At 33.1% G+C, this 144,179-nt stretch overlaps 8 protein-coding genes, 1 long non-coding RNA gene and 1 other non-coding gene across 19 annotated transcripts; 4 read left to right on the forward strand and 6 right to left on the reverse strand.

Annotated features, from left to right (window-relative positions):
* Positions 1–386: 386 nt before the first annotated feature.
* LOC112717251 (zinc finger BED domain-containing protein RICESLEEPER 2-like) lies at positions 387–2,632 on the reverse strand. The gene is made up of 3 exons (XM_072204069.1): positions 2,543–2,632; positions 478–2,281; positions 387–394 (listed from the first exon to the last, which is right to left on the reverse strand). The coding sequence occupies exons 1-3, from the start codon at positions 2,630–2,632 to the stop codon at positions 387–389; spliced, it is 1,902 nt and encodes a 633-aa protein (XP_072060170.1).
* A 13,639-nt stretch (positions 2,633–16,271) lies between these two features.
* LOC112714999 (clp protease adapter protein ClpF, chloroplastic) lies at positions 16,272–20,706 on the forward strand. Its single transcript, XM_025766724.3, has 9 exons — positions 16,272–16,439; positions 16,839–17,228; positions 17,338–17,397; positions 17,854–17,948; positions 18,088–18,260; positions 19,205–19,317; positions 19,835–19,880; positions 20,027–20,067; positions 20,300–20,706. Exons 2-9 carry the CDS (start codon positions 16,890–16,892, stop codon positions 20,429–20,431), a joined length of 999 nt encoding a protein of 332 aa, XP_025622509.1. The 5' UTR covers positions 16,272–16,439; positions 16,839–16,889; the 3' UTR covers positions 20,432–20,706.
* A 1,401-nt stretch (positions 20,707–22,107) lies between these two features.
* LOC112715000 (probable inactive shikimate kinase like 1, chloroplastic) lies at positions 22,108–28,082 on the reverse strand. 4 transcript variants are annotated; one of them, XR_011866413.1, is made up of 10 exons: positions 27,718–28,082; positions 26,587–26,633; positions 25,748–25,802; positions 25,585–25,657; positions 25,407–25,494; positions 25,047–25,129; positions 23,230–23,329; positions 23,057–23,158; positions 22,889–22,953; positions 22,108–22,326 (listed from the first exon to the last, which is right to left on the reverse strand). XR_011866413.1 is itself a non-coding variant. In XM_025766727.3 (10 exons), the coding sequence occupies exons 1-10, from the start codon at positions 27,920–27,922 to the stop codon at positions 22,258–22,260; spliced, it is 864 nt and encodes a 287-aa protein (XP_025622512.1). In that variant the 5' UTR covers positions 27,923–28,082; the 3' UTR covers positions 22,108–22,257. The 4 variants fall into 4 exon arrangements, 2 of the variants coding, with proteins under 2 accessions (XP_025622512.1, XP_025622513.1); XR_011866414.1 differs by having other exon boundaries at positions 26,587–26,627; positions 27,718–28,051; XM_025766727.3 differs by having other exon boundaries at positions 23,080–23,158.
* Positions 28,083–42,111: 14,029 nt separating this feature from the next.
* LOC112718872 (U1 spliceosomal RNA) lies at positions 42,112–42,272 on the reverse strand. Its single transcript, XR_003161199.1, has one exon. It is a non-coding gene; the product is annotated as a U1 spliceosomal RNA (small nuclear RNA).
* Positions 42,273–42,619: 347 nt separating this feature from the next.
* LOC112715005 (uncharacterized) lies at positions 42,620–43,491 on the reverse strand. The gene is made up of 3 exons (XR_003159432.3): positions 43,246–43,491; positions 43,040–43,165; positions 42,620–42,887 (listed from the first exon to the last, which is right to left on the reverse strand). It is a non-coding gene; the product is annotated as an uncharacterized lncRNA (long non-coding RNA).
* Positions 43,492–44,280: 789 nt separating this feature from the next.
* Positions 44,281–46,442, forward strand: LOC112715003 (non-specific lipid transfer protein GPI-anchored 16). The gene is made up of 4 exons (XM_025766736.3): positions 44,281–44,681; positions 45,371–45,397; positions 45,557–45,625; positions 45,779–46,442. Exons 1-4 carry the CDS (start codon positions 44,336–44,338, stop codon positions 45,895–45,897), a joined length of 561 nt encoding a protein of 186 aa, XP_025622521.1. The 5' UTR covers positions 44,281–44,335; the 3' UTR covers positions 45,898–46,442.
* On the reverse strand, positions 45,865–49,424 carry LOC112715002 (octanoyltransferase LIP2p, chloroplastic). Of its 7 annotated transcripts, none has more exons than XM_072204540.1 (6): positions 49,055–49,411; positions 48,166–48,382; positions 47,691–47,783; positions 47,437–47,589; positions 46,943–47,358; positions 45,865–46,442 (listed from the first exon to the last, which is right to left on the reverse strand). In XM_072204540.1, the coding sequence occupies exons 4-6, from the start codon at positions 47,571–47,573 to the stop codon at positions 46,069–46,071; spliced, it is 927 nt and encodes a 308-aa protein (XP_072060641.1). In that variant the 5' UTR covers positions 47,574–47,589; positions 47,691–47,783; positions 48,166–48,382; positions 49,055–49,411; the 3' UTR covers positions 45,865–46,068. The 7 variants fall into 7 exon arrangements, with proteins under 7 accessions (XP_072060641.1, XP_025622518.1, XP_025622520.1 ...); XM_025766733.3 differs by having other exon boundaries at positions 46,943–47,370; XM_025766735.3 differs by having other exon boundaries at positions 48,261–48,382; positions 49,055–49,408.
* Positions 49,425–51,667: 2,243 nt separating this feature from the next.
* On the forward strand, positions 51,668–52,956 carry LOC140175561 (uncharacterized). Its single transcript, XM_072204070.1, has 3 exons — positions 51,668–51,805; positions 51,907–52,215; positions 52,336–52,956. Exons 1-3 carry the CDS (start codon positions 51,668–51,670, stop codon positions 52,954–52,956), a joined length of 1,068 nt encoding a protein of 355 aa, XP_072060171.1.
* Positions 52,957–61,193: 8,237 nt separating this feature from the next.
* Positions 61,194–62,535, forward strand: LOC112715006 (uncharacterized). The gene has a single exon (XM_025766737.3). The coding sequence runs from the start codon at positions 61,920–61,922 to the stop codon at positions 62,223–62,225; it is 306 nt and encodes a 101-aa protein (XP_025622522.1). The 5' UTR covers positions 61,194–61,919; the 3' UTR covers positions 62,226–62,535.
* Positions 62,536–76,649: 14,114 nt separating this feature from the next.
* On the reverse strand, positions 76,650–86,851 carry LOC140175562 (dihydrolipoyllysine-residue acetyltransferase component of pyruvate dehydrogenase complex, mitochondrial-like). Its single transcript, XM_072204071.1, has 7 exons — positions 86,795–86,851; positions 86,695–86,700; positions 86,180–86,295; positions 85,870–86,050; positions 77,565–77,756; positions 77,381–77,468; positions 76,650–76,654 (listed from the first exon to the last, which is right to left on the reverse strand). The coding sequence occupies exons 1-7, from the start codon at positions 86,849–86,851 to the stop codon at positions 76,650–76,652; spliced, it is 645 nt and encodes a 214-aa protein (XP_072060172.1).
* Between the last annotated feature and the right edge of the window lie 57,328 nt (positions 86,852–144,179).

Here is a 144,179-nt window from a genome sequence, read left to right on the forward strand (position 1 = left end):
CAATTTCTACAAAAATAAAACAAGAAAATCAATATAAATTATAAACATAATATAGATTATAAATTATAAACATAAACCATAAAGGGAACTACAAATTTCTTTTTTGCATACCTAATTCAAGTTTCTCAAACTCTTCAATAAGCTCCTCAAAATCAGTTGTCATTGGAGAAGCACGAAGCCAATTTTGTGTGCATATCAATGCCTCAACTATCTTTGGAGTTAAAGAACTCCTATAGTTGTTAAGCACTCTTCCACCAGTGCTAAAAGCTTATTCTGAAGCAACAGTTGAGACCGGCATTGCTAAGACATCTCTAGCTATTTGGGATAAGATAGGATACTTGCTAGAATTTACCTTCCACTAATTCAATATGTCAAAAGTATTTTGATCACGAGACTTCTCTATACCATCCATCAAATACAAATCCACCTCATTCTTGTTGATGATCTCATGAAAATAAACCTCCTTGAAAAAATCACCAGCTATGTCGCCATCAGGTACTCCCACATCTGATGCACCATCCATTATTGCTGAAGTAAATAATCTACCCCCATTATTTGCACTCACATAGCAATCAAACATCTTGGAGAAGGTCTCTTTCACTTTTGCACCCAAAAAATCAGTATCATCCTTATCATATAGCTTTTCAAAGCTAAAGTTCACAAACTTCAACTTGTATCTAGGATCAAGAACCACAGCAACAAAAATCATCATATTGATATTTTTTATGTTACCCCAGTACTTGTCATACTTAAGCTTCATCCTCTCAGCCATACTCCCAAGTAATGGATCTCGACTACCACAAGAAGCGTTGAACACTCGCAAAATCTTACAAAACTCATGAAAATATTGAGAAGAAGTCACAAGCAAACTACCAGACACACTCTTTGTAACATCATGAAAAATTTTCAAGAATTCCATAAAGTGTTTTGCATTGTCCCAATCAATATTCCTCGGCATACCACCTTGCATTAGAGCATATTCTGTATCTCTCTCCCCTAGCCTCTTGAACGCCTTTTGAAACTTCAGACCACTTTTAAGCATAGTGTATGTAAAGTTCCATCTAGTGGGAACATCGAGTTGAACAGTACACTTGTCTTGTATCCTAGCTTCCTTTATGAAATTTTTGAACCTATTCATGCGACTAGGGGAAGCACGCACATATCTAATAGCATTTCTTATCTTACTAATAGATTCATGCATATCTTTCAATCCATCATTAACAACAAGATTAAGAATATGTGCACAACACCTAAGATGCAAATGTTCTCCTTTCAAAGGATGTAAATTCCAATCCTCCATTCTAGTTCTTAGATAAGATATTGCAGTATCATTAGAACTAGCATTATCAACAGTAATTGTGAACACTCTAGATATCCCCCACCCCAAAAGACATCTCTCAATTTTTCTACCAATTGTTTCTCTCTTGTGGTTTTTAATAAGACAAAAATTGATAATCCTCTTTTGCAATTTCCAATCATGATCAATGTAATAAGCAGTGAGACACATATAATTCAGATTTTGCACAGAAGTCCAACAATCAGTAGTTAAACAAACAGATTGATTCGGTTGTTTGAACACAGTTTTCAACCTATTCTTCTCACTAATATAAAGATTCCAACAATCCTTAGCAACAGTAATCCTTCCTGGAAGTGGAAATCTAGGTTGCACTATACTCATATAGAATCTGAATCCCTCCCCCTCAACAAACTTGAACAGTAGCTCATCAACAATTATCATTCGAGCAAGGGCTTTTCTACACATTTCAGCATCAAAAGTAACTGCAGTAAATACCCCTTCACCATCTTTTTTTTGTTGGAAGGTAAGGATTGTTTGACTAGGGTCACCCGAGTCCCTAGGAAATTTTTTACATTGATTCAACAAATGATAACGCATATTAGTTGTACCATTTCTATGAGAGTCACATGCATATGATGCACCACACCAATTATATTTAGCCCTAGGATGTGATGGCTTGGACTTAGGATCCTTTGCAAAGTGATCCCAAGTCCAAGATCTAGGTCTAGAAGGTTTTCTGTTACCTTCATTGGCTTCATCCTTGCCATCCTCTTCATCAGTGTCCACATTACTTGGAGCTAGATTTGTAGGAGTTGCTCCCAAAGTTGCACCCACATTAGTCATACCAACCTTCCTCTTCTTTGATCTAGGATGGGGCGGGGGTTTGGTAAGCGCGCCGCTGTCCGTTAAGGAACGTACCACGGACTCAACATTTTCACCCCCAACTTCAGGCGTCCGTTCATTGGGCACCTCATTGCTTGTTGGCTGCATACATATAAACAGAACAATGAAAAAGTAGCATTTTTAACTCATGAACAGAACCAACAGTTTTGTTTCCATCAACAAAACCACAACAGCTCATAAGCAGCCAATCAACAATTAGTTATATATTAACAAAGAAAATAAATTTGGCTGATATCAACACCTTCCACCAATAAAATAAACAACCTCTATATAAAATAGACCAATACCTTCCACCAATGAATCCACTTGACAAAAGTGCAGAGTTAAAGAAAATATGCATACAACATCAGCAGCTAGTACTGCTAGATGAAGCAGAAAGTGAACAAAAAGTAGACCTTTGGTAAGACGGAACAGAGATGCAGAGATATCCATCACAAATAAAAAGTGATAAATAACTGTCATAAGATTTTTAAAATAAATTCACTCTCTTTTAAGTGATATCTAAACTGCCAACATTTTATGTATGATAACTGATAACCATTCCAACAAGAAACTACCTTCTTTTTTTAATCTTTTTCTCTGTTTACGTTAACCACACTTCTCATATAATAAGTTGCTTGAGTTTTAGAATTTAATAAGCATAACTATGTAATACCAAGAAATGGTTAAAAAAGTATTGTTAGATAATAGAAAGGCTTATGCACATCATATGCCTACAAGTACAAACCTAAAACAAGTTTTAAGCACTGCTGTTAACACAATCGAACTATTTTAGTTATTCATCATGCATCACTATCATATCACTTAGTAGTACTGGCAAAGTCATAAATAGTTGACCAATATTTACAAAGATATCATGGTCTCTTTTCAGCATCTTTAAGTAACATTTCAGTAATATACTAAAACTCAATATTTACTTTATCATGTAAAAGGCAACATGAAAAGGCAGTTCACCACATGGTTAGCAGTTTAATCAAACAAATGATAAATGAAGGAATCATCTGCAACTTATGGTTATCACCAAGAATAAGAGGTTGCTGATTCACCCCCAAAAAGAAGACACATTCAACACAGCAACATTTTCTCAGATCTAACAACTCCATAACTTCATTTTTTTGTTCATTAACTCTATATTTTTAAATAAGTCTTCCAAATCACTAAACATACAATCAGAAACTCACATAACAATACAAATAAGCCAATGATCAGTATCACAAGAACAAGAAAGAGCAATCAAAGAGACTCACTAGTAGTTAACAAAAACAACACAGCAATATTAACTAAAATACAAATCACTAAACATTTGTATATTTTCAACACAGCAATATTTTCTCAAATCTAACAACTTTAGAACTTCATTTTTTCCGTTCATTAACTCTGTATATTTTTAAATAAGTCTTCTAAATCACTAAACATACAATCAGAAACTCACATAATAATACAAATAACCAAACACAAAATCTAACCTCTGACGAAGACATAGTTCTGTTTCATTTTGGGTTTTTGCAGGAGAGGGACTGGTTGTTCGGCAGCTCGGCCACTGGAGTCTTGCTCGGCGGCTGGACTGGTTGGACGTTGGAGTGCTGCTCGAGTGCTCGGCGACCCTGCGACGGCGACCTTTCGACGGTGATGATGAACTACCTCGAGGCTTCGAGCGACGATTGGCGAGTTCTCCGTCTCCCTCAGCCTCTCCTTCTCTCAAGTATGGAGCTCGGAGGTGGAACCGTGGAACCTTCAAAGAATAAGGGAGATAGGTGTGGCCGTGTGGGTGACTGGCAGACTGGGTAAGTGGGTATAGGGTAAGGGTAGGGTTCGCGGCTAAAGAAGAAAGGGGAAGAAGAAAGCTAGGTTATTTTTCCGAGTTTCCCTTTTATACCTAGGTTAAGGGGCAACTTAGTAAAATCACACTCCACTGAACCCTCATTCTTCGGTTCGGTCTGGTTCGGTTCGGTTTTAGCAAAGGCAATCGAAAACCAAACCGAACCGATCGGTTTAGTTCGAAAAAAACAAAAAAAAAACAGTTTTTTCGGTTTTCTAATCGGTTGTTGTAAACTTTGGTTCGGTTCTGCAATAATTTTCGGTCCGGTTCGGTAATTTACACCCCTAATAGTTCCTATAGAGAAAGGTTTGTTAGCGAAGAGTTTGCCAATGAAACTATTAGCACAAGCGTTAACCCCCCTTTGAGATATCCCCTTTCTCTAACAGCACCACCCCATCCTTACTATTATTCTCATTACAGTCATTATGTTCTTCTGTTTCAGCCATATTAGTGAGAATTCAAATACTGTAGACTCTAATTAATAGGAGTTTACATAAAATTGATTTTACAAATTTGATTTTGATAAAAAGTAAGTTTGTGTTGACGTGATTTATGTTTGGCAATCTTTATATCAAAATGGATTATAATAAAATAAATGTTGTTTAGATTATACTACTTAAAATTACTTTTAGATGAAAAATTACTAAAAGAGATATCAACTTAAATAATTTTTTTATATTATTCTATCATTTTAATTTAGATATTTAAACAGATCTTACTAATTAATTTTATAATAAAATTAATATTTACTTACTAAATCAAAGTAACATATAAAAATTAGCAAAATATATTTTATACTAAAAATAAAAAATATATGAATAAACTAATAGTTTAATATGTTAATGTAAATAAATATTAAATTAAAAGATAAAACAATAAAATACATAAAAAATAATATCTTATACAAAATTAGTACATAATAATACCATTATTTCTACTGCATGTAATTAATAATTTGATCCTTAATTGAGTCTCGAATACAATCTATTTCTACAAAAGAGCTAATAGTTAAAATTTCTCAGAATTTTCACCAACATGACTATTATCTTCTATATCAAGAATATTTGCATGTGTCATATTTATTAAATTCAGTATCTGTTTCAAAATGTCTTCTAATAAAGTTATGAATAACTATAGTTACACACTATGTTCACTTGAATTTCAATTTTGAACTTAGGCATGTATGGCATGATAGCAAATCTATTTTTTTACACTCCAAAAGTCCTTTTATTGTGCATCTTAAGTTTTAGTGATAATAATTAAACACTTCTTATGATTTATAAATCCAGAAAAATGACTAAAATCTGCAAGATGATAGCGCTCACTTTTATATGAACCAATATATTCCTTTGGTATTGGATAACCGATATCTACCAAATAATATTTACATAATGAACAATAAAATTAGTTACATATCATATGATAACTAAGTAAATATAGCTTATTTGTAAGAATATGATAAAAATTAATTTGGAGGAGGATATGAAAAATTTATGGTAGAAATTGTAATAGCATTGTCAAATATACGAGCATCATGCACAATGTCTTTCCATCCAAGTAAAGCAAAAATAAAGCACATGTCCCAATCACATACAACTAATATATTTTGTGTTAGATATTCTTTTCTTCTAATAAATTTGGGTTGATCACTTTAGCTAATTGCACATGAGATATGAGTACCATCAATTGCTCATATAGCATTTTTAAAAAAATGGCCAATAGAATTTTGGTCGTTTTTATTTTGCTTTGAACATTCTGAAACCTAGGATCCAATAGCTTAATATATTTTATAAACAATCTCAAGCAAGCAACCAATATCTCATGAAAATGTCTATTTATTATCTCTTTAGAATATTGAAATCTTTTTTGTATCATCTTATTATCCAATCCATGACCAACTATATTTAAGAACATTACAACTATTTCCTGAACTCCCATCTGCCTTGTGTATTTTAATCCATGTTCAACTAATTCAGCACAAAATTAAAAAAATATATGTTTTTCCATCCAAAATATTTCATAACAACGAATATCATTGCCACATAGAATTTTTTGTACCCATAAATAATCTGTTTATTCACTAGTTCTGTATGGTTCTTTGCATAAATAATTGACTGTATATTGACCAATCAATGCAATAACATTTTTAATCTCATGTGTATCTTCTTCTATAATAAAAAATAATTTTGATTCTTCATTTCGTTCTTTTTCATAATCTTCAAACAAATACTCCATGTTCATTCCAAATTAATTAACAAAAATTTAGTACTAGATAGAGATATAAATAAATTATTATGAACATAACAATACCAAGATAAGAAATAAATTGTATATAATAAGAACAATAATTAAGTACCACGAGCAATTTATTATAAAATAACACATAAGCAACACACAAATTTTCTATTGGCTTATCCTAACCAGGGATGGATATAAAAGGGGCAAGTGGAGGCCTCGGGCCCCCCAATTTTCTTTAAAAATATCAATAGTAATAAGTTGTTAAATATGATTTAATTTTTTAAAAAAAATAATTTAATATTTAGTCTAGTATAAACAAAAATTTAGTCCAACTATTTAGTCTAGTATAAATAAAAGTTCAGTCCAACCTAAATATTAATTATTTTTAATATCTAAAAAATAACTAACAATATTAAAAAAATCTGAAAAACATATTGTTATTAATATTTTTAATTAAATAAATTTTTTTTAATTTCATAAAGTGAATTATTTTTGTGACAGTCATTTTTTATTCATTTGATATTAATTCTCTCTATTTCAGTTGTTATAATTGATAGATCTTTTTCGGCTATGAATATTGTGAAGAATAACTCAAAAACAAAATGAAAAATGAATTTCTTTCTAATTGTCTTTTAATTATATTGAAAAAAAATTACTGAAAAATTTGACACAGATTTTATTATCGATAAATTTTATGATACGAAAAATGGATCACTTTGTTAGTAAAAAGTACATACATATTTTTTGTATTTTAAAATATATTCTCTATCAGTATATTTTTGTAATACATCTTACATTATATAATTTTTTTACATAATTTTTTAATATTATATATATTATTGGCCCCATAATAATATTCCTGGATCCGTATTCCTAGCATAACAAGAAAGGTCCAGTTAAAATAAAGTACAATAATAACTTAATTAATTTTACATGAATGGTAGTAGATTATAAGCTGCATATTTGAGCCAATCCAACAATCCTTACACAATATCATTTTAAAGATACAAACATTTTTCTAACAGGCTTAAATATCATTAGTTGACAACAACGATTATAAAAATTGAGATCACTAGTAATAGTTTCTATCTTCTGAATCTCAGCCATTACTTTCTCAACAGATGCACCAGGTACTAAAAATGTGGACATAATAGTTGATCATGATTCAGATGCAGAAACAATTCTACTTATTGCATCGCTTTGAGGGAGGGGCTTTAAAATTTTTCTTTTTTTTTGTTGTTTCACAAACTACAGCTCTCTTTCTTTTTTCTGTACTCTTTTGATTATTATTATTTTTTAAAAGAACTAAGATTTATTTGTTGAAATTCAATACTAATTCTTATACTAGCATCTATACCTTCTTCACTATCTCCAGAATCTTCTTCTATATTAACATGACCTTCCTCAAAGTATGGTCGATATCCATCACCATATTCTTCTATACCACTAGGTAAAATCCTAGATGAGGGAGTTCAAGAAAATTTGTCATCGGCCATAACATCTTTGAATAATATAGTTAACTCATTTCTAAAAGAAAGTCTTTTATTTTTGAATTTTTTATATAAGAGATTTTTTTGTATGTGTACAACTAATCAACACAATACTTATTACCAAAAATAAACTTAAATTTTTTTCTTAATAATAAGTTACTACGTACCAATTGTTTTCTCTTCCACCATTCATTTGATGCATCAATAATGTGTTTAGTATAATCTCATTCTAAATCCAATTTTTTTGCCAAACAATTTATACTATACTGACCATTCTATCTTAATATTGTTCCACTTATTTTTTAATTGAATCTTATTATATTGTTTTATAGTAAATGAGAGAAAAAATACAATTCATATAAACAAGAAATAATAAAAATATCATAAAAATTAATAATATACCTAAGAAATCAGAACATTAAAAAAAATATAAAAAAAGTAAATAATAAAAAAAAGTAAAAAATTAAAATAAACAAAGACAAATAAAAATAAAAAAGACTTCCTAAAAAATAGACATAAAGAATAGTATACTAAATGAAAAAAAAAAGTTCATATAAACTAAGAAATAATAAGAACTCGAAAAAATAATAATATACATGAAAAATCATAATATTAAAAAAATAAAATAAAAAATATATATATCATATAAATAAAATAAAATACAGTAAAAATAAAAAATAAAAAAATGAATAAAAATACTATAAATTTTATAATATTAAACAAAAATTTTAGTATTATTTAATTTATTATTATTTTGGACTATAAATTTTTATTATTTATGATTTTATTGTTATCTATGATTAGTTTTTTATTTATTTTATCCTTTTGATAAGATCATAATTCATATTATACAAAATTTTGATAATAAATATAATATATAAGAATTATAAATACAAATTTTACAGAGCCAAATAAAAAATAAAAAAATTCATATAAAACAAAGATAAAATACAACAAAGAACAAAAAAAAAACTCATACAAATAAGAAAGAATAAAAATTCTATAAAACTAACAACATACATTATATGAACAAAATAAACAATAAAAAATAAATAAAATTTATATGAATAAAATCAAATAACAAAAAAACTTTCATACAAAACATAAATGTAGTGCAGTAAAAAATAAAAAAAGAATTCATATAAATAAAAAACAATAAAAATATCATAAAAATTAATAAAATACCTGAGAGATTAGAGTACTAAAAAAACAAAAAAATTAATAATATTTGTTATATGAATAAAAAAATATAATAAAAATAAGTAAAAAATTATATAAATAAAGCCAAATAAAAATAAAAAAGATTTCATAAAAAAATATATAAAAAAACAATATAGTAAATGATAAAAAATTCATATAAACTAAGAAGTGATAAGAATAATAAAAATATAACATGCATGAAAAATCAGAATGCTAAAAAATAATATAAAAAATATTTATCATATAAATAAAAAAATATAACAAAAATTATAAAAATTAAAATATAAAAGAGAGTATTAAAATAAAAAAAATAAAATATTTACTTTGGTAATGATTGAAACAAATTTTAAGTTTTTTATGAAAAGAAGGACTACAAAAAAAACTGTTGTAAAAGTAGATTGTTAACAAGATGGGGCACTCTACTATATAGATTGAGTGATATAGAGAGAGAAAATAAATTCTTTTTATATTTATCTTTTATTATTTTATTGTTATTCGGGTTCTACCTTTTTTAATCTCTCTTTCATCCCATAAAAAAAAAGATGTATAAATTTATATCTTTACTATATAATTCACCTAATAAAATTGGTAAGAAAAAAATAAATTTCTCACTTAATTTTTTAGTAGAAACAAAGCCACCGTCAACGTAAATTTAGAAATTACAACTTTTAACTTACTACTTTTAAAGGTGAAATCACTTTTACTTTTAAAGAATAAAAAAAATTGTCAAACATAAAAATAAAACGGTCAAAATATGTTTTAGTTCAAACTCACTTTTTTTTTTCCCAAGACAAAACCAAACAAGTCTTAAAATGGAAATAGATCTTCTCCATTCTTTTAATACTTAAGAAAATACAGTGTGATATTCCATCATTAACTTTATAAGTAGGGCCAAATTAAAAATGAGAGAGAGAACATTGAAGGGTGAGAGGTCACAATTGACACCGTCCAATTTTTTTTACCGGAGAGGATCCACTCTCCTTAAAACTTTAGTTTTAAAAGTTTTAATCTAGAACGTTTAAATATTTAAATAAAAATACTTTATTAAATATTAAATTGTAAAAAACAAATTAAGTACATATTTATTATTGTATTCTTATTAAATTAAAAAAAAAATTTAAGTATAGTAGATTGTCGAAAAACATGTTTAATATTTAAAAATACCTGATTTTAAAAAAATATTTTTTCAAAAAAGAAATTGATCTACAGTTCTAATTTCTAAACAAACATTGAGTATCTCAAAAAGCTTTGCAACTTTGGAAAACCAGAACAATATGCAAGTCTTTCTGTTTTGCTTTGTCGCAATTCCTCTTCGTCTGCACATTAGCACGAATTTTCAATGCAAATCAAATAATGCATTCAGTACACTCAATTTTCTAGATGAGAGCGGTAATGGTGGTAGCATTATCTGCCCCTCGTATGATTCTTATGAATTCTCCACTTACTCAAAGCTTCCACAAAACAAGCTCACGACTTGCTTGCCAATTCACCACTTCGCTCGGTTTCATTGAAAGCTCATTTGTTCGTTATGTTAAACATGAAGACAATTATAATTTTTCAAGTCCTTTTGAGTCCCTACCTGCTTACAAGAATTCAGGTCAGCACACTGCTTGGAACTCAAAATTCATGCATGCCCATTTGATTAAAACTTGTGATTTGCAGTCTGATATCTTCGCTGTGAATTCTTTGCTTGATTTTCACTGCAAATCTGCTGACATGGTTGTTGCCCGCAAGCTGTTTGATTCAATTCCTATTCCAAATGATGTTTCGTGGAACATCATGATATCTGGTTATAGGCATAATTCAATGTTTGAGAATTCGTGGGAGATGTTTAGTAGGATGCATTCGGTTGGTGCTGATCCTAATGAGTTTAGCTATTGGAGTGTTCTTTAGGCTTGTGTTGCTCTGCAAGGTCCTTTATTTGGTGAGCAAGTTTTTTTCACTTGTTTTGAAAAATGGGTTCCTTTCCAGTGGTTTTTTTCAGACTCAAATGTTACAAACGTTTTCCAAATTCCATGGCTTTAAGGAGGCTCTTACGTTTTTTAATTATCTTTCATGCACTAATGTGGCATGTTGGAGTACTATTATTTCTGGGGCAGTTAAAACTGGAGAAAGCTGCGTTGCTTTGAATTTGTTTCGCCAAATGTTGCGAGCATATCTGATGCCAAATAGTTATACATTTCCAAGCGTCTTAACAGCATGTTGTATCCTTAAAGATATGCAGATGGGTAAAGTTGTTCATGGTTGTGTTGTCAAATGTTGTGCAACTGATATCTTTGTCAAGACTGCTATTGTTGATTTTTATGCCAAATTTCGGTGTATGGATGAAGCTTTTAGAGAATTCTCACATATGTCAGTCCATAATGTGGTTTCTTGGACTGCAATAATTTCTGGGTTTGTGCTAGACAATGATATTTTTTCTGCATTAAAGCTTTTCAATGATATGAGGCAAATAGGGGAGGAGATAAATAGCTATACCCTTACGAGTGTGCTTTCTGCATGTGCAAAACCTGGGATGATTGATCTGGCAGTCCAAATTCATTCCCTGATATTAAAATTAGGGTTCTATTTGTACCTTAATGTTGGGGCTGCTTTGATCAACATGTATGCAAAAATGGGAGAAGTTGAACTATCAGAATTAGCCTTCAATGAGATGGAAAATAAGAAGGATCAGGGCACATGGGCAGCCATCCTGTCATCTTTTGCACAATGGTAATCATTATATATCTATATTAAATTTATTTTCCAAATCTTAAATAAATTTACCAAAAGTCTAGGAGGGTGGTTGAGTTATTCCGGGTAATGTTAAGAGAAGGAGTGAAATCTAATGAGTATTGTATTAGTAGTGTGTTAAGTATTATTAGCTGCTTAACTTTAGTGACACAGATGCATAGTTACACTTTAAGGTCTGGGTTCGTGACTGAAGCTTCGGTCGGCTGTTCCCTTTTCACAATATACTCAAAGTGTGGCAATTTGGAGGAGTCTTATAAAGTTGGAAGAAGGGACAAAAGTACACCTGAAAGTTCATACGCTGGACAATAATACACTTGAATCGTTTAATGAGTCATGCGTGCACAGTAAGTATACATTCCGGCGGACAAAATCACCATTCCGGCTATCAACGTATGGCGTGGTTAGTTTGAGTGGACAAGTGACTCTATTTTATTCTTGTTGGCACGTTCACAGTGAGTGACCTGGGCATTTAGTGCCAACTCAAAAAAATTAATTTATTTTAATGATTAATTAGGCAAAATTAAGTGTGAAACCCTAAAATCTTCTTTCTCTTCCACCCCTTCATTGATTCACACCAAAAGCTTGAAACTTTGATTGATGGTGTACCTCAATTTCTCTTACAGGGTTGAATCCGCAGTTTCAACCTCCAATTCTCTCACACCATCACCTTCTTTTTCTTCTTCTTCCACCGCCACCATTTCAAAAAAACAGAACAACAAAGAAAAAGAAAAACCCATCAAGATCCAACACTTCCATTACAGTGACCTTGAAGCTGCCACCAATGGCTTCTCAGAGCGCAAGCTCCTCGGCAAAGGAAGCCATGGTTATGTCTATAAAGCTGTAATGGTTTCTTCTTCTTCCTTTGCATCTGCACCAGAGTTCATCATCAGCAACAACGAGGTTGATAACGAGATTGATATCTTGTCCAAAATCCAGAGCAATAATAGCAAGCTTCCAAATTGGGGAAGAAGGGTTCGTTTGGCATTGCAAACTGCAAAGGAAATTGATACCCTTCATTCATCAACACCACTTGTGATCCACAGAAATCAACAAATGTTCTGATTGATAGAAACTTCAATGCAAGGTTAGGTGATCAATAATGTCCAAAAACTCAACCCTAAACAAATGCCCACAACCATATTTTTAATACACTTTATTTCACCCTTAATCGTATTAACTGTCTTTTGTAACTGTTGCATATCTTCTTTCAATTCGATGGCACACTCTGTAAGCTCATTCATCTTCTGGTATGATTGTTTCAATGGCCTTTCTTCAGATACAACCTCTATCCCCACATTTCTTGTTTTTCCTTCTACTTCGTCCAGCTAAACAAAATACTCACAAGGATCTGTCTGGATTTCACTCTATTCCAGACTTGAGTACCACAGCTTCAATTCTGTGCAAATACTTGCCATTGTTGTACTCAAACTTCTTCTTTTTCTTGTTCTTCAACAACGAAGATCTGCCACCAACAGCGCTGCCATAATTTAGGGATAAAGAGCTCGATTTTTTCTAGAGTGAGTCCATATTCTTAGTTATTGGTTAAGGTGTTAGGGTTTCAACACATAGCATCTTCTTTCTGAAGATAAAAGAGAAGGAAGGGTTTATTTTAATTAATCATTAAAATAAATTATAATTTCTGAGTTGGCACTAAATACCCAGGTCACTCACTGTGAACGTGCCAGCAAGGATAAAATAGAGCCACCTGTCCACTTAAACGCCACACGCTGATGGCCGGAATGGTGATTTTATCCGCCGGAGTGTATAATTACTGTGCATGCGTGACTCATTAAACGATTCAAGTGTATTACTGTCCAATGTATGAACTTTCAAGTGTACTTTTGTCCCTTCTTCCTATAAAGTTTTTCTGCAAGTTCCGGTAAAAGACAATGTCTCGTGGACCTCCATGATTTCTGGTTTGGCAGAGCATGGATATGCAGAGCAAGCTCTTCAGCTGTTTAGAGATATGATATATCAAAAAATTCTCCCCGATCATGTGGTCTTAATACCAACTCTATCTGCTTGTTCCACTCTTCAGTCCTTGCAGATTGGTAAAGAAATTCATGGTTATGCTTTTCGTTTAGAAATAGGAAAAAACTCAGCCTTTTGTGGAGCATTGGTAAATATGTATTCAAAGTGTGGAAGCTTGAATTTGGCAAGGACAGTGTTTGATATGCTACCCGAAAAGGATGCATTTGCATGCTCTTCGATGGTTGCAGGATAAGCCCAAAGCGGCCTAATTGAAAAGGCATTTTTGTTATTCCGTGAGATGCTCTTCGCTGATGTATCAGTGGACTCTTCCGTAATTTCATCCATTCTCGGAGCTGCTGCAATTTCGTATCAATCAGAAATCGGAACTCAATTGCATGCCTACGTCCAAAAATTGGGTTTACAAGCAGATGTTTATATTGGAAGTTCGCTAATGACAATGTATTCAAAATGTGGAAGTATTTTAGAATGCCAAAAGGCGTTTAATGATGCTGAGAAGACAGATGTAATAGGTTGGACATCCATGATTGTGAGCTATGCTTATCATGGTAAAGGCGTAGAGGCCTTAGAAGCTTATGAACTAATGAGAAAAGATGGAGTAAATATATATTTATTATTGGACATTTTTATGTATTTTTAAATTATTTAAAAATATTTTTATCGATAATAAAATTTAGATGTATTTTTGTCAGATTTAAATAATTCAGAGACATTTTTTGTAGTTAATCTTTTTTTTAATTTTGCATCTAAATTTGGATCCGGATCTGGATCTAGGATTTAAATGATTTGGATTAAAAAATTAAAATGATATAATTTGGTTTGGACTTTTTTTTCATTTAATATTGGTTTTTTTTGGGTTTAAAATCCAAAATCTGAATTTTTTTTTTGCATTACCTTACTAATAATTTAGTCTAATTCTATCTTAACCACCTAAATTCACCGAAAAAAAGTTAAATCTAAGTTCGTTCCAATAACTAACTAAAAATTATCCTAAGCAACCTACAATTAACTAACAGGGGATTAAATAACAAAGAAATAAAAGATGATTGTACAATTAACCTGGAACTATGAAATAAGAACAGAGGAAGAAGAGAAGATGAAGAAGGGTGCTGTGATATCGTTGGAGTTAGAGACAGCAGAAGTGGTCGACGAAATGTCGTCGGGACTGATGATGGAGGCAGAGAGAGAAAAAATAAAGGATGCTACGAGTTTTGTATTCTGAGAGTGAGGGCGATAAGGCTGAAACTGAGGTAAGTGATAGAAGAGGCGAGCTAATGGGAGATGAGAAGTGGTAGGGTGTAGGAGGCACTCCTGTGCGATGAGAGGGAGAAGAGAGATGAGCATTAGGGTTCAAAAACGCGACGACTCGTGCACACATATAGAAGACTTGCACGCAGTGTTTTCACACCGAGTCACTGACCAAGCTTTCGCGCGCACAAAAGGGCCACGCATGGCATGATTTTGCCTGTAACCAGCCTCACCCACTCACAAAAAGTAAGGTGTTTACTGTGCGGTTTTGTTCGACTATAAGGCAAAAATGTACGATTTAGATTGCATGAAATTTTTTGAAAATTCGATATAATCCGATCCAATTATAGAATTTGTGACTTTTTATATAAGAAAAAATAACGTTGATATAATGTTTTAAATAGTGTTGTATTGGTTTGATTTTTTTATTTTTTATTTTATTTAATTTTATTTAAATAATTTAAAATTTAAAAATTACAAAATTTTAATTTAAAATTTAGATAAATATAATTCAAATTAACGATCTAATTTAATCTAATAAAAATAAAGATACTCGTATGTTTAATTATGAGTACTACTTAATTAATTTTTGAAATTTTTAGAATACGGATACAAATATTGGATGATTATTTAATAATTAAAAAAATTATATTTAATAAAAATAAACAAGTATATTCGTACCATGTATATAATAAAATTAAAATGATGCTTTCAAGTTATTTTATTAAAATTAATTTAAATTGTAATAATTTAATTAATAAAAAAATAACATGATGTATATTGTTCGTTTTTTTAATAAGTTGTTAAGTGTATTAAATCAAAAGTAGTTATTAATTATTTTTATTAATTTATTTTGTTCAATAAATTAGATATATATATTTAATGTCAAATTAAAATGTCAAGTAATTTTAAATCTATCAATAAATATTTGTATGTTGTTTTAGTAAGAATATATTAAAATCAACTCAAAATTAATAATAATAAATTATTAAAAATTTATAAAGAATAATTTTTTTAATAAATAATAAATAATTTTAAAATTATTAAAAAATAATTTAACACTTTATTTTGATATCTGTAAAATATATACCTCAAACAATAATATCTTAATATTAATATATAAATTTTATTAATTAATGTAATTTTAGAATAATAGTTAATCAAGAGAATAAATTTATATAAATTTTTATGATAATTTTAATATTCTCGCACTATAAACATAGAATAAGAATGTATTTATCAATTTGTATCTAAAAATGTATTTAATAAATTTGATTAAGAGATTAAAAAAAAATTACCTTTTCCTTTACCGTTAGTTTTACTTTTCTTTTTAATTTTTTTTAAGAGTCATTAATTTTTTTTTTTCTTTTTAGAAGTTCGCCAATGAAACCCATGTCACCGCAGTCTCCCTTTTTTCTTTTTCAACCTTCCGTAGTTTTCTTTCCTCCCTTACTGATTCTGTGAGGCCATTGACACCATTCAAATTCGTCCGCTCCAACTGTTTCTTCTCTGCTTTCTTGTGGTAATCTTTTTTCTTTGTTTCCCGAGAAAATATAATTTGCTGCTCCAAGAAATTTTCACTGCATATAGCTTCATGGATGATGCATTTGAACCACCCAATCTTTGATTTTCTTGTTGGAAAAAATGAAGAAAGTAAAAGGAAAAAAGTACTGGTCCGCACAATAGGCAGATTTATTTTTCTACTTCAGAGTTCAGCCATCAATAATCTCCTTCGGATAAGAATTTGTTAAAATGAAGTCTAATTGGTCCAAAATTATGCTAATTTTAGATAGGAAAATCAAAATCAAAAGCAAACCTTTCATTGGTTTATTATTATTGTGGTTAGGGTTTGAGACTGCATGTTATGCCTTTGAAGCTTCATAACTCCCTTTCATGTATTGAAAATTTGATATTAATGCAGGTGTTTTCTTGTAATTTTCTTTCTGCCATACCCTTTTTTTCTTGGTGAGGGATGGTGCAAATTGTGACAATGAGCACTTTGGCAAATTGTGGAAAGAGCATGAAATATGGTTTTTTCTCCCCATCTTTGATGAAACCTTTTAAGCCATTTAGGAGATCCCAAATGGCCTCTGTCAATGGAAGATACTGTGTTTGGAATCATTGTGTTCAGAGTTTGTTCTTAGTTGGGTACCCTTGTTATGTGTTGAGGTATCGTGATTTTAAGGCCGAAGCTGGGTGGTTATTTGGAAGGGGTGAGCAAGGGTTGGATGCAAGTTCTGAGCACAGTGAGAGTGCTAATGAGGATATATTGTTGTTCTTCTTTCAGCTAGACTTAGCCACAAGAGTTCAGGTCTGGTTTCTTTTATACTTCTATAGGCAAGTCAATCATTTATTGCATTGCTTAGATTTTCAGGAGCTTATCTTAATGATTCATTTGTTTGAGAAATTTTGAATGTCAGTATGCTTTAAACATGGAGGAATATGACATTGCGAAGCAGTTGAGGAACAAACTTACTGAGGTTAGTAGCAATTGGATTTCATTTTGTGCACTAAAATGTGGTCTGAGTGTGTAAATTATGTTTCAATTCATGTCAATGTGTTTAAGCATCGAGTTATATTTCAAGCATGATTGTAGTTTCAAAGCATGGTTTGAGCAGCTGAAAATAAAAAAGAAAAAATAATAATTTTTTTGTTGGACAATGCCATAGCTTACAAAAGTTACCAAGCTTTGTGAATTTTGTTTACATGCTTGATTAAAGTAGAATTGACATTTTTCTGTTTCTGTTCGTGGCTTTCTTTTATTGCATTTTTTCTCTACCTTGAGTTTATGCGTATGACTATAGCCTCACTGTAAGTATATAGCATGAAGCTATAGCACGTGTCATTGTGTCTCTCTTAATCCATATTTCTGAATTTTATGACTTGTAGCATTGAATTATTTGCAGTTTGCTTGATAAAAAAAGTATTTTTGGAAGGTTGAAGCAGAGGTCATCAATCAACAACTGTCAAAAAGGGGACTCTCATCGAAAAGTGAAGCTCAAGATAAAGCTTTGAGTATTATAACTCTTCGGTAAGGTTTCTTTGTCCATTGTATCCAACTGACTTGTTTTTATCAATTTATATATTTATATATTTTCGTTGTTCATCTTCCACATAAAGTGTTGGTCAAATTAATCACTGACAGCAAATGGTTCTGTCTGCCCTTGCAGTTCTAATCTCCAGAAAGCTATTGAGAATGAAGATTATGCCTTGGCTGCTGAATTACGCAATGAGATTTCGAAACTTGAGGCTGAGTCTCTAGCTGTGTCAGCTAAAGCTTTAGCATATAAAAATATGCAATTTGCATTTCGGTTGGGGCAAAAAGTGAGGCATAAAGTTTTTGGTAAGTGAAATGCATTCCATTGAATACAACAACTAAACCTTATTTCACCAAGTGGGGTCTAATACATGAATCAAAAGTCAGCAATGTTCCTTATGAAAATGGATTGCATTGAATAAGACAAATTATTATTAATTGCATTTCCATTTTACAGTGGAATCTAATGACAATGCTGCGACTAGGTTGTACTCTGAAGCATGGTAGTATCTTACAATTCACGATATATATCTCATGATTCGGTACAATTTAACCTATTAGTGATACTTATCTTAAATATATATCTTGTGGTACAAGTATGACTTGGTGTATTTGTATTACCTATGCAATTCAACGATACAGTTTAGTCTTTTAGTTTCGAACTTTTCTTTACAAATAATCAACTGTCATAGCTTGATTTTTTTTTTCATTTATAATTGTGGTATCACATCAGAGTTGGCTACTATTGTTCTATTTTCGTTGTTCTGAAATATCGGTTTCACAATTACTCATTTGCTTTATACACACCTTAATAAACTTCACAGGTTACTAATGACTTATGATGACCTTTTTAGTGTTTAGTGTGTTTGTGCTTAAGTTATTTTAGTGTTTAGTGTTTTAGGGTTGTATATTGCATTGTTTGTCTTTAAAATGCCAAAAGTATGGTCGGGTTCTGTTACTTTTACAGGTAACATACTTTCATGTTAATATTAGTTAGTGATCATATATCTTACTATACAAGATATGAGCATAGTTATGATTATGAAACTATAATTTTCAATCCCAAATGCCTTGGAGGATATCAAATCTGTGTTATTCACTCAAAAGAATTTGATTAGCATCACCTTGTAATTTGGTGTCTCTGATATGAATGCATGCATATTGGGTGAAATATCCCATAAAAATGGAAGATTTGATTTCCTTATGACCTTAGCTCACCACATTTTTTGATTACTCAACCTTCATGGCAGGCTATAGAGCTGTGATCGTTGGAATGGATCCAGTATGTTATGAATCAACTTCATGGATGGAAAATGCCCAGGTTAAGAAGTTATCTCGTGGTTCGGCTCAACCATTTTATCAGGTTCGTCTACCTCAGCATGAAATTCTCATTTATATTGTTTTCTTGTTTTCCATGAGGATCATTTTAATTTTAGCTTATACTTTGACTTTCTAAACAGTTGATTCGTATTGTACTTCTCAATTCTGATCAATCCATATTTGTTCAGTCAGCATAAAAATATCAATTGATACCCATCTACATAGTGCATCTTGTTTTGCAAAATCAGCATATTATGAATAATGTTGCTTCAATTATTCCAAGAATATATTTCATCACCAATTGTTGTGTGTACATTATTGTATGATTGTCTTTGGTGATATCATCTAGGGGGGGAGGGGGGGGGGGGACCATTTGCTTGTTTAAATTGTTTCTCTTCATTCCAAATCCACATTTCAGATAAATCATACTTTTCAAGAGTACCTCTTTTCAAACCGTTGACACTGGAAATGTGTTTATTGTTGATCAATTTGTCTTTATTTTGTCCATTGTTAAGAATTGTGCTGGTCTTTAAATGGTTTCCCTTTTGTCTAACATTCAGGTACTTGTCGACGTGCGTGCTGATCCTAACATATTGGTAGCATATGGTAAAGATGCTTTATTAATATTCTTTGCATATCACTCACCATTGAACCAAATGCTATAACTATAACTGTTGTATTAGTTTCCATGATACTCTCTTTCTTTCTGAATACAAAGTACCTGCAGATTGATATGTTTAACTTAATTGCAGTCGCAGAGGATAATCTTGTAATCCCTGATCAACCAGACATGGTGAGTAGATCTAGATCAATTCTTGAAACTTCAAAGACATGTATGATGATGTTATTTACAATCTGTTGGTGCAAACTTTTCTTGTTTTTGTTTTTGGTTTTGGGGAGGGGGATTTCAAGACAAGAAATCACAAAAATAAAGATGATAGCTTTAAATTTAAATAGGGCTTATGATAGAACATTATAACATCTTCTGAGGACGAGATTTAAATGGTGCTTTTAATGATGTGCAGGAAAGGTTTGATCATCCGTACATCTCTTTCCTCTTTTATGGAATGGATGCTGCTGGAGATTTCATCCCGATCAAGCAACTGAGAGAGAAGTACAATAGACCGCGGCACGAAGTCCCAAATGATGAAGATTGAAGGAAGGCTTGATTGCTAATGAGATTACATTCATTTTTTATGCCTTTATAGTAGTCGCTGCGGAGAGTACTAATATTACTGTCCATGTATATATGCTTGTAAACAAAGATTGTGTAAAAATGCTATTTGTTCCTATTTTCGTCGGATCAAAACTAAGTTCATATAGGATATAGCATTAGTCATCCTAAAATGGTGATTGTGTAAATATAAGTGTGTACCTAAAACTATGGAAAGAATAAACTGCACTAACGACGGAAATACTATATTTTGAACTATATTATTGTCGTTTTTTGGATTTTTGGGTTACAATATATAACTTTGGATTAAAATGAGAAGTAGTAAATTTAATCTTTTAATCTATTAACAAATTATATATAGCTAAGGATAAATGACAAATAAAATATATTAAATATGTTTTAAATTATTCAAGTATTTTTTTTTTCATTTTACTTTGGGGAATTCATTTGTATATTATACTAGCATTGTTAACGCAAAAATTTTATTTTCCTTAAGCTATTTATTATTTTTAAATATTTTATAAAAATTAAAATAATTTTTTATACTTTTGAGTTAGTTCATTTTTGCATTGAAATTGAATTTATTTTACTTATTTATTTATTTATTAACTAGTGGAAGCCCAAATATTTAGGAATGTATTTAGTTTCTTAGTTTAGCATGCTATATGCATTTGAACTGGATTCATTCATGTAATAGGCGTTCTTACAAATCTGTATTATTTATGGGTTGACTTGATAGCCACAGTTTGATCATAGCAGTTACCAAACTAGTTATGAGTCTATATAACTCTTTCAGAAGCTGAGTCAAGATCTATCCGGCTACTTTGTTGTCATTTCACGTGTAGGCCAAGCATTCTTGTAAAAGAAATATCACTCTCTCTATACAAGTTTATCTGTATAGTATAATTCACCTCTTACAAATAGACTCGATAAATGTTTAGAACCAAATCCGAGTCAAGAACTAATTTTACCAGATTCAGGTACATCCGAAGAGAACAAACCAAAGGGACGAACAAGTACTAGGATTTCGTGGTTAAAAACTGTTCATATTTTAGTCCAAAACAAAGTCAGATCCATTAAAAATAAAGGCCCATCAAGAGTGACCTCTTTCACTTATCCGACCTCTTACACGACAAGAAAGTCCAACCTTACTTATCTAAATAAGTAACTACATCTTCTAAATCTCTCCTACTATCTCTATCCCATCTAAGGAGATGATCGTAACATACTCCTAAAATAAAAGAGACAATTACCCACCAATAAAGATGGAATTACTCAAAAAGGTAGTTACCTATTCTACTATAAATACAGACACCTCTTAAATATATTCAAATCCTAATCTACTAAAAAATTACTTAAAACCTATGCTAACTTAAGTATCAAAATCTTTTACAGATACCACCCCCACTTTCTCATGAGGAATTCGAACGGCGGCACCTCAACTCCCGTACAAGTCGTACATTGCCCCTAAAGAAGCTTTAACCTCACATTCAGGTCCAAAAGCAACCTAGTTTTAGGTAACCCTCGGAATAAAAATATTGCTGTGTTTACTTGATTTGGGAGGTGTTATTTCCAAATTTTCTCGAGCATTTTGGAATGTTCCAAGCTTGCTTGTCGTGTTTGTGCAACTGTTTAAAAATGCATAATCACTACTAAAGGTTTGTTATGTAATAATCCGCCACTCTCATAGTGTGGAGCTATATATAGTAAAAACAATATATAGTAACAAATCCCTTGGTACATCATTTCAGAGTAAAACAACTAATCGAAAGTAATTTCAAGATAAGACATGAAACAAGCCATGTTTGATTAGAACGGTCTTGCAGCCTCTTCCAGCATCTTCTTCACTCTAGTCAACTTCTGGATCTCCCTTAGCGCCTAAATTAATGAGATATTGAGAATTATAATACTAATCAACCAAAACATAGCAGCATTAAGTCAATTTGGATAGTTTAAAAATGGTGGCGAACACTAATTCAGTATCCATGGCATCAGAAAGATTATAGATGTTTGACAAAATGGTCTAACCATGAATAAAATCACGGCGGTTGTGAAGAAGCATAATATCCAACCATGACCATTTTGTCAAACATTCATACTCTTTCAAACAAGACAGGAGACTTTCTTTCTTCTGGGATCTATTTTGTCGGCTGCATAATCTTTCAAATATCGATTTGGTATTATAGGTACAACTGTGCTTCAAATTAATTTTGTATTCTTTAACCAGAGTAAAAGTCATTTTGCACTTCAAAAGATATGATTTTGACAAAATGAATCAAACTTAAATAAGTAAAATAACTAAATGTTTGGTTCATTTTGTCCATTAGAGCATATCTTTGGAGGTTATTTTGTCATTTACATTCTTTAGCGTTCATTTTGTCAAAATTGTAATCTTTCGAGATGCAAAATGGATATTTGCTCCTTTAACAAGAAGGTTAACCTCTAATGTCATCTCTTCGATTGTAATGTCATCAAAATTATCACACCCCAACCTAGAAGCAACTTCTGCAAAAACATAGAAGCCATCAATATTGGAGACAAACTTCGTAAACCATATATCAGTTCTTCAACACCTCTCTCTCTGCTGGGAGAAAAATCAGAATACTACCAACGAGGAAGGTTGCTACGTACTTTGAACTGAAATAATTGCATCAGCTGTAGCGTATCCATCCCTGTATTTGTTGTATAGTGCAGCTAGTTGATCTGTTACCTATATGATTCGTGAAAACAATAAGATTTACTGAAAGGTTTAGCTTGTAAAGTTAAGAGTAATGAATCAACCTCAGGGTAAGATCCTGATGATGATGCTTCACATACATCCCTAGCCATGATGTCTAGCGGAACATCTATCCACAAGGAAATCCCGTGTCTCAGAAGTGCCCTATGTCAAGGTAACAGCAAGTGGAAAAATGAAAAAATAGCTTTTTGACAGAATAAACAAGAACAAGATTAGTCGAACATGGGGAAGGCATACAACAAAGCTTCACTTGGTTTCAATTCCAGGACGGTGGGGATAGGACAAAATTGTGTCTAAATCATATTTGGTTATAATAGACAAAGCTTAACATCAGAATATTTTGAAAGGTAAAGTGGAAAAATATTTAAAAAGAAACGAAGGCATGTTGGGAATACAATTTTATTAGTCAGTTCCTCCCTCTCAATCCCAATTTTTCACATGGTGGTGGTCTCGTTGAACACATTTTTCTCCCTCTCTATCCCATGTCCTGGTAATAGAACTCAAATTTTTTAATTATAATTGTATTCATTTTTAGATTTTGAGTTATGTTCTCCCACTTTTCATGAAATTTTATTTGATTCTATATTTTGTCCGCAAATTGTGATAATTGATAAATTATATGAATTTTGCCTTTATTTTAAAAGTATTTGGTCTTAATATCCAACTAGTACCACTAACATGTTTTTGTTTACATTGAAATACATACACATAGTTAAGATAACATGCATTACAAGGGGGCTACAATGATCGAATTAAATTTGGAGTCATTGAAAGGAGAACTCAAACTCTAAAACTTTCATTTTGATTCTTGATTGCTAATTGCTAGTTTAGACTTGACGAAAAAATCAAGAGATTATAATTATAGAGAATTGATTTATGCATGCCCTATGTTTGATGAAATGTCAAGTTGAGAATAAGCTATCCAACCAATAAGAATCCTCATGATAGAATTTCCAATTCTTGAACTATCTTTAACTTTATTTTCTTTTCAATCTTTCTTAAAATTGTCTTATATTTTCTTGCACAAAATCAAACACCTTTTTAAATCCAATCAACTACAATACACCCTTACTTCAAGAGACGACCCGAGTTACATTATGACTACATAAACCGTGATATAATTTAGTTTAAGAGCTAGTGCGACCAAATGTCTTTTATCCCTACGAAAGCGTTTGTTTAGTGTGTGTGTTTGGCCAAGACATGGACAATGTGGAACGTGTCCCTTGTTTGGTTTGTGAGACACAAAAATGAGAGAGACACGCATACCCATAAACATACACAATATACATGTTCTTTGTGTCTCACTAAATTGATGAGACACGGAATTGAAGCCATGGACACGGATCTGAATTTTTTCTTTTGGATTATTTTATCCTCATTGATTTTTTAAAATTCAAAATATCTCCTTCTCCTTTTACAAACCCTAATTTAATTTATGAGGATAAAATAGTCATTTTCAGTTATGTAGTGTTCTTGTGTTTTGCAACCAAACATAATATTAGACACTACACTAGTGTCATGTCTATTATTTCCAAACACTATACACAAACACAAATATTTTATGTCTATGTCTTAAATGTATATGTCTTAATGTCTATGTCTCAATACATACACAAACCAAACGGAGCCTACATGTCATGGTCCCCACTATCCTTTGACAATAACCAAATGCAGCCTACAGCCTTCTCCCATGATGCCATTGCACCCAACTATGAATCATGTTTGTACTTAGCCCATTTATACTTAAATCCCTTTTGGTGATTAACATATTTTTAAATATTCAAGAAAACCAAACTCCAAACTCCAGCAAAAACATTAAAGGACGAAAAAAAAGATCTGGCCAGGAATTAGAAATCCATACAGATTAGTTGAACTTTGAACTGCACCGTTGCCAGCACAAACTACTAGTCGGCCCATAGATGACAATTGCATCAACACTTCAGTCTGAGCCATTTGACATGTGAATATAAGTACCTCATATTCTGATTGAACAACTCTGGACCATTTGACATGTGAATCATAAGTAACTTATATTCAAACTTATCAACTTAGAAGTCAGAAGCAGATTTTAGGATGCATGTAAACCTTGTTAATTTCAAGAGTTAGCTTTGTTAAGGTACACAATGTTCTGATGCATGGATCACTAACAATAGAAACTTGGTAACAGTTTAGCAGGTATCCAATTAGACACACAACCTTTAAACAAGTCTAATACAATCACCTCAGATTCATGTAAGGCCATTTCATCTTTCTCTCTAAAGGATTTTGCAGCAGGTGCACCACCAACAGCTTCTTCAACCAAACTATCACTAAATAGAGTAAATAAAATATCAAGTTTAGGTAACATTCTGGAGCTATGTTTAATTCTTTAAAACTTTTATCAGAAAGTAGAAAGATACCTGTCAAAATAATAATATCGCAACATATCAGCTAGCATCTTTCCTAAACTGGTTTTCAGGGAATTTTGCATGCCTTTATCAAATAGTAGACACACAAAGTTAATGGCGTCATAATAAGCAACAAACTTTCAAAGCAATTAATTGCATTATAAGCCATTCTTACCAACCAGAAAAATAGAAGTCCCTTTTAGCTCGGGGGATACATCTGCTGCTTGTTTCTGAATCAAAACTTAGTTAAAATGTGTATATCCATCCACAACAAAGGGAAAAAAAGAGTACTTTCAAGTTTAAACCAGTAGAAAATTTCCTATATACCAGTATTTTATGAAGCTGATCCCAACTAGTGGGATAAGAACAGATTGATGAATTGGAATGACAGAGGGAGTTGAGAGCAATCACAGGGAATGGAAACGGGGGATTGACGAAATGAATCAACACAATTACAGATGTCATAGACATTGTAAGAAATATCAGCTAACTTAAAACTTGCTTACTACCACTAACCAGTGCTCAACTAATTCCTAACAAACTTCAACAACTGGTGCTGAGTTGGCATTGTTAAATAACAGAGAAAAGGAAACTGTGATGAAGTTAAATAAGTTATATTTATATCAAAATGATTTTTCAATGTAAGATTCACATCCTAGGAAGGTGAAAACATTCCACGAACTACATGCCCCTTAAGAGGAAGTGTTAACATAAGAAGTGTATCAGGATATGAGGGTGTGAGTAGAATATTGTAATAGGATGAAATTAATGGAATCAGCTTTGGAGACGCATAGCTGCTCCAATTACTCAATCCCTCCTATCTTCTATATAGCAGGCTAATCCCTTTCCTTCAACCCTATTCCGTCACCAGTATCCGATAGAGAGAATCTGCTTTCGTAAGTCATGTAATTTTGTTATTTCTTTCACAGAAGTTTTTATGATCAATAAATTTGTTTTTTTATTTAAGTCAGCTCTAGTTCCTACTGAATTCAACAAGAATGAATATGATCTCACCTTCACTGCAAGAGATGAATCCACAGCACCCACCTTACTCCCTGTAGCTAAGGAAGCATCCAAAAAATAGGAGAAGAATAATGCAACATTAGCACATTAGCTCCCAACAAACAAGATCCATTCTACCACTTATTCAGAGAAATTATATATATGCGCCACTTTTATGCACACCGAGAATGCAAGAATTATCGTATTTTAGTCTTGTTAATCATTATCCCTAACTGATTAAACCTAATATGCTTGAAAATGTGCCACGGTATAGCAGTGTGAGTTTCTTTAGCATCTTATAAAACTGTTAAAGCACTTACTCCCTATGGAGTATTGACATTGACACGGACACCAACACAATACAATAGAACACAGGCAGACACACCAAATTTTTCAAACAACCAATATATCTTTTTTGAATCCTATTAACACTATATCTAAGTCATGTTTGAAGTGTAGGGAATTTTAAAGAGAAATAACTAATTGGTTAAATAAGGTGTCATACTGTCTGTCATACGAGTGTCTGTTAGACCCTGACACCTGTCGAAGACACGGACATGTTGCTCATCTGGTGTGTCCGTGCTACATAGCTTGATCCAAACAGCGTTCTTTAACCTTTTTTTTTCATAATTAACAAACTCTTGACCCTCCAAGAGGGAAGAAATACTAATTAGAGTACAATCTCCAAACTCAAAAACTAAAACAGCCATATCAGTGCTTTCCAAAACTCAAAACTGAAAAGGACTCTACATAAATAACAACATTCTGGAAGAACACAAACAATTAGTCACAAAATCGGTCACTTGTATAAAATACATGTTAGAATATAAAATACATATTGAAATGAGTTAAACAAGTCATGTATTTATGAACAAACTTATGGTTGCTGATTTTTGGTGCGCCCGTAGCATTTTTGCATAAATCAATTTTGAGACAAGTAAAGAAACAGATAAAAACATCCACTGACTTTCATCAAAATCGGAATATATTCAATACATAGTTAAAAATCCTCTCCTAGCAAAACCCTTTGGGACAAAACTTTATCTAACGCCGAAAATCACATACATGAGACAAAAGTAAGAGCATATAAATGGATGCAAATTAAAAGTTGAGGAATTTCATTAATCGAAATGGGAAGATTACCATCGGGATTTGCGCAATTGAGGGAAGGTGGGCCGCGTGTGGAATAATAAAGAGAAGGAAGCGAAGCTCGAAGTGGGAGGCAGCTTTTGTGGGCGTGATGTGAGAAGGTTTGGTGAGAAGAAACTGCTGATAAAAGGTGAGAATGAAGTGGCAAAGAGAGTGTGGTGTTCATGTGAGTAACAAGACTGTTGCTAGCCTTCTCCATTCAACACCACAATCTCGTTGGTCGACGGCACGACTGCAGGGAGCCCGAACTTTTAATTTTTATTTTTCCTTTTGGGTGCGGGACTGGGCTCAACTACTGTCTGCCTAGGCAGCACCGTAGACTACTGGTCATTAGATCATTGATTCAATCGGCGAATTACATATTGAACCAGTTGATTTGAGTATAATTAAATAATTATATAAAATTTATTTTTTTAATAATTTTTATAATAAATTAATTTATTTTTTAATTTATTAATTAATTAGTATCTATTACATTATTTAAATATATATTAAAAAATATTAATATTAATAGATGTCAATAACAAAAATATATTATAATTAATAAAAACTTTTTATTTATCTTTTTTAATTTATAGATATTTAACAAAATTTAATATTTATTTTAATAATTATATATAATTAAATAATAATTAATTTAAAAAAGAATAAATATAAAATAAAAAATTAAATTAATATGAACACTACCTATTAATATGACTAAAAAAAATTAATACATAACGTTATTAATTAAAATATAACTAATAGATTATAATATATTTATAAAAAGACACCATATTATACAAAGATTAAACTTAGCCTAATAGTTAAAGGCTCTTTTATATATTGAAAGTCTCAAGTTCGAACTTAGTAGCCAGTATATCATTCAAGTTTTTGAAATTTGTGTGATGCGCGTGCTGACGTCAGCGGGCCAACCGGTCCAGTTCGATCATCAGTTTAAATTGAGTTTAACCAATTCGTTTACTTGTCCAATTAGAATATTAAGTCAAACCAATGTAAAGTTTGATTTACCGATTTTTTAACTGAACCAGTTAGTTTGGTCCGAATTTGATAAGTATTAGTAACATTATCTTTTTTGTCTTTTTACTAATAATAATGGAAAAGAAAAATAAAATAGCATTTTTTTCTACGATTTTAAAAAGAGTTAATAGTCAAAATCGTCCCTAAAAGATACCTCGATTTCTATTTTCATCACCAAAAGATAAAATTAATCAAATTCGCCCCCAAAAGATAATCAACCTGATCACATTCGTCCTTCCGTCATCTATTTTGTTGAGGTGACTAACGTTCGCTCACGTGTCCCGTTAACTGCTAACGTGGAAGACGCCAAGTAGTACCCTCTTGTTGTTGACAAGATAATTATGTTATAACAATTCAAATCAGTCTCTAAGTGGATGAACCCTACTCCCAAATTCAATCATAAATAAGTTGTCGTCAACACTTAGATAGCCATATATTTGGGTAGAACCTAAAATTGTTGGTTTGCCACGAGGATGGAGATAGGAAATGGAGGTTGTGGTGGTGGTTTGTCGTATCCGTCACACGACAGTCATGGTTCCAGCGCTTCAATGCAAACGAGGAGGAAGACTTATGACAAATCATGTTTCTATGGGTTGAAGACCATGATTAAAAAATCTAAAACAGCAGAGAACCTAGATAGATTGTTCCATGCATGTCCAAGCTACCAAGTAAGTGGTGTTGAAAAAAGTTAAAGGTTTTCCATCTTGTTCTCTGTTGTTGCGTGTTTTTTCATTTTTTTTTTTGTTTTCTGCTTTTGAAAATTGCTGAAGGGCAGTCACTGCAATTACTTTAAGTGGGTTGATGATGTTGACTATCAAAGAGTGGTTGTAGGTGGTACAAAAAAGATGTAGAAACTGATTTAGAGGTTGAAAATGGCTATGATGAATGGAGGGTGCAGGTGGCTGACGTGGCGGAAATTAGCCGATTAAGAAATTAGTATAGAAATAACGTTGCGAGTACAGTTCCTAACCGACAAAAATCAGCTTATCAATTTAAAAAGGGGTTGTCACAATTTTAGAATAAAAATATTGGGAGTAGAAATCCCAGGTCGTCTCCCAACGAGTTGACAAAAGAGTGCTATTTTATTAGTTAGGGGTTTTTCGAGAAATTTTTGAGAATTGAGGAACAGAAAATTTAATGATGGTAAATTAAAGCAATGTGAATTAAAAGCGATTTATATATTCAAAGTAAAAGCCTTGACCGGGGATAGATTAATTGGAAGTTCTATCCTTGTTGGATTTTTCCAGGTGGAATAGCAAGAGGTTGTTGTTTTCACTTAGTTAACCCTTACTAAATAAAAGAAAGTCAAATGATTGAGCTAACTCTTATTCACAAGTCATAACCCTCTCCCTTGGGAATGGTTAGAGTTAGTGCCTAGAGAGTTAGCCAACAACTTCTAATTTAACTAATCACTTGAGTATTCCAACTCAATGGTCTCCTTTTAATCAACCCCTAAGTCAAGTTGGGAGTCTACTCCGTTGACATGAGTACAACGTTCACAAACTTATAAGAAGAAGACATGACAAATTAGATAAAATAGGAACTGAAAATTAATTAAAAGTAAAAGTAATTATTTGCATTAATAAATTTCAAAATGCAACATCCTTATCTGAATAGGATTAATGGGCAATTAAAAGAGTAAAGGAATAAGGAAACAAACTAGAATAACAACTTCAATGGAGGTAGTGTTTCTTCTCAATATCCAAAGCAAAAGCATCAAAAGCATCAAAACTAGAAATCTATGAATGTGAGGAAAACCTAGATGAAGTAGTAATTTCTCTCTAAGATTCCAATCTAAAACTAAAACTATGCGAATGAAAATGTGTGTTGAGTCTCTGCTTGTCCCCTGCCTCTAGTCTGTGTTTCTGGGCCGAAATCTGGGTCCAAACTCGGCCCAAAATCGCCCCCAGCATTTTCTGCAATTTCTGCAGGTAGTGAATGTCACGTGTACGCGTCAAGCACGCGCACGCGTCACCGTGCGAACTCCAATTCACGCGCACGCATCAGGTACGCGGACACATCGCTCCTCGCTGGCTATCTCCTTTAATTCTTGTGCTCCTTCCATTTATGCAAGCTTCCTCTCTATCCTCTAAGCCATTTCTGCCCTATAAAACCTGAAAACACTTAACGCATAGATCACGGCATCGAATGGTATAAAGGGAAATCAAAACACACAATTTAAGGGCTTAGAAAGTAAGTTTTCAATTGTAGAACAAAACTAGGGAGGAATCGTAAATCTATGCAAATTGTATGAATAAGTGTGCAGAGACTTGATAAAAACCACTCAATTGACCACAAGATAAATCATAAAATAGTGATTTATCAATCTCCCCACACTTAAACATTAGCATGTCCTCATGCTAAGCTCAAGGAGACAAAAAGAATGAATAGGGGAAAGTAAGACTCATGAAATGCAACCTATATATGAATGCAGCTATATGCTAAGATATTTCTATCTACTTGGTTGAAAATAAACAAGCTCTCTAAGACAAGTATAAATCAGATTCCACTAATTCAAATCATACAGTAAAAACAAGTAAACTTGTAAGAAGATTGCTCATGAAAGCAGGGGACATAGAATCAAGCATTGAACCCTCACTGGTAGTGTATATCACTCTAATTCTCTCAAGTGTCTAGGGTTGATTCACTCACATATTCTCTAGTCATGCTTTCTAAAACTTTGTTCTTCATCTAACCAATCAACAAAAATTTAGTATACCAATGCAAACATCGTGAGGTCTTTTCAAGGTTGTAATGGGGCTAAGGTAAGGGTGAGGATATATGTATGACCAAGTGAGCTATAATATGAATCTTTGAGTACCCTAAGCTCTCACCTAACACACACACACACTCTCTATGTAATTCCAAAATTATGCCTAACCACCCAAAATTCTCACTTTTGCATCACATACTCATGCATCAACTTTTCTTTAATTTTATCACATATGCATTGATCTTTTATTAAACCTAACATTGGGGTAATTTTGTCCCCTTATTCATTTATTTACTTAATTATTTAAATATTTTTTTCACCATGAAAGCAAACATAACATATCAATGCACATGAGTTTTTAATTTTTCTGGTCTCATATGAGTATGCACCCAAATTCCCAATACTTTTGTCACTAAAACACAACACACTTTCATCAACCCAAGCTCCCATAGTTCCCCCACACTTTAATTGATATACAATTTCTAACTTAAGCTAACCAAAGATTCACTTGGGGTAATTAATTATTTTTTCGCTTAAAGCTAGTGATGTGGTAAAATATAGAACAGAAGGGGATTAAAAGGCTCAAGGTGGTTAACAAAGGGGATTGAAAGGGTAGGCTATTTAGGATGAGTGGGCTTATAACAAATGATGGCCTCAATCATATGCAAGCATGTGAATATACTAAACAATGGACATCTAGAATGGAACAAAATATAGATTGCAGTCATAGAGAAGAAAACACATAAGAATAAAAAATTATGGTTAAATAGTGTAACCATGTAATTAAGCTCAAATATCGCAGGTTGTATGTTCCTAGCTATAATTCATGTTCCAGAGTACAATCCTCAAACAAGTTTAGCACAAATTTGCAATTTAAATTAGTGAAACACTGTAAAAAGGGTCTTGAAAAGAAACTCATTACTTCAACCAAGCAAAACATACATGCAAACAGTTATTATCATGTAATCTATCCTATCTAACAAAGGAAAAGTCAAATGTTGGTGTTAAGAGAGAGAACTTACTTCCGGAAGTCAAGGACTGACCTCCCCACACTTAAGGCTTGGCACGGTCTTTCGTGCCATCAGTAAGGAGCAAGGGAGGGCTGGAAGTGTCGCCTCCAGTGTCTGGTTCACCTTGGCTGCCTGTGCTAATGGATGAAGGGGAGTCTGGGTGTCCTTTGGTTCTGGAGGTGGGTGTGTAGCAACTATGAGGTCCTTCAAATAGTTGTATCAGTGCTTGTTATGGCGCTCCATTTGCTCCATCCGCCGGTCTTGCCGATCGAACCTCTCAAGGATCTGAAGGAACATCTGATGGATGGATGGTGCTTGTGGTGTTGATGATGGTGGAGTGAAGGAGGGAAGAGTATCCAAAGATAGACTTGCAGGCTGGCTCGTAGAGGGAACTGGCGGCCTGATGTACTTCCCGTTTGGGACATACTGGTCGGCTCTAGGGATCATGACCTTCGCGTCGCCTACTCGAGAGGACACACCTGCTGCAGAGACCAAATCTGAGGCCAAGGCGGGGAAAGGCAGATTACCCGCTATCTGTACTTGTCCCATGACTTGCCGAATGTGTCGGGGCAGGTTGAAGGGTTGTTCTGTCAAGATGCACCAGATGAGGACAGCCATGTCTGCTGTGAAGGTCGACTCGTGAGTGCTTGGAAAGACATAGTGGTACATAATCTGTGCCCACACGCAAACCTCCAAGGTAAGTGACTGGGCTGAGATGCTCTTGGGTTTTGACCGATGCGTCCCATAGATCCAGGTGCCGCCAGGTTGGGCGATAACTCCAAGAACACTATCCCAGTCGAACTGATACATCTGGCACTTGTGGGATGCCTCTTGATATACATCACATCCCTCTAGACTAGGTGGAAGGTCCAATGCTCTCTGTATGGCACTCTTGGAGACAGGGACCTGCTGCTGACGGACGAAGACAGTTTGAAGAGTAGGCAAGTAGAAGTTTGAGTAGAATTCAACTACCCATGATAAGTTGGCCTTTCGCGGCTGTCTCCTCAAAAATCCCATTGTCTCCTCTCAATTCGGGGCTCTACAAAATCAACAAAGTGTGTTGGGACAATGAGCAGGTGCTCATTGTTGTGGCGGGATGTGGCGTTTGGCGCCACTATGGTAGTGATGAAAGTGGAGTTTTGTGTGTTCCGGCACCAAACGCCGATGAGGTGGCATTTGGCGCCACATTGGCAGCTTGGAATTGACTCATTTTCTTCTTTGTGAACTTTTCCAAATTCTCCCGAATGCTACCTATAATAAATTAAATTGTAAAGAAACTCAAAGTGGTGTTCATGGTGGCTTAAAATACCTAAATCTTGATTTAATTCAACAATTTCACATGCAAATTCACTAAGAAAATATAAGAAAGATGCTCACGCATTATTAAGCACAAAACTGATTTTATATTCAAATAATATTTAAAAATAGTCCTTAGATCGAATTATATGTCACGTATTCAAGCTAGTCTTGTCTAGTTAAATCTTAAAAGAAAACATAATTTTCAAAAGTTGGTCTAATCCAAATTATATGTCACTTATTCACAATTAAAGTGATTGAACATCATGTATGTGTCGCACACTAATTGAACCACTATTTCTAGCCAAATTCAAATAGTCATGTGAAAGAGTTTTCAAGCTTTGATCCAAATATCAAAATTTTCAATTATAATAAAAGAATCCAAGAAGAACTAGCTTACCTTTTGATCCACTAATCCGAATGAAGAATGAATAATTCAATCATGAAATAGATTAATGCAAGACTTCGAAATAAAAAATGTAGATTAATTATCTATAGAAAACATAAACAGAGCTCCTAACCCTTTGACAGAGAATTAGTTACCCATGAAGAAGTAAAAAAAAAAACAACAAGAAGAGTAGTAGTCCGAGGACTTGATGATCTTCTCAAGTCCTCCTCTGAGTCTCTTCACCAACAACTCTCTTCCCCCTAGCTTCTCTTCTAAGTCTCAGGAAGGTTCTTTCGGGTTCAGAATCAAAGGAAGTTGATATTGCCTTTCTCCCTCCTGGCATACACAATACAAAAAAAAAGACCAAAAGCAAGTTGAATACTCTATTGCTAGAGTATGTGTTAGAATTAGCAAACACAATGTGTCAAACAGTTAGTATGCTTAAACGAAAACGAAGAAAAAAATGCTCAAAATAGACTATCACCCACTTAATCATTGTCAATCTAAATCAATCCCGGACAACAACACCAAAAACTTGATGGGTGAAAATTTGCACAACACAAATTCCTTCAGCAAGTGTACCGAATCGTCAAGTAATAACTCACTTTTGAGTGAGGTCGATCCCACAGGAATTGATGGATTAAGCAACTTTAGTTAGGTGATTTATCTAGTCAAGCTAATAATTGATGATTTTTGGTGAAATTGGATTAATAGAAAGTAAATTGCTGGAAATTAAAGTGCTGAAAGTAAATTGTGAAATGTAAATGGCGGAAACTTAAATGGCAAGAAACTAAAGAACTAGAACTTAAATGGCAAGAAATAAAAGAGATGAAACTTAAATTACAAGAAATAAAAAGCAGGAATGTAAATGACAATGAAAGGTAAATTGCATGAAATGTAAATGGGTTTTGGGAGCTGGGAATCAAAGAAAGCAGGAAACTCAAAGCAATTAAAGTGAAGAATAACAATGGGAGAGATTCATTAGGGATTGGAGATATCATAATTTATCATGAATTAATGGGTCTCAACTTCATTCTCAATCATATGAAGTAGATCTATGGTGGATTGTAATTAATTGAGCCCCAATTCCTTGGCGACCCAATTTCTCTTAACATAATCAATTTGCCAATTCCTTGATCTAATTGTCATGAGAAGAGGTTAAGTTCAATTCTCTTATCCAAGAGTCACACAAGTTCTCAAGATCTCAACTCAATCCAAAAGTTTATTGATCAAGAGAGTTATGAGAGAAAGAGCTTCAAACTAATTTCTATGATTCCCCTTCTGAGGCTCACGTAGAAATTCAATGGATTTAAACCCCCTCCCGGTAGTGAATAGATCGATTAAGCACAGAAGTTATCTCTTAGCTACAACAAGCAGATTGAGAAGAAGAAGAATTTCATTAATTCATTTGAATTACAATAGAGCTCCTCCCCCTAATGATATGGGGTTTAGTTCATCATTGCTCTGAAAACTAAAAAAAAAGTACATGAAATGTAAACTAAATGCAGAAAAGAAAATCTAATTTGGAGCCTCTGCTATCAGAGTCCCCTCTAGGTCCCAGCCTTCTTTCTAGTTCAAAACTCTTCCTATATATACTACTTGTGCAATCTTTAATTGAGTCTTCAAGTACTTGGATGTGGGCCCTTGGCCTTGGTTGAAGAAGTTAGCAAACTCCTTGGGCTTTTCTCAGCTTTCTGGAAGGTATTAGTTGCAGTAACACTGACATTAGTGAAGCCGTTAGTATGGATAACTCTCTGGCAAGAATAAACATTGCTGAACCCTCAAACCTGGAGCTCCAAGTAGCAGTGATGACATTCCTTATTTCCTCCATTCCACACTAACAATCTTGAAATTTGAATCTTCTCTTGAACTTCTTCATTTGAGGATTAGTATCCAAGAGGAATGACGCATGATCAGACCCATTTTCCTTCAATTTAATCACTGAAGCAGTAGGGTAGATATTCAACCAGTCCCCTGAAGCGAGCATTCTATCCAATCTCTCGGTAATATGCTTCGAACCCCTTCTTTTATTTGACCATGTGAATGGTCTCGCTACCATGCCCAAGCCCATTAATCCATTTCCATCAATGAAATTAGAAAACTTAGACATAATAGCCCAAGATTTAAGGTCTCCTCCCATCTTCTCTTGTTGATTCACAATGGCATTAAAGTCTCTGAAAACAATGATATTTTCAGGTAGTTATTGAATAACTGTTAAGATCTCTTCGAATTGAGTTAGCCTTTCATGATCCAAATAGCTTAAGTGAACACCCACCAATCCCTATGAAGAGTTATTAGATGTGTCATTTACCTTTGCAGTTGTATAGTAATTTCCAACAATAATTACTTCGAGATCTAGGTCTTCTTTCCAGGCCAGAATTGTTCCTCCCGCTGTCCCAATTGGATTATTAATCTTCCATTCACAAATCTGCAGCTTCTCAATTTTCTTTTTACTATACAAAATTGGTTTTTAGTTTTACAGATGAACACAATCTCACAGGAGAGTGGGATTGATATATCCCTTTAAGATTCTGGACTGTCAGGGGTCTCCCCAAACTCCGACAGTTTCAGCTTAGTAGCTTCATGGGTCTTTGAGTGCCATTTGAGGGCTGGCACCCTCCACCTCATTTTCAATTAATAGCTCTTCCTCTAAACACGCTTTTTTCTAACTTCCTTCATTCTCCTTTCCACTATTGTTTCTCTTATTGCCAACATAAGTCTTGATAATATTGTCTCTTATTCTAGCTATCTGCTTCAGTTTTACTTTCTTATTTTTGCATTCTGTTCTATTTTCAGAAATAGCCTATATTCCTCAGTATTCATTTGAATAGATAGCTCTCTAAGAATATTTAGCGAATCAGCACCTGAATTAGTGTTAGCAATCTCCACTTCTGCATCTTTATCTTCCTGCACGTTAGAACTATTTGCCATTAATTGCTTGAGGGTTGGTTGCTGCTTCTTGTCCTCCATACTCAAACTTGAAAAGCTCTCTAGAAGCCACATTGGGGCTGGTTTCTTCCTTGGTTGTGCAGGAGAATGACCATCAGCTCTAGTTATTCTTGAATCATCATATTTTTGCCTTTCAACTCTCCTTCCAACCTGGTCTGCCTTGACCTAATCCCCTATGCTCTCCTGTTTAATCTAATTTTTAGATGAGTCTTCCAATAATGATTGACAATTTCTTGTCTCATGTCCAAGGGAGGCATAGTAATTACAAAATACACCAATACGTTCATACCTCAAACTCATCTCTAGAGGTTGTTGATTTGGCCCCATCAATTTCATGTTGTCTCTTAGCTTTTATCACACTCCAGTTCCACCTTCGCTTTGATAATCCGAGATTTTGTCTTTAACCTCGAAAAAATCAATGTCAGAGATGAACCTAATTTATGTCTAACCTCCAGGGTTTTGAATTGTTTTGGCAAACCCCAGAATTGAACCCAAATAAGGATTGCAGAGATCATTATTTCTCGTGAGGCCTCGTCCTCCTCCAATGCTTAACATGTAGGATATAATTCTTAAAGAGTCATGGGGAGCCTCTTTCAATTCTCAGCATATTTGTTTCTTTCTCAAATAAAAAATGAAATAAATTATTACCTTTGTTCACCACTCTAAATCCTTCAGGTCTACCCCAAATAGCATGCATGGCACCTTCCATTATTCCAGCAGAAAAAGGTCTTTTTACAAAAATTCTTCTTGAAAGACTCTTCGTACATGCTTGTACTCCTTCCGAGATGTCTTCTTCATCAAGGATGACAATCTCTTCCTCCTCGCTCTCCTTCTCATGTTTAGGATGCTTAGGATCAGATCTAAGATCATTCATTCTATTTGTTAATCAGAATTCTAATAAAGGACACTAAAACCCTAGAAGAGCACTAAGAATCCTAATAAGCACTTTTAATATATCTTTTAAATTCTATTTTGGTGAACACAATTTTTTATTTATTAATAATAATAAAAGTAAAAGTACATCAAAACAAATTACTATCATTTTTCAGACTTTACTCGTGCTAAAAATACCATACTTTACCTATCGTTGTTGAAATAGAAAAAGACTTCTTTTTGTAGTTAAAAAAAAAAGTAAGGAAGAAAATGAACCGAAACCAAAACTATTTTCTCCTTTTCAAGTAAAGGAGATCCTTTTTAAGTAAAAGGGATTACAAAAATGATGTTAGATCTTACAAATTGATTGTATAAATTAGCCATACAAAATTGTAAGCTTTCCAAGACATTACAACACCAACATTGACATCAATCATAGATTTAATTCATGTATTATATTATAGCTAAACTTATATATATATATATATATATATATATATATATATATATATATATATATATATATGCTAAAAATATTTTGACTAAATCCCATGCTTAAAGTTAAAAAAAAAAACATACCAAAAGATATGTAAAAGACTCAACATATGCTAAATTTAAAATTTTTTTAGAGTAGATCTTATGCTAGCACCCTTCCCAACTGCAATGGAAGTTACCAGCCTAATCTATGGGTCTTCTTGAATCTTGATCATTGACTCCATTCAGGTAAGTAAATTGAAATTGATATCCAATGTTCTATGGAATCCATTGAATAATTAGTTTATAGTCTCTTGTTAAAGGGATTTAAATCCCCTGGCTGGGAGAAGCATAAATTACAAGAAACATGGTCCTATGAAGTTAAATTTTGAAGTGTAGAGGCAGGTTTCAATTTCAAGGTATAAACAGTTGGAACTTGGAAGTGTGTTGTTTCTATCAATTCATCAACTTTACAAGGTTCAAGTATTGATATTAAACTCTAATCATTTTCAGAATACATTATTATCTCTCTCTCACACACAGAATTACATTATTTTGACTAAAAAGCTAAATCAAGTGGCCTAATGAAAAAGCATGTTTCACATGAAACACCAAAATTTTTTTTGTAGAAACACCAAAAAACCAAATAGACTTCATGATTCTCTTTTGTTCACCATGGTGACGCTCCTTACGTTTTTGATAAAATGTATTAATAATTAATCAGTTAAACTAATTTTTATAGAAATAAATTTGTTAATCTTAAATATTTAATCATATTATGTGTATATAACAATTATTTACCCTTTTATAATATATGCTAGAATAAAATATACATATTAAAAATATGTAAAATAAATATATAGAGTGATTTTTTCTAGTGCAAAATAACTAACTTTATAAAATCTTTATCATTAAAAACTAATATAAATACATCACAAATGTCAAAGAAGGAAAAAAAAGAAATAAAGAGGATAATTTGTTTATGAAAATATTACTTTTGCATTTATATAAGCAGAGGGGCTTTCTTGCAGAGTTTAGGGTTCTATTTTTTGTGAGCTTTTTTTTTTAAATTTAGTTGAAATTATAAAATTGGTGTAGTTTTCTCTGTAGATTACTACTATTGGAAGAGTTTTCTATGTTATTAGAAATCTCTACCTCTGTTGGTGTGTTCGTCCAATGTGCTTTTATCAATATATTTAGCGCTGTTTGAAACTTTAGAAGTAATTTTTTTAAATTTTTGACTTACGAAAATTAGTAGTATTAATATTTGGTGCAATTTTTAAAATTAAATTACAATTTTTTAAGAAATTATTTAGGAGTTTATAGAGAAGTTAAAAAAATGACTTTTCTCATAATACTTCTACTTTTCATCACATTTCTATAAAATGAGCACTTTTAGAGTTAAAAATTTAAACACAAAATAATTTATTTAAATTTATAAATTACTTTTAACAGAGTCATTTATTGTTTAAGTTATTTTATCAAAAAGAGCTTTAATTATTATTTGAGAAAATGACAAATTAGTCCCTGACCTTTTAACCCGCGGACATTTTCGTCCCTGGCCATTGGAAAATACATTTAAATCCCTGACGTCTTTGAAAATCAGACGGATCAATCCCTCCGTCCATAATTCACCGCCAGACCCGCCGGAAAAGGCTGGCCTGGCTCCCCCTCTGCTTACCTGACTCAACGGCGTTCCCACGTGGCACGTTAGTGGGATGGAACTTTTGAAAACGGGACACATAAGTCCCTCTCACTCAAAACGACGTCGTTTTGAGTGCTGCCCTAATCCTAAAATTTGTTTGGGTCGTTCCTCCAGGAACTCAACTTGCTCCGCCGATAGCCGCTGCTTCTTCTCCGCCGGCTGCGTCAAGTACTCCTCCATGCTCTCCTCCTCGTCCTCCTCATGTCCAGAAGAACTACCCATTTTTACACCCCTTTCCTCCTGGAACATCTTCGAAGCTCATCATGGATCGAGAACCTGATCAATTAACATGAACAATTGAACATGGCTTGTTTAAACAATTCAATTAATTGGATAATAAGATTGAACCAATCAAATCTTTGATGAGTGCGCTTTTTTGATGAATATAAAAATATAATATTTTGAAAATTCTTGTTGTAGTGGATTAAATAGCTAGCTAGCTAACTTAGATTAATGATTCGATGTGACAAACTTTGATCACATCATCAGAGCCATTACAGAACAACAAGCAATAACAAGTACAAGGAAAAAAAAGAAGAAAAAGGGGTCAACGACGGGAAGAAAATTACGGACCGAGAAAAGGAAGTGATGAAGATAGGAAGATGGACGGAGAAGGAAGCGGCTGGAAAGATTGGTTCTGATGAAGAAGAACAATGTTACTGTTGTTGGTGTTGGAGAAGGCAGAGCTGAAGAGCCTCCCACCCACCATGGGTGATGATGTGTGTTAAGGGATAAAAGAAAAAGGAATGGAAGATAGAGATAATATATTTCTCAAGAAGTCATGGAGATGAGAACTGAAGCAAAGGATCTAAGACTTAAGGCGGAAGAAGCTTGTGATTATGATCTCTGTTATGTGTGAGGTGTGATGATGCCCATTAACGCTTCTTTTTGAAGTTGATGATGCCCCTTCATAGCCATTGTTGAAATCTGAACAACTCTTCTTCTCACCACCAGCCACCACCATGAAGGAACGACCCAAATGAATTTTAGGATTAGGGCAGCACTCAAAACGACGTCGTTTTGAGTGAGAGGGACTTATGTGTCCCGTTTTCAAAAAATCTATCCCACTAGCGTGCCACGTGGGAACACCGTTGAGCCAGGTAAACAGAGGGGGAGCTAGGTCAGCCTTTTCTGACGGATCTGACGAAGGGTTATGGACGGAGGGATTAATCCGTCTGATTTTCAAAGACGTCAGGGATTTAAATATATTTTTCAATGGTCAAGAACAAAAATGTCCGCAGGTTAAAAGGTCAGGGACTAATTTATCCTTTTCTCTTATTATTTAAATTATTTTATCAAAAGAATTTTAATTAAGTTGGTTATCCAAACAACCCCTTTTCTCTTATTATTTAAATTATTTTATCAAAAGAGTTTTAATTAAGTTGGTTATCCAAACTGGTTGTTGTAACTTTCTTTTTCAAATAAAAATGTGATTTAAGCCCACCAACTTGATTTGTTCCCTTTCGTCTTTGATGATATTTACGGGTATGCCCTTCATGGGTGGGGCTCTTTTACTTGGGCATTTTTCATCAATAAAAAAATTCATTATTTTCAAAAAAAATTGAAAGAGCATTATTTACTAAAATGCGACTTTTATAATAATTTAATTTAATAAAAATAAATATATTCCTATTATTACTTTCGTATAATTAATTATATTTATTCAATTTAAAAAAATTCTCGTGTTTATTCAATTTTAAAAAAAATAATAATTTTTTTATTTAAAAACAGTCCCATTTAGTTGTGTTTTTTACACTTTGAGGGATTGGGTTGTTTTCACATTTAAGTTTTAATTAATTAAATTAAATAATTTCCTAAAATTAATCCACATGGAACCTTTTATTTTAATATACATTTCTATATCTTCCTTTACCAGTGTATATTTTTCGATTTAGTAGAACGGCGTAGAATAACGAGCAGGCCCAAAGAACTAAGGCCCGAACACTTTTGAACTGGATTGGAAGAGGCCGCGCGAACGCAGGCCCCCACTGCCACAAATTATGACGTAAGCTCCACCACTTGGGTAGACCTTAGGCGGGCACCCTTCCGAAGTGCAATGGAAGTCACCAGCCTAGGCCATCGGCCTTCTTGATCGCCCATCGACCCCGTCCAGGTAAGTATATTGGAATTGTTGTACTCCCTTCTCTTTTATATCCCAATGCATCACTCGCACATTCTGATCCCCCAGATGTGGGACTTTAGGATTATTCAGCAAGAACTTAACAACTCATATTTATTCCTCCTCCCAGTTCGAGATACCCAATTCCCCACAATAAGCAATGTAAGTTACATTAGTAGATTAATACATTATATGAATCATGAATACGTATGCTCTATGCTTTGTAAATTAAAGAAAATTGAACCCAGTTTCAATTAGCTGTTGAACTAATGAATCATACATAGTTTTGTTTCATAGCTCAGAAAATTTAGATTAATCAGTAGGTTTCTATGGCATAATCAAGCCTGAATAATAAAGGAAACATATATAAAATTAAACTCATTATTTATACAAACTACATAGATAAGAAGTAACACAACAAAAGGCAAAACATCATTAAAAAACCTCAGCACTCAAGTCTCTCAAGTCTCTGCAGACAAGACTCAAAAATCAGAGGTTGGTGATGGAAGAGAAACAAGAAACAATTACAAGAGAGAGCAAAAAGTGGGAGGGGAATTTAATGTTGCTTCCATCAGATGACCCACCATTTGTTCCTGGAACTCTCTTAGATCCTGCAACTACAACAATAGAATACACCAAACTAAAAAGTGTTATCATGCATTGAAACATCTTTTCTACTAACAATCTTAATTAAACTGTTAATTCTGAGTTTATTATATCATGAAAAGGAGGGTAAAATTTTCAAAGTTCCTTTACTACAATATTATACCTGAGGGAGAATCTGAACCTGAATCTGAAGGTGCAATTCAACCTTCAGGTGAATCAGCTGGAGATTCAGCTGGGGAACCAAATGGAGATCCCACCGGAGAACCCGAAGATGCTCCTCCATTAACACCTACAAAATTCATGCCATGACCAATAAGTTATTAGCCTTATATTCTCTCTGTTGTCTTTTTGTCTTTTTTATTTTCTTACCTTTGCATTGGCTTACTGGTGGAGTTTGAACTTTGCAAGCACTAGGAAGAGACAAAGCAAGAGTTTGGTTAATGGGGATTCCCAAATTGGAACCTCCACCATTAAGGACAGACTTGAGAGTTGAAAGCAACATGAAGATGATGGTGTGATGAGCTTCCCATTATGTAGTTCAAGCAAGGACTCAAGCTAGTTAATGTGCTTGTGCAACTTGATGATGATGATGATTGAGCTTTAGCTTCCTGGTTCCACATTGTCATACATACAAAGGTTAATGTTGTCGTATAACTATAGCTAATGGACTGTTTTATTTCAATTTAATGTAATAAAACTGTTGTAGTAGTATTCCTTAATATGTTTGACTTTAACTCCAAGTTTAGTAGTAACCATATGGTATTTTTTTGAAAATTATCTGCAAATTATTTATTTTACTACACTTTCTAGCCTCACATATATTAATATTTAAAGCTTTATTTGGATCTAATTTTTAGTAGAAATGATTCTATAATTAAGATTAATTAATCTGGTTTAAGATGGAATTACAATTAAGAGTATTTATCTCATTAAATATGTGTTTAGGGAACATCCAACTTCGCAAAAATAAGTATAAAAAGATATTATAAAAAATATTATGTATAAAACATTAAAAAGGATAATGTTGTACGTTTATGTGAATTTATCTAACATTACGTTGTTCTATTTTAAAAATTTGTGTACCTAGATAAAGTTAGATGCTTATTTGAAACATAAGAGAATAGTTTAGTGTTAAAATATGCTAAAACAAAAAGATGCCAAATGAGAAGTGTATTGATTTTTTTTTTTTTCATACATTTGGTTTTGAAAAACGAAAATACGCATTCTAAATTTCTAACCAACCATACCAAATACAGCAATGGGAATTAACAAAAGATATTCCAATACACATGTTGGTTAAAGTAGTTGAACTCCTAAATCATCAAATTCAAATCTACCAAGTCTTTTTCGTTGAGTCATTGCAATGCATAAATCATGTCCTTATCTTATGATCAAACCAATCAACATCCAAAGACACTTACCTACAATCAAATCATTCTTTAGCCCACCAAAGACTAATATGGGACAACTCACATATGCTTTCCAAATCACTGTGATATCAACCATACTAATTATAATTATGGGTACACTAAACTTGGTTAAGGGTCAAATTACTACACCATGCACAACATCAATGATAACCAATTTCACACCATGTGCAAACTTCATCACAGGAAGTTCAAGTAATGGATTAGCACCATCATCTTCATGTTGTGATTCACTAAGGTCTTTGATGAGTAATAGTATAGATTGTGCTTGCCTTGTGATTTCAGCCAATGCTCCAATCCCATTACCTATTAACAGTGTTCTTGCCCTTTTTCTTCCACAAGCATGCAACATCAATGAACTTCCTTTACAGTGCAAAGGTGTGTCCTTATTCCTTAAAGTTTTTATTTTGGAGGGAGAGGCAAAGAAGGGCGCTTCAAAGTATAAAAAATTTAATCCAATTTACACACTAATCCCATAATTTCAATAGGGAGACAGCTATTTTGCAGCCGGCTAAATTTTTTAATTCTGAATCCTCAATTTTTTTTAATTTTAAATTCTAAATTCTAAATCTTAAATATTATACCATAAATCCTAATCTTAAACCCTAAAACCTTAAACCTCCTAAAAACGATTGTTACAAAAACAATTTATAATAAAAAAATTAACTAATGTTGTCTAATTAAAAATTCGTTTTCTATACTTATTCTAATTTATTTCCTGTTATTTTCTTCAAAAATCAAAATTCACAAATATATCCTAAAAGGGGTTTGATAAGTGCTGGTTAAGTTTGGAATTTGGATAATTGGATGAAACTATCTAAACTCAACATTACCTTGTGTAATTGAGTTACATTACTCTATATTCTCTTATAAGAGATGTCTATCTAAATTACCACATGCAATTTCTCAAACATAATTTAGAAAATAATAATATTTTTTCGTAATAATCTAAATTACTAATATTCTTATTACATAATAATGTATCAAAACGTACCTTTTCCCATTGTTATTTTCTTAATGAAATATTTAAATAGCTAATGAAGTATTGTTATTGTACATTATTGCAGCTTCTGGCTCTCCTGTACCAGCTCCAGGTAGTTACTTTGTTCAATTGCTATACTATTTTGTAATTTAGCATGTTTTCCGTTTTCACATTCTTCCTTATGATAAATTCCATCTCTGTCTAAATCCCATATTGAGTTAAATTTCAATTTGGATAAAGTGTTTTATATATAGAAAATATTTATTCGCAGGTCCAGCAATGCTTGGATCAAATGACCAATCACTTCCTCCAATAGCTGAATCTCCACTAAGCCCACAAGGTATTTATGAAATCTCTCAATTTGATAATTAAAATTTAATATGACTAAGTTGTGTAAAAGACAATGATTTATTGCTCTTTGTTAATGTACTTGCTTTCCATGAAAATTTTGGCAAAACAATGCGACATTAATTTATCTTATACTTGAGTGCAGCTTCTGAGGCACCCAATTCTGAGACTTCACAACCAACATTGGCACCACTAGAAGCAAAATCAAAACCATTAAAGAAGAATAAGAACTCAAGAAAACTCCAGGAATACAGCTACCATTAATAATAATAATAATAATAATTAACAAGAAATGGATTCCTGTTATTATTGTATTGTTTTATCTTGTTGGTCATCTTTGGCATTTGAAACTTGAAAGAAATAAAAAGTAGTTGCAATGTTTTAGCTTACCCTTAAGATAAATATTTCCAAGGACTCGTATGATATCAAACAAATTCAACTTTGCTGTGTTTCAGTAACAATATCACTTTGATTCCTTTCATACAACATAGGTACAGAAATAGTTCTGTGACGGTACTCAAGCTGAAACACTTTTGAAAACTCTTCAATCAAGGAGTTGCGAGTAATACCAATTAGACCGCCATCATCATGCATAATAGAATGCAGATCATTTGTTCCATTAGCAGCCATATTTGATGATTGAGCTTCTCTCAGTAACAACCCTTTAATGCTTCCAACCTCGCGGTTGCGTATGCCACATGGGATGATCCATTTGAAGGGAGTCAAATCTGTTGTGACATTAAGTGCTAAGCCATGGTATGTTATCCAATGAGACACTCTTATACCTACAGCTGCAACTTTCTCGTTTCCTGGAGCAAATTTCAACGAGGAGTTAGGAGAATTTCAAAAAAGAAGACAATGGTTTTGGACTAATCAATCCATCAACTAATTTATGTCTTGAAAGCTTAGGTATCAGGCAGTAGCATATAATTTATATATGTCCTTGTAGAAGCCATTCTATAAGCTGAAACCAAATTAATCCAACCTGAGAGTTCATCTAACGTTGTATAACTGTAAAGCTAGACTAAAACTCATGAGAGTTTAGTCGTGAAGTCATAAACTTAATTGTTTACAAGTTAGCCAGAAAGATTGTAAACTTGGCTGCAATATCTAAAATGTTAAACATGACCAAGACTAATTTATCCAACCTATTTTGATAAAGCCAATAATCTTGAATATCAAGCTAATCTTTCATGATATATGAAATTATAATATTATATTTTTATGAACCTAAATTTGAGTGGTATTATTATCAAAAGTATACAAGTCTAAGGTTGCATAGTAGCAAAAAAAAGGAACTTAGACTTACCAACCCAGACACCGGTTAAACCTTCCACTCGAGAAGCTTGAATGGAAAATGTCAAAGAAAGAACACGAATGACAAGCTCTTCCAGTGTCCTGAGGTACCAATGTAGATCCATCTTGTGTCTTCTTAGATTGATAATAGGGTACAGAACTAGCTGGCCAGGACCATGGTATGTAACTTCACCACCTCGCTCAGTATGATAAACATTAAAGGGTGCATTGTTGATGTTGAAATTTAGGTTGTCCTTGGTACTGGCAGTACCCAATGTATACACGGAAGGGTGCTGCAGAACAATAAGGGTGTCACTGCAATCTCCTTCGTTCTCAAGCTGAGCCTTCTTTTCCTTCACAATGTCTTTCTGCCAAGACCATGCCACTTCATAAGGGACTTGCTCTTGGTGCAAATCAAAGAGCTCGCAGCTGCGCAATTTCCTTTACACTGTTGGTGAGAATTTTCAAGTGTTAAATGTGTATAAACAGAATAGTAGTGCGACTTACAGCCTTGCTCCGTAAGATGTGAATTTGGATGGTTTCGGATATGGGAATTGGAGTGACTTGGACAGGTTGGAGTGGGTGCGCAAAGGTAGAGAAGGGCATGGAGGCGCTGATGAAGGGACTGTATTCAACAAATTCATGTCTGATTACGGGATACTGTGTGTTTGTGAGATGAAAATACCGGCGATATCAAAGATGGTGGCAACTAAGGACAATAGGAGGCGATCAATGTATCAAGTCCAATTTGAATTCATTACCTTTATATAATCATGGTCAGGAGTAACACTAAAAACTCATTTAGAAGCATAAACAACTGCCTGGTCTTCTGCAAATTCAGTTTCGTATATTACCTAAAAATTGACACAGATTAGCATTTATTCTCTAAAAATAAAAAAATAATTAAAAGAAAGATTCAATAGTATTCTAGTTCTATATAATGTAATCAACATAAATTGACAACTTCAAGATTTACATATTTAAGTCAAACAGATCAATGCACGTGTATCCAAACCACACAGACCCACAATTTTCTAATAGTATCTAAACTTTTGAAAAAAATTAATACAAGAGAGCAAGGTTCTGAAAGCCGGACCGGTCACCGAACCATTCTAGTTACTAGTTCATTGGTTCAACTGGAAAAACTGTTTTATAATAAAATAATAAATAAATTAAAAATTTAATACCCTAAAACATAACTGCAGTCATCAATAAACCTGTAGACAAAGTGGTTACCCTAGAAGAAGGGGGAACTGGTGGTAGCTCACATATAGACTTGGGAGAATTGGTTAAAGATGCCTATATAATTAAAAAAAAGGGTTAGTAGACACCATATTGTGCTTCGCGACGAGGATGATTCATGGGTTCCCCGGTTATCCATGCTTCGCGACGAGGATCAAACACTTCAATGGTCGACACCATTGTGCTTCCATCAAAGCCACCAAGTGCATGCCTACAAGGGGAATGGATAAGTTCATAACGGTGCAAAATCAGTCGCATAAGTTGTTACTAGCAAAGAAACTAGTGCAAGTCTTAATCTAAGAAATGCATAGTTGGCAAAATTCATATGCTGAATTAACTAACTTAACAATCGAAGCACAATTAAGCCCAAAGCATAGTTTTAATTGACTTAATTGAACACAAAAAAGCACAGCAGTGAACAGCAGAGCGCAAAAAAACACAGCACAGCAGCAAATAAGACACAAACCAGAGTACAACATAGCATAGCAGTAGTGAGCAGAGCCATTCAATAATCAAATATAATTTGATCATTTCTGAACTAAAAAAAATAACACGAACAGCAGGCACTAGTAGTGAGCTTTGTGATACAAAAAGAGTATTAAGAACCAACTTAAATTACAAGTATTCCTTTAGGCAATGAGCACAAAATTTATCATCAAGAAACTTTAACAAAATTTAACAACAGAAAAAGAAAAAAGCAAGAACAAACTAGTAACAATTTATCGGGATCAATTTATCATCAATCAGTAAGCCAGTACCAGTTAATCAACCCAGAACAAACAAGAACAAGCCATTAACGGGTTAAAATTTATCATCAAGCAGTGAGCAAAGCCAGTCAACTAAGAGAAAGCACCGAGCACTGACTGAGCATCCGAGGCATTACCTTCGGCGAGGGAAGTGACCAGAGATTTGAGGGAGAGCGACGGACGACGGGAAGCTGGCGACGAACACTTCCGAGCTGGCGACGGACGACGGGGAGCTGGCGACGAACACGACAGACAGACGACGGCGGAGCAGGACCTGGAGACGCTGACGTTGGGGGAATGGAAGGGCCTTCGAACACGACGAAACAGGAGGCTTGGCGAACGACTACGACGAACCAGGCGGCGACGGTGAAACCAACAGCGGCGCGATGAAGGCTAGGGTTGTGTTTTGGGGAGAAATAATGAGAGTATGTACGAGACTGAGGAATCAGGAATGAGGCTCGAGAGGGGGGCGAGGGCTTCAGGCGAGGAGTGAGGACCGAGGAGAACCTGACTCTTCTATAACGCAAAAACGATGCCGTTTCAATAAAACCGGCCGGGCCCGGTTCGATCCGACCAGCCGGTCAGCAGTTTACATCCGATTTTCAACATAGCAGTTTTTTATGTTGAACCAAACCGCATAAGCATCCAGTTCACAGTTGCATCGGTCCGACCGGCCAATCCTTAAAATCATGCAAGATAACATAATTGTTAGAATTAAACTGATGATCGACTCGATCAGACTACTGGGTCACTGGATACTGGTTCAATTGTTAGGTCACTAGTTGAACCAGTTAACCCAGTCTCATTTAAATAAAAATATAAAATAGTCAATCAATAAGTATTAAACCTATATTAGTAGAAAATAAATGTCTTCACTAATATTTTAACATCAATCAAATCTCAATTTCTAAAAATAACTATTAGAAAAGAAAAAGTCTAGAGGGCCAGCAACTTATTAAATTCTGGTCAGCATGTAACCAGCAAAGAAAAATGAGCCATTGGATGAAATCTCACACCATTAGATTATCATTGATAGCTATTCGATGGCTACAAATCACAAAAGTTGCTGGCCCCTATCATTCCTCATTAGAAAAATACTAATTAGCATTAAACCTATATTAATACAATCATGCAATAGTAACAATAAGAGTAACAATCAAGTATTAAATTTATATTAAAACATCAACAATCAAATATTAAATATACATTAAAATAAGGGCAATTTACACAAATAAAATGATTGAACGAAACCTTTACACAAATACAATATTGGCAAATTCCAGACGCAAATGCAACAAACGCAATTGTATGTAATCGCTACACCATGTAGTGGAACCCAATTGCACGTAATCTGTTACTGGCTGTCGCGGATTACGTTGAGGACTTCAATACTCATAATCCGCTACACCCTCTAGCATATTGTGAAGAGTGTGGAAGCTTGGGAAGATGCCTATATATACCCAGCAAGTTGTGTAGAGTGTCATTTTCATTCATTCATAACTTGAGGGATGGAAAGTGAAGAGAGCTTTTTGGTGTTAGTGCACCATTCTGGAAAAATAAAAAAGAGTATAAGGCACGGTGTGAAGTTTACAGATAGAGAACCACTGAGTATTTTCGTCAGGTCATCTGATACAATGTTCGATCTGAAGAGCAGTATACTGCAGAAGTTAGGCGCGGGTGGCACAAAGTGGGTGAAGAAGCTGTTCTACAAGATTTCTATTGCGGTTGTGTCAACCGGAATGCAATATGAAACATTCATGTTACAAACAGATGAAGATATGCAGGTGTTGTTTCATTGTCATCGGAGTTTCTCGGAAGTGAGGATACACGAGTTGTTTGCAAACCTGGAACATGGGATCGATAGTTCTGGTGCATCCGCTCCAAACCCTCAGTCCACCACGATGGGGGGGTCCCTCCACCTCGAGGCCCATCGTTGCACCTGAGTATTTGTTGGAGTATCGGCCAGCCGGTCCAGTTGGGGTATTCACCTCAATTCATCCATCTCCAGATGTAGGACGTGAGGGAGAACCGGATCGGGTGGAACATACTATGCTAGATGATGATTCCAATGAAGAGCCTGCTGACATTGGAAGGGACAGTGATGATGAAATTCCGCAAACCCAGCAACATGTCAACTATCATCAAGTGCCGGCACACATGAGCAACCTGCACATTATTCTACCCTGGATCTGGAAGCCATCGGCCAACCGACAGAGTCAGCACCAACCTTTGGGGGTCAAGGGTTGCACGAGGGAAATTCTGTAGCTGAATTTCAAGTTGGCCAATCTTTCCACAATAAGAAGGAAGCTGTGCTTACTGTAAAGGATTACAGCATTCGGCGCGGTGTTGAGTATAGAGTGATGGATTTGGATCATCTTAAGTACCATGGGAGATGCAAGGAGTTCGGAAAGGGTTGCACGTGGATGATTCGCATCAGCATTCGAGCACGGAAGGGAACCTGGGAGGTTCGACGGTACAACGGACCACGCACATGCTTGGCTACATCGATATCAAGCGACCACCGACAACTAGATTATCACGTGATCTATGCGAAGATCTTTCCTCTGGTTCGAAACAATTCGGCGGTATTGATAAAGGTGTTGCAAGAAGCTACCGAAGGAACGTACGTGTTCAAGCCAACTTACAGGAAGACGTGGTTGGCAAAATAGAAGGCGGTAGCACAAGTATACGGGGACTGGGAAGAGTCCTACGCCGAGCTACCTCGTTGGATCCTTGGTGTGCAGTCTACCATGGAGGGGATGGTTGCCTTGCTGAAGACGTCTCCGGTTCAAGTCGGTGATGATGTCGATGACTCAATCGTGTACTTTCATCGTCTTTTTTGGACATTTTCTCCTTGTGTTGAAGCTTTCCAACACTGCAAGCCATTGGTTAGCATAGACGGTACTCATCTATATGGCAAGTATGGAGGGACTTTGCTCCTGGCCATCGCTCAAGATGGGAACTCCAACATCTTGCCTATTGCTTTCAGTCTCGTGGAGGGGGAAATGCCGACTCGTGGTCTTTCTTTCTGACCAACCTGAGGCAACATGTGACTCCACAACAGGGGATACAAGTCATCTCAGATAGGCACAACGGCATCAAGGCTGCACTAGAGAACCCTAACAGTGGGTGGTTACCCCCGCATGCGTACCGAGCATTTTGTATTTGGCATGTTGCAGCTAACTTCGCACTCAGTTTCAAGGACACGGATGCAAAGCGTTTGCTTGTGAACGCTGCTTATGTGAAGACTGAGGTAGAGTTTCACTATTGGTTTGATATAATGCGGACTGAGAATCCGGTAATGTGTGATTAGGTGAACAGAATAGAATACGATAAGTGGACTCAACACCAGGATGGTGGCAGACGATTCGGTCACATGACGACCAATATATCTGAGTGTGTTAATTCTGTTATGAAGGGTACACGGAATCTTCCGGTTACCGCCCTAGTGAAGTCCACATATGGTCGGCTAGCGGAGTTGTTTGTGATTCGTGGTCAGACGGCAGAGGCTCAATTGGCCAGCGGTGCCAAGTTCTGCCAGTCTTTTATGAATGCGATGGAGCCCAACTTGAAAGACTCCAGATGCTTCACTGTCACCCTATTCGATAGACACCAGTCTGAGTACACCATTGCCGAGACGACACTGACCGGGAGCTTTTCACTTGGGACGGACCGAGTTTTCCTTCAGGATCATACATGCGACTTTGGATACTTTCAGGCTCTCCATTATCCATGTTGCCATGCGATTGCATGTTGTGCCCAGTCACGGCTTGACTGGTCTATCTATGTCGACGAGGTCTACACCATGCAGAAGGTGTTCAGGGTGTGCCAGATGGGTTTTGTGCTGCCAATACCGGAGGGACTTTGGCCACCTTATGATGGTCTGACCGTTATTCCGGACCCCAGCTTGAGACGTTGTCGTGATGGGCGACCGAGGTATACCAGAATCTGGAACAACATAGATGAGGCCGACCCTAACCGACCGAAGCGATGCGGGCTCTGCAGACAACCTGGGCACACGCGTAGATCTTGCCCCTAGAGAGGATCTATCGTTGCCGGTAGTTCGTAGGACTTCTAGTCTGTGTGCTTCTAGTTTTTTGAATTTTATTTTCTCATGTAGCAATTTACGTTTTGGGTGTTAGTGTTAGTGCCTTTGGTGTGTTTGTGTTAGTGTTAGTTCCGACTTATTTGTATGACTTATGACTTATGACTAATGTAGTAATTTAATCCGTGTTAGTGTTAATGTCTGGTGCCTATTATATTTCTACGACTTATTGTTTATGAAGACTGTATTTGTATAACTTTGTACATTTTGTATCATGAGTTGTTACTATTAGACTGGTATTGTTAGGCATCTTCCCAAGCTTTCACACTCTTCATAATCCAGTAGAAGGTGTAGCGGATTATAAGTATATCACCATATGAGCATAAACCGCTACAAGGTGTAGCGGTTTATGAGTATTGAAGTCCTCAACATAATCCGCAACAGTCAGTAGTGGATTACATGCAATTGAGTTCTACTACAAGGTGTAACAGATTACATACAATTACATTTGTTGCATTTGCGTCTGGAAATTACCAATGTTGTATTTGCGTAAAGGTTTCGTTCAATCATTTTATTTGTGTAAATTTTCCTTAAAACAACAACAATCAAATATTAAACTAGCAAGAATCAAATAATTCCAACTAGCATCAAATTCCTATTCTAAACCTACATTAAAAGTTTAAAATGACAACAATTTATATACAAATTTCAATTGGCATCAAATTTCAATTGCTTTAAAATTTCCTTTCAAGTGTCATTCTATATAAATATAAATTCAAATAAACATCAATTTATCTATTCTAAATCTACTTAAAACAACAACAATCAAGTTTTAAGTTTGGATATCATTTTTTTCTATTCCCTCATGTATTTCTTTAAGTTTTCATGCAAACTTTATTAAAATTGCTTTCTCTATGATAGTTTCCGTCTGGTTTTTTTTATTTTGGGCTTTAAGTCCCAATTTCTATAAAAAAAAGCAATAAGTTTTAAAAATCAATATATCAATATATAATAACTAGGGCAAGTTACCAAAATAAATTTTTTGCCTTTTAATATTATCAGAATACAACATCTATACATTGAAGACGCAAATGCATCTTTCCTATTTCAATAGAAACCGATATAGACGTATAGTGGATTATGATTTGGACATAAACCGCAATAGGAGTGTAGCGATTTGCATTCATTGCGTGTGAGAAGAAACCGCTGTACTCCTCTAACGGTTTCTGATGAAATGCTTGAAAGGCATAAACTTTGGTACCCCTATAGCGGTTTATGCTTGCCTATATCAATTTAAAAGTTGGATGAATGATTGGGACATTGTCTATATCAATTTTAGGTTATATGAGTAATAATGTCAACTTTAGCATATGATTGTTGTGCCTTGTTTGGAATTTGAATTTATTAGTTTGGAAGGTGTTTAAGTACGATTTAAGTTGTGTCTATACCCTGCACATATTTTTTAGTTTTGATACTACACTAATTGACCTAAAATGATATGTTAAACTTGTATTCATATAAAATAAAAATATTTCTCATTTATCTAAAATGGAACTTAAAGAGGTATAAAATGAAGAATTATGTGTTGTATGTATATCATTCCGATTATCATGAGTTAATTAACTTAATATTCATCCCTTTTGGTGTACTATTCTATATTCATTACAACCTGGTGTAAACGAAAGTGGTATAAAAATAATATAAGTGTTCATAAGTAGTATTGTATTAAACTCAACAAAAAAAAAAAGCATGATACAGTTCATACAAATAACACCAAAATATATAACGACTTCAACCACTCGTATATGTGTATTTAATGCATCACAATAAGTCACATAGTATCAAGAACTTTAACCCCTCATTTTCTTTTCTTATTATGTTGTACCTTTGGAAAATAAGAATAATTCTTGTCAATTTTTTTTATAGTATTCCAATATAAATTTTATATTGTCAATTTCAAAAGACCAATTTAACTTGTAGCACTCAAATAAAACTCTACTTTTCAATTTCTTGTATGAGTTCCATATCGTAAGAACTCAACTTTAATTTAGAAGATCGTTAGGCATATGACTCCGATAATAGAAAAAAAATCAAATTAGATTCAACGTCAGTATAAATAGAAGAAATTAGGTTCGATGAATTTGAAAATTGTTATAAGTTTTTATATTAACAATAACATGTTATTTTTTAGGGGATATATAGGAAAGCATAAACCACTACATGGGTACTGCATTTTATGTCTTTTAAGTATTCCATCAGAAACCGCTAGAGGAGTGTAGCAGTTTCTTCTCACACGCTACCCAACGTAAATCGCTACACCCCTGCTGCAGTTTACATCCAAATCATAATCCACCACACGCCTATCACGATTTCTATAGAAATAGGAAAGATGTATTTAAGTCTTTAATGTATAGATGTTATATTCTCATAATACTAAAAGGCAGAGGAAAAAAAACATAAATAGACCACGAAACCTATATATATTACATTGTAAAACAAAAATTTGAATAATCTGCCATAAAATCAATAAATTATAATCAACAACAATCCAAAATCAATTGAATCAGTTAATTAGTTAATCAAATTATAATCTAATAACTAAAAAAATAAAAAGCATACCTGATGATGTGAAGGCGGAACGCGGGCAGAAAAGAGAGAGACCAATCACGACAAAGCAAAGACTAGCGAGGGAAAGGCAAGCCACAGATGGAGGCAACAGATGTACAGGAGCTGGCGAGACAATGCAGAGGAGCTGGCGACGTGGTAGCAACTGTGCAGTGGCGGTGGTAGACTGAGTGAGAGAATGAAAGGCTAAGAGCTCTACCTCCTTATGAGAGTGAGTCGGAGAGAGTGAAGGGGAACGGGACTTCGAGGGTTACTGGTTAAGGTTTTCATTTTTTTTTAAAGAACTAGAAAACCACGTTGTTTATGTGGGGTGGGGTTAACAAAATTAAAAATTTCACCGGTGGGTAAAATCGGCTTCCACCTATTCTTTTCCGTGTGGAATTTCGTGACCGGTTCACCAGTTTTCTAGTTCGACCGAGGTTCTGAAAACTATGCAAGAGAGGCACGACTAAAGAACCATAATACAAAGTTTATGGATTTTTTTAAATAAATAATTTAGATATTTTATTTACTGATATATGTGATTTGGAGAAAAATTAAGAAAATGCACAACATTACATATCTCGTTTACAGTGTAAACGAGATAAAACACATGCACGTTGGTCCGATCACGGGTGTACACATGTTGCGTTTCTTATCTCGTTGAGGGTGCACTTATATATGTAAGTTGTTTATAGCGCCTCCTATTTTTTATTTTCTTCCATTTCTCACTTCTCTCCTCCATCTTAGAGCTTTTTCTTGACATATTTGAGTTAGTTGGACATTATGACTCACGCAGATATACGAAGGAACAATATCAATCGACTGAACGAGACGTAGCACATCGCTAGAGCGATAGACTTTGAGATTAGTATTGTTATTTTGTTTTGTTTAGTAAAAAATATCATATAGTTGTTATAGTTAGATGGTTTATGCAATAATATGTAAGACTATAGTAGATGTTGTGATAGGATGAATGACTTAGGTTAGATTAGTTGATAGTTTATTTTGTTTAGTTGGTACCCATTAGTAACTTGTTTTAGTTTGTATTCGGTGGAACATGTTTGTAATTAAATAATTTATTTTATTCAGGACATAAACCTGTGATGATAGATTAGGAATTTAAATATTTTGTTTAGCAAATTGTTTTAAATAAATATAATATTTTTGTGACATGTTTGTAACATTACTTGTTTAAACATGTCATTTCTTGTTTAAGATTAATTTATAAAAATCAATATTATATTTTTTTATCTTCATTTTTAGAAAATGTCGTTTTAATTTATTTATTATTTTAAACAGAGGTCTTGCTTCCTATTTCCTTGGCAAGGTAGCCATATTTTCGCACCACTAGACGGCATTCTCTCTTATTTTAGGGAGGCTGAGTTTGATAATACGGTGCAACTTAGGAACTTTATGTTTGACAATACTTGATATCTGCATTCGAGAAGCGATGGCGTCTGAAGACCTATACTTTTCATCTTTTTTGGGGTGAGTGCACCATCATCCCTACAGGATGTTGCGTACTACCTTAGGTTACGTACCAATGGAGAGTCAGTCGGTTACCACCATGTGTCCGTCATAGTACGGGACCACACTAAAATTAGTTATCGTGCCGGGACTATAACTCTGCAAAGCTTGTAATAACTTAGGAACCTTATTGTATGACTCCTCCCAATTGCCATAGATCTTTGTAATTGCCTTTTGCTTAGCCATTCAAACCTTTCTATATGATGGTTTAAAGTGATAGCTCTGTCTGACTGCACCTTGTAGGATAAGGATGGTAACAGATAGGTTAGATTGTATGAGAGGCAAGATTACACTACAAATAAGGTTGTTGTCCAACTGTCGATGGTCTTAAGACATGATCGAGGCTTAGACAAGTGTGTGGTCCTCCAAATTTACGTACTTTCCTGTCGAAATAATATGATATTGGCATACGTTCAACCAAATTAATAATAATAAACAAGAATAAACTTATTTGACACATCAAGTAGTGGCTTACCAATATCCAAGATTCTATTGGAGTGCAACATGGAGACTCCAAGGACAACCTATTGCAGATTGACTATAACGCTCATGGTACTTTGCTCGATTAGACTCCATAATTCTGTACTCGGCACTCCTTCGAATACTGTAATTCTTCACACTTAGCATGGTACTTAGGCTCTTTAACTCAGATAGAGTACTTAACAGCGATTGCGCAAAAGGATATGACTATCACACTCGATACAACTCCATCATCACTGTTTCTCATGAGACAATTGAGATATACACTCACAAAAATATATTCACTACTAGACATTTTTACTAAACTTGTTAATAGAATGGAGAATGAGTGAATTGTTTGTGATGATATCTCACACTTGCAGCACCTTTTATAGGGGAACCAAATTTGTCGTACTATATTTCGTTTATAGTGAAAACGTGGTAATTAAGCAAATATCTCGTTTACAATGTAAACGAAATAATTAAACATGTATCTCGTTTAAGTTTTTCAATTCGTCTCCCACATATCATATTTGCACCCGTGATACGCTCAAATTTTCATGTGTCTTATCTCATTTATAATGTAAATAAGATACAACTTTAATTATTTCGTTTACACTATAAACAGGATATGTAATATTGTGTATTTTTGTAATTCTCCTCCAAATTACATATATTAGTATATAAAATATTTAAATTATTTATTAAAAGCATCCCAAAGTTTATTCATATTTGAGTAAAAGTAAAACTCAAAGGATCAGAAGCAAAACTGCAGTATGCGAAGTGATGCAAAAGGACAAACAGAAGCAAAATGGCGCGAGGAATAAAGGTGAGGAGGCAAGTAGTGAGCGACAAAAAGAGAGGCGAGTGACGAAGATAGAGAAAGGCAAGCCAGAAACTAAGAAGCTGAAGGTGAAGACTAGAAGAAAAAACACCAACAGCGAAGCAGAAGCAGCAGACCAGAAGGAGAGTTCCAGTGAATAGGATCAGAGCTTCCCAACATCTAAAGAAGAGGAAGAGTTGGAGGCACCAAAAAATGGAAGAGAAAACTAGGAAAGCAAAGATCAGAATAGCCGATGAGGGATGGCTCGCAGGCGGTGGTGGTTGGAGGCGTCAGAGAGTTGGAGAGGGAGGGCTAAAGACCAGTGGAAGAGCCAAAAATCAAAGGGGAAATTCATGAGGATTTAGGAGAGGAAAGCGTTGAAACTGAAATTAGGTTTAGGTTGTAAAGGAGTATATATATTTTTATTTATATTTAATATTTTTAATTATTTTTTGTATCTGCGAATCGAAAATGCAGATACATCTCTAAAATCCATTATCCAATATCCGATCCTATTTATTTGCAGATTAAATTATATCCTCAAAATGTAAATCGAATTCAAATACAAATTGCAAATCTTGCGAATCGGATCCAAAATTGTTCGCACCTACACTAATCCAAAATGGCATGAAAATTTATCTAGTAAACAACAATTGCATCAACAAACAACTTATCAAAACAGAAATAGCAACAACAACATTAAGCATAAATACATGCCCTATAATTCTAAATAAAACTAAACTTCCATAGAATATTCACGACATCTTCTCCATGACTCCATTTTCTTATTCAATAGACCACCAACACAAATAAATGAACAAATGTTTCACCAAAGACTCTTTATGTTTCACCAACCAGATTGGTAATATTTTGCAGATTTTTTCTATAGATTTTAAAGATGAGGACTTTGTTAATGCTTGTGTTGAACTCACATATGCAAGGTGTTGAGGGTATTGCATGAAACAAGTTCTGTTATTTTTTTTCATGTGTTGGTGATTGACGATGTGTGTTATTTTCTAGATGTTTTTTTCTTTTCTTCTTTCTTTTGTTTATTCTTAAAATTGTATAAATTTATTTAATTTGTATTTGATTATAAATTATGATGTAAGATGAAAAATATTAAAGGTCCTTTTTAATAATTAAATTTTTCTAACGGTCCTTTAGAATAATTTTCTTTTTTTTTTAGCATGTGTATTTTTGGAATTATTTTTTTTTAATATTTGAATCAATTTAAAAAGTCGACTTACATGGTTATTAGGCAGCCTCCTAGTAAGTCGCTGCTGGCTCCATATATAGTTTTAGTGAATTGTATATGCTTCCTAAGTTCCTATTAAATCAATTGTCCTATGCTTTAAGGTATTAGTTGTTGGGTCTTTTCCACATACACTAAAACATGGCTAAGAGATAGGTTTCACTATGAGTGCTAAAATCATATATCCTGTAGCAATTTAAAGATTTTCATTCCCAAATAAATTATATGTGTAAACGACCCATAAGTTTTCAACATTGAAAATAAATATTAAACCAGAACTTCACGCATACTCTTCTTGGCTTGTTTACTTGCTTAGTTTGTCTTCAGTTGCTCCGATTGTTACCGGTCAATTCTTTATCTTTACATCGGTATCTTTATTGTCTGATCGACACGTTTAGATTATATTAGTAGGCTTTCTCTCAGCATCACAAAAGGAAGATTATATTAGTAGACTATTTAGTGTTGAGCCGTCAACTAGTCTTTATATACAGTAGTGCTACGTTACCAATTTTTTATTTGCCAAAATTTGCTAACTTGAGTTGGGCTGGACACGAAGCCCATCTACTAAATAAAGCCACATCTAAGTTAATCATGATTTAATCCTAATTTATCACGTATTGATAATAGTTGGCAGACTCTCTCTTGGTAACGTATACTTTTCCCTTTATATATTATGCCAAATGGGGAATTTGCCGATTAAAAGAAAGTTTAATAGACTATTTTTTGTAAGTATTTGTTGTTAATATAATAAATAATAATTATCTTTAAGATAATAATATAGTACATATAATTTAAAATAAATATATATTAAAAATTAAATTATATAGAATACACTTATTTTCAAACAAAAAAAAATTTACTAATTAAGATACAATTAATTAAACTAATAATTTTTTGTTTAATTATTATTTAATATTTTACAACATAAAACATATACTATTATGAATTTTATACATATATAAATCTTAATTAATATTTGACTTTTTTTTTCTGTTAACCCTTGTATTATATTTATATAGAATTTTAAACTTTAGTTGGTTTGACACCTTTAATTTATGTATTTTTAAAATTTATATTTTTGTGTTTTTATTTATATTTTTATATATTATTTTATTAAAATTTGTTTATTTCAATTGAAATATAATTAAACCAATTAAATATTTTAACTTTACTAAATAATCAATCAGAATTGCAACCAATAGACTGTAAAAAAAATTCAACAAGAAAAAAAACCAAACCTAAATCCTCACACTTTTTTTTAATTTATTTTAGAGAAAATATAAATTTAAATTATCATAAGAAACATTCAAAACTAAATGAAAAGAAACATTCAAAATCTAAAAAGAAAAAAATATCTAAAACCAAATAAAAATAAATATCTAAAATGATTGTAAAAAAATATCCAAAACCTAATAAAAATAAACATCTTATCTAACAAAAAGAAATATCTAAAACCTAACAAAAAAGACATATCCAAAATTATTTAAAATAAATTAAAACCTATTAAAATGAGACATCTAAAATTATTGAAAAAATAATATTCAAAATATCATCTAAAAGCTAAAAAAGAATACACATATAAAAACATAAAAAATATATAAAAAAATACATTGGAAACTTAAAAAAAAAACATTCAAGATAAATAAAAAAATATCCGAAACCTAAAAAAAAACAACGATTGTCACGACAAGAGGATTTTGAAAACAATGGTGCGATGTTATGATATAAGGACTTCCACGGACTGAGAAGAGATGGAGAAAGAGGGGGCGGTTCAACGATGCGAAAGGTTGGAGGAGAGGATGCAACATCGCTACAAAAAAAAAGTTGGGAAGGGGAGGCACCGTGGTACCGTGGCACCGCCAGAGGGTAGGTTGAAGGGGGAGAAAAGACGCATGTTTTTCAAGGGCAAACTTAATTTTTTAAAATTTAAAAACAGTATTTTTAAAAAGTTGGCTCCACTTTTTCTAAATATTTAAACCCATCAACCAATAACTGGTTTAGTTTGCCAAACCTTGCACTAATCACATGGTTCCAAAACCTAAACGGAACCCTCCTGTCAGCCACCAAAGTGTCCTTAGACGTCAACGTGTACAATTCCACAACCACTTTCCCTATATTTGTTATTTATTTATTTATTCCCATTCTTTTCCCCTCCCTCCTTGCTTATTCAACACTTGCAAATTCAATACTTAAGCCTCACGAGAAAGAAAATTCTCCAAATTCTTCGTTTTCTCTCGTTTCCGTTCTTTCAATCCCAATTTATCTCTTCTGATTCTCTGTGTCAAGCACATGGGTCCGATCGTGCTGAGCCAGCTGGCAACCGGTCTGAGCGTGCTGGCAGGAGCGGTTATTGTGAGATCGGTGATGGACATGGACCAGAAGCCCATGGTCGGCCCGGGTTCAAACCCTCGCTGCCAGACTTGCAATGGAACGGGTCGGGTCACCTGCCTCTGTACACGGTGGTCTGACAGCGACGCCGGGTGCCGAACCTGCGCCGGTTCGGGCCGCATGGCATGTAGTAGTTGCGGTGGATCCGGAACCGGTCGACCCTTAACCGCGAAAATTGCGATTCGGCAGCCGAACCGCCCTTCTTAGAGAGATGGCAGTTGCCATCTTGAAAAATAGGCAGTATGAAATGCAACAATACAACTCAAATGAGACGTACAGGATTCGAACCATTAGACTCTCGGTCCAACCGCGATAGTGATTTTTTCTATTTTAATTTTTCATTTCTGGGGTTGTAATGGAGAATGGAGGAGCTGGAAAAATAAGTTAGATTGTGTAATCATTATCGGTCCAATTGAGATTCTTGTAGAAGCATAGAATTTTGACTCCTATATATTTGGGTACTTTTTGTGTTCTTTGTTAATTGAATGCTAACTGTATTTACTGTTAGCTTAAATTAGTTATGTGTGTTTTTTCGTCCCCTTAGATATACTATTTTGCTTCGGTTATTTTGAGAAGTGTTATTTTACTTCGCGGGTTATGAGTATCATAACTAAGACTACTACTAACACTTATCAAGCTCGTAAAATTAAAAAAAAAAATCAATATTTGATGAAAATTAGTGTCTTAATTAATTTTAACCTAGAAGTAATGAGATTAGTAAATGATCTCGATTGAGAACTGCAATTTCAAATAGAGTTTATCCATGCAAATATGTAATTATAAATTATGGTAAATTGCATAGTAATATATTGTGATTCATGCTGAACTTTTTTTAGCTCGGTGACATGTTATAATTTGAAGCAATGCACAACAATTCTACATGCAAATAACTGAAAATCATCGTCACTTGCATTTATATAATTTGATGAGTATCAAAGTAATTTATACCTAGATTATACCCATTAACTATATATAAAAGAATCACATACAGCTTAGAATAAATATGTTCTCCCTTTTTAATTAGAATTTACTTTCGATATACACTATTTATAAAAAAATATTTTATACGTGCATTTAATTATGCAATGTTATATCAATATAAATAACTATACATTACACTAATAACATAAATAATTATTAAAAAATAAATATAATTGTATAATTGTGTAAAATATTTCATATTACACTACCAATTAATCAAAATTAAACTCTTTGAATTATTTAAACTTCATGTCTGTGTTTCTGCCATTGAACAACAAAGCAATGTGTGTTTGTTGATAGAGTAACACGAAGATAGAAGTCATGTTGCGAAATTCTTAGACGCAAAAATGTGACTCTAAGTCTATAACCGCCGAGCTTGACCCGTTGACTCTGAGGAGAAGAGAATTTGCCTTTCTTCTCACTCAGAATTAACCAAGTCAATTTGGACCAACTCCTGGGGTCTTCATAATAAAGTGTCTTCTCAAAGTGGCTACCTTTTTAAGGAAATATGGCATCTTTTATATCTATATATCTATCTCAAGTTTGTTTTCAACTTTTATTTTATTTTATTATAGCATGTATATATATTGTGCAATGAGTAGTGCTAGGAAGCCAATGGCCTAAACGTACAATGTGTACAATAGGCTAAATCTTTGATTTATGAATAAAATGCTATACTATCCAGAATAACCATCCGGATACCAGGAATAACCATCCGATAATAAACATCTCATGTTATAAAAAGCTAATTTTGGGTTTACCAAAGTTCGAACTCGTGAACTTCCGGATCTGGAACTCTAATACCATATTCTGAAACCACTCATCCCAAAAACGTAATCTGATAAGACAATGTAACGCTAATAATCATATCTCTAATACTTTCTAAACCTTCATTGTACACATTGTACGCTTAGGTTATTGGCTCCCTATACTTTCTCTTGTGCAATATATATAATACATGTACATAAAATTATTTTCTCTATGTACGTTAATACATGCATTTACAATGATAATAATACATCATCATCATATTAAATTCTTTTTTTCTCTCCCTTCTTTTCTTTTACTTCCTCCATTTCATTTTACTTCCTCCATTTTATATTAAGTGTCTTTTTCTAATTATGGACAAGTATTAAGACAATTATTGTGTTTCTCTAATAATAGAGAATATAATAGGTAAAAATTAATTAATAATTTTTTGAAATTAAAAAGCTACACTTAATTTGCAACAAAATTAAAAATAAAAAAATACTTAGAGAAATTTCAATGAAATATTTTTTGAGTATTACTCTTAATACTTACAAAAAGAAACTGATCTGAAATTGAAATTTATATTGAAATTAATCTAAAATATATATTTTGCAACTTTAAGGGTTTTTACATATGAAACAAGGACATTGCTTTTGAGGTATGCAATTGCTTTAAAATCTATTTATAAGGTGTTCTGTTTTGTTAGACTCAATTTTTGAGATTGTTTTCATGCTTTCCCTTCTATCATCCACCATGACCATCCAATTCTAAACAATCTCTACCTCAAAAACAAACCTTCTACAATTTCTACTTCTACTCCTTCTTAAAAACAATCATCTTTTCTAAAATAGTTCTCTACACTTCCTACAATATCTCAAAAAGTATTGATGGTTATCAGTGGCTAAGAGAATGAGGAATTGAATCTTGGCTTCCTTTTTTTTAGCTTCCAAACTTGAATTCTGTTGATACACTTAAAGAAGAATACTGGAGAAAACCTAGTTGTCTCTTAATGTGGTAGGAGCTAAAACTGAGTTACATGCAAAGTGTAGTATAATGAAGTGTAGTAAAGTAGTAGAAACAGGAGATACTTTTGTTTTGTCTCCTAAAGTATAGAACCAGAGCAGAGAAGAGAAAGAGGAATAATACACCGATGTATCCTAGTTCAGTTACTTAGTGCAATGTAGCTTACATCCAGTCTCTATCACAACAATGATGGAATTTCACTATCTTTTAACATATTACAATTACCAATTCTCCCTAGGATCTATCCAATCCTATCTGGGACTCACCCTAACTTTTAATAGCAAAGTGCTAACCCAACTTGTAAGGGAATCCCCTCAAGATCATGACAATAAAACAGAAATACATTCAAAGAATTTCTAAGATAACTATGACTTTTTTTCCAAGTTTAACTCTCTGTCTTTTTTCATTCATTGGTTTTTATTCCGAGGGTTACCTGAAACTTGATTTGGGCTTGAATGTGAGGTCTAGATCCCTTAGTATGGCAATGTCCGACCTCTTTAATGTCAAGGTACCGCCTGTCCGAGTTCCTTGTGAGGAGGTTGGGGATGGTACCTGCAAGAGACTATGATGCTTAAATTAGCAAGGGATTTAACCAGGGTTTTAGTATATTAGAACGTGAGTTATACCTGGGGGGGTGCCAGTGTATTTATAGTAGAGTTTGATGACCACCTTTGAAGTAGTTCCATCTTTTCTGATGGATAAGCGTTCCTTTTATCTTAAGAGTTTGTTGGGATATACCTTCTAGATGAGGTAGATATAGCAGAAGAGATTTGAGGAGGCAGTTGTCCGAACTCCTTAAAGAGATCGGGTTTATAGTGAGTTCCACCTTTACTAGTGGGCCTTTTGTGTTATTGGCCTGGCTTTTATCTATTGGTCCAGGGTATGAACAGTGTCCCTGTTTGAGTCCGGATCCTTTTATGGGTCGGGTTCGAGCATTTTGTGGCTTTCTTTGTGGACGTCGGTCTTAAGCTTATCGAGTTACCCGATGTGTTCGAAAATTTGAACGTTAATGGTATTTTAATATGGCATGGCAGTTGCTCCTTCGAATCTGCGCACGTTTAAAGAGGAGAAAAGGAGCCGCTTTTGACCCATTGTTCTTTATAAAGGGTCTTTTCAGCTCTTCTTTTCTTTTTCCACTATTTCTTTGAAGAATTGCCTTATTTTTTCCTCACAAAAGCTTCCTTGTGTTCTTTCGATCACTCCTATTTCCTCTAAGATTTTTTTTCTTAGTTCTTGAAGAATTTGCTGCTTTTGGCGTGACGATCGTTCGTGTTTGTGCTGTTATAGGCGTGTTCTTCCTTTTTTGCAGTCTTCTTTGATGTTGGTTCCATTTTCCCTTTTTCTGAGTCCTCACTTCCTATTTGTCTGGGATTGCTTGTTGTTTCTGTTGAGCTTTTATCCCCATTGTGCTTGTTGTCTCTCCTTCTTTGAAAAAATTTTACTTTTGACTCTCTTGCAGGCTTGATGCTTTGAGGATGCTTTAGTGGTGTATGGAAAATATCTTTTTTGTATTTTTGCATGATTGTGAGCCTTTTTCTTTGTTGACTATTGACTGTATATCTGTGTTGTCCCTAATGGTGTCACTTTGACGTAATGTTGAATGGGAAGTGGCACCATTTGATTTCTGTGTAGAAAAAGTTTGAAAAGAGTAGTTTTCTTCTATTTTCTGTTGACTCACCTAACTTGTTCCAACTTCTTGTAGTAACGGCCCTTTTTATTTTTACGTTTGTAGGTATAACATTTATGACTTGCCGCGTTATTTTGAACATGTTGACTAAGGTTCCCCTATGCTCTTCGGATTTGGGTAGATAGTACTGTTCTGAGTTGTGTCCCAGTGACCGATAAAGAGTACTGTGATGAGTTCTGTAGGCACCATAGTATATGTGAAAATAGGGAGGATGAGAGAAGCTATGTGTTAGAACCGCCCGACTCTGAGGAGAGAGTGTGCTTTCCCCCTTTAGTGGAGTCCAAACAATCTTTCTTTTATGCCTATTATTATTTTTTCACTAGGCTAAGTGTCCGATTTCCTTTTACAAATTTTGAGATGGAGGTGTTGCGGTCTTCTAACCTTTCCACTTCTCAGTTACACCCAAACTCTTGGCTTTTATGAAAATGTTCCAGCTCTTATGTTGGGAGTTGGATGTCCGACCTACCTTGAATGTCTTTTTCTATCTCTTTGTTGTAACCAAACCTTACAGTTCTACCAAGAAGTCAAGTTGGATATCTTTTCGAGCTGTTCAAGGTTGGAAGCCTTTTTCTATTTTCGACGATTATTTCCATGATTTTAAAAATCACTTTTTTTAAGGTCTAAGGTGCTGTGGGTGTCCGACCTTTATTTTTTCCCGAGAACCAGGAACCCCCCTTTCTCCTATACTGGCAAGATACCCTCAATATCATTTGGCGTGACCTGGCTGACTTAGATGACTTAAAAAGGGGTATTGTAGATTTTATTTTGGATACGTAGGGTGAAGCTCCCCATTTAGACATGAAAAGATATCTGGGAGATCCTAACCTTTTGAAGTCGGACCTCAGTAGTTCTCCTCCCTTCGCTTATTGAATTCTGTGTATTTTACAATTGTTGTTGCTGACTATGTCCTGTTTTGTTTTGCAGAAAGTATGGCTCCGAAGTCAGCTATGAAATACCTTCGGAATACCAAAGAAAGCCGGGACAGGGTCACAAAAAGAGGTTGGGGTAGGATCCTCTGTCTGATCTTCCCCGAGAAATAAATTGGGGTTGGGTCCCTATGGCCCGCAGGTTATTATCCCGACTCCCCTCTCCCGACTTATCCTTTTAGAGCCCTCTTCTCCGTCCTCCACTGAACCCCCTTCAAAAAACAAAAGGTGGATGATGAGGAGAGCATCTATTCAAACTGCTTTGATGCCCTAACTTGGGGGAGAAGAACGTGCTTCCTTACCATCACCTAGGCACGGACGATGTTGCTATCCAGAATCACCTGCAGCATTTGCCCTGTGGAGGGCTTCGAACAGTTGGGGTGTGTGCAACCCTGGCTAAAGAGGTGAGATGCTATCCTATACAGGCCACAACTAGTGCTTTGGTGGCTGCCCGGACTGATGTAAAGAGGCTGGACGAGCTGAAGAAGGACCTGGAGCAGGAGCGGGAGACTTTGAAGTCCGACCTTGAAAGAGCTCGGGAGAGAGCTACCAAGTCGAAAGCTACCGCTGCTTTGGCCGAGGAGAAAGACAAGAAGTTCCAGGAGAGCTACACTCGTGTGTTTGGGGAGAGAATGGCATTGAAGGAGGAGTTGGAGAAGCTGAAGGTGCAGTTTGCTGAGTCCCAGGAGTTGGCCACCCTAGGTATGGACGAAATGTTTGACAATTTAGAGGCTCAGGTCAAGGTTTTGGCTCTCGACCTTGACCTTTCGCTCTTTAGTGTTGATAACAATGTGGTGGACAGGAAGATAGTCCCTGCACCTAAGTCGGAGAGTGAGGAGGAGACCCCTACGGATTCGAAGGCTTCGGCACCTCAGGTCGGACAGACCTCCATCTCGGGACCTAAGCTTGGGGAGCCCATTATGGAGACCTTTCCTCCAGATTCTGTTATCGTGGTGGCCGAGCCAGTCTCCGTGCATCCTCCTTCCCCTCCTAAAGACGACATAACTGGCGAGGCTCTCAATCCTCTTATGGGCGAGAAATCTTGAGCTTTTCTTGATTCTTTTATTATTTTTTATTTTTCTGAATAGCCCAACTTATAGGCCTATAACATTTTACTTGTGTAATCGTTTGTAGTTTTCTGAACACTTTACCTTTCTGTTTAGTTGTTTTCTACAACTTTTATTAAGCAATGTTCAAAAACTTTATCCCAGTTGCAAAGCACCTTTTTGTTGAATATTTGTAGTAAGGTACAATTTGTTTTTACTCTTGAATCTTAACAACTTTGGTATTTTATTAATTTCCTTATCTAGGCCCGACTTTGAGTAATCGGTCTTTATTAAGTTATTTTTATAACTCTATTTTTTATCTGACCTGTTTGAGGTCTCTTTGTACGAGTTATTTGTATAACTTCTTATATTAATTTGTACCTCGTCGCTTCATCTTACCGACAACTTTAGGTCGACCAATGATTTTTGCGGTTTATCGAGCTTAAATTAATACGTTTGAGATAGGAAACTTCTAAAAAAGAAATAGATCAAGAATTTTTATTAATGTTTAAGAAATTCCTTTACAGAGCTATTTACTAAGGCTTGAGTGCCCTTAGTCCTTGTACTGGTGCCTCATTAAAAAATCCTTACTATTGGGAAAAAGAGTGCACCTAGGTACAAGGCTTTTAGATATAGTATCTTTTTAGGTTACAGGCATGGCAGAACCTCGGGAGCACCTGCTCTTGGAGGTCGGACACCTTGTAGGAACCTTTACCTAGGACCTCTACTATCTTATACGGTCCTTTCCAATTTGCAGCTAGCTTTTCTTCTCCTGACTTCTGTGCTCCGATGTCATTTTAGATTAGGACGAGGTCGTTAGTAGTGAAGTTTCTCTTGATCACCCTTTGATTATATCTTAGAGTCATCCTTTGCTTCAGAACTTTCTTTCTAATCCAAGCTCTTTCTCGGACTTCATGGAGGAGGTCAAGTTCTTCTTTTTGAGCCTGGGTGTTAGCTCTTTCATTGTAGAATATGACCCTTGGTGATTCTTCAGCTACTTCTATGGGGATCATTGCTTCCATCCCATAAGTAAGTCGGAAGGGTGATTCTCCCGTTATGGAATGTGGAGTGATCCGATATACCCACAAAACTTGAGGAAGCTCGTCAGCCAAGCCCCCTTTGCATCTTATAGTCGGCGTTTTAACCCGGCTAATACGACTTTGTTGGCAGCTTCAGCCTGTCCATTAGCCTGTGGGTGCTCTACCGATGTGAATTAGTGTTTTATCTTTAGGTCAGCCACCAAGTTCTTAAAGGTTGAGTCTGTAAATTTAGTTTTATTGTCCGTGGTGATGGAGCGGGAGACTCCAAACCTTGTGACAATGTTCTTGTACAAGAATTTTTTACTTTTTTGAGCGGTAATTGTTGTTAAGGGATCTGCCTAAATCCATTTAGTGAAATATTTGATTCCTACTATGAGGTATTTGACTTGTCCTGGTGCTTGTGGAAAGGGCCCGAGTAGGTCGAGGCCCCATTTCGTAAATGGCCATAGTGAAGTAACACTGATGAGTTTTTCAGGAGGCACTACATGGAAGTTAGCATGTTTCTGACAAGGTGGACATGTTTTAACAAACTCGGTGGCCTCCTTCTGTAAGGTCGGCCAGAAGAGGCCAGCTCGGACCGGGCTCCTAGGTGGTTTTCACATATGCTACTGTGTACGTCTTCTAAGACTTCCTTTGTGCTGGAGGTCGGGACGCATTTTAAGAGGGGTGTTGAAATCTCCCTTTTGTATAGGATATTGTGGACCAGTGTATAGTTTTGTGCTTCTTTTACGAGCCTTTTGGCATCTTTTTCATCTTTGGGGAGTACGTTGAACTTGAGGTAGTTGATTATAAAGGTCATCCATCCTAGATGTTGGTGGGATATGGTCCATACTTCCTCTTCCTTGGATATAGATGGTGATTGCAAAGTCTCTTCAATGAGACTTCTATTGTTGTTCGTACTTCCTATTGAATGAAAACCACCCTGATTTATGGTTTCTGTTTTAATTCATAAGTTTTATAATCTGAGTGTCAGCGTTCTAGGATTGCCTCTGACTTTTTCGGGACCTTATATCTTATGTATGCGGCACCTTTACCATGCTGAGAACTAGCGGTGGGCATGGTTTGGATTTTTATAAATCCAAACTGGATCCACTTCAGAACCAGTTTTATGGTTCATGAAACCAAACCAGAATTGGATTGAAGAGAGAAATCGGTTCTAAACCAGTTTGAAAAAACAAAAATCGGTTTTAAACCAGTTTTAGAATTTAAATTTGGTTTTACTTACAAACCGGTTTTAAATCCATTTTTTTAAAAATCCAAATCTAAAATCCGATTTTTTTTTATAAAATCCAGTTTTAAAACCAGTTTCTTCAACCAAAAATCCAATTTTAAAACTAGTTTTTAAAAATCCAATTTTCAAACAAGATATTTTAACAAAAAATCCACTTTTAAAACCAGCTTTTAGAAATTCAGTTTTCAAACCATAAATTTTTTTAAAAGTAAAATTAATACTAAAGTCATTTTAAAGTGTAGAGGTTCATTACAACTAGAATTTGGTTCTTTTATAAATCTAATGAAAATAGCTAATCTATATAACATTTAATCATTCTCAAAACATCAAAAGAATACCACCAAAAAATCTCTCTAAAACAACAACCATAAAGTATCAAAAGATGTCAAGGTACCAACAAAATCATCAAACAACCACAACCTTTGAGGAAAATATATCTGCAAATAACAAAATATACCTTTGTCATTTTAAAACAAATCTTTGAATGAAAGTATTAAACCAAATGAGAATATTAAGCATACCTAGTCATCATCAAGATTATCAATTGATGCCGCCATAGAACAAGCACCATCATTAAAGGAAAATATATCTGCCAAGGGAATCAAATTAATTTTCAAGTCTATATTCAACAACTTTTAATTAGTAACTAATACCTAAATTCTAAAATAGAAAGATGAAAAAAAAATAAAATAAAATGAGAAGAAATATGAAAAAATTCTATACCTTGATCAACTTGTTGAAGAACTTCACTATCGTCATCTAAAGCAGAGAAAAGATCTTCCTTAAGCCAATCTCCTGTGCAGACTAAGGCCTCTACCATTCTAGGTATTAATGAACTGCAGTATGGATCGAGGACTCTTCCTCCAGTACTAAATGCAGACTCCGAAGCTACTGTAGAAATAGGTATAGCCAATACCTCAGGAGCCATATTTCCAAGAATTGAGAATCGGGTTGAGTTGACTTCCACCAGTTTAGTATATCGAACTTATGGGAGTATGGCTCGCATTCTTCTTGTAAATATCTATCAAGTTCAGATCTTGTATTTGTTCTATGACCGGTTGCTTGCAGAAAAAAGCCTATGCCATGAATATCGGTATTAATGTTATTGGTTTGAACATCTTGCGTATCAGCTTCACTTGCTTCCTCAGAACTTTGGTATTGCTAATAAAGTAACTTTATGCACTTGGACAACGTTGACTTCAATTCACCTCTTTTTTCTTCTCCAAATAAGTAATCCAAGAAATAATTGACATAGTCAATCTTTTACATTGGATTAAGTACGATAGCAATCAATAATAACATATTCACCAAATCAGGATTGCCCCAATACTTCTCATACTTAACCCTCATCCTTTCTGCTATTGACATAGAACTAAAATCAACAGAATCACAAGAATGATGAACAAATCGTCCAATTACAAATACTTTCTTTATATACATATCACTGATAACATATAAGGTACCAGAAACATGTATAATGGCATCACTGAACACTCACAAAAATGGTATAATGGACTCAGCATACTCCCAGTTTGAATCAAAAGGAACACCTCTCCCGTTTCCTCCATTCATCTCTCCTATATAGGTATTATCTTTCAAAGCAAGCAACTCAAATGCTTCGCGATGCTTCAAAGCTACCTCTAACATTTGATAGGCAGAGTTCTACCTAGTCTCAACATCCATGCAAGGCAAACCTTTATATTGGATTTTTTTCTAGTTCAAAACACTTTTAAAACCTACTAGCTCTAGATGGAGAAGATCTAACATATTTTACTACACTACGAATCCTCAAGACTGATTCATCAATCTCTTTCAACCTTTCTTTTATAATTAAGTTTATAATATGTGCACAACACCTCATATGAATAAATTCACCGTTCAAAATAATGCTATTCTAAGAATTCAATCGCTGCTTCAGATATTTAATTGCAACATCATTAGACGAGGCCTTATCAACTGTCACACTAAATACCCGATTCAAATTCAAATTATTTAAACAAGATTCAATTGTTGCTCCTATAACCTCTCCTAAATGACTTGTCACTTGACAAAAATTAAGTATTTTTTATGTTATTTCCAATTCAAATCAACAAAGTATGCTGTCAAACTCATATAAATAAAATTTTGAATTGAAGTCCAAGTGTCAGTGGTTAGACATACTTTACCACAATTTGCCGAGAGAAAATCTTGCAACTTCATCTTCTCTTCAGCATAAAGAGCTCCAATGTCACGTGCTAATGTAGTCCGTGAAGGAACTTTGAATATTGCTTGTAGGGCATGCACAAATCTTTGGAATTTCGGGCCTTCAACGAAGCAAAATGGTAGCTCTTCCCCAATAAAAATTTTCACAAGTGCCCTTCGAGCCTCCTCTTGGTCAAATTTGGAAGCACTGGGTGAATTTAAAACACCATGCTCATCTATAGTCGGTGTGGTCGTTGTTTTTCTTCTTTTATTCGAATCATTATTAGGATTTTGCTTGCATCTTCTCAAATGACCACCCATTGAGCTGGTCCATTCCCATATTGTATTAAGCTACCACAATATTTGTATTTAGCCTTCTTCTCGGTAGCATTTTCTACATCAAAATGATCTCAGACAGCTGACCGATTCTTACGAACACCTGACGGTGGAGAAAATGGTTGAGTGCTAGCAGACATCCCTGTTGCTTCAATATTACTATTTTCAGTCATCTTGCTCTGCATATAAAGCAATGTGTACATAACTCAAAATTTGGTGCCAAACATGCTAAAATTAACAAAAACTAATCCAAAGAAATAACAGCAATAAAACTTCAATATGATTCATAAACTAATCTATGTTCATATATCTCGCAAAGAAAACACAGTCCAAAGATTATGAAATTAAAACTTCATATTAAGAATGATTTCAGCATGATTCATAAACTATACACAATCCAAAGAGAGACAAACAACTAATTGTACCAACTTAGTGTCTTGCATTTTATGAAAATAACATAATATTTGCAAAGAGATATATGAACATGGATTATGAGGTTATTTCATATAAATTTAAACAGTCTAAGCAAAAACAGTACCCATTCCTTAGAAAGTTACTAACATGAACCCATGTTATGAAGATAGACCTAAGAACAAGAAAAAATTAATAAATTTGCATCAAACCATTTTCAATGCATCGAACCATTTCAATCCAACTAAATCGTTTCGAAAAATGTTAAAATACAAATTTATGGCGTGAGATATATATTTGGATTGTCTTTTATTGTACAATGCAAATTTAACCTTAATAATTTTTTGAAATTCTAAAACTATACTGTTAGAAAAATTGAGAATACAAGAAAGAGTTTTAAGAATAGAACTGACTTAACTTGTGTATATATGAGAGAAGAATGACAAGCTTGGAATTGGAAAGAAGAGAGACATTGATTTGTATTGCGTGAATAAATTTCAGAGACTACTACTCTAATCAACTATGACTAGACTTAACTAACTTTTCAAAACAGAATTGCTTTTCTCGCCAAAACAAAAAATCGAAAGCTTAGAATACAAGTTACTGATAAATTAACTCATTCTAAACCCTATTTTAGTATTTTTTTTACATTATCAGTAAAGAAAGAAACATTTCTTGAGACATACAAATCAGGAAAAAAAATAAATGATAATTCTAGCTATTCATTGCAATAGGTCTTTTTTTGTTAAGTTAAACACGAATCAAGCAATAATTAGGCCAAAATTCAAAAAAAATATTGAATTATCAGCAACAAACCTAGAAACACTAAGCAAATTTTGAGAAATTTGAAGTACTAGCGTAATAGATTATTCAATTTGAAAGATAAGTTAGTTTTCAAATCATGCAAAATTGAAGAGCCTGGATTAAAAATTTGTATACCTTAATTATTATCTATGCAGAGCTGCTCATTTTTAATTTGATTTTCAGTAGCTTATACAAGATTAGAAGGGACATCAACAGTGACATAATGAGAAGCTTCTAAATTTGGAATTCATGGATCGAGTAATGTAGGTGCTACAAGAAGGAAAAAGACAGGCAATTCTGCATCTGCTCGACTGCATGATAACGTAGTTTTTCTTTTTCTTTTTCTTTTTTATTTATTTTCTTTTTTTTTCTATTTTTTTGGGGGCAAAATCATGATGTAGTTCAGACATCTTTGCCATTGCTTTCCCCTAATATTACTAGGCAAGATTAAAATTGATGGGTTATCATTCAGGAAATATATAAACAACGGTAATACAAGAAACCTAGATTCATAAAAAATTAAATTTCAATAAAAAATTAAAGTGGACAAGATATTTAGAAAAAGCTTTAATTTCTTTGGGAAACATAAGATGAATGAATAACAATAATAAAATCATATCTTGTTCCTAAATATAAAAACATAATCACAATCAACGCAGATTAATAGTTGGACAAAAAACTAAGTATGAAAATCAATTAATCAAAATGCAATTCAAACTCAAGAATTCCAGCAGCAATATCTCAATAGGATTAAACAATCTCAGCTTAGTTTCTCATCAAAACATCCCAGTTCCAGCAACAATTTTAGCAATTTTGCAATAAAGTAGTAAACTTTCACACAAGCAAACAACGTTCAAACCATCTCAGCCCAGTTTCTCATCAAAACAGCAATTCCATCATAAACCTAACAATCTAAAAAAAATCATCCTAACCTAACCACCAATATTCAACTAACAGCAACAAATCTATCTAAAGCTAATCACAACTAGAAAATGAATTAATACAGACAGATTTACAAACAGATTTAGTCTTTATTACAGACAGATTTTTTGTTACCGGCGAAATTACCGACGGATTTGTCCCTCTGTAAAAGCCCCGTCGAAAATTATTTACCGATAGATTTTTTTCCGTTGGAAAATTACCGACAGATTTTTACCAGTTACCAACGGATTTTTCCTCTGTAAATTCTCCATCCATTTCCCGAAGACGACGAATTTTCTGTCTGTAATTAAAAATAGATTTTCAGACAGACTTTTTGTCTGTAATTACAGACGAATTTTCTGACAGATTTTTCGTCTGTAATTTGAACCTTGAAAAATCATCTCACACTCTGATTACAGACAGAAAATCCGTCTGTAAATCCGTCAGTAAGGTAAAATAGAATTTTTTTTATTTTATCAATTACAAAATAAACTTGTTTTCTTACAAAATAAATATAAATTTAATATAAATTTTTATCTAATTTGTATTCGAATATTTATATTTCAAAAAATAAACAAATTTATCGTATTATCAAACTAAAAGAAAAGTACTATAAACAAGCAGGTCAATATAATTCAAAACATAAACAAAGTGTATTGATCATCAACTATAATTCCTAGTATATTGTTCAACCATACTAAAACTATCAGCTATATTCTTCAGTATCATCTTCATCCTCATTATCATCATAGTTCTTTAGTGCATTCATGATGTGTCATGCCAGTGCCAGCATTTTCCATTCCTGAGGGCTTATATGCACATCTCGACATTGATGATCTTCTAGTTATCCATCTCTTTGGAGGATCAAATATGGTACAGTACTCTGATCAAAACTCCTGACTCTTTCATCAATCACATTGATTATGGATTTAACACTTGATTCCCCATCATTCAGTAAATTTATAATATGCTCCTTATACTGAGAGTGATGATGCTTTAGGTTTGCTATGCCATTATCAACCACTTTGTCCATCGAATTCTGCAAATTACTTGTCGGAATGCAAAATAACCAAATAGGTAAGGAAAGAAAAAAAGAAGCCAAAATAGAATAGATTAAACGATTAATTTCCTTTGAATTTTAAAAGTACTCACTTGTTTCTTTTCCAGTATAGTTACTCTCTTCTTCAAAATATTACCTTCTTGAAATTTACACTCAGCTCAATCTGCTTTGATAGATCAATCTGCAGAGCATCATTAAACTCTTTCACTTTAACACAATCGGAGGTGAGCTCCTCTATCCTGTATAGAAGAAGATTGCATGAAGTTATGAAAAAAAGTGTATATATATATATATATGTATATATATATATATATATATATATATGGGGTAAACCAAGTCCTACATATATAAAAAACATAACCGATTCAAACTGAAAAAGAATAAAACAACTTTTTTTCAGGGACTATTTTCAAGTTACTACTCACACAAAAGACTATTCTTCAGTAAGAGATATGATCTAATTAAATAACCTTCCATTATATAAATTAAAAAAAATGTATAGAGATTTATATATGCAGCTATGCAGGCTATTAAGAGATCTGATAATGTATTATTATTGTAGCAAGAAATTAAAAGTGATGAATAAGATATCTATATACCCTAGTTTGTATTATTCAATTTTAATTACATCAATCTAGTTTGTATTTTAATGAAGAATTAGCACCCAGAGTCTATAAATGTGTATTTTGCACTCAGAGCAAAGTTAGACCTAAGATTTTGAGATTAATTGGATAGAAAAGTCAATATTTGCTGAAGTTCAACAGCCTTGATTGATCTAGCATATTGACTTATTTGGATAAGCTTTGGTTCAATGTCTATGTTCTAGGGTTGTACATTTAAAATCCAAAATGTGGTTAATCGGTTAAAAATTCCTAAATAATATTTTCAATTGCAAGCTGTCTTCAATCTTCTCCAATTTAAATTGAAGAAAATCCCAAATAATTATAAATATTTGAGTCTGGTACCTGTGTTGTACTCATGAGGTTGGAGCTGCTTGGCCCGGGCCTTATCAACCAACTCCTTCCACTTTCTTGATAATGTATAGACGTCAACCTACAACATACATCAAATATAACCCTTGACAACCAAAGCTTCATCATATATTAAAAGGGAAAACTTCAACAAGCTCAAAATTAGCGTATCAAAAACCTTATCAGCATCCTGAAGCACTAGAGTAATCAGTCCGCCTTCAATAGCAATAGCAACTGCAATGTTGATGTTGCTATTATAGGTAAAGCTATTACCATCTCTACAACTAGAGTTAACAACAGGGTGTTTAACTAGAGCAAGTGATGTAGGCTTGGCAAGCAATGCTGTCATAGTAACTCCCTTTGACTTGATCTGAAAGTCTAGACACTCAGACTAACAGTTAAATTAACAAAGTGGCATTATATTATGTATTTGACCAGAATAAAATTCCAAAAGAATCAATGTGATATTCATGTAGCATCAAGCATTACTACAATATGGACTTCAGTAAAATAGATACATAAATCATGTATCTACTCAAACAAATTAGTAATGCATTAGCAAACTAAGCCAACAAAGAAAAGATATATATATATATATATATATATATATATATATATATATATATATATATATATATATATCATCCTATCCTAAAACTAAACCTAACAATGTAAAATTCAATGAAAATGAGAATACCGAAATCAAGATACCAAATTCTCAAAGTGACAGATATTTTAGAATGGAGGAAAATGATGGAAAGCACGAGGCATACATGATCTGACTGATAAACCACTATTTTATGGTTTATCTTGTGCTCAATTGAGTGGTTTTTATCAACTCTTTATCCACTTATTCATATGATTTGCATGTTTTATATTTTCCTTCCTGATTCTGTGCTATGATTGAAAACATGCTTCTTTGGCTTTTATTTCCTTTTATTTAATCCTCTCTTATTACCATTAGATGCCTTGATATGTGTGTTAAGTGATTTCAGGAATTACAGGGCAGGAATGACTTAGAGGATGGAAAGGAAGCATGCAAAAGTGGAAGGAATACAAGAAGTTGAAGGAACTGCAAAGCTGTCAGTCTGACCCTCTCGCACTAAAATGATCATAACTTGAGCTACAAAGGTCCAAATGATGCGGTTCCACTTGCGTTGGAAAGCTAACGTTCGGGGCTTTGATTTGATATATAATTTATCATAGTGGCCGTACAGATAGGCGACGCGAACACGCGCTCCACGCGGACACATCACATCTGCGAATCTCATTCCATGCAAACGCGTGGATGATGCCTCTGCGTCTCTTTGCCGCGACCTGTACGGACCAGATTTCACAATCAGCAATTTTTGGGCTGTTTCTGATCCAGATTTCGGTCCAGAAAACACAGATTAGAGGCTATAAAGTGGGAAAATGCATCCATTCATAATTATGCTTTCATAATTCATAATTTTTAGTTTTAGATGTAGTTTTTAGAGAGGGAGGTTCTCTCATCTCTCTTAGGATTTAGGATTAGGATTCCTCTTAAAAGATTTAGGATTTATTATTATTTCAACTTACAATATCTTCTGAGCTCCAGGTTCAATATTCCTTTATTTTGACCTCTCTTTTACTTTGAGATACTTTAATGCTTTTATTTATGTTTGATTTATGTTGCCCAATTGGCTTATGAATATTTTCCATGTTAGATTTGACTGCTTTGAATGAATGTTATTTGAGGTATTCCAGATATTTATGATTCTTATTTAGCTTTTTATATTATTGGCTTTAATTGATTAACTGGAAGCTCTTGAGTTATCAACTATTCATGATTGATTGTTATGTCAGCTAATTAACTGGAATTCCACTAACTCTAGTCTTTCCTTAGGAGTTGGCTAGGACTTGGGAAATCTAACCAATTGGTTCACTTGACTTTCCCTTGCTTACACAAAGATTAACTAAGTGGGATTAACTTCCATTCTTATAGGAGTAACTAGGATAAGACTTCCGAATTTTCATATCTTGCCAAGAGTTTATTTTATAGTTAATTATTTATTTTATTTGTCCTTTAATTTACTTGTTCCCCACTTTCAAAACCCCAATTTACAAAACCCATAACCAATAATAAGAACATACCTCCCTGAAATTCCTTGAGAAGACGACCCGAGGTTTGAATACTCGGTTATCAATTTTAAAAGGGTTTGTTACTTGTGACAACCAAAACGTTTGTACGAAGGGATTTTCTGTTGGTTTAGAATCTATACTCACAACACGACTATATTTCTACAAATTCTTTACTAGCAAAAATTCCAACGTCAAAATGGCGCCGTTGCCGGAGAATTGCAAATGTGTGCCTTATTATTAGTTATTGTAAATATTTTTCTTTTACTTGTTTAATTGTTCTTTCTTTTCCCTCTTATTTCTGATAGCTACTATGAATTCTCACCCCTCTCGCTTTGAGTTTGGTTCTAACTTTGGTGTAAGGAATGGAAGCTATAACAGGACTATGCATCAAGGTCTAAGCAATCAAAGATGGATGGAGCCACAAGGATCTGATCACCCCTTTGGACAACAACATCATCCTAGATATCATGGACAAAGACCATTCTACAATGCATACCCAACTAATAGATTTGGTGGACCGCCTTGTAGCTACCAACAAGCCCCACCCTATGCTCAGAGACCATCCTTTCAACACAACCTCAACCCACCACACTCACAAGCTTCTTTTCACCATCCGCCACCACATGATCCGTATCCACCCCAACGCCAATCCAACTACTCCCAAGAACCACCACACCCTATGCACCATGTTCATATCCATCAAGCCAAGAATCACAGGTTCGCCTCGAAGAATCAGTAAAACAATTTAATGCAACCCTTCATCAACTGGAACAAGCAATTAATCAATTATCTTCCAGACGTTCAGACACTCAACAGACCCCCATAGCTTCACGTGGAAAATCTAATGAAGAATGTATTGTGAAAAAGACACAAGAAACTCCAGTGAACAGCATAGAGCATAACTTTGTACTGGAACAAGTAGAGGACGCTGTCATTGTAGAAGAAGAAGAGTTGGTTGAAGATTTAGGAGATGCTGAACCTCCACGGGAACACAGAGTCATGCAAAACCCCGTCAAGGATGTTACAATTGACGCTAAAGAGGATGTTGCACAGCCTCCAATGCAGATATCTTATGAAGAACTGGACGGAATAACCCAAGACACAAGTTTTCTTGATGATGATAATCACAAGTCGAGTTTTCTTAGCAATGAACTTGCATTCGCAAGTGAATTCTTTGAGACAGAAGAATCTTCCCCAAGTGAATACGAAGATGATGCAGAGGTCGACTTTTATCAACCTCCAATTTATGACTCCAGTGACGAGGAAGATATCAGTGACTTTGATCAAGACATGGTTGGAGTGGAAGAAATTTTCCAAGAAGTGGAGGAATTCACAGAAGACCACAAGGGAGTAGAGCTTGCAGAGCCACTAGAAACACCTATCCCAAGGCCATTACCACCCAACACAGACTTCAAGTGGGTAAAATCCTTAGCTTTTATCTTCACTTTTCCACTTGAATATGGTTTACTTGAAACAGATGGCCAGCTTAGAGCTCTTTGCGGCTTTAAGAGAAAAAGGGAATTGACTCGCACTCAGAGTTGGTATGCAAGATTCAATAAGGTTTCACACTTCAACTTGAGGTGCAAGGATTGGTGTCAAGCTCAATTGAAAGGATCTCAGAAGCTGTTTGGTCACTGTAGTGAGAATTCAGACTACTCACCACCCGGATGGAAAAATGCAGATCAAGACAAAGATGGGTGTAAAAGTAGCATTTGGGATCTTGGAATCTATTCCTACATTCAACACTCCAGGAGCCTTGAAGCCTTCTTGAACTCACCTAAGGGCTTTACGTACCTTGTTTGGGACCCTGGAGGATGCTGGCATTCCAAACACTGGTGGAGATTCCTGGATCAGTACAAGCATAAGCCACCATGACAAGGAGCTCGCCAAATGTCCAACTTAAGGACTTTAACTAAAAGTGCTAGGTGGGAGACAACCCACCATGGTATGATCGTTCTTTTTTCAGTTTAAATTTTAGTCTGTTTTTGAATTTTTATTGAACCTGGAATCATGCATAGCATTCATATTAAGCATTGCATTCTGCATATTGCATAAAAAAATATTCGCACGCAACGCGACAGCGTCGCTGACGCGTCCGCGTCGCAGGTGCATTAGAGAGAAAACAAAAGTGAACAGAGAGTCACGCGAAAGCGTTGTTCGAGGCGTGCCTTTAGCACAGATTGATCCACGCGACCGCATCGATGACGCGTCCGCGTCATGTGGGAAAAATGCCTCCCATGCGTCTGCGTCACCCACGCGAACGCGTGCCCTGAAATCGACATAAAAAGTATGGCCGAAAGTTGAGCTACAATTGGGCTGGACTCGTGCTAGAAGCACAAACCCTGCCACGCGTACGCGTGCCTCACGCGTCCGCGCCATTTTCAAATTTAGGCCATCCACGCGATCGCGTCAACCACACGACCGCGTCACCCTATATTTTTGGCAAAAATGCATTTAAACAGAGAGTTGTGCGTACGTGAGGCTACTCTCGCGCCACTAGCACAAATCGAGTCACGCGTCCGCGTGCCATACGCGTCCGCGTCACTTGAATTCATCACACCCCACGCGATCGCGTGCACCACCTGTCCGCGTCGCCTGCGCCGCACAGCTTATCCAGATCAGTGCCAATTATCTTATCTTTTCTTTTCTAATCCTAATTTCTTCTATCTTTTCTTCTTTATTTCTTACTTTATTTCTTTCACTTCTCATTCTTTTTCACATTCATTCTATTTTTCTTAATTTATTTGCATATTTCATTCATTGCATTTTAATTTTGTGCATATTTTTCTTTTCTTTTCTAAATTTATTATTTTTCCATCGGTGTTACTTGTTCGTATTCAACTGTTGTGTCTTTTCTAGTATTATCTTGGTGCTCAGTGACTTGTTTTACACTGTTGGGTAATATTATTTAAATCAATATTAATCTTTTATGATACTTGTATTAATTTTGCATTGACATGAATTTATATTGTCTTTCATTACCCACACTCTTCCCCTATGTTGCAAATTTTTGCACTCTTGATTTGCCATGTGCTTCTACTGTTTTATCACTTACATGTTGAAGCTTCCATGTAAATGAGACCCTTATCAATTGGCATTAACCCACCCATACTTTATTTATTTTCTTATCTTTATTCCTGGGTTACTTTTCTTCCCTTTTTTTCTTTCAGGATGGCCATCCGGAAGGGAACTAGAAGACGTTTACATGGGGAGACACACAAGTCCATCTGCACGATCTTTGGAGAAAGGCGCCAGTTGGAACCGCCCGTCCACCTGCACATCTCAGCATGCACCGAGGATGGTACAATCTTTAAGTGTGGGGAGGTCGATACCGATCTTCACGGGTTAGTTAGTCCCTTCTCAACACCAATTTTTGTTTTTCATTGTTGCATTTGCATGTTTGATTGCATTATAGTTTGATTTTGTGCATATTTTACCACTTGGTTAAAGTAATATTTTCTTTTTCAAGAAATTTTTATAGTATTTCACTAATTTGAATAAAACTTTATGAAAAACTTGTTTGAAGAAATCTTATTTTGGAACATGGTTTAAAGTTCGAACACACAAAACCAGTGAGATTTTGAGCCTATTTGATTGGTTGCATTTTATCAACCAATATTTTATTTTTGGTGTGTGTTTTTCTCTCTAAAATTGTGATCTTTGTCTTGCTTAATTCTATATTTCCATTGTTTGATGTATGCATGCACTGATATGATTGAGGCCTTTGTTTCACTAAGCTTACATACCCATATGGCCTTACCCTTTCATTATCCTTTGCAAACCAATTTGAGCCTAATATACCCATTTGTTCTTTACTTTAGCTCATTACTAACTCTAAGCGGAAAACAATAATGTCCTTAATTTGAATCCTTGGTTAGCTTAGACTAGTAAAAGTGCTCATGATTTAAGTGTGGGGAAGTTAGGTTTGAAAATATTTGGTTTGAATAATTGGGTATTGTATATTTTAGTGAAAAATATGCAAAATAATAGTTGAGCACATATTATTGCATTCAATACTTTAATCATATGCATTGAAAAAAAAAGAAAAAGAAAAAGAAAAGAGCAAATAATAAAAGGAGACAAAATGCCCCAAAGTAAGTGTTGGTATCAATGCATATGTTCTGAACTCAAATTGAGGATGCATGAATATGTGAAAAACACAGTTAATGGGAAGTTAAATTTTGCATTTTAATTGAATGGATTGTCTTAAGTTAGGTGAAAAGTTTATGTTAATTAAGGATTCAGATTTTAGTCCACTTGGCCAAATACAATCCTACCTTGACCCTAACCCCATTACAACCCTTAAAAGACCTCTTGATTTGTGTATTGGTGCATTAAATTTTTGTTGATTGTTAGATGAAGAGCAAGCTATAGAAAGCAAGATTAGTAGAGAATTGAGAGAATTGACCCTAGACACTTGAGAGTTAGGATGATATACACTACCAGTAAGGGTTCAGTGCTTCATTCTATGTTCCCTGCTTTCATGAGCTATCTTCTTCTTGCAAGTTATTTGTATTGTATTTTGTGATTTGAATTAGTGAAATCCAGTTCATATTTGTTCTTGAAAGATTTATTTACTTTTTCACCAAGTAGGTAGAATCATCTTTGCATGTAGTTGCATTCATATAGATAGGTTGCATTTCATACATTCTACCATTCCTCTTCACTCCTTTATAGCTTCTCTTGAACTTAGCATGAGGACATGCTAATGTTTAAGTGTGGGGAGGTTGATAAACCACTATTTTATGGTTTATCTTGTGCTCAATTGAGTAGTTTTTATCAACTCTTTACCCACTTATTCATATGATTTGCATGTTTTATATTTTCCTTCCTGATTCTGTGCTATGATTGAAAACATACTTCTTTGGCTTTTATTTCCTTTTATTTAATCCTCTCTTATTACCATTAGATGCCTTGATATGTGTGTTAAGTGATTTCAGGAATTACAGGGCAGGAATGGCTTAGAGAATGGAAAGGAAGCATGCAAAAGTGGAAGGAATACAAGAAGTTGAAGGAACTGCAAAGCTGTCAGCATGACCCTCTCGCATTAAAACGATCATAACTTGAGCTACAAGGTCCAAATGATGCGGTTCTACTTGCGTTGGAAAGCTAACGTCCGGGGCTTCGATTTGATATATAATTCACCATAGTGGCCGTACAGATAGGCGACACGAACGCGCGCTTCACGCGGACGCGTCGCATCTGCGAATCTCATTCCATGCAAACGCATGGATGACGCCTCCGCGTCACTTTGCCGCGACCTGTATGGACCAGATTTCACAATAAGCGATTTCTGGGCTGTTTTTTACCCAGTTTTCGACCCAGAGAACACAGATTAGAGGCTATAAAGTGGGGGAATGCATCCATTCATAATTATGCTTTCATAATTCATAATTTTTAGTTTTAGATGTAGTTTTTAGAGAGGGAGGTTCTCTCCTCTCTCTTAGGATTCCTCTTAAAGGATTTAGGATTTCTTATTATTTCAACTTACAATCTCTTCTGAGCTCTAGGTTCAATATTCCTTTATTTTGACCTCTCTTCTACTTTGAGATACTTTAATGCTTTTATTTATGTTTGATTTATGTTGCCCAATTGGCTTATGAATATTTTCCATGTTAGATTTGACTGCTTTGAATGAATGTTATTTGAGGTATTCCAGATATTTATGATTCTTATTTAGCTTTTTATATTATTGGCTTTAATTGATTAACTGGAAGCTCTTGAGTTATCAACTATTCATGATTGATTGTTATGTCGGCTAATTAACTGGAATTCCACTAACTCTAGTCTTTCCTTAGGAGTTGGCTAGGACTTGGGAAATCTAACCAATTGGTTCACTTGACTTTCCCTTGCTTACGCAAAGGTTAACTAAGTGGGATTAACTTCCATTCTTATAGGAGTAACTAGGATAGGACTTCCGAATTTTCATATCTTGCCAAGAGTTTATTTTATAGTTAATTATTTATTTTATTTGTCCTTTAATTTACTTGTTCCCCACTTTCAAAACCCCAATTTACAAAACCCATAACCAATAATAAGAACATACCTCCCTGCAATTCCTTGAGAAGACGACCCGAGGTTTGAATACTCGGTTATCAATTTTAAAAGGGTTTGTTACTTGTGACAACCAAAACGTTTGTACGAAGAGATTTTCTGTTGGTTTAGAATCTATACTCACAACACGACTATATTTCTACAAATTCTTTACTAGCAAAAATCCTAACGTCAATGACCATACAATAGGTTACACGGTTCTTGAAAATATACCACCATGGTACTAATCATATACGATTGTGTATAGTACTTGTGCATCATTAAATGGTGAAGAAAGAATTTTGATATTATTATATGAAACAGAACAGGAAGCTAGTAAAACTTACTTCACCACTACTGCTGCTAAAAAATGCACATTCTGCTTGCAAACACTGCATGCAGTTCCATGAGGAGAAATTTGGAGTCTTTGTGTAAGCCTGGCATGTAGAGTTTGCACCGAAGCCGAGGGTATCCTTTTTACTAATGGTAGGAGAGTGGTGAGATGCAAGGTTGAATATTGACTCAACGCTATGAGGGCATATAATGAGCACTATTAGTTTAATATTCAATTCTATTTCAATCAAAATGAAAAGAAGAATAGAGATGAAACAAATGAAAAGAATAATAAAAAAGGTTTCAGAATTGAGTGAATCAAACAGTATGTCCTCATTTTCATCATATCCGCTATCATCAATACCTTTACCGCTAGCGACTGAAGAGAATCTAGTTTCTTCATCAATATCAAAGTTTTCATGAAAGTGAAGTCCTCTTTCCTGTTGACAAAATCCGTCTGGTTTGAGGATTTAAATAGACTAATAGGTTTTTTTGGGATACATATATTAAACAGTATATAAAAACTCAAATAGGACAAAGAATCTAACAGTTGAAACAACACTAACCTCCGCAAGATGCATATCTTGGGTTTCCTCACCCTCAATTTCTCTTGCTATTCTTAAGACTTATTTTTCCAGATCTCTTGTCCGAGGCCCTTTTTCAAGCTTTGTTGTATATAGTTCCTTATTGAATGTGCTTTTTACACCAAACAAGGCCTCATTTGTTTCAAACTGATCCCATCCCCTTGAAAAATATAGAAAAAGAAAATAGCCAATTTAAAACCAAAATGGACATCCTATGAAGAAATCGGAATAAACAAGAAAAACGGGAAAGAAAACCTGTAGCTAAAATAACAAGATTATAGCAATAGCTGCATATGAATATAACATAAAAATTCCTTTCAAAATAATTAAAGATCTTAGAAGGAGCCTTGCTGACATGTTCTGCACTAGACTTCTGCTCTCTTAAAGAACCATCCTTAATTAAGAGAGTCATTTTCAAAATAATTCCTAGATGAACAGTAATAATGATGTAAGCAGGAAAGAAAGTCAAATTATCAATGATCTACCTCACTAATAATGAAAAACACGAAGCAAGTATATATAAGAATTTTTTATTATGGGGTGCAGGTGAAATTATTATTAGATAAATATCCGGAAGACTAAATAGCAATAACTAACAAATTAGACAAATAGCAAAACTATCTTCGTTCTTTGAGTAACAACCATCCTATTGCACTAATAGGCTCGGTCAAGATAAATGATATTATGCTTTTTTTTCTGTATTAACATGAACTTGTTAGTTTCTAGCTTAAACCTGTCCTAGTTTTCCATGACATGATTAGCTATACTCATTGTATAAAGGGAAGTGGCTGTTAAATTATTCCTAATTGGGTCATGGGAAGAAGCAAAAAGCTAAGATGATAACATATCTGAAGATAAATAGAGTTAGGTGATTGCTATTTACTAAGATTTTGATAACAGAAATTGCAAATACTGTGCATAGAAAATCATGAGACCACTAGAAATAAAATTAGTTAGACACTTACTTGTGACTGAGTTGGTTATAGCATGAATCAAGAGCCATAAGTTAGCAAGTTTGAGAAAATTTTCCATCAACAACCTACAAGAGAAGTTGTTATTAATTTAGATAATAATAACAATAATATTTATTACATTAATTATAAGTATATAACAAAGAAAAAGACATGAAAAAAATTTTTCAATTAAGTCTACAACACTTGCAACAACTTTGCAAAATAGAAAAATTATTAAACATTCTCAGCAAATAACATAACACGAGAATGGATAAGAAACATTTCCATTAGTTTTTTATGTACTTTTACTACTACTACTACTAATTTACTTACCTAAGGTACATGGAATAAGGTAGAGAAGTGCCAGTTGTCCAGGACCTTTCATCAAGTATAGCCCAAGATATGTTAGAAAAAGGCCTGAAAAAGGGATCGTCAGATTGTATGAGAATAAATTAATAGTATACATTTTACAATTTATAAACACTATTGAAATGATCATCTTTTATCAAAAAATAATCAGTGCGACTTATGATATGATATGATACTGAAAACTATGTTACCGACTCCAATGGTATAACCATATATCAAATTTTACATGTAAAGTGAAATTACCCAGTCATGGCATGAACCAGAATTTGATCCATCGCATGATTCCTGTCTTATAAATAATTAACGGCCATCCAATCGCCATAAAGGCAAAAACACAAGCTAAACTTATCTTGACCCTCTTTACTTCATTTGTCCTAAACTTCTTCAAATCAAAGTGCCACATTAATTTGCCAGAGGGCATGGTTATATCAAGATTTAGTATAGATTAAAATTGAGACTGCCCACTGCTCAAGTCAACGAAGAAGTTCTTGAGGAACAAAACAATGATTTTATAGGGCATAGTTGATCACATAGCATAAAAATCTCATAATGTATCATACCAGTGAGCTATAGACATCCAAGTTTGAAATATATTATTGTATTTTGCAAACCAGGAGATGAATCAAACTCATCTTTTCAAACAGGGTGCCAAGCAATATCTTCATATAACCTATAACAATGGAGATATTACAATTTTGAAAGCACAACAAAACAATAAGGAAACTACTGATAATTTACAAAATCTTCCACTAAAATCATTATTGAGAAACACTACTTACATGTTCGTCTTTGCATGGTGTCTGTCATGCTTAAATCGCCATGACTCATATGGAAAAATTAGTGGCAAAGAAGCTAGAATTCCAACAATGTCCTCAACCAATTTGTTCTTTGAAAATGATTTGTGAGGACAGTCATGGCCTATAACAAATAAACATCTAAACGAGAGCATTACAAAGATGTTAAGTGTAGAAGGGTTTCTTAGGAATAGGAGTGAGAAGAATTTTTCTAACAGACAATAAGGATTAAGTAAAATATGCATGTTGAACTAACCCCAGTTACTGTAGTCCCTGTCCATGCCCAAGCCAGAGGAAGTAGGTACCAAGATGCTTTGGAAATCATAAAGAGCCTCAATGCATAGAAGGCAAGGCACTTACCATAGGGCTGCTAATTCCTGATTTTATCAGTGTGGAATTCTTGATCTCATTTAGCTTCATTTTTAGTTTCACAAGCTCTAGTTTCAGGTCTTGATTTTCATTTTAATTAGTATTCAAAATATTATCAAATAAAGTCAAATAACAAAAGAATATGAATGACCTACCTTTTTATCATTGTAGACTTAGAAGTACTTTGTGTTATTCCCTTAATTCTCTATTCCAGTGAGAAACTGCATCCATTTGTTAACCGTGAAGATCATCGTGTTAGCATGATTAAGGTCTATGTTAGCAACTTGTCTTTCTAGTTTTGTATGGTGAAGCAAGACACTAACATTATTAATAGTTGGGAATAAGTTTTAGGCAATATTATACACAGAAAATAATAGCTCAAATCAAAATTCAAATAAAACATCTACTCTTATAAGATTATTTAGTTATGGCAAATGAAACAAGCATTGAAAAAATAAAACAGTATTTGATTAAGGGAATTAGGGAAACATAGCATTTTTTGTTCAGGGTGGCCACCTTGAAGAATTAATGAAAATAACTAATTATTATTACAATTTATTTGTTTATTAACATAAATCATGACATGGAGTTGTGGGGACAAACCTTATGGAAGTTGAATATCAAGTCCAGTTCACAGACCTGCAAATATTGATGCAAGCAATACTGAATTACAAAGATATGAGAAAACGCTATATTGTGAGGAAGAGAAGAATGGTACATTAGGATCTGAATGGTATAAACAAACTCAAATTCATTAACCTTGATTTCAAATTTATACCCTCCAAAAAGATAAAGAATGAACTATGAAGTGTTGTTTAGTAGTGTTTACCTTTGGAAGCATTTACGAGAGCGAAGAAGCTCTATTTAAGGTCATGGATAAAATCACCTTCCTTCTTTGACAAGAAGAGCTTGATGCGACAGTAGCTCTCAAACATGGTTCGAACCTCATCTTTGTTCCTCTGCTTGGTGACGACCTCATCCTGTGACAGAGGCGGAGGAGGAGGAATAGGCGGACGAGCTAGGGTTTGAGGAGATTGTGGCGGTGGTACTAGCGGTGGTGGTGTGGCAGTGGGGATTTCGGGAGAGTGTCGTGCTTTCGCTTCTTCAATGGATACTCGGTGGATGCCATTGCTTATGGTTAGTGCCCCTGAATGAGCGATCGGTGCTGTAGTTTTATAAAATTGCGAAGGTAGACGAAGGCGATGAAGACGGTGGCGGAGAAATGCACATTAGGGTTCGAAAGGGAACGACGCGAGCAACACACATAGAAGAGCCGGGAAGGAGTGTGACGGGGCAATGGAGGTTCGGTGCGGCGGCGACGCAAGGTGCGACGGCGGTGCAAGGCTGAGAAGCGCCACCGATAGAGCGTTTGGAGGGGAGGGTGTGGAGGCGCAGGGAAGAATATGTGAAATGAGGAGGAGTTAGTTTGCTGAACTTTATTTTAATATTTCCGATGAAAAATTTTAAATTATAGACGAAAAATTCGTCTGTAATAATTTAATAAAATGCAGCATTTTGCCCATTTAATTACAAATAGATTTTTCGTCTGTAACTATTTTCCACGAAAAAAATTAATTTTTCCGACAGAATTATTGACGGATTCTTTTTTTCGTCTATAATTTACGCTAATTCAGTTTTTTGTTTCCGGACAAAAAATTTCTCTGAAATTCTGTCTGTATTTCCGTGGATAAAATCCATCAGAAATATCCGTTTGTAATAACTAATTTTCTAGTAGTGAATTAACCAAAATCAACTAATTAATCAAAATTAATCAAATTTAATAAAAATAAAAAGGAAAATGGACAAAAACCTGGAAGCAGAGAACTAGAACAGGGGCTACTGCTTGTTCTGCTTGTGCTGGAACTGCTTGTTCTAGTTCAGTTTTACGAACTTTGTTGTGCTCCTGGGTGAAAAAACAAAATCTGCAATGCAATCAATTGCAAAATCAGACACGACAACCCGAAATTCCTCTAGAAGAAGAACGAGCAGAGGTACTAATGCTGTGACCCAGTGGCAAGAAACACGAGCAGAGGCGAATGGAAAGCCTACACCTGTGACGGCAAGTCGGCGAGACAAAGACGGTGAAACCAAAGAATGACAACGGCGAACGAGAAAGGAGAAGACTGAAGGAGAAGCGCCGAAGGAGAAGACGCCACAGTTGAAGGAGAAGCGCGACGCCACAGTTGATTTGTGCGTAGTGTGAACTATGAACGGGTTCACCGAATTAGGGTTTTTCCAAATTTGGATCCTAATTTGGATTCGGATCTGGATATGAATTTAAGTTGGTTAAATGGTTTGGATTAAAAAACCAAACCTTAAAATTGATGCAATGTGGTTTGGATTTAAAAAAAATTGGTTTTTTTAAAATGGTTTGGTTTGGATTGGGTTTAAAATCCAATATTTGGATTTTTTGGCTCAACCCTACTGAGAACTCCCGATTCTCATTTCATACGATTATTCTGTGTTTTCAGATGTAGGTCGAGAGGCACCTCGCTAGGTGTCTGGAGCTCTGCAGCGAAGTAGATATTTTGGGACTTTATTTTGGTGTATAGTATATATATGATCACATGTATAGAACTCTCCTGATAACTTGTTTTACTTTTGTGCCTCTTAGAGGTGTATGGAGAACTAGGGTTTTTATATATGTATTTTGGGATTTTGATTATGTATATATGTATGTAAATATTCTCCGACCAGCCTTAACTTCGCAGGTTGAGTTAGGAGCTTGTTATTTTGTACTCTTGACCCACTATTCTCTCTTTTATATACATATGTTTATGAACCTTATCAAATTCTTCGTACACAAGTAATCCTTTTCCTGAGCGTTGGCTTTTACTTTTACGATTTTGCTTAAACTATTTTTCAAGGCTCCTAGTATACTACGTTCTTTCAATTATTATACGTAGATTTATATTTTATTTTTAGAAGTCATAGCGCCTCACCATCTCTATTGTACATCCTAGGTGTAAAGCTCTGTGTGGTAGGGTTTTACAACTATTCTCTCCATTGTAAAGAATTCTGAGATTCTCATTTCTTCCCTCAGATTTGGATGCATTAATGCTCATGAACACAATATTATGCCTCTGCTGTAAATGTGGTGGATATCCATGCTTTGTATAGCATGTATCGATAGTATGTCCATACTTACCACAATGAGAGCATTGCATCTTACCTCATCCTCCTTGACCTCCTCCAAAACCTTGATTCCTGCCTCCTCTGCCCTTCTCTTTCCCTCTACCGTGTAAGTCTTCTGCAGTGTTCAAGAGAGTGACAGATTCAGTTGCTGCAATGATTTTATTGTTTGAGGTAAAATCAAGGCTTCTAGAACTACATTTCTTATTATGTGAGAAATGAGAAAAAAGTGTTAAGACTTGGAAGTGGATTCATGAGCATAACCTGAAACCTTACTCCTGCATATTGCTCATTCAGTCCTGGAAGAAACCATGTCACTTGGTCTTTGGTTCTAAAATTTTTTACAACACCTAATCCACAATTGCAGTCTAAAGTTGTCTGATTCCTCTCACATTCCCTTCAATTCAGTGGAATATCCGGTCACATTCATATCTCCTTGTTTGTGAGCATATAGCTCTTCTTGCAATTCTGCTACTCAAAATTTATCCCCTTGGTAGTACCTATGCCTTAACTCTTCCCAGAGATCTAATGCTACATTATTCTAGCTTACACTTTGAAAATATCAGAATTCAGACTAAGGTTTATCCGTGCAACTACGTAGGTATTACAATGTTCCCAGGCTTCATAGGAGGGATCGTGTATATCAGGTCTAGGCAAACTACCATCAACGAATTTCATTTTATTCTTAGATCTCAGAGCTCTAACCATAGATCTACTCCAATCTCCATAATTCTTTCCATTAAAAATGACGATACCTGAATTTTTAGATGAATGTAAGAAAAAGTGACTCGAAGGATCTTGATTAAATCTTCTACTACTTTGACTGATGTGAGCATGAATGGTAGAAAGCTGACTCAAGAATGCAAAAATTTCGTGCGAGTCAAGGTTCTCTAATGGCGAACGCATTTGCGAATTCGCTTCCACAGTGTCACAAACTGGATCCATTCACGGCATGCTTTACATTTTCAGAACTTGCGTTTGTGATGTTTAAATCTGAAACATTATTGAGCTCCTTCTTTAATCCCAATCTCAGGTGCACTTAACAAGCTCCACGTTCACTGACTATGATAAAATGTGGTGGATGAAACACCGAAAGCACAAACCAAATAGAGAGAGAATTGGGAGAAGAAATAAAATTGATTAATACTCAATTACAGTGAAAGACCTCAAACCATACCAGTGAGGGCAGAGTCTTTTTATACCAGTGAGGAGTAGCTAAACTATTCTAACTAACTAATCCTACATGGCTTCGTACTAACAGCAATTGATAACTAACTTAGTAATCACAATTTGCATAATTTAGTCACATCAATTATGTAGGCATAAGAGTTATACTTAACTACACGAACTGCATAATAAATTAAGATGAGTGGGAGTTTCCTTATCAAGTAAAAAATAAAATAAAAAAAGATTTTATTATATATAGTTTAAGGGAATATTATTATTAATCCAATAATAACTTTGTGTGGCAACGAATATTTCTTTAAAAATAACAATTTAATCATAATTTAAAATTATAATAAATTAATATATTGTTATTTTCTTCATAATAATTTTTCCAGCACTGAATAGACTAGACCTATCACCATTTGGTTGCCGTTCTCTCTATTAAACATGAGTATGATTTTCCAATTAATAATTGATCTCTAACATATATTAATAAAATATTTACTCTTTTTTTTTTTAATTTTTGCGGTCCATATAGATGGCATTCGTGCACATCACTTATGAATTGTTGAAAAGATAGGAAGATTGTTAACAAAATAAACCATTAGATATGTAATTAGACTTGAAATAGTGAATGGGGTTTAAGCAGTAAAGCACCGACAATGATATCACGCTCTGGGAGAAAATAAGTCCTTTTAAGGAAGCAAATGGGGGTTAGCAATTATAGTTGTTTATTGCAATTAGTGAATGTTTGAGGTCAACCAACCATATTATCATCAATTCCTTTATATATGATTTACCAGCTAGCAATCCTTATAAAAGAGACCATGATTTTGGTTTCTATGCTGTTGCCATCTTGTGGCAACTTTTTCATGCAGGCATGTGATAGCAATTAGTGCTACTATTATTGCTAAAAGACATACAACACTTAATTTGTATGATGGTAACATTAAAGGAAAAAGAAAAGGAAAAATAATAGTCCATTATAAAATTATGACTAGTTCTTAAAATAAAAAATTACTTGAAATATTTGAAAAATTATTTAATAATACATTATATTTCTACCAAAGTTTTGAAAATCAGATAGATCCTTAAATCAATAAAGTTAGAAATTTAGAGATTTATATGTTCAATTAAAATTAAACTAAATAATAAAATAATATATAAACTATATATTATTAAAAATAGTTTTCTTTTCTTTTAATTAATTTTAGAACCAAATTTCCATAAATTAAAATCCCATATTGGTTCACAATTTAACTTGTTTTTAGCAACTAGTTTGTCTGAACCAAATAAGCCAAGTGACTAATTTAGATTAACTCGATTGAAATGGATAATTCAGTTCGATTCTCAAAATTAGGGTTTCTATTATTAGTTATTATAACTAATGTTTTTTTACTATGTTTGGTTAAATAAATAAGACAGAAATACAAGAAGAGATAAAGTCAAAAGGGTATTTAAAGTAATAAAAAGGACAAAATATTATATTTTAGAAAAATAATTTTGTATATATTTTTTTATATTTTTTTAACTTGAAGATAGATATGACTAAATAATAACACAATTTTCTTATTATCTTTAGCGACGGATTCAAAAATTTTAAATTATAAAGACAAATATATAACATATAAAAATAATAAAAATAATTTTTATAAACAGATCAAAGTATATAAAAATAAATAATATAAAAATATTAAATATTAAATAATTTTTATTATATTAATAAATAATAATGTGGTTATTAATTCACTTTTTTATAAATTAAATAATAATATAATTTTAGGGAAGGACGGACGACGTACCATGATACTTTCTATTTTGTCAAGCCCTGCTTTGGTCTTTGGTTTGATGGTTTCACGTGCTAAAAATCCGGTACATTCCGTTTTGTTTTTCATCCTAGTCTTTTGCGACACTTCAGGTTTACTTCTTTTGTTAGGTCTCGACGTCTCCGCTATGATCTTCCCAGTAGTTCATATAGAAGTTATAGCCGTTTCATTTCTATTCGTTATTATAATGTTTCATATTCAAATTGCGGAGATTCAAGAAGAAGTATGATGATGATGATGATGAATAGATTATTTTCTAATCAATAATAAAAGTGAAATATATTTTCTATGAATCATGTACGATAAATAATAATATTTAAAAAAAGTATGCACCAAATCTCTCATATCCTTATTTATATATTTTATAAATTACTTAATAATTATTAAATTATTTAATAAAAGAAAGACAAAAAATTAATTTTAAATAATAATAATAATAATAATAATAATAATAATAATAATAATAAATTTAGTTATTTAGATAGATAAAAATATAAAATATATTTTTTTTTCAATTGATTTTTAATCCAATTTATATTTGAGAACTAATTATCAAAATACATGTCGAGTACAAAATTCTTTAATTTATTAGTAAATATTAAAATTAAATAGAAAAAAATTCAAAGATATAAACTTTAACTAAATAAATTCATTAATTAAATAATACCACAATAATAATTTGTTTTTTATTAAATTTATTTAATATATATTTTTATTTTATACTTTTAGATACAAATTAGAGTTTAATTTTCATTTACTAATAGTATAAAATATTTTACACAATTATTTAATTATGTCTATTATTTTAGATAATCATTCGCACAAATGCAATCAATGTAAAAGATAATTTTTTTTATAAGAGGTAGTTATTAAATTGATTTAATATATATTTTTATTTCAATTTACATAATTGGATGCACGTGTAAAATTACTTTACATTAACAATGTATCAAAATTTAATACTAGAAGTTAAAAAATATATATATAATAAATATTTTGACACAAAATTTAATAGGTATTTTTTTAATAGAGGAACAAATACAATCTTTTAATAGAGGTATATATATATTTCTACATATATTTTTTTACAATTTTTTTAAAGAAAAAATATAAGGAACCAATTAGAGGTTTAGCCAATTTAAGCCCTCTTTTTAAATTTCAAAAATCTTTTAGGTTTCAAAAATGCACGGTTAGTATTTCTGTTAGGTAAGTTTGTCTTTGTCTTCCTCCTCTCCTTCTTATTCTTTTTCTTCCTCTTCTTCCTTTTCTTTTTCTTCTTCTTCCTCCTCTTTTCTTCTTCTTCGCCAAATTTGTCCTCTGCCACATACACGCAAGGCGTACCACAACATCATTCCGCCCATCGCACGCCCATCGCGAACAAAGCAATCCCGCACCACAACCTCCTTCCGCGGACCACGCCGCTCCCTTCGTCGCGATGCGCAACCCTCCAGCCACCGCAACTCCCTCTTTGCGTGTACAACTCCGTCAACTACTCCTTGAGCTTTTTCTTCTTCTCTTCTTATTTATTTTTCTCATAAGTTTCGGATGTTTTTTGTTTTTGGGTTTTTGATGATTTTTTTAATAATTTATATATTTCTTGCTTAATTTTTGGATATTATTTTTTTAATTTTTTTTAGATATTTCGTTTTATTATATTTTAGAATTTTTAAAATAATTTTAAATTTTTTTATTAAGAATTTTTAAAGTATTTTTAAAATTTTTAAACTGAATCTTTTAAAATAATTTTACAATGAATTTGCAATGAAATTATTATTTAGTTTTAGATTTTTTTTATATTTTAAATTTTTTTTATTAGGTTTTGAATATTTCTCATGATAATTTAAATTAACGTCCCCTCTAAAAAAATTTAAAAAATTTTTTGAATATCTCAATTTTTTGCTAAGTCTCATTACATTTTTTATGTTTCTTTTTTCTTTTGTTTGGTTTAGGATCATTCTTTTTTCTGGTTTTTGAATATTTCTATTTTTAGATTTTGAATATTTTTTTTCTTATGTTTTGGATTCGTTGTTTTGGATTCTTTTTTTAATAGTTTTACGTGTTTTTTTCTTAATTTTTAGATTTTTTTTCTAATATTTTTTTGATGTCTCGTTTTGTTAAATTTAAAATTCTTAAAATAATTTTGGATATCTTCCTTTTTGTTTGGTTTTGGATATTTCTTTTTGTTACGTTTCACATGATTTTTTTGGAATTTTTAAAATAATTTGAAAATAATTTTAGAATTTTTGAAATTAATTTTGAAATTTTTAAGATAATTTTAAATTTTTTTAAATAAATTTTGGAATTTTTTTAATATATTAGGAATGTTTAAAATAAATTTTGAAAATTTTAAAATATTTAAAATAAATTTTTTAAAAATGATTTTACAATAATTTTGGATATTTTTTTATGAGTCCCGCTGCACATCCAAGTAATTTTGTATCTAAGTTTATCCAAGTCATTTAGTTTACGTTGCGAGGCGTCTTCTTCTTCTTCTTCTTTCTCCCCCTCCTCCTTCTGCTGCTTCTTCTTCTTCTCCTTCTCCTTTTTTCATCTTTTTTCATTATTGTCATGGTCACTACCACCACACCACCTCCTCCTCCTCCTCCTCCTCCTCCTCCTCCTTTTTTTCATCTTTTTTCATTATTGTCATGGTCACTACCACCACACCACAACATCCTCCTCCTCCTCCTCCTCCTCCTGTTTCTTTTTTATTTGAATTTCTTTGATCTCCTTTTTCTTTTTCTAATTTTCTTCTTTCTCTTCCATCATCATTATCGTCATCACTAACAATACCAACATTTTGCTAACATCTTTATTGATTCTGATTTTCTGTGGTGATCGAATAAACCGAAAATATTATCAAAATGAAACCATTGTATAATACCAAATGAACTGAAAATGGTCCATTATATAAATTCAAATTCAGAAACACTTGCGTCTCAAATGAACAAAAAATATTATCAAAATGAAACAATTGTATAATGCCTAATGAACCGAAAATTGTCCATTATATATAAATTCGAATTCAAAAACTCTTGTGTTTCGAATGAATTGAAAATTAGCTCAAAACGAAACTATTGTATAATACCAAATGAACCGAAAATTGTCCATTATATAAATTCGAATTCGATGATTACGACAACGACGATACTTATTAGAAGAAGACAATGATGATGATGATGATGGAGGAGAAGGATGAAAAAGAAAGAGGAGACGAAATTCCAATAGGAGGAGGAGGAGGAAGAGAAAGAAGTGTTATTGGTGGCGACGGTAATGAAATTGAAAAATAATAAAAAAATGAAAAGAAGAAAAAGAAGACATAACATTCAGAGATAACTCAAATCACTTGGATGAACTTGAATATACTTAAATGTGGAAAATTATCTTTTTTTTACTGGGATTTAGATATTTCTTTTTATTAGATTTCGAATATTTTTTTTATGATAATTTAAATTTATATTTTTTTAAAAAAATTAAAAAAAAAACTAATTGGCTATCCTCTTATTAGTTTCTTAGCAGAATTATTTTTTAAAATATTAGTGGAGACTAAAGATACTTTCCACCACAAGTTATAGCATATTCGCCTCTGATTATCTTTGATTACTATTTTTATATTTGTATGTGTGTCATTTCTAAAACCGAACATTATTTTAAGATCTAACAAATTTTTTTAAATTACAAAACGGTGTTAAATTAGTATAACTCGTCACTACTACAATATTTTTTCACTTCAATTTACGAAAACTATAAAACTTATATACAATTATACATCATCAATGCATCCAAATTAATTTAGAAAAAAGAATGGTGGTGTTATGGCCCTGAACCAATGTCCTAATTATGTCTCATGTGACTTTTGGCCTAAATCTCAGAATCTTTCTCTCACATCACACACCCCTTTTACCCCTAATTAAGATAATAACAATTTTTATGGTAATGTGGGGTCTATGAATTTAATTGTTTTTTTTTTTCGAAACCACATATTCATTCTATTATTCATTCATTCATCTACCAGCATGGTCCTTTTTTGTTTCCTTTATTTAGTTGCGGAGTCAACAAGCGAAGACGCAGACTTTGTTTTTGTTCACTTGTATGGTGAGAAAAGAGCAACACTCTTTACTACTTCCATTGACTAATACTTGGCCCTTGTTTCTGTGAATCTCGGAGACCGAATAAAGCGATAAATAAATTTTTAAAAATTTTATATTTTAGGCAAATTAAAATTTTTTAGAATAATAGATATTGACATATTATTTTTAAATAAATTTTTATAATTAAGATAAAATTTTTTAATTTAAACTAATTTATTATTGTATTTTTTTTTGTTTTTATCTGGTTTAGCCGATGTATAGCTCGTCTTTCGCTAAATATCTGTTAACTTTTTGACTGGATCGCGATATACGTCGACCACAGACAAAATGAGGAGGAGAATACCTGCAAAGAGTATTTCGATGCTTAAGTCAGCAAATAGAAATACTAATAGAAGTTAGTATCTTGAAAAGATAGCATACCTTCAAAATTCGGATCGTTTTCTTTTATAGTCAAAAGATGGAAATAGCCATTTTTTTCTGAATAATGACGCTCAGCAAAAATTAATTACCTTTCCAATATTACCAAATAAAGGTCATTTATAATCATAAATCAGTAGAATTAATAGTGCGTCAGTTATAATAAAATTTATCGAGTTATAACTCATAAATGACATATAAAAATCATATTAATTTTAAAAAACTTTATCGACATTTTTTAAGAATTAATCCATCTAGAATATAAATAATAATAATAATAATAATAATAATAATAATAATAATAATAATAATAAATTTAGTTACTTAGATAGATAAAAATATAAAATATGTTATTTTTTCAATTAATTTTTAATCCAATTTATATTTGAGAACTAATTATCAAAATACATGTCGAGTATAAATTTTTTTAATTTATTGGTAAATATTAAAGTTAAATAGAAAAAAATATTCAAAGATATAACTTCAACTAAATAAATTCATTAATTAAATAATGCCACAATAAAAATTTGTTTTTTATTAAATTTATTTAATATTTATTTTTATTTTATACTTTTAGATACAAATTAGAGTTTAATTTTTATTTACTAACAGTATAAAATATTTTATACAATTATTTAATTATGTCTATTATTTTAGATGATCATTCGCATAAATGCAATCAATGTAAAAGGTAATTTTTTTATAAGAGGTAGTTATTAAATTAATTTAATATATATATTTTTATTTCAATTTACATAATTGGATACACGTATAAAATTACTTTACATTAACAATGTATCAAAATTTAATACTAAAAGTTAAAATATATATATATATATATATATATATATATATATATATATATATATATAATAAATATTTTGACACAAAATTTAATAGGTATTTTTTTAATCCAGGAACAAATACAATCAGGTACATATATATTTCTACATATATTTTTTTACAATCTTTTTAAAAAAAATATAGGGAACAATTAGAGGTTTAGCCAATTTGAGCCCTCTTTTTTAATTTCAAAAATCTTTTAAGTTTTAAAAACGTAGGGCTAGTATTTCCGTTGAGTACGTTTGTCCTTGTCTTTCTCCTTTTCTTCTTATTCCTTTTCTTCCTCTTTTTCATTTTCTTCTTCTTCCTCCTCTTTTCTTCTTCTTCGCCAAATTTGTCCTCTGCCACATACACGCAAGGCGTACCACAACCTCCTTCCGCCCATCACACGCCCATCGCGAACGAAGCAATCCCGCACCACAACCTCCTTCTGCGGACCACGCCGCTCCCTTCGTCGCGATGCGCATCCCTCCAGCCACCGCAGCTCCTTTTTTGCGTGTACAGTTTCGTCAACTACTCCTTGAGCTTCTTCTTCTTCTCTTTTTATTTATTATTTTTCATAAGTTTCGGATGTTTTTGGTTTTTGGGTTTTTGATGATTTTTTTTAATAATTTATATATTTCTTGCTTAGTTTTTGGATATTATTTTTAAAATTTTCTTAGATATTTCATTTTATTATATTTTAAAATTTTTAAAATAATTTTAAATTTTTTATTAAGAATTTTTAAAATATTTTTAAAATTTTTAAACTGAATCTTTTAAAATAATTTTACAATGAATTTGCAATGAAATTATTATTTAGTTTTAGATTTTTTTTTAGATTTTAGATTTTTTTCATTAGATTTTGAATATTTTTCATGATAATTTAAATTAACGTTCCCTCTAAAGAAATTTTAAAAAATTTTTGGATATCTCAATTTTTTGCTAAGTCTCATTACATTTTGGATGTTTCTTTGTCTTTTGTTTGGTTTAGGATCATTCTTTTTCTTATGTTTTGAATTCGTTGTTTTGGATTCTTTTTTTAATAGTTTTACATGTTTCTTTTCTTAGTTTTTGGATTTTTTTTTCAATGTTTTTTGGATGTCTCGTTTTGTTAGATATGCAATTCTTAAAATAATTTTGGATATCTTCTTTTTTGTTTGGTTTTGGATGTTTCTTTTTGTTACGTTTCACATATTTTTTTTAGGAATTTTTAAAATAATTTTAACATGATTTTAGAATTTTTGAAATGAATTTTGAAATTTTTAAGATGATTTTAAATTTTTTAAATAAATTTTGGAATTTTTTAAAAATTATTTTGAATGTTTAAAATAAATTTTGAAAATTTTAAAATATTTAAAATAAATTTTTTAAAAATGATTTTACGATGATTTTGGATATTTTTTTATGAGTCCCGCTACACATCCAAGTAATTTTGTATCCAAGTTTATCCAAGTAATTTAGTTTAAGTTGCGAGGCATCTTCTTCTTCTTCTTTATCCCCCTCCTCCTGCTGTTGGTTCTTCTTCTTCTCCTTCTCCTTTTTCTTCATCTTTTTTTTATTATTGTCATGGTCACCATCACCACACCACCACATCCATCCCCTCCTCCTCCTGGTTTCTTTTTTATTTGAATTTCTTTGATCTCTTCTTTCTTTTTCTAATTTTCTTCTTCCTCCTCCATCATCATTATCGTCATCACTAACAACACCAACATTTTGCTAACATTTTTATTGATTCTGATTTTCTATGGTGATCGAATGAACCGAAAATATTATCAAAACGAAACCATTGTATAATACCAAATAAACTGAAAATGGTCCATTATATAAATTCAAATTCAGAAACACCTGCGTCTCAAATGAACCAAAAATATTATCAAAATGAAACAATTGTATAATACTAAATGAATCGAAAATTGTCCATTATATAAATTCGAATTTGGAAATTCTTGTGTTTCGAATGAATTGAAAATTAGCTCAAAATGAAACTATTGTATAATACCAAATGAACCGAAAATTGTCCATTATATAAATTCGAATTCGATGATTACGATAACGACGATACGTATTAAAAGAAGACAATGATGATGATGATGATAATGATGAAAAAGAAGGAGGAGACGAAATTCTAATAGGAGGAGGAGGAAGAGAAAGAAGTGTTATTGGTGACGACGGTAATGAAATTAAAAAATAATAAAAAATGAGGAGAAGAAAAAGAAGACATAACATTCAGAGATAACTCAAATCACTTGGATGAACTTGAATATACTTAGATATGAAAAATTACTTTTTTTATTGGAATTTAGATATTTCTTTTTATTAGATTTCGAATGTTTTTATATGATAATTTGAATTTAGATTTTTTTAAAAAAATAAAAAAAAAAACTAATTGGCTATCCCTCTTATTAGTTTCTTAGCAGAATTATTTTTTAAAATACTAGTGGAGACTAAAGATACTTTCCACCACAAGTTATAGCATATTCGCCTCTGATTATCTTTGATTACTATTTTTATATTTGTATGTGTGTCATTTCTAAAACTGAACATTACTTTAAGATCTAACAAATTTTTTTAAATTACAAAACGGTGTTAAATTAGCATAACTCATCACTACTACAATATTTTTTCACTTCAATTTACGAAAACTATAAAACTTATATACAATTATACATCATCAATGCATCCAAATTAATCTAGAAAAAAGAATGGTGGTGTTATGGCCCTGAACCAATGTCCTAATTATGTCTCATGTGACTTTTGGCCTAAATCTCAGAATCTTTCTCTCACGTCACACACCCCTTTTACCCCTAATTAAGATAAGAGTATATATCCATTTTGGTTTTTAAAAAATTTTAAATCAGACATTTTAATCTCCAATTAAAATTAATTACTCGATTGGTCTCTAACAATTAATTCTGTCACTCATTTAGGTCCTTGACTCTGTCAACTCTAACGAAAGACAAAATGGTCTCTAAAAATTCTAACATGGGACAAAATGATCCCTGACAACTCTAACAAGGGGCAAAATATCCTTTATCCCTTTATTCAAAAACGACACTATTATTCCTCAATTTTTATCATATCTCGCATAATCCTAACATTTATACTCTTCTTCTTCACCTTCACAGTCTTCTTTTCCATATTTTTCTTCCTCCTCTTTAGTTTCAAGATTAAGCCATGGTGTAATTGTTACACGTGTCGCACCTACCTCAACATGTCATAGACCACACACTTCCTAAATCTTTGTGATTGGTACATCCACCTCCTCTGCACTTCACCCACCAAAAGCATCTACTTCCACGTCTTTGATAACATCACCTCCAACCCCGACAACATCCACAACATCATCAAGACCAAGTTCCACAACTACTCTAAGGGCACGCCTTTTTCCATTCTTCGGCAAGCAATATAGATTATTGGACATTAGGACATCATGAGAAAATTCTCCATCGACATCATATGCAAATTCTCATTTGAAATAGACACCGAGTGTTTCATTCATTCTTTTTCGGAGTCCAAATTGGCAGACAGCTTCGACCTCGCATCCAAGCTATTACAACGAGCAATGTCACCGTTGCCGCTCATATGAAAACTAAAGCGATTACTGAACATTGGTTCAAAGAAGAGGAGGAGGGAGATGACAACGACGACAACGAGTCTTAACAAATCATACTTGCTGTCTAGATTCATGGGATCCATCGAAGACGACAACTAGTTCAGAGACAGACATTAGTTTCCTGAGTATGAATTGATTGAGAACAAGTTAAGGATTTTTTTTCTTGTGAACATTAAATTTATAGAGTGTGCATTATGTAGTTTGAAATTACAGTGTTAGACTGTTAGTGTTATGCGAGATATGATGGAAATTGGGAGAGAATAATGTTGTTTTCGAACAGAGAAAATAAGGGACCATTTTGTAATCTGTTAGAGTTGTCAGGGATTATTTTGTCCTCCGTTAGAATTAACGAAGTAAAGGACCTAAGTGACTGACGGAGTTAATTATTAGGGACCAATCAAGTAATTAATTTTAGTTAAAGACTAAAATGTTTAGTCTAAAATTTTTTGAGGACCAAAATAAATATATATTCTTAAGATAATAACAATTTTTATGGTAATGTGGGGTCTATGAATTTAATTGTTTTTTTTTTCGAAACCACATATTCATTCTATTATTCATTCATTCATCTACCAGCATGGTCCTTTTTTGTTTCCTTTATTTAGTTGCGGAGTCAACAAGCGAAGACGCAGACTCTGTTTTTATTCACTTGTATGGTGAGAAAAGAGCAACACTCTTTACTACTTCCATTGACTAATACTTGGCCCTTGTTTCTGTGAATCTGGGAGACCGAGTAAAGCGATAAATAAATTTTTAAAATTTTATATTTTAGGCAAATTAAATTTAAAAAAAAATATTAATAAAATTTTTTAGAATAATAGATGTTGAGATACTACTTTTAAATTAATTCTTATAATTAAAATAAAAAATTTTAATTTAAACTAATTTGTTTATGTATATTATTTTTGTTTTTGTCTAATTTAACCGATGTATAGCTCATCTTCCAGTAAATATCTGTTAATTTTTTGATTGGATCACGATATACGTCGGCCACAGACGAAATGAGGAGGAAAGTACCTGCAAAGAGTATTCCGATATTTAAGTCAGCAAATAGAAATACTAATAGAAGTTATTATTTTAGAAAGTTAATATATTTTTAAAATTCTGATCGTTTCTTTTTATAGTCAGAAGACGGAGATAGCCATTTTTTTCTGTATAATGACGTTTAGAAGAGATTAATCGCCTTTTCAATATTACCGAATAAAAATTATTTATAATCATAAATTAACGGAATTAATAGTGTATCAGTTATAATAAAATTTGTCAAATTATAACTCGTAAGTGACATATAACAATCATATTAATTTTAAAAAATTTTATCGATATTTTTTAAGAATTAATCTGTCAAAAATATGAATAATCGAGAGTTTATCTCTCACTTTACTTGTTACTAAATTATGCATCAACTTGCTTCATATCATGAATTCATGACCCGTTACTTAACCACACCCCTCTGTCAAAAGCTGAGATTATCTTGTCACCTCCTTTGTATGTTTCGTTGGGCCCGCCAAATTAAAACAAATTATTCCTGATCCGTTTTGTAATGTCTCTCAAAATAAAATACGTACAGACTATCATTTCTTTGTCACCCAAAAAAAAAAAAAAACTATCATTTCTTTTTTCTTTTTAAGTAAAATCTGGCTCATGTCCATTTTACCAAAAGAGAATTTATTTCTTTATGATTTAAAAATGATAATTCGACCTCTAGATATTATTTTCGTTAGATAACCAAACATCTTAATTAAATTTTTTTGTGATTTTCTAACAGAAAATATGAATAGACCAAATATAATTAACCATATATAAACATTGAGAAGATAAACTTCATTTAGTACAATCAATATTAATATATTATACTTATTTTCTTCATTCAAATTACATCATTATTACAAGTAAATTTGGAAAAAGAAGTTAATATTATCTTGATATAATAAATGAGACAAATAGGTTGAAATATATAAATTATAAAGTACATATGACACTAACTTTATCAAAATGGTGGAGAGAAGAGCAGATCGAAACAACAAATATTCTTTCGAAAGATTATTTTAGGAACAAAAGTAAAATACCTAAAAAAGATTATGTGTAGTTAAATTACTTAGTTTGGAAGACAAATCTAATAAACAAAAAATAGTGTGTATTTTGTGGTATTATTCTAATGAGTAAATTTGTTACACAACCATGTACTTGGGTATACCAAATGATTTTTTGTTTTTTATGGGTAATATTGTCTTCCCAAAATAATGGGTACTTTTATTCCCAGTTATCTTTGAAGAGTATATTTGTCAAATTTCTCTTATGAGAAAAGATAAAATAACCCAAATTTTAAGTAACTCATCATTTCTTTATCACTGTAAAATAGAAAGTGACTTCCACTTTATATGTGACTTTATTATTCGTAGGTTAGTAAAATAATGAGTCCAAAATAAATAAGCAGGAAAAAAAAAAAAAAGCGAACCTTACACTACATGTCTCAATTATCAGGATCATTATTATGTTCTTCAGTTTGTGTTTGATTCATACTATTATTCTTCATTACAGGGTCAATCACATGGTGGTAGGGGCAATGTTGCTTCTAAAGATTACTAAGATTTATGGCTGTTAAGGTGTGATCACGAGGGAGGTTTCAATACCAATAATGAATAAGTTAGAGAGTGCAATGCAAGAATGTTACCAAATTGGACACAAGGATTATGCAATTTGTTCTTAAATTTGTGGACATAGTTGCTCTCTTATCTGACATCTCCAACCATAATATGATTCACCCTAACAGCCAAGCACCATGCTTGGTTGTTTTTCGATGTGGGGGCAATTCTAGGTACCATTACCTATTTGTTCATTTAACCAACATTTTGGATAGTCAAGGTGAGTAGTCATTAGTAAATTCAGAACGTTTAGTTTGCGTTTTTATTTTTATTTTCAGTATTTTTTATTTTTAGAATTTAATAAAAAAAAGATAAAAATAGAAAGTAAAAACATAAGATTTTATTGTTTTTATTATTTTTCTATAAAATTTTAAAAATAGAAAATATTAAAAATAAAAATACAAACTAAAGGCATTCTAGTCTTTTTGTTGCTAGTCTTGGATTAAAGTTCTGAAAATGAAAAAGAATTTTTATCGAAAAAATTCTTTCTTTTCATAAAACTTCGGTAAAAAATTAGTTGATTTTTTTTAGTTTATTGATTTTTTTTAGCAAAGACACTAAAAGTAAGAATTATTATAAATTTTGAGAGAAGAAATCAAATGAGAATTGAATATAAAATTATAGATTAAATCCTGTTGGCACAAACTAATTTTGACTCAAGTAAAGATTGGAGTCGAAGAGTATTGCTATAAGAATGGAAGTAAAGATAAAAGAGGTTGTAGAATAGAAAAATAAAGGATAAATACTCTTTTCAGTTCCTAATCTTTTTTTCATGAGATATATTACATTTTAATCATTTTCAAACATCAATCTGACCCCACCCATTAATAAAATTGGATAAATTGAACCCTACAATCGGTTGGTAGCAGGTTGTTCGTGTGATGTGTCAGGTGTGTGCCAAGTGTCAACTTCAAATAGTTACATAGACTAAAAATCCCTTCCTACAAATAAAAAATAAAAAATAAAAAAAATCAAAACCCTCATCTTCTTCCCCTTTTCTTTTTCCTCTTCTTCTCCTTTCTCTTTGCCAGTCACCATGATCTCCATCATCATTATCATCGAGTTTCACATTCACAACCATCACCGCAGCACCACTATCGCCGAACCAACTTCTCTTTTCTTCTTCCTCTTCCTTTCCTCTTCCTTCTCTTCTTCGCCTTTTCTTCCTTTATCGCGCCATTTCCAGAACCACCATCTTTTGTTTTTGTTTTGCCACAGACATAAGTTCTTCCATCGAAAGAGTGTATTTGAGTAAAATCTTTGGCAACTCCAAGTAAAATCTTCATTCTTGAATCCCAATCTAATGGGTTCTCTTTATCTTTGGTTGTTGCTGTCATCAAGTTTCATAAGTACAATAAAAAAAATAGCTATATAATTCATAACAAAAAATTTAAGTGAATTTTATGTGGGTTAGTCTGCTAGCGATAAGAAATGTCCTTAATATTTTGTTAGAGAACCAAATTTTTCTAAATTAATAATAAACCAACAAAATAGTGGATGAGTAAATATTAAGGAAAAAGATGGTGGTGACTGTTAGCGGCAAAACAGAGGGAGAAGATGATGGTTTTGGAAATGGCGCGATGGAGGAAGAAAAAGGAAGAAAAGCAGGAAGAGGAAAGGAAAAGAAAGAAGAAAAGAGAAGTTAGTTCGGCGATGGTGGTGCCGTGATGATTGTTGTGAAAGTGAAGTTCGATGATGATGGTGATGGAGATGATGGTGCCTGGCAAAAAGAATGCAGAAGAAAAGGGGAAGAGAGGAGAAGAGAAGATGAGGTTTTTTATTTTTTTTATTTTTAATTTTTTTTATCTTTTGCAGGGAGGGAGTTTTTAGTCCCTATAATCATTTGGGGTTGATACTTCATACGTCAAACGGACAACCTACTACTAATTGATTGTAAGAGTTGATTTGTCCAATTTTATTAATATGTGGGATCGGGTTGAGGTTTGAGAATAATTAACATGCGATATATTTTAAAAAAAAAAAAAAGGCCAGGAGGAGTTAGACAAAGAAATAAAAGATCCATGATTCCCTCGTATCATTAGAAGAAATCGCTTCTTTGTGGAAGCAAAAAGCATGTCTCGACTTGGGTTGATAAGAGTAGGTCGAAGAAAGAAGAGTCGAAATGCGCAAAAATGGTGCCATCAAGAGAAGATAATGGGGGAGGGAGAACTTAGCCAAATTTCACAGAAAGTCATGGCTTGAAACACAAAGAGGTCGAACTTGAAAGAAGGATAAGGATCATAATTAAAACATGTTTAATTATAACTCTTTTCTAATGACATCTCGAAAAATAACTGCTTCTGAGATCATGAGTTGAAGAGCTTAACATCTAAAGAAATAATTGCTTCTCTAGATATGGGAAGAACTGCTTGACCTTTAAGAAAATTCAGAACGTGAATAGATATGATTGATCACCAAAAAAAATTATTTTGAGCTAAATAATTTATCTATAAATAGAAGATTTTAAGGTCATAAGAAATATTTCCATTCTTCAACTAACAAAAATACCCAAATTAATAAGAATTCATAAGTCACACCAAAGTATAAAAGACGTGAGTGTTGGAAATTATTTTTAACTGTGTGCTTTTCATTCTTTTTCATTCTTAATTTTGTTTTATGTTCTTTTAGTTTCTTCATTATTTTTCAGTTTCCAATTCATCTTAAAATGTTGCTAAATCTCGTTTCATTGCAAGTTTTTTGAAATTATTGCTATTTTTAGTATTTTTTGTAAAACTTTTTCATTATCCATGAAAGATTATCATTTCGACCTTTAAAAGCATTGCAAAATTCCTGGGTCAATTCACACAAAGAAAAATCATATCTATTTTTTAATATCTAGATCAATGATACAAGCTTGCTCGACAACTTTATCAAAATCGAAACCAAAATCCAGGCACAACAAAATCAAATACCACATGCAAAAAACAATCACTAAGCTGTAAACTCAATTATAATTGATGTCTCAATATTAGAAGTGGATGAAAAAATGGAGAATGCATTTTATCAAAGACTCATAAAGACTTGAGGAAAATACAAGTAGCTAGATTCCTGATATATCAAACAGAGAGTAAACAAGAAAAATAATGAATCATAATAAGTTCATAACTCTACTTGCCAATCTATTTTTTACGGTATCTCTCATCTTGACAGGACAAAGAATAATTCATCGCAGATTTGAGTTCTATTTAAAAATTTGTTATTGACCAATAAATTTCTGTATGTACAAGACGTGATTCTAAACCCCCAATATTTATTTAAGCATATCAGTGAGCTAACCACTCAACTAACTCAAGTTGAATCGACACATTTAAAGCTTGTTTTAAATTAAACCCAAACATAATGTTACTGTTTCTGACCAAAAATTCATTTAAGGTGAAAAAGATTGATCCAGCAGCTTTGGAAGCTTTAAATTATTGTGATCCAGAACAGCAAAACTTTTCAATTATTAATACATGAAGAATTATTGCCACAAATCTTTGAGGTCCAACAAAAGAGAATCCAAGCTGATGAACTCATCTCTTACTTACACATCAAGAAACCAACTGTTTCAATCAAATAATGTTTGAAGTCAAACTAGTCATTACATCCAGAGCTAATTATTTACCATATCTTTTAAATTACACATTTTTTCAATTATTTTGTTTATGCTATACCTTTTAATTTTTTATTACATATTGTAAAGAATATTGTCGAAGTTATCCTTTTCCAATCAATTATATGTGGCTTTCAAATGTTCTAAAAGAGAAGTCAACATTTTGTTTATATATTAATTATTTTTTGGATGTGATATGCACATTGCATATATAGGTGATCATGATTGTTAGCAAGGCTTGATCGAGTGGTAGCATAAAGATCATTATATAAACTTACATCTACTGGTTAAAGTTATAATAATGGCGAGTGGAATATGATGCATACATACCATTCAACGCCTCAATTTGAAAGTTTAATAATGGTTTAATTCCTTTCTTGATTTCTATAACCTCACCAAATTTTTAATTAAATTTTTATATTTTTTTAATTAAATTTTTATATTGTTTTTAATTTTATAATTAAATATTTTTTATATTAAAAATATTAAAATTAATAGAATATTTCTTTCAAAACACATGTGATCAAATATTTAATTAAATTTTTAATATTGAATATCTTCAATTTGTAAAAAAATATTTAGTTAATTTTAATATCTTTTACATTATGAAGAACCTAATTATAAAAATTAAAAACAGTGTAAAAACTTAATTAAAAAAATATATAAAGACCAACTTAAAGATTTAATGAACTATAAAACCAACAGAATAAATAAACTTTTAATAATTTGTAATCTGAGTTGAGAAACAAAGCTGGGACCTGAGACCCGGACCTGGGACCTGTGGCCAAAGCAAGTATAATCTCATGATATCTATACGGCATTATTTTGGATAGTGTTCATACTTTTAATTATGATGAGAACCAAATTGGGTACATCATTATATCTATCATAAATGACTAGATGATGCACTTATCATTGATTGCTAAAGAATAATATATGAATTTATAAAAATAATTTTAACTTATTAGATATTCAAAGAAGTTAGTAATAATAACCACAACTGTTGTTCCTGAGCAGTAAATTTGGGGAGAAGTATAGCTCGTTTTATCTAAGATTAAATTTATTTTTATTGAATGAGATATACGTCAACTTTTCAAGAATGACATTAGTGAACACATGTAATAACACTCTAACACTCAAATAAAAAAAAATAAGATGAATATAGTACGATTCAGAGTAAATAGCACACTTTTTACATTATTAGGACTTTATATTTATAAAGTGGGTGTTTTGTGTTTGTAGTATAGTTTGATTAGGGTATTTTGACTTGATCGTAATTTTGTATATTCCGGAGATGGGTTATAACCATATTACTCTTTATATGGGATAATGTTAATGCTTGATTTGTTTGGCACGTTGCCGACTTATACCGCTAGTTAGTTAGAGGTATAACGGATGGATCACAGCTCCCAAATTTGGTCTTTAAAGCTTTTGTGTTCGAGATACGGACTAAGCTTTTACTATCTATAAGTCGGTTATGTGATTAACAGTAGTGAACCCCAAGACTTTGCCTATTTATCATTAATTTTGAATTTTGAAGATGAAAAGTTAAAGGTTAGAGAAAAAATAAAATGGAAAATAGAAAAGAGAAATTGATTTTATTATTACTAAGAAATAACTATAGTAATTAATGTGGGATTTTTTTGTGCACGGATATCTAGGGTCTAGTGACTGGTAATGATGGAAATGTGGGTAAGTAGATTTGTGATTGAATCAACGGCTGAGAGTATGTGGCAACCAAAGGGTTGTGAAACCATGGTCATTTATTGTGTTAGATATTTACCATCTTCAAAAGGAGTGGATGTGAAGAATTTTTAGGTGAACATAATGGGTTTTTCTTGGAATTTTATCATTGAGTAGATATGAGTAAGAAAGGTTAGTAAGTTTTTGTTTTGTTTGTTGTTTGTTGTTTGTTCTTTCTCTATTTGTTCTGTAGTGTTTGTGTAGTAAAAAATATGAGGAAGGATGTAGGGAAGGAAAAATAGAAAGAAAAAGAGAAGAAGAAGTCCAAAGGAAAAAGGAAAGAAAACAGCAAAGAAAGTGAGAAAAACGAAGAGTCAAAGATAGTTGAAATCGAAGTTATTGATGATAAGGATAATCTATATGAGTGGGTTTTTCCTGCTGTAAAGGAGTATGCGTCGATGTTTCGTGACGTTGATAGTATTCTACAGCTGGGTAATTCAGGTTGGGTGAGAGAAGGGGAGATTGTAAGGGTAGAGTTCTTGCCCTGTGATGTATCTGAATGTGTTTGCCATAGGGGGAGGGGTGTGAGTATTTTTATATGTAGACATGTTTGTTTGTGGAATTAAGAAATAAGTTTTCTGTTACTACTTTTCAATGTGGTGTGTTGACGCAATTGAAATGTGCACCATCTCAATTGCATCTGAACTCTTGGACTTTTGTTAAGGGTTTTGAAATATTGATGGAGTATCTTGAGTTGGAGCCGTCTTTAGAGGTATTTTTTGCTTTATTTCAAGCAAAGGATGTGAGAAAATGATTGTGGATAAATTTGGCTAATGCTCCTAATCGAGCTATATTTAGTTTATACAAGTCATCATTTAAAGGATTCAAAACAATGTATGTGAAACTGAGGTCAGCGGAGGAGGATTACCCATTTTATATGGACGAGTACTGCGTGAAAAATTTTTCTTTATTTTGGCATGCTTCAACTTGGCAAATATTAGGGATGGATCGAATGGAATACAGAGATGAAATGATAGTGAAAGTTTTGGTGAATAACATATCCTCGTTCCCGGTTGTTAGCTATAGCTGAGTTGATTGAATGAAAAAATAGGGAGTCTGTAATTGAATATTTAGGTAAAAAATACAAAGTTTTGTGATAGATGTTTCTTGACTTCAAATTTGAAATTAACACTTGTCTTTGGTGTTTTCAAGTGAGAGGGAAACAAGGTCACTACTAGTAGTTTGCAGGCTTTTTTTAAAACAAAAAATGTGGACAAGGAAGGGTCTACTTATAATGTGAGGACTAAGGGAGGGGCCAATGTTCATCTCCTATAAAGAGGGTCATTTATAAGAGGAAGAAGGTTGAGGTTGCAGAGAATAAGGTAGTGGACTTGACTGGCTCTAAGTTTGCTAAGAAGGATGTGGACCTCAGCGAAGTAGAGAAATTTACTGAGAGTCAAAAACTTTTTCATGGTTATAAGGGGAATGAGGATCTTACCTCTATGTGGATTGAGCACTTTCCTTTCATGCTAGTGGCTGATGAGTATGGCTGATTATTGTGAAATTGGATCATGATGTGGGTGATGTAGGAATAGGTCGATGTATGCATGTAATTATTGTGTATTTATATGGCTGATTTGTTAGTATTTTTGTGTTATGAATTGATGGATTGTGTGTAATTGTTGTATAGGTGATGGGAGCTCGGCTAATGTCTATGGGCCGCACTCAAGAGTTAAAGCATGCGAGGGATTGTTTTGATAGGGCAAGTTTGGAGCAGCTTATGAAAGATAATTTAAAAAAAGATGAAAAAATGCAGGATGCTATAAAAGAGAACAAAGCTCTAAGTGAAAAAGTAACTCAGCTTGAAAAGAAAGGGGTGGAGCTCAGTAAAGAAAAGATGACATTGGAGACAAGGGTTGTGGAGTTATCTATTGAGAAGAAAAACCTGAAGACTGGCAAAGAGAAGTATGGGTTTGAAATGTTTGCTGTAGGATTTGATACGGCATCAAAGCAGGCTAAGTTTATCGCATTGTCTGTTGATTTTGCTTCTATGGACCTTTGCAAGGTGGTTTTGAATGGAGAGCTCGTCGATGATGATCAGGTGCAAAAGTGCGAAGATGATAACATAGATGCACCCTAACTGGAGCTTTATCTGAATGTTTGTTTGAACAATATTATTTTTAAGGTTTGTTTGGAGTAGTGAGTATCCGAGGATAACTCAATTGAACATTTCTTGGTGTGGTGTTTGGAAACTTTGTTAGTATTTTGAAATATTTGGAATGGTATGCCTATGCTAATTTGAAAATCTGTTTGCGTGACTTGTTTTATTGACTCCCAAGTGTATTGTTTGTTATGATAGGATTTGAGAATCATAGTTGTTTGATTGAGTGTATTTGAGGTATCATTCGTGTTAGGTCATCTCTAACTTTAATAAAGATAAAATGGGAGCTATTAAAATAGAGAATAATGTGTTGCTAGTGATATGGCGGATAAGCTATAGCTCGGTTTAGATAAGAAAGAATAGGTAGTATAAGCAACATGTTATGAAGTAACTTTGTATTAATTGAAACCTTCAAAGTTAGAAGGTGCATGTGGTGTGCCTCATTAAAATCTCTCCTGACAAAATCCAACTTAGGAAAAAAAATTAGGTAGTAGGAAAAAGAGTACAATACCTTGCCCAGACGTATGTATTTAGCTAAAGTATATTTTTAAGGAAGCGATGTTCCATGTACTTGCTAGGTTGGTGCCTTGTAGTGTTTGTAATTTGTATGCTCCTCGTCCGATAACCTTTGATATTCGTAAAGGCCTTCTCAACTAGCACTTAGTTTTCCATGGCCTTGTGGTTTGTGATCTTCCTCTGTTTTTCTGAGGATGAGGTCTCCCTCATGGAATGACCTTGGCTTGATCCTTTTGTTGTACTTTCGAGCTACAGCAAGTTGAGTTACGCATTGTTGAATTAGTGCATGGTCTTAGGTTTCTTCCACGGAATCCAGCTGAGTGGCTCTGAGTTTGACATTTGCATAATCCTTAAAATTTTGTGTTCGGTTGGACTGGTGTGTGCTACTTCAAGTGGTATCATGGCATCACAGTCATACACTAATCTGAAAAGGGTCTCTTTGGTTGATGATTGTTTCGTTGTGTTATAGCTCCACAAGATTTCTAGAATGAATTCGGCTCATTGTCTTTTGAAATTATCCAGTTTTTTCCGAAGTACCTGCAATATGACCTTATTGGCGGTCTCAATTAAACCGTTAGTTTAAGGGTGTTCTACTTCTACATATGAGAATTGATGGATAATTCTAAAATTTTGTAAAAAGTTCGTAAATTTGTCTATGAATTATCTACCATTACCTGTGATAACGGAATGAGGTATACTGAATCGACATATTATGTTTTTTCAGAAAAAAAATCATTTTTTCAGAATTTAGTTTTGCCAAAGGGATAACCTCAATCCATTTTGTAAAATAATCTATAGCAGCAATTAAAAATTTAACCTGACCTGGTACTTGTGGAAAAGGACCGAGGATATCTAGCCTTAATTTATTAAAAGGCCAGTTTACCTCCAATGTGTGTAATTGCTCGGCTGGATTGTAGATGAATGGGGCATGATGTTGACAATGATCATAATATTTGACTTTGTTGATGCAGTCTCTTTATATTGTAGGTTAGTAGTACCCTACTCTAAGGATTTAAGATGCTAGGCCCCTGCCCCCTATATGTGTGCCACATACTCCTTCGTAAACTTCATCCATGGCAAGCTTAGCGTTTTCCTTGTTTAAGAATTTTGACAATGGTCTTGTAAATCCTCGTTTGTATAGCTTGGCTCCCATTATTATAAAAAAGTTTGATTGCCTTTTGAATTTTTTTTGTCTTGGATATACTCGGTTATTGTTCCTGACTATAGGTATTGTATAATTGGGTCTCGCAGTCTTTTTCTTGTGAAATACTTGAAATATTTGTTAACGTGACATTGGACTCATCCTGTGTTAGTTGTGATAAGCTTGGCTGATGGGTTGGACTTTTAGTAGTGGTAAGTTTAGATAAAATATCAGCTCGTCAGTTTTGTTTCCGAGGTATATGGGAAATTTCAAAATTTAAAAAACAAGAGATAAGATTGTTGACACTGGAATTGTATTTTTCTAATAGTGTATCTCTTACCTGAAAATTACCTGTTACCTGTTGTACTATCACTAGCGAGTTGCATTTGATGTTTATATGTGTTATTTTGAGAGTGTGAGCTAATCTTAGACCGGCTATAAGTGCTTCATATTCTGCTTGGTGATTCCTGGCATGGAAGGTAAATTGTAAAGATTGTTCAATAGTTGTTTCCTTTTTATTTTCAAGCAATATGCTAGCTCCAGATCCTTGCATATTTGAGGCATCGTTTACATATAGTGTCCATATGTCACTACTTTGTGTAGTGTCGTTGAGAGTGAGTTCTGCCACAAAATCGGCTAAATGTTGAGATCTCAAAGAGCCTCGAGCTTGATAGTGTATATCGTATTTCGATAGTTCGATTGACCACTTTATTAGGCTCCTGGTGAGTTCTGGCGTTGTTAGGATTTGCTTTAAGGGGTGTTCTATTCGGATAATGATAGTATGGCTTTGAAAATGGTGTCTTAATCACCTTGCGGTTGTTATGAGGGCTAGAGCTAGCTTATCTAGTTTCAAGTATCTAAGCTCAACATTCTGGAGTGACTTGCTTACAAAGTAAACTAGTCTTTGAGTTTTATCTACTTCTATAATCAAAACAGAACTTACAACATGGTCAGGTACAGATAAGTAAAGAAATAAAGGTTTACCATTTTCTGGTCTTTAGAGTATTGGTGGTGATGATAATATGGCCTTAATTTTAGTGAAGGCCTATCCACAATCCTTTATTCAGATGAATGTTTTTTGTTTTTGTAATGTTTTGAAAAAATAATGTGCACTATGAGCTATCCAAGGTAGTAATCGTGACAGTACTACTAGTCGACCAGTGAGTTGTTGGACTTGTTTGATTGACTGAGGACTTTTCATTTTTAAGATTGCTTAACACTTATCTGGGTTAGCTTTAGGCAGGTTAGCATAAAACTGAGAAACTTGCCTCCATGCACCCAGAAGCACACTTTTCTAGATTTAGCTTCATGTTTATAGTCAGAGTTGTTGAAAATTTTCTTCTAGGTCATTGACATGATTATTATTGGACTTGGTCTTTGCTACCATGTCATCTACATATACTTCTATGTTTCGTTCGATTTGGTTGGTGAAGATTTTGGCCATTTGTCATTGATATGTAGCACCTGCGTATTTGAGCCCAAAAGGTATAACCTTATAACAAAAATTTGCCATAGTCAATAATAAAGACAGTCTTATCCTGATCTGCTGAATACATAAGTATTTGATTGTAGCTAGAATAAGCATCCATAAAACTTAAATATTGAAAACCAAATGAGCTATCAACTAATTTGTCAATATGGGATAAATTATACGCGTCCTTTGGACATGCTTTGTTTAGGTTGGTGAAGTCTACACACATTCTCCATTTGCCATTGAGCTTTTTGACCATGACTACATTTGCTAGCCAGTTTGTGAACCTGATTTCTTTCATGAATCCAGCGTTCAATAATTTTTTAGTTTCTTCTAGGGATGCCTTTCTTTTGTCTGTGCCGAGGTGTCGTTTCTTTCGTACTATAGGCCAGGTCGAGGGATTTACTTCTAGTTTGTGGTAGATGACATTTGGATCAATCCCTGGCATGTCAACTGGGGTCAACGCAAATAGGTTGATATTTTGCTGTAACATTGTGATAAATTGTTCCTTGTTCTGTCTGTGCAAAAAGTCTCCTATGTATGTGTACTTGCTATCATCCTCTGTCAATGATACCTTGGTCAAATGCTCTGTTGGTATTGGTCAGTCTTGGATTTCTGTTCTTGGATCGAGTTTTATTAGGGGGTAGATTCTCCGAGTTATAGATTGCATGAATGTGTTCTTGTGCAGGTTGCCTGGTAAAGTTTGTTTTGAGGCTTGCGTTATAGCATTGTCTGGTTGCTTTTTGATCGGCGTGTATTTTTACTACTTTGTTGTCCTACATACAAAAGTTGACACGCGGGTGTATAGTAGAAACAATAACACCAAATGTATTTAAAGAAGGTCTTCCTAAAATGATGTTATATAGGATTTAATAATCCACAACCACATATTGGATATCTAAAGTTTTGCAGTGAGGGTATTCTCCTAGTGTAGTTTGTAACCATATATACCCTCGGATTAGAACACGCTCACCTGAAAAACATACCAGTTCTCCAGTGGATGGTTGTAAGGCTTTGTCGCTTCATTTTTTGGTATATAAATTAGAATCGATACATTGGCGTTGCTGTCGGAGTCTACCAGAACTTTTTTCACTAAAGGCTCGCCAACTTGGAGTGATATAACTACAGGATCGTCTAGGTTTTTGTCCATCTCTTTTATATCTGGAGAATTAAATGTGATATCTGGGATGTTCACGTTGGTTGTTAATATCGGCTTAGAACCAATTACTGACATCATAGTCCTGTATGACATTTTTCTGGCCGAGTTGCTACATTATCCACCTACGAAACCACCAGAGATCCAGTTAATAATGCCATGAGGTTGTCATTTACCTTTTTCCCTTTATCCCTATAATTGTCACTTGATTTAGAGTGTTGGTCGAGGTCTTCGAAATTTTGTCTTTGTCCTTGGCTGTCGATGTATTTGTCTAGTAGACTTTGGCGAGCTAGTTTCTCGAGGAGTTCTTTTGCTATAACACAGTCGTCTGTAGTGTGACCTACTTTTAATGAAAGGTGCAATATTTGGACTTGTCTACATATCATTGGTCTTGTAGGTCCCTGCTTTGTTTGGTGGTTTGATCAGTTTAGAGTGTAGGATGTCTTTAATGATGTCCTCTCTTTTGGTGTTGATAGGGGTGTATGTGTCGAATTTTGGAGTAAGTTTGAAGGGTTTTTGGTCTATCTTATTGTTTAGGTATTTATTCTGTTTGTCTTTCTCTCTGCTAGGGTTAGGCCTCTTTGCCTTTCGAATTTTTTTGAGCTCTTCTATTTTGATTTGGCTTGTTGCTTTTTCTTTTAATTCAGCTAATGTCTTTGGTTTTGTCACTGCTATGGTTTCCTGAAACTTTCTAGGGCGTAGTCCACTCTTTAGTGCGTGTAAATGGACCTCTGGATTGAGGTTAGGTATCTCCATGGTCGCCTTTGCAAACCGCGTCATATAGTCTTTGAGACTTTTGTGTTGTTCTTGTTTTATGGTGCTGAGGTAGTCTGATTCGTGTAGTAAATATTTGAAGCAACAAAGTTATTGATGAATAGGTCGGCCAGCTTATCAAAACTTGAGATAAAACCTGTAGGTAGGCTAGAAAACTAGATCAAGGCAACACCATCTAAAAAGGTAGAAAATTTACGACGAGTGCATCATTCATGAATATCATTGTATAGAACTTAGAGACATATATGTTGGGGTCGCCAATTCCTTCATAAGGTTTTAGTTTTGTTGGCAGGATGTAGTTTTTGGGCATCTGAAATCTCATGATGTCTTTTGAAAATGGATTGCTTCTCTTAACCATTAGCTTCATGATGGTTGTCACTATGGGTTTAGCCTCCGACGAGTGTTCGTCTTCATCGTCTTTGTTTTCAAGATTTAGTGCTCTTCCCCCTTGCTTCGGCTGTTTTATCTTTGATTCAATAAGTCGGTCATCCGTCAGTTCTCTTCTTGCAGAGACTTGTTGACTGCCATCAGTTCATCTTGGGTTGGGGGAGGAGGAGGGTTGCTCAGTTCCTCCGCCATAAGCTATGACCTGCAAAAAAAGGAGGTAAAAACAGGATAAAAAATATGAAGGTGGGGTTAGTTTAAAACTCGAGCTCCACGGTGGGCACCAAATGTTCCTGAGTAGTAAGCTTCGGAAGAAGTATAGCTTGTCCTATTCAAGGTTGAATTCACTTTCGCCTAGGTTGGATGAGGTATACATCAGCTTCCCAAGAACGGCGGCAGTGAGCACCTGCAAGGGCACTCTAACGCTCAAGTCAGAAAGAAAGTAAGATGAGTATAGTGCAATTCAGAGTGAATAGCATATCTTTTACATTGTTAGGGCTTTGTATTTATAGAATGGGTGTTTTGTGTTTGTAGTATAGTCTAATTAGGGTATTTTGACTTGATCATAATTTCTGTATATTCCGGGGATGGGTTGTAACCATATTACTCTTCATATGGGATAAGGGTCTGTTAATGCTTAGTTTGTTTGGCACATTTCTGACTTATAGCGCTAGTTAGTTAGAGGTATAATGGACAAATCAACAACAATAATCAATTGATTACGGAATTTATTTTCATAATACATTTATTTATTTTCTTGTTTATCGTTTTATATTTTTATTTTATTATTTTGATACGTATAAGTGCGGCTATTATTACTAATGTTCTGAAAAAATGAACTGTGTAACATCCTCACTAATAAGTCTGTCATGTTTAAGTTATAATTGATCATTAACAAGAACATTATGGTTCATCTGAATATGCAATACGCTAACATATATAATATTAAGAGCCCAACAAGTAACTTAAGAAGGAGAGTTGAACTAAGAAACTACTTTTTGTAGCTTATAAAAATAATTCTGAAGAACTCACGAATTAGGAGATTATTTTGATTTTTATCTCATCTCGAGAGTGTAGAGAAGAATAAGAATAAAAGATAAAGAAAAAGAGTGATGCAACAATATATCCTGGTTCAACTTTTACGATTGAGAGTTACGTCCAGTCTCCATCACAAATTATGGTAGAATTTTCACTATAATCAAAGTTTGATTACAAATACCAATTCAAAGAATCTCACTACTCTTTCACTCAACTAAATTATCTCAAGTTTAATAACCTCTAAGTGTTAATCCAACTTAAAAAGGAAAAACAAAGTATACTCTAATCCCAGCATACTTTTGAAATAAATACTTTAAACAAACACAGAAATAATTATTGTGTGATCTAATTCTCTTTGCCTTTTATATCTTTCAATTAAAGCTTAATCAAGACGATAGTGAAATTAGCAATACTCAATAATAAGGAAGAATACTTTTGCAGCAAATGCTATGTTTTTCAATTTGAATCGGTTGTTCTTTTCCTTGGTTGATTCCTCCATATATATAGTTTGATCTCTTCAATGTAGGAATCATTTTCTCTTTTAGATTGAAGTAGTTGTTGCACCATTTAAATTTGTAGCCACTGGCACTGATGAAGAATACCTTTCTTCTTTTACTTGGTAACAATTGCAGCAGCTTCTTTACATAGTATGATCTGAATCTTGAAGAATATTTCTTAATCAATTGTTGTTTTGCACAGATCATGACTTGTTGATTAATGGTTCTTTATTGCTTCATATATGATGGCCTACAATGCTCATAATAACAAATGAATTATAATAGAAAATATCAATTATATTTGTCATCACAAAGATTAATATTCAATTCTTGACTCAACAATCTTTTTCTTAATGACAAACATGAATAAAATAAGACTAAAGAGACAATTAAACATCCCTTAATTTACAAGAATCTTCCCCTGTTAATGGCATGTAAATTAAGTGCTAGAGAACAAAAGATAATACCAAAACATGACACCAAAATAGCAACTTATACCAAAGCATTACATCAAAAATAACACTATACCCTAAATCATAATACAATTAAGATAGGTATTAGAGCTTCTCTATCCTTATTCTTTTAAATAAGTCTTATGCCCGGTCTTATCTCTGAGTCTCATAAGCTTTTGTCACAAATTACCATTTTGTCCTTAGTACTTTATGAATTTTCCGTTTTACCCTCATTTCTAACTTTTTCTTTAATTACTCTTCTTAGATTTTGTAGTGACGCTTTTACCCCCTTAGGATTACTAAATTACTATTTTACCCATATAATTCATGCAAAAGATTGTTTTACCGCTAAGTATTTTATTGGTTGACTATTCCAAGTTTCATACCAAGTCCTTTGCCAAAACAACTTTGGCGACTCAATTTTTTTATTATCCTAAAAAATTAAACGACGTCGGAATCGTTCAAACTTTATGTCAATGCGATCGTCTTGGACTAAGGTTTCTAACAAGTTAAGAACCATACTTTTCTAATCACTATGGCTGCGTTTGTTTCTAAGAACAAAACAGGACAAGACACTGAGAACATGACAAGACAAGACACTGATGGACAGAGACACAAAATTTTGTGTTCTTGTATTCTGTTTGGTGATAAACTAGAACAAATTATGAAAATTCAATTTATTCTCATTTTTTTTTCACTCAAAAATTTTGAGATGAAAAATATAACAATAAAAAATATAATTATGAAAAATTAACAAGAATAGTGAAAGGAAAAATAAAAAATAAGTTGTGTCCCTTGTTAGTGTCTCTGAGTCCTTCCTGTCAGGATGGCCATAAAATACACTAATTCAATGTCTCTGGACACATTGTCTCTGTCCATGTCTCCTATGCCAAATATGATTTTGTGTCTCAATGTCTCTGTCTCAGTGTCCTATCTCTGTAAACAAACGCATCCTATATTCCTATAGGTGAGGAGAAAATCGAGGCTTCCATAGCAGCAGAACAGTTACCTACACATTATTTTAAGAAAATCATTAAAAATACAACTTAACACTTTTAACCACCAAAATTAGTGAGACTCATATAGACACATTCTTCTTTCAAACTCCACTGGTTTCAGGTTTAATGCCGTCCTAAGGTGGGAGATATGCCTTTTGGAATTTGAGTAAAAAATCTGGCAAGCCCTGTTTTTCAATTTAGCAAACATAGTGCTTCCAATTGGCATAACTCTCACCACAAAGCCTTAATTAACCTGAATTTTGGACTGGAGACTCTTCATCCAACAATAATTATGCATTGATTGCACCCCAATAACTATTCAGTTCTAGGAGTTATGAGTACTTGAAGTCACTATAGCAAATGCTGAAATCTGATTTCCTCTATTCTGGGTAGTGATTTTCAAAAATTTATATCTTCTAATCTTCAACTTTTAAAAGTATGAAATTTTAGGATAATAAACTAGATTAAATAAAATTTTAAATAAACACACAATTTGCTGCATCATTTTACACTCTTGTGTGTCTGATTTTTTAGGGGAAATTTTTTCACTTTTTGTGAATTTTAAGGCTTGAAATTTGACCCTCAAGTGCTTCAATCTTTTTGTCTCTTTCATACAAGAAACATAGGTATTAAACCTTCATATTTCACATATATAACAAGCCAAAAACAGTGGGCATCATACAATTTTCAGAATCAAGCACAAAGATAATCTAACTATTCCTAACCCTTACCTCTTATTTAATTCAGCCCTTAAATCCCTCAAATGTTAGAAATCAACCAAATAAATGGAGGAAGACAATTAATGGATTTTGAAGCTTCTTGACCGAATTGGTGTGCTGAAAAAGTAATGAACTTCAACCACTTTGAGTTTGAAATTTCTTGGCTCCTTAGACGTACTCCATATGGCCTTCAAGAGAGATTTTTTAGACATGTAAGAGATCAAGAATTCACCTTAATTCAACTTGAAAAACCAAAAAGAAGAGGTGAAGAACAAGGACTTACCTTGCTGAAATTTTGTGTGAAAATACAAGAATTAGCAAGATAAACAAGGAATTGTTCTTGAATGGGTTGAATTGTTGAAGAACAAGTGAAGAACTATGGAAGAAATACTTGAAGGATTGCTAGAAATATGAAGAAAAGGTGCAGAAACTCTCTCTTTTTCTCTCTCAAAAACTCGGTCATTTCTCTTTCTTTGTATGGTAACTTTTTGTTGATTTTTGTTTAACATTTGTGTTTAAATAAAGGCTGAAGAAAACATTGTAATTAAGGTGGTAAAAGGTGCTGAAATTTTTACGGTTGAAGGCTGAAGTTTGAGATAGGAATGGGTGTAAAAACGAGGAAGCTTAGTCAACGCTTGTGTGCCGAGTTTCTCCACAGTTAACTGCAATTAGTTATTCGAGGTTAAAAATACTACAAAGAAAGGTAAATATAAGAGATAATCTCGGCCATATGAGTGAGAGAGAGGTACGTGTTACCTGGTGAGCAAGTAAGAGAATTCAGAGCTTCTGAGAGGTGTTTGCGGAATACTAGTCAAAAGTTCACTTTGGATTAACTTTTACCGCGTGGTAAAATAATGAGCAGCTGAGATTTATTCTTAAAGGAATAAATCAAGAATAAACAGCTAAGATTAATCTTAGGACACAATTACCAAGGTAAAAATTATTTTTACTATTGGTTTCGAGATTTTTTTGTACTATATTTCATCCCAAAATAGGGAGTGAGTATCTACTTTTTACTTGTCAAAATTGATTTGGAGAGATTAATTACCCTCATAAAGTCAAATTAGAGCTATTAATTATCATTTTTCAATTTATCTTCGTTTTTTTATCATTAGACCTACCTCACTAATCCTTAATGGGCCATGGTCCTATATTTATTGGAATAAGTTATAAAATAGTCTGAAAAGTCAGTTTATCGAAAACCGAATCCTTACAACGGTAGTATTTGGTTAATTATTTTGAAACTTTTTCACTGGCCACTAGAGCATGTTTTGCATCGTCTTCGTTGTTCCGCTCTTCACCATCATCATCATCATCCCACTTTGATTTACTGACCTGCTTTTTTTTTTTAATCAAGTTTATATGCTAGTTTATTATTTTTTAATTTTTTATTTTTGTTAGTAAAATATTTTTTGTTAATAATTCAAAAACACAATTTATAGTAAAAAAAGATTAAAATTTAATTTAAGTTGAAAAAGAAGTTTTTTTATAAAAAAATAATAAATTAAATAGACTAAATAATAATATATTAGTTGTAATGATATCTTTTTTATTGTCTTTTAATTACTTATGATGAACCATTATGATTGTTATCTTGGTCTCTTACTCTCTTTTTTATATATATTTTTATTATAAAAGAATTTATCCAATTTTTTTGTTATATTTTTTTTGTGTGTAATGAAAAATTAGAAATAAAGATATATAATTTAATTAAATACTAAAGATAGATAGACAAATTTAAATATCAACAGCATGCAAGCCATATACTACCATAAAAAAAAACAAAAATACTACAAAATTATATTGTACCATTATGCCATCAATGTATAATCGCCTAGTGGCTTTGTTGATGTTGCAATCTGAAATTAAGCCATCTTTTCAAGCGCATATGATTCACATAATATAACTTCTTTCAACCACCGCTTTAAGATAATGTCATTTTATCATACCATCTCAAAACCAATTTTTTTTTCCCACCACCTCTGTATGCTTAATCTCCACTAAATCAAGGAAATTAATTCTATTCTCAGACATAAGCTTATTAATCACTTGTAATCTATTTCTCGTTTCTCCTAATACTCTTGCAATTCCAACATTCAATTCCAACATAAAAAAATTCATCTAGAGTAACAATTAGAAATAAAAAATGACAGCGGACTAGTTCGTTTAACCCGCAAAAAAAGTGAGCCAACCATAAAACTTGAGATTGTTAAAAAAAATGCTCACTAAACTCGCCTCCACTTTACCTGCGGATTTTGGTGAAACAAAACTGTCCAGTGAGCAGTTGCCATTTTTTCAACTTTTTTATTTAGTTGGGTTATATATAAATGTAAAAAAATTAAGTATTTTTTATGACTTTTAAATCAATTTTTTTGTTGAATTATAATTTTTGTCAAGTACGATTACGATTAATTAGTTATCAAGTTATGGATTTTATTTTTCACTTTAATTAACTGATAACAATATTTTTTCAAAAATTTTAAGGTAAGAAAAAAAGAAAAATTTTTATGATAGGCCAACCCACCCACCAACCAAAAATCGTGGCGGCAGAATTTTCAAACCATTTTTTTAAGATGAAGTAGGTCGATCTGTCCCATTTTAGTAGACTTTCATAGGGTGAGGCACTTACTACGCCTAACATTGACCCTTTAACTTTTATTGTGCCCATTGTTAGAACTCAAGAGAGGAGACTAAAAAAATGATATGTGTATTCAAGTTGTGTAAAGATACAAAGTCCAAACTTGCTATTTGTAGATCTACATTCAACAATTATCATAAATATATCTAACTTTTAGCTACTAACAACCATCTAATTCATTAATATCTCAACTATCTCTAATATCCCTCTCAAACTCAAGTGGTAACTTGAGTTTGAAACTTATTAAAATAACAGAATAAAAAAACTGCAAAAACTAACAGAAAGAAGTGTTGATAGAACTACCGGAATGGATCGAAGTGAAGGCGAAACTGCCAAAACGGGGAAAAATGCTAGAGTGGGATAGAACTGATGAAAGAAAATGCAGACTCAACTATCAGAAGAAAGTGCAGATGCAACTGCTTGAACAGTTATGGACTGTAAAAAATTTGGCAAACTATAAAAAAGATGACGAATTTCTAGAAAACTGCCAAATAGGTGACAAACTGTCAAACAAATGGCGAACTACCGAAAAATTGTTGAATAGGTGGTGAACTGTCAGAAAAATGGTAAACTATCAAAAATTTTCTAAAAAGGTTGAGAACTGTCAAAAAAAACATCTGGTTTCTCTATGAGAATAGATAAATACCCACAAACATGAAAAAAAAGCAAGATTGAATGGCAAAACCGAAAAGAGGACACCAAAAAATCTTAAGAGAAGTCCTATATAGGTGTCATGTCAATAGCCTGTAAGACTTCCATGTCAGCAGTCAACATAACAAGTGGCAGCACAAGACAGGCTAAGGTAATTCTGTTAGCGTGCTAAGACAACCCTACTCAATGGGCAGGTCAACGATCGAATGAGTCTGATTAACGTGGATCTAAACTAGATTGAGGAAAGCACGAATCTGATCCACATCAACAAAATCTGGGTCGTTGAGTTGTACGTAGAGGAGATGAATCAAAGCCATTACCATTCATCTTCAAAGGGAATCAGATGGTGGATATTAATTTTGAAATCTGTTGGAGATTGTGGATGCAGTTGACTTCTGGAGATGCGTGCTCGCGCGTGCGTTTGTGGACACAATGGGGTTGGGTCGGGTAAACACGAAACAGCAAAGAGAATCGAATGGTGGGATGGTTGTTGGAGGAAAACACCATAAGGATGTCAAAAAATATAAAAATGTCACAGATGGAGATGGAATTGATGGTTGACAGTGGAAGCACCCACTATAAAAAGGTCGTCGGATACTATCGGATTTAGCGGCGGAATAAATCCGACGGTATAAATCTCGCTGGTAACTATTTACTGACAAATTTTTTTGCCCGCCGCTAATTATCGACAGATTTAGCGGTAGATATAAACTTTATTTGTCGAAATTTTAGAGCTTGTTACCGTTAGATTTCTCTCCGGTAAATTCGATACTGATATATTTATTATTAATAATTAAATTAATAGTTACCAGCAGATTTAATTGACGGTAAATCCGACAATAAGCTTAAATTTTAATTTTTAAAAAAAAACAAAATTATTTGAAAATTCAATATATAATTTTAAATATTTAAATTTAATAATTTCTAAACTAATAAAATTTGAAGTTTTACATTTTTATAATAATTTGTTATAATTTTTAGTTAAAAATTCACAAACAAGTTCAAATATCAAAGTTTATTATTAAAACTAAAAAAAGAGAGAATTTATCAAGTAAATAATATAAAAACAATCAATAATAATATAACATGAATATGTGTCTAACGCTGAGTGTTTAGTATGTCTTTACCATATTTTACAACTTTTCCTTGATGAATAACAACAATTGTGTCAGCATTTCAGTTGAAATTCTTCGAAGTTGATACTATCAATGAGAACTTCACCAGCCTGTGGATCAATAGTTAGAATGTTAGATTAAGCCTAAGTTATATATGGTAATCATAATTAGCATAGAATTTGGCATGCTTACGCAAAAATGCTGCAAAAGAGGCAGTTATACCCAAGCATAGAAACTTCAGAGAGACCTGAAGTAATAAAATGAACCATTGTAAATTTTAAGACAATGAAAATGGGGAGAATCAGAACCAAATTGTTGCCTTAATACTAATTCACAAGGTTATTACATAATAGTAGAATTATTGAGACTAGTTAAATAATTACACTTCAGTGTATAATAAAAACAACTTTGCATTTGTATGGTCAATAAAAATATAGAACAAGATGGTGAAAGAGGTGTAAACACTATTTAGATATTCATAAAAATATTTACTTATTCTCATGTCCTGAGAACACTATTTCTTAGTAAGAGTGCTAGTTATTTACCTTGGAAACTTCATGAATAACTTGTTTATTGCTACCATTTCTTTCAAAAGCATCAATTGTATCTCCAATTAGTACACTCGTTAAAGGGTTGAATATTCCAGCCCCAATTGCACTTGTGTTAGTTTATTAAACATTTTAAATTATTTAATTCATTAAGCAAAGGAGGCAAATAGCAACATTTGTATATGTATATCTAACAATTAAACGAAAAATTAAACAAACCCTAAACTTCCAAACAAAAAATTCAACAATAATTACACAAACAAGTAAACAAATAGAGATACAAACTTAGAAGATTAACAATTTTAAAAAAGTGTTAAAAACTAAACAAACCCTAAACCCCCAAATATTGAAAAAAAAATAAAAGAAACTAATCAGAGAAAGAGACTTAGTACAAAAGGTGGCGACAAACGAGAGGTGGCAACAACAGAAGACTACTGTGATAAGGCGGCGATGACGACGCTGCGGGAGGCAACAATGATGAGCGGCGAAGATGCTACTAGAGGCAACAACGATGCTGGTGGTGGTGTTGACGACAGTGACTAAGTGACAGTGACCAGTGAAGAGAGTGAATGAGGGTGGCAATTACCGGCGAAACAGCAGTAAATGGTTGCGATGGATGGGTTGACGGCGAGAGAAAAAGAGAAAGGAGAGAGAAATGAGGTTGATGATGTTACAGAAATGGAGGGGAAGGGTTCACAAATTCGAATTTAGGGTCAATTTTATCGAAAAATTTACCGTAAGAAAAATCCACCGGTAACGCATAGCCTGTGACCAAAACGACACATTTCATTTAATTACCTTATCATCAGATTTTTCCCTTAAATTTGACGATAATGATCGCGCCAATTTTTTTCCCTCCAATTATTACTAGTGAATTTACCGTTGAAAAATCAAATCCGACAGTAACTTTTTTACCTGACAAATTTATTGCCAAATCCACCGGTAAATTCGCTGTTAACCTCCGACGGTATTCAAGCAGTTCCAGTGCGTCAAGCGGAAGCGAAGGGTGGGTTTGGCTCGTTAAACTTGAAACATCAAGATGAAGACAATAGAGTGGTCAATGAATGCATACAATATCGGAGTAGTCACGAAATAGGCAAAAAATGTGACAAGAAAAAAACAAAAGGAGACTGACAAGAAGATGTTGGTAGCGCGTGGGGCACGTCTGGAGGTGTAGAATATAGAGTTTTATCTATGAAGCTAGGAACGTCGTGAAAATCAGAAAATGTGGTCTATGACGAAAGATATTATTGAAAGAATGATCTAAAAAGGAGGGGAAACACTACAGGAGAAAGAAAAAATGGCTTTCGGCCTGAAATGAGGAAACTCGAGGAGCTCAATACCATGGCTCTAATACCATATTAGAACTTAAGAGAGGAGAATAAAAAATGATATGTGTATTAAAGTTATGTAATGATACAAGGTAATAACTTGCTATTTATAGAACTACATTCCACAACTATCATAAATATATCTAACTTTTAAGGATTTAGATCCTTTAAATTTTAGATTTTACTTGAGAGAGTAAAGTGTGATCTCTCACTATTTATCTCATAGGTGGGACCAAGAGAAAATATAAGAGAAATTATTCAAGGATAAAAAATCACACTTTACCCTCTCAAGTGAAAATCCAAAAGTTAGAGGATTCAAATTTAACTTTTAACTACTAACAACCATCTAATTCATTAATATCTCAACTATAAAATCTAAACTGGATCGATTGGTTTGACAAAAAAACAGCAAATTAAACCCTTATCCGGTTTCATTTGATATTCTAACCGTTTTAAGTCTAAAAATTGGTCAAATTTGAAAATATTGGCAGAACTGGTGTGAACTGCAATGAACTAGACCTCTAAACCCACATGTTGATTACGCCTCCACTTGTTGACCTGTGTACCTCCATAAGTGGACTTGTAATATATGGATCACTGTAGGAGCCCCATCCAAATTTCTTAAAAAGAGCTACAGCAACATCTCGAACCTTGCACCCTCTACAAGCCTGATGCTAATATATATATATATATATATATATATATATATATATATATATATATATATATATTATAAAAGTTTAAATTATATTATAATTTAATTAAATTATATTTAAGTAATATAAAATATTAATTTTATTATTTAATAATAATGTTGTATTTTTTATTTTTATAATAATATTATATAAAAGCTCAAAGTATATTATAATTTATATATAATTAAATTAAATTAAATTCAAGTGATATGAAATATTAATTTTATTGTTGAATAATAATATTGTATTTTTTAATTTTTATTATTTAAATTTTATTTAATTATAATTTTATATATTTATTTAATTATTATTGGATTAAATAATTTGACCATTGATCTACCGATTAATGCACAATAACTTAATCACATCGATTATTGATTCGATTTTCATAACTATACTCATTGCACCACCATTATTAGGGGTGGTAAAAATTCCTAGGAGGTGGGGATCCTCGCAGGGACCGCCTCAAATGGGACCTCGGTGGCGAGAAATTTTTCCTACGGGAACAGAGATGGGGAACAAATTCCCCTAAAGCAGGTGCGGGGATCTCCGTCCCCGTTTCTGTCCCCGCATTCTCCGAATATATTAAATTACTTAAACACCTTTAGTAGTTTATTTTTCATTTTAATTTTTCAGTCATTTCACCTTCCATATATATATATATTGAAAAGTTAAAAGCCCTAACCCCTTTTCCCACTCACTAACGCCGCTCACCCAGTCACCCTCAGCTGTCCTCATGACACCCCTTCTGCGTTCTTTCCATTCTCTCTTCACCCAGCCAACCACCTCTGAACACCTCCTTCACCACTGTCTGTCTCGCCTCCCCGTCCCACTCACCGCGCCATCACCGGGCACCACATCATTCTCTTTTCCCGATTTTTTTGTCTCGCATGGCGCCATCACCGCACTGCGCCGTCCCCCTATGCTGAACAACTGCGACTTTATCTTCTCTCATTTTCTTTGCCAACTGCCAACGTCGCTGCTCCATTGAGTCCATTCAACTCCTGCGCCGTCGCCATCCTGCATTGCTACTCCGCATCTTTGCTCTTCTCTTTGCTAGCGTCTCTCACCTCTCCGGCCATTTCTCTCTTACTCCTGGTAAGATTCACTATTCTCTCCTTTTTTGCTTGGATTTTGACATTTTACTTCATTAATTTGATTTCATGCTAATTAATAATTAGTTTCTGATCATGTAATTTTTCATATTTTAAAATTCTATTTTTTTCCAAGAATTTGATTTTGATTTTAATTTTTTGATGTGGGTGGCTATTGTTTTTTTTTTTAATGAATGCGGTTCTGATTTTGTTGGCTGTTCTATTTACAGATATATGATTTTATTTCCAATTTTTCACTATATCTCCCTTTCTACCATGCTGTGTTCATGCCATTCCTCCCGTGCAATACAAAAAACTCCTATGACCTTGTAGTGTGTGGTTTATCATTAATTAGAAGAGATCTTATTTTGTTTTTTTTTGTTTATCATTAATTAGTGATCTTTTATCCTTCTTTCTTTTTTGCCCTTTTTGCTTATTTATTATGTATTCTTTTGTATTTGATTTAATTTTTTTTCATTTTTTGATATTTTTTTGTATCTGAAGTTGAGCTAGAATCTAATTTAGTATTTTTTTTATTAAATCTTAATTTAGTGTTTTTGTATTAAATCTTGCTATTTATATACAGGATGGATAGTTTTAACTCAACTTCTATTAAAAATAATAATGAGACAAAACCAACACAAGGTGATGATGATCAAGCAATTGAAGTAAATCTTCAAAAAATAAAAGAGGAAGGACAAAAAGAAACACAAAAGGGAGGACAAGAAGTTAGTCAAAACGTGCAAAACAGTCCTAACAAAAAAAGATTAACCTCCAAGGCTTGGAAGGATTTTAGAAAGGAGCATGGGTACAGGAGATTTAGAAGTTTAGCCAATTATTTTTTTATTATGTCAAATTTTTATTTAATATATGGTATTCTTGTTTATGATGTATGTTAATATATTCATGTTTGTGTTGTATTTTAACAGAGAATATGGAGTTATTTGTTAGAAGTTGTATTTTGATTGAAAAATATATATTTGATGTTGAAGACTTTATTTTATGACTCTTTTTTAATTTAGAATGAAAGTTTTATTTTAAGATTTTGTTTTATAGACTATGATTTGTTATTTTATATTTCTGGACTTGTAAATTGTAATCTTAAATAAGATATGTACGCGTACTGTAATAATATTTTGTGTTTTTTTTTTCACTATAATTTTCATATAAATGTTCAATATAAAGAGATGAGAAATGGGATCCCGTAAAAAACACAAAAAATACAAAAAATGGAGATGGGAACAATTATTTTTCCACAACAGAGATCGAGGCAAAGACGTGGACAAAATCTGATGACAGAGACGGGAAGTTGAGAGGCATCCTCCCTCCCCCCCCCCGCCACCCCGCCTCATTAACATCCTTAACCATTACTGCGAGTCCGATCATCTTTTCTATCTCTATTTTTCCAAAAAGATAGAATTATAAAATGGAAATTTCTCATTCTCTACTAATCGTCGCTAATGACTCTTAAATATATAATTTTGATAAAATACCGACCAAACATATAATTCTGCTTATATGATCCAAAATGACGCAACAACCATTGTTTACAAATAAAACTAACCTCCTAAGTCCTATCTATCTAATCTAGTTTTATCTGCAAATGTTTGTCGGTCTTTTCGATGGCCAAGTACATATCATCATCATGCATGCTGATTTTTGTTTTATTATTGAAGTCCACCTTCATATCATTATCAATAAACTACAGTCACCAATATTATGAAAATTATTGGATTAACCAATTAATACACAAGTACTAATAACCAAAAGAGTTGCGATCATTTATGATAGTTTAATTCATAATGACAATTCCTTTGGATAGTGATGTATAACTTGCATTGTTCTTAGTCAAGATCCTATATATATATATGTATGTACAATTGTAAAAAACCGAAACCTCGATTCAATTAAAAAAAACATATCTTTGTCTTTTTAAATTAAATTAAACTATCATGAAGTGAGAGAAACCAAAAAGGCCATAGAATGTTTTCTTTGGTTCTGTGGCTGGCCTTTCTTTAATGTTCCTTTTATCGTTCAGGTAGGATATTTATATAAATCATATGATAATATTTGTTTTGAAGTATTGAGATAGGAAATGGGAGATCGGAATTTAGTATTATACTTATTGGTTTAGAGATTGGTATTAAAATTTTAGTATTTCAGTACCTCTAAAAAATGGGAATATAAGAGACTAAAATTTTTGGAGACGGGGACTGAAAACTAAATAATATTTTCTGATCAAAATATCTTCATTCTAATTAATTAATTTCAAGTTTACTCTTTGTGCAAATAAAATTAGGGCTACTTCTTCGCAGCTTCTCATTCGTTCATCTTCTCATCGCCAGGACCATTGCTATGTCATTGCCGTCGTAGCTCCAGCAAGCGAATCTAAGCTTGAGCAGGTCCTGAAAATTAGCATACAAAATTATCAATCTAATTATAATTAGGAATTATCTAATCATCTAGACCAAAAATACATCCCAAATTCGGTGATATGTGACAAACAAAAGAGGAAGGTAGAGACGAAGAGAAAGAGAGGAGAGCAGAGACACAGTTCCGAAGTGAAGAGCAGACCTAATAAGGAACGGCGGCGACAGTAACGAGGTAGATGTAGAGATGGGGAAGGACACCAAATAGATAACCCTGCGGAATAATACCTGGCAGCGCGATTGAGAAGCTTTGGAGACGCTGTGGTGCGCTAGTAGGCTCGACGAGAGAGTCTTTTATGCCGGCGTAAGCGGCGGTGCCAGCGAAGGGGATGATGGACAGCTTATGTCTTCGCTGCTCAGTTCTTCAAGCACAGGAGAGAAAGGGGGTGAAGCTTCGTGAAATTTGATATAGGTTGAGAAAGGAAATAGGTTGTATAACCTTAGGAGTATTTAAGTAATTTGTAACATTTTAGTCTTTACTTTTATTCAAATCAAACAGGATACTGAGACATAACTCAATCCTATACATTTTTACACCAAATACAATATCGAGACTCATTCCAATTTTTGCCTCCTAGTCTCTGTTTTTCAATCTCAGTCTCTTAGTCTTAGTCTCTCTTCCAAACACTATCTATGTGTGTATATTCATATGTATTCTACTATGCATTAGCTTAACTATTTTATGTGATTGTGTTGTTATTAGGTTGTATCACTTTATGGTCCTTCTAAATAGTTTTGATATATATATATATATAAACTACTAATAATACAGTCGAATTAAAAATAATTTTAAATTTTATTATCGACAAAAATATCCTCAAATTATTAATTATTTAAGGATATTTTTATCAATAACAAAATTTAAAGACATTAAAACATATCCTACAAGAACGTAAGTAGGAATGTTTCCTATGACTATATGACGAAGAGCCCTATAGTATAGTAGATGATACGTAACTGTAAGTACTTTTGTAAGCATTGAGACATACATGTCCTACTTTTGGTGACTAACGTGTTCTATAAGAAAAATGCTGAGAACTGTTAGATATATTGTTGGATTCAGGGTCGGATATTAACGGTGAGTTTATCGTCAAAATTAGCAATAAATTTGTCATTCTAAAATATTATCGTCGGAATTCATGTTCCGATAGTAACATCGATGGTAAAAATTGGAGGGAAAAAATTTTTGGCGTGCTAGCTATCGTCAGATTTACTGGCGAGTAAATCCGATGCTGAACCTTATTTAGTGAAACGCTAGGTTTTGAATACACGCACAATGTTACTGTCGGATTATTCTGCCAAAAAATTCGACGATAATCATGCCCTAAATTTGAACCGCGAACCCTCTGCCCCTTCATTTTGAAATTGGTTTCTCTCTCTACTCTCTCTCTCTCTCTCTCTCTCTCTCTCTCTCTCTCTCTCTTTCACCCCTCAGTCTCTCTCCAGCCCCCTGCCACCACTGCTGCCCTTCCCTGCCACCGTTGCTGCCCTGCCCTACCGCAACTCGAAAGACCGTCGTCGTCGCTGCTCAAAATGCCTCCTTTTCTGTCCTCTGTTCCTGCGGCTGTTGCCCTACCGCCATTGCTCAAACCATCCATTTTTGTTCCAGGTTTTATCCCTTCTCTCCTCTAATTAGATTGATTTCTTTTTAGTTGATTTTATGTGGTTAGGGATTTTTATTGAATTAGTTTTTATTGATTTTAGTTAGATTAATTTCTATTGTAAATTGTTTTTAGGTGGTTAGGTTAGGATAATTTAGTTAGATTGATAGGTTCTGATCTCTGCTCAATGTGTTTGGAATTATTATCTGAGATTTTTGATTCTTGTTGATGGGATTATTTGAATTGTCGTGAATCATTAATTCTGTGTTTTACTGTTAATTTAGCTAAAGAATTGTTACTGAATTTGTTTGAGCAATACTTAACTATTTTGATTATTCGCTAGTTGTTGTTGCTTTGTTATAAAATTACTATTTTAATGCATATTTTACTAATTCATATTGCTGCTGGAACTACTGATTTATACTAATTAATTACAGCATTTTTCCATATGCATTGCTAGTGATCTTTCATCATGTTATTTTGTGCTTTCTTGAGTTTGCATAGGATAATTCTTTTCATTGTTAGAATGCTTTGAAACTTAGAATGTTTTGAAAAAATTTTTACAAAGTTAGAATGCTTTGTTAGAATAAAATTAGAATGGTTTGAAAGTCTAATTTAATTATTCTGAAACTAAAATATTATGTAATTTTTTTCCTTTTTTTATTTACTAAACTAAACCACAATTCGAATTATTTGTTATTTCTTGAGTTTCTTTTTATGTTATTATTTGTTGGTGTTTATGTTATTAATATGTTATTAATATATTTAATGTACAAACATGACAATAGGGAGCAGAGGTAGGTCGAGTGGGACAAGTGGTCATGGTAGAGGGCAGGCTGCCACCGAATCCCCAAGGCTGCCCAGTCATCGCTCTCTACCCTTGCTACCTCGTCGACCCCTATGACATCATAGGCAGATCCATCAGACCAGCAATTTATCATAGGCCCAAACTCGAACTAGAAGCCTCCTTCTGCTACGCCCCCTGCAGATGCAGCGACCCTGTCGACAGAGCCTGCGGTGAGTAATACCTCTAATTCTCCTTAGCAGGATGACCTTCCACCACCTCCCATCATCTAACTATGAATTTGGCACGATGGCATGCTGTCGTGAGTTTATTTTTTTTAATATTAAGTTTGTTTATCTTTAGTTTGTTTATGTTAAGTTTGTTTATTTTATGTGATTATTACTGTGCGGTTTGTTCTTTGATAGGTTTGCACTGAACCCCAATGCTTGCACGCAGGAGATATCCGAGGTCATTAAGTCCATGTACAACCACCCATGGCCAACCTACACGCAGATCCCGGCTGAGACCAGAGAGCGCTGGTTTCAGAAGTGGGCGGTAAGAACCTCATTTGGTTAGAATTGATTTACTGTATTTTATTCCAACTAACTAATATTGGTGAATCACTTTGTGCAATTGAAATTCATATGGAATACGGAGCATAACCTCATGATCTAGAAAATCTACGACTACCGGACAGCCAAACATTTTCAACAGATGGTAAGCGATGTTCGTCAAGGAAAAGACCACTTGACCTCGTGGATCTGTCCAAACATCAAGCGTGACCTGAAGGCTCATTTTAGAGATAATGAGGGGTTCAAGCGTTGACGTCTGACGAACAATGCCAATAGGGCTTCGCCCAGGTCGTCAAGATATATCGGTGGTAGAGGAGAAAGAACAATGTCAATGGTGTTGTTATTTTACATAATTGTGTCGATATGAATGATATAGGAGAAAGAAAAAGGAAGGCACATTGGTAGAGGAGAGTTGTTTATCACTCATAAGAAAAAATGGCTCGTATATCCATCTCGATGCGCGTGTTGTTAGTGTAAGTAATATATGAAAATTTTAAACTTAGCTTACTGTATATATCGTGCTAATTTTAAATCATTCCTTTCCAATTTCTTGTATATTTGTAGGAAGCAATTGTGAACGTTGAGAGGCAGGATGAATCCTCTAAACACCTTTCACAAAATGATTCGCTCGCACAAGTTTTTTGAAAGAAGCACCCAGGATGAGTTCGTGCCCTAGGTGCTAGACCATGTCTCACCCAAATATTTGGTAACGCTACTGGACCACCGTCGGGTTCTGGTGAGCCAAATAAAGAGTATGAGGGGAGGATTGCAGAATTAACGGCTAAAATAAAAGAAGAGCAGGCGAAGAGACAATCGATAGAGAAGGTTTTGGGATATTTAATACAATAGCAAGGAGACAATTTGCTAGCTGATGTTGCTGCAGAGCTGGATTATTTGGACAGTATATTGACCTCGTCGCGCGCAAGGCCATCTTCATCTGTCAACCATGATCCATAACAAAAATAGTGACTTTCAATCAATGTTATTAGATACTATTGAATTTAAGTTGATTTAGTGCTTTATGATTATTTTTTTCAAATTATCGTTTCCCGACTTTTAGCGGTGGTTTGTTACCGTTGCAAAATTAATAGACCAAATTTCGAACCATAACGTCAGCGGGTAAAAACTGCTGCAACACCATTTTTATTACGCGGTGGTTATTCTAGTGGTTGGCTAAAAACCGCCGCTAACTGTTTACTCGCGGCCTATCTTTTAGCGCGTATTGAACCGCCGCAATATGTTTGGTGGCGGTTGAAAACCGCTACAATAATATGACCTTAGAACCGCCGCTAAATACCGATTGTGTTGTAAATAAAGATGGTTCCTTTGATTTTTATCACGAAACTATGTTTTTTTATTTTTATGTTGTATCGTGTTGTAAATATTGTTGTTTCAAAATTTTTTGTTATTTAAAAATTAATTTGAAACTGTTATTTTTTTATTTTTTACAGTAATTTGAGAACAGATATTATAATGCACAACTATATTGACCTTTAGAATTTAGAATAACATTTTGAAAGAGTTGTGTTGTAATTTTGCTATTTTTATTTGTATTTTGAATTATGATTAAATTTTGCGTCATAATCTTTTATTAGATTTAAAAGGCTAGTCCGTTAACTCACTATAAACTATGGTATAGAATCACATTTTAATTAAATAATTAAAAACAAAAATTTAAATTAATATAAAAATACGTTACGGATGCCTTACCATCAATAACGAAATTTAATTTAATTTTTTATTTTTAAAAAATTTTAAATACAATTGATTGGCCATCGGTAAAAAAAATTAATTTGAAACTACCTTACCAGTATTGGTGTTTTATATCTAGATTTAGAATGGCTCAGGAGTCCCGATCGAGTTTGAGACTTCTGGTGGGACATATTTAAGGTAATTAAGTGTTTTTTTTTTAACTTCAAAATATATTACATCATTTAAAAAGTGGAGGGTCATTGTACAGTAGAGGCTCCACTGCATCCCTCGATCAATTTTCTTAAGCACTATGTTCTTCACCTTCATGCGTATTTGGTTTTTTATTTCTAATTTAGATATCGAATGAGTAGGACCAAGAAGTAGGACCACAACAATTGCGTTGATAGACGCTTCGAGGATGCCGCCTAAGTTTAATACCTTAAACTTTTCATGTTTCACGTTATCGGCACTGTCAGTAAAACTAATTAGGCCAATCTATAGTACCTATATTTTTGGTGTCGAAATTGTCGAAGTTACTTTTTATGATAAATTTTAAATATTAAAAAATTGTTTATTTTTATATTTTTTAATTTAAATATTAAATTTTATTTCATTTTAATAAGTTAGGCACCATAGTATGCACCAACTAATTATCGCCTATAGGTAAAGTCATCAATAATGTTCAAAGTTTTTGTAGTGGTTACTGATAAGTGTCAGTTAAAGTGAACACACTTTAATTGTGGTCAAGTCTTATGAATCATGTTTTTTTAACACCATATTTACTACAATTCAAAACGGTGTCAACATAAAGTAAATTCCAAAAAGTATTTCAGCTCACATCGGCGAAAGATAAATGATTGCGAGATGGAAGTTTGCCCCAACTATAGGATTCATGTTTTAAGTACCAAAATAAACTACCTTCAATACTCAAATACGAATGCATAAAATGTGATATAATCTTGCTAAAAAGTGTACGTAATTTCTTTTTTTTTTATGTCAAAATTATAAATATACATATTTATAAATAATTACTTAATGTCATAAAAAGAATAGTTAATGTTACCAATGAGCAGATTTTTTGTTTGTTTTTTTTTTAATCTGAAAATAGTTCTCTGTATAAGTCAGAGGCTGTAAGGACCAAAGCATACAAATAATGGTAAAAGTGAGTCGGGCTATTCGACAAATATTCATGATTTGGCTCATGTTAGGTTCGGCTTATTTTATTAAATCGGTTGGTTTTAGACTTTTTGTAAAGTTTATAGTTAAAAAGATTGATCATAAACTTAAAAAAATATCTACAAAATTTATTACATCGATTTATCAAAATATCTTTTTAAATAAATTATTTTTAGATTAGACTTTTAACTATTTATTCATATTAAATACAAAACAAAACTAAAAAAAAGCAATAGTCAAGATTAGTTAATGTTGTAGCGCTTTTTCATTCAAAAAAAAATTATATTTATGAATTATAAATATGGTTAAACAGGTCAGGTTCGAATCTGAAAAAACAAAAACCTATAAAACATAATAGGCCTAAGTTTGAACCATCTATTTACAATATAGGTCAAATTCGTTAAAGTCAAAACTCAGACTCGACTCTTTTCTGTCCCTACATACAAGATAAAAGGTACTCCATAAAAATAACAAGAAAAAGTAATTAGGAAGGCCATAAGTGACTAAAAAAAACTAGGTGAATATCCATTTCAATCCTGATAATTTTTTACTGGGACTCTGAGGTTTTGAATAAAAAAAATATCATTTTCGGCTTTTGATTTTTAACTCCATGAGACTGATTAGTTCTTCCGTTAATAATTTCTCTTTTGAGTTAACAGAGCATGCTTATATAGCACGTTAATCGACTAATTTATCCGTTAAATGCTAACTAAAATTGACAAATGAAATTTTTTCGTTTACGATCTCATTGTCTTTTGAGATAATTATCAAGAACCGTTCATATATATATATATATATATATATATATATATATATATATATATATATATATATATATATATATATATATATATATATATATATATATATATATATATATATATGATATTGCTAATTCATGTTATTAGACTTATCTGTTTGTTACTAGTTAATAGTTATATTGAAATATTGAACTTTGAATTTTAATATTATATCTACTTAATTAGTTGGCATAAATATTCTTATTTTTTTTGTATCTATTTTAAATAAAATATTATATTCACTTTTTTATTATCTATTATAAAATAGAATATATATTTTTTTAATAATAATGAGATTTTGTGAATTATAATGGTTAATTTGAATTGAGCACTCTTAAGACTTAACATAATTTTAATGATATAATATCTTAACAATTTTTTTTAAGCAATGGTGAAAAGATTAAAAGATTACATCCTCCATTCAATTTCTACAAGTAAAAATATTTAAAAATTATTAATATTTCTCAGTTTCTACATATACAATAAATTTAGCTAATATATATAAAAAAGATAATAAAAAATAAAAAAATTGAAATAAACCTGACAATTATTCTCAATTCTCAAAAGACAATGAGAGCCCAATAAAAAATATTAATCGTAGTTGATATTTAATAGACAACTCAACAATTTAACATACCATGTAGACATTTTTTGTTAATCTAGAAAAAAAATATTGATAAAATAATTAATCAGATTCATAGAAATAAAGATCCGATCAAAAAAAATATTTCTTTTTTGGTAAGAGCGTGTTAATTATCTTTCGAAATAATTATCAGAGATTATTTAAGATTTTTTTCGAAAAAAATTAAAATAAATTTTCGTTGACAACAACGTTTTAATTGATAAAGTTTTTTTAAAAAAAAATAGGTGAATATCAAAAGTACTTTGGAACTACTTTTTTTTATAATTATTAACACTAATATAAATTTACATTTTAATAAAACACATAAAAAAAAAAAAATTCACCGTCCAAAACTTTCTAAAGAAGAAAAACATGTAACAGTTAAATCATAAGAATAAGATGATCGAGGTTAGGTTAACTTCACTTACCATTCACGTAAAGAGGGCATGTCTTGAGAATCGCCGGCAGCAAAAGATTCACGTCACAGCACATACATCACATTGGTTTTACCCTTTGAAGACTCATTAATTGATTCATGAATTAATTAGCTGCACATACAAAAATTTTGCTTATACCCTTCCCAATTTCGTTGAAGCCTTCAAATCAATAGGAGTAAGCTTTCTACGGTGAAAAACTTTGACCTCTTCATTATTGTTATCTAACCTTCGATTCTTATTTTTATTTTTTATATTTCTAATATATTTTTATAATTTAACTACTACTTGAAATGATATTATTTTCGTTTGAAATTTCAACTGAATACATGACTGATGAAGGTAGTCCCAGCCAGCTTTGTCCTTTGAATTTTGACCAAGTAATACCGTTGCTGATGGAAGCTTGCTTTATTTTTATTTTTGTTAAAATATTCTTATAACAATTACAATTATCGTCTCATTTGAAGATAAATCATACTATTATACACAGAGAAGTTCGACTAAAATTATAAAGTAGTCTTTTATTTTTATAATTTTTATTATTTTAGTCTTTTAAATATACAATTTTTTATATTAGTTTTTGAAATTTAATTTCTTGAGTATCATATTAATTCTTGAATTTTCTTAGCATTGAATGAATAAAATGTTAATCTAGTTCTGACTTTTTACATTGGATACAGAGTTAAATATTGTTAATTTGTTTTGGTGCTTAAACAAAACAAAAAAAACAAAGACAAATTTATATAATGTACAAATTATTTTATTTTTTTTAAAACAATTTCATTTTTATTTTGTTTAAGAACTAAAAATAAAATAATATTATTTAATCATGTATTTAATATGACAAGTTAAAACTAATTCAATCCTCAATTAGTTGACTCAATGTCAAAAAAAGTCGAAAGATTAATACAATGTATATAGCTAAATCTCAAATACTGATACAGTAAATTTTAAAGTTAAAAAACTAAAATAATAAAAATCATAAATCTCATACTAGTATACTAAATGAGAATTTAATTCTCTATTTTCATCTATAGTTGAAAATATTTAATATTTTAAGTTACAATTTTTTCTCTTTTCTATTTTATGAAGTGTATGTAGTTATTATCAATGCCAAAAAATATATATACATATATACACTCATCAAGTTAGACTTTTAGGCTAATTTTTTTTACTAAGTTGGTTTAAATCCAAATAGAGTCACGCACATTAATGACGAGTGAAAACACGGGCTCGAGAATCTTTTGTTACTTTGCGCTCATTATGAAAAAATATTACTTCTTCCTCAACACAAAATTGCTCCTTCTTTTCGAATCTCTCTCAAAATCACTCAAACTTCAGTCACGTTCTCTACGAAAACCACTACTGGAGAAGAATCGCGAGAAGATTTGGCAAGGAACAACAAAAAACAAACGAAAATAGCAACAGAGATTTGCCTTCCTCTTCCTCTTCATTCTCCTCCTTCTTTTTCGCATTCCTTCTTCTTCGCGTATTTTCTCCTTATCTTCATTCTTTTGTTGTTATTGCTGCTGTATTTTTTTGTCTTTTCGTCTTTCTCTCCCTGGTGAAGGAGCAGTAGAAGGTGAGAGGAAGAGTTTTAAATTGTGCAGAACAGAAATGAATCGAAATGGCCAACTCCACTGAACCGAACATCATTCATGTGCTGAATAAAATGTCATAAACATTTAATCATCAAAGAAAAATATTTCTACATGCACAAAGACTCAATTGAAGACACTAACAATCAAGTAAATTAAAATGAGCAACTCCATTAAACCAAGTAACATTCACGTGCTGAATAAAACGTCATAAACATTCAATCATCAAGAATAGAATTTGTTCATGCAAAAGAAATCAACTGAACACATAACAATCAGGTGAACCGAAATGACCAACACCATTGAACCGAACACCAATCATGTGCTGAATAAAACATAATAAACATTCAATTAGTAAGAAAAATTCTTCTGCATGCACAAGGACTCAACTGAATACATTGACAATCAAGTGAATTAAAATGAGCAACTCCACTTAACTGAACAAAATATTGGTGTTGTTGGTGATGATTATAACGAAAGAAGAAGAAGAAGAAGAACCTAAGTGCGCAAATTTGAAAGAAGAAGGAGGAGGAGAAAGACTATTCTTGTTGATTGAAAGTTGATCACCATTTATTCACCACATGAACATTCTTCGGTTCGGTGGCCTTTGTGATTTTGATTCACCATATGAATGTTGTTCGGTTCGGTGGCCTTCTTTTACTTTATTCAATGTTTAAGATTATTGTGATAGCATGCAGCAATCATTTTCTAACTGTCTCAACGTAATAATCTCGTTCAACTCATTTGAAGTTGAATCGTTCATTGTTTCCATTAAGAAGTGTAGATCGAAGAAGAAGAAGAACGACAGAGCTTATTACGTTGAATTCAATGCAGATCAATAATAAAGAATGCGAGCAGAGAAGAAAAACGCGAACAGAGGAGAACGACAAATTTTATTAGGTTGAAGAAGAAGAAGAAGAAGAAGAAGAAGAAGAAGAAGAAGAAGAAGAAGAAGAAGAAGAAGAAGAAGAAAACAAGGTTTACGTTATATGAGGCGCGTGTATAACAAACGCGTAAGAGGGTTGGGGAGGCGCGTCTGATTGAAGTTACTTGGATAGTTTGGATGAAAAAATTATATGGATCTAGAGGTTTTCTGTTTTTTTTTATATGGAAAAAATATTAGTATTTTTATTAGAAATGGAATTATTTAATATAATTACAGGTGGGTAAATTTTAT

This window comes from Arachis hypogaea, chromosome 10 (genome assembly GCF_003086295.3).
Source record: "Arachis hypogaea cultivar Tifrunner chromosome 10, arahy.Tifrunner.gnm2.J5K5, whole genome shotgun sequence".
Taxonomy (NCBI): Eukaryota; Viridiplantae; Streptophyta; class Magnoliopsida; order Fabales; family Fabaceae; genus Arachis; species Arachis hypogaea.

What these genes read in the sequence shown, in the direction of transcription:
- LOC112717251 (XM_072204069.1), bottom strand. Translation starts at nt 2,632, where the DNA reads ATGGATATCTCTGCATCTCTGTTCCGTCTTACCAAAGGTCTACTTTTT. An exon ending in CAGTACTAGCTGCTGATGTT is followed by an intron (nt 2,282 to 2,542) that starts GTATGCATATTT and finishes ATATGTATGCAG; the next exon opens with CCAACAAGCAATGAGGTGCC.
- LOC112714999 (XM_025766724.3), top strand. Translation starts at nt 16,890, where the DNA reads ATGGTGCAAATTGTGACAATGAGCACTTTGGCAAATTGTGGAAAGAGC. An exon ending in ACTTAGCCACAAGAGTTCAG is followed by an intron (nt 17,229 to 17,337) that starts GTCTGGTTTCTT and finishes TTTGAATGTCAG; the next exon opens with TATGCTTTAAACATGGAGGA. An exon ending in TGAGGAACAAACTTACTGAG is followed by an intron (nt 17,398 to 17,853) that starts GTTAGTAGCAAT and finishes TATTTTTGGAAG; the next exon opens with GTTGAAGCAGAGGTCATCAA.
- LOC112715000 (XM_025766727.3), bottom strand. Translation starts at nt 27,922, where the DNA reads ATGGAGAAGGCTAGCAACAGTCTTGTTACTCACATGAACACCACACTC. An exon ending in CATCAGGATCTTACCCTGAG is followed by an intron (nt 23,159 to 23,229) that starts GTTGATTCATTA and finishes CGAATCATATAG; the next exon opens with GTAACAGATCAACTAGCTGC. An exon ending in TCGAAGAGATGACATTAGAG is followed by an intron (nt 22,327 to 22,888) that starts GTTAACCTTCTT and finishes TCATTAATTTAG; the next exon opens with GCGCTAAGGGAGATCCAGAA.
- LOC112715003 (XM_025766736.3), top strand. Translation starts at nt 44,336, where the DNA reads ATGGGACAACTCACATATGCTTTCCAAATCACTGTGATATCAACCATA. An exon ending in CTCTCCTGTACCAGCTCCAG is followed by an intron (nt 45,398 to 45,556) that starts GTAGTTACTTTG and finishes ATTTATTCGCAG; the next exon opens with GTCCAGCAATGCTTGGATCA. An exon ending in ATCTCCACTAAGCCCACAAG is followed by an intron (nt 45,626 to 45,778) that starts GTATTTATGAAA and finishes ACTTGAGTGCAG; the next exon opens with CTTCTGAGGCACCCAATTCT.
- LOC112715002 (XM_025766733.3), bottom strand. Translation starts at nt 47,573, where the DNA reads ATGAATTTGTTGAATACAGTCCCTTCATCAGCGCCTCCATGCCCTTCT. An exon ending in ACATCTTACGGAGCAAGGCT is followed by an intron (nt 47,371 to 47,436) that starts GTAAGTCGCACT and finishes AACAGTGTAAAG; the next exon opens with GAAATTGCGCAGCTGCGAGC. An exon ending in TTTAACCGGTGTCTGGGTTG is followed by an intron (nt 46,443 to 46,942) that starts GTAAGTCTAAGT and finishes AATTTGCTCCAG; the next exon opens with GAAACGAGAAAGTTGCAGCT.
- LOC140175561 (XM_072204070.1), top strand. Translation starts at nt 51,668, where the DNA reads ATGGAGGGGATGGTTGCCTTGCTGAAGACGTCTCCGGTTCAAGTCGGT. An exon ending in TCCAACACTGCAAGCCATTG is followed by an intron (nt 51,806 to 51,906) that starts GTTAGCATAGAC and finishes TATTGCTTTCAG; the next exon opens with TCTCGTGGAGGGGGAAATGC. An exon ending in TAATGCGGACTGAGAATCCG is followed by an intron (nt 52,216 to 52,335) that starts GTAATGTGTGAT and finishes TCTGTTATGAAG; the next exon opens with GGTACACGGAATCTTCCGGT.
- LOC112715006 (XM_025766737.3), top strand. Translation starts at nt 61,920, where the DNA reads ATGGGTCCGATCGTGCTGAGCCAGCTGGCAACCGGTCTGAGCGTGCTG.
- LOC140175562 (XM_072204071.1), bottom strand. Translation starts at nt 86,851, where the DNA reads ATGACTCTCTTAATTAAGGATGGTTCTTTAAGAGAGCAGAAGTCTAGT. An exon ending in GATGAAAATGAGGACATACT is followed by an intron (nt 86,051 to 86,179) that starts GTTTGATTCACT and finishes ATGCCCTCATAG; the next exon opens with CGTTGAGTCAATATTCAACC. An exon ending in TGCTTCAGGATGCTGATAAG is followed by an intron (nt 77,469 to 77,564) that starts GTTTTTGATACG and finishes TGTATGTTGTAG; the next exon opens with GTTGACGTCTATACATTATC.